This window comes from Poromitra crassiceps (genome assembly GCF_964638095.1).
Source record: "Poromitra crassiceps genome assembly, chromosome: 11".
Lineage (NCBI taxonomy): Eukaryota > Metazoa > Chordata > Actinopteri > Beryciformes > Melamphaidae > Poromitra > Poromitra crassiceps.
In genome coordinates, this window is record NC_139643.1 from 50796539 (window position 1) to 50920271 (window position 123733).

Consider the following 123733-nt stretch of genomic DNA (forward strand, 5'->3'; position numbering starts at 1 on the left):
CCATGCAGACAGGCTTCTCCCTCATCCCCGACGTGCTGCTGTCCCGGGACATGAACTATAACCTGTCCAGTTTCCACTACGACTTCACCCTGGAGAACTCTGTGCTCTGTGACCTCTGACCTGTAGCAGAGACACACCCCACGCCACGCTCCACCAATACATGTCGTAAGAAATTGTACTCTGCGGCTCTCACAAATGGGCGTGGTTATCAGCTTGTGATTGGCTGTATGTCAACGGTATGAAACTTCATTGGCTGACCAGTCTCCTAAGGGGGCGTGGCAGTGGAGAAACAGATACAGGAAGTGACTGGAAGTCGAGGTGTCTCTATATTCAGGGATGCAAACTAGTCACCTTTAGGTGTCACAGTCACCTTTTTGATCCTAAAATAGAACACTTCATTGAATGATTTGGAGTGGTTTTGTGTCTGCCTTGGTATCTGTCACCTTTTTCACTCTGGTGAGTTTGCATCCCTGTATATTTCAAAGTCTCTGCCTGTCGTCTCCCCAGGTTCAGCATCAGGACGCTCTGTCACCGCAATCTGCTTAACGGGCCACTCTTCTCTGACTGATTGTGGGCGGGGCCAGAGGCTCGGATTGAACCTATGATGATCTGTAGCTACGTTTTGAACAGGCTTTGTCGTTTTTTGCTGCTTTGGTATTGCCTTTCATAACATGACATCGTTTTGATGAGCTAACATAGTTAGCAAGCAGTAATTAGGTAGTGCTAATTTGAAATAAACAAAAACGTTTCAGAAAAAAAGTTTTTCAGATGCTTATATGCCTGTAGTCTTTCAAGTAAAAGTTGGGACGCTTTGAATGGCTGGAATCAACTCCTCGTCTATTTTGCGCTTCCAAAACTTTGCGAAATGAAATCACATCGGTCGGGAAACAAGGCAGCGTGGATGAGGAGAAATCCGTTGACAGCGAATGGAACGTTGCTCAGCTCTAAAGGAGATGGATGCACTTCACTGGCTGCTTGCTCATGTTGCTCACAGTGTGACTGTGCACTTTGCTGTTATTCTCCTTCATCGTAGACTGTAGCTAAACATGCGCCTGGTTATCAGGGAAGCACCGATATGAACATTTTGGCCGATACCGATAACCGATATTGACTTTGCTGTTATGGCCGTTAATCGATATTTACCGATGTCGATATGATCTGTATAAAAACACATTTCTATGATAATCAAATTTTGTACATACTGAAAAACACATGTAAACACTGTGGATTTGGAAAAGTTATACATTTCTTTATTTCCAAAACATTTGGAAAAGCCCATAAATCATAGATTTACCGCATTGTTTTCTCTCAAGGCCTAAAAAAAATATATGTTTGGTTCCTGTTGGTTGTCAGTTGAGGTGAGGGTCGGTAGGGAATTTATTTTATTTTATTTTTTTATTTTATTTTCAGTGGCAGCAAGGGATAGATAGGAAATATATAGATATATTTTTTTTCCTTAAAATTACAGCAGCGATGGATACTTTTTTCATAACATAGCCTACATGTACTGTACCACTGTGCTCTACACACGTTTTTATATGAACAAAATATTTAAGTCAATATGAATGCTTCAATGTTATTAAAACGTGCTGATTTTAAATGTTCTTTTTTCTACTCCTAAAAACCAGTTCTGGACCATTGGCATTGAAGACATCTCAAACAATATTTCATCTCATACCTTTAATGGCATTATTAGACTGCAAAAACCAGACATACACACTTCTATCCCCCCCCCCCCCCCCCCCCTCCCTCCCTGCCTCTTCCAACTCACGGCTTCCTCATAGCTACACACACACGCACACAAACACACACGTCACACACACACACACACACGCACGCACATGCACGCATACGCACAGATGCACGCACACGCGCACACACACACTCTGGTTTGTGCTCTCTGGAAGAGAAAAGCCCACTCCCCGGGTCCGCCGGCTCTCCAGAATGTCATTTTTTAGCTCCTCTTTTTTCGTCTGTGCAACCTTCGGCGGGGGCAAATGAGTACGTTGCTGTGCACGAAACAGTATCTCGAAGGCGGACGGAGCGGTACTTTGAGCTGTCGAGGGCTGAGGTTCTGCCGTGCACTTCAGTGCTAAATACCTGAATTGAAACGTAGCCATGAAGCCACTGACGAGCGAACCAAGCTGCTGAGTGGGGGTCGACACCACATCGCTGGAGATATCCGTCCATTTGTCAGCTCTGTCCACTTTGCCGGCTGCTGATACGAATATACAAGCGCACTGTTTAACTTCCTGAAGCACGTTTTCAAACGATTTTAACCCCAATCTCACAATTCTGGTTGGCACGCTGCTGCATGGGCAGAGAAGCGACACAAAGCACATGTCCGTCATGCTCCCTCCATGCCATTTTCGTTTTAAAGTATCCGTAGCGAAAAGCACCTTCGCGCAGTGGCAAACCCCGCCCCTTAGCGCCACCGTCAAATCAACAAGCTCGTAAAATAAATTGGGTCGCACGTAAATTGACAGGGTCGGTCGGCAACCGGAACCAAACTTAATTTTTTTTTAGGCCCAATGGGAACATTTTGGCTGATACCGATAACCGATGTTAACATTGCAACATCGGACCGATGCTGATATGTTAAAAAATGACTAACGCGATATATCGTGCATCCCTACTGGTTATGATCAGCTAGGACAACATGGCTGCCAGGTGTTTATGGCACACTGTACAGCATGCCATAACATTAGGATGGCTAAATATGAAAGGACTCATTTAGTCTTAGACTCAAGTAGGAACTGTAACACATGAAGATTTTGTATGACTATTTTTACAATTGGCAGGTCTTTGATTTGATACAATGATACATTTCTAACATCATTACATGTAGCAGAAGCACCTCTTAGAACAAAGCATTTTGAAACATAGTACTGTATATTTCCCTATATGTCACGTTTGAATTTGACCCCCTGACTGTGGCCTTACTTTTTGATGCAGCATTACCAGTTTTCTATCAGCATCAGTTGACTTTATTTATTCTGCATTCACAGTCATGGATTGCCTCAGTATATATTTTGTTAGCGATACGTAGGGACGATACGTAGGGACGCGCTGGAGTGACTTCCGCTGTTTTTACTGAGGGGTCGGGGATCGCTCTCTTATGGGTTATGTCCACTGACACCAAACTCAATCCAAAAACCTGTCTGTTTTACTGTTGTCCTGCTTGTCACTAAGTGTGCCCGACTGCTATAACATGACTTTAGACCTGTTATGAATCAGTGGGGTCTTTTCTAATATTCGGGCTAAAAACCGAAGCTCAGACCACGTACGTGTCTTGTTTATTTACAAAATTCACTTCTGCGCTTATTGTTTTGAATGGCGAGTTAGCCCCCAGTTCCGGCCGGGTCACGTGCTGCCCCCCCTTGCTCCCGTGACGCGCGAGTGTCCCTACGTATGGGATGATATGCTTATAATACAATACAATGTGATGCGCGATATGGGATTCATTATACAATGTAATAATAATAAAAGTTCAATGACAACAAAGTCTGACTGTCTATATATATCTGACATATTGATTTCTGAGCAAAGTGACAATAATATAATTTGGCTGCAGAGCTTGTGAAATTGTTCTCTCATTTGTGATTAGAGCTAATCTCACGATTAATTTTTCTGCCACACAATATCTATCGTTGCATTTTTGTATCTCAATATGTCCCGTCCCTGTATATACATCCGTGGTATTTTATAGCACATCATATCTGTCTCTCTTCTAACTGTCACATGATTTAACATAGATGTTGCAGAGTGAAGTGGTATTCCACTGAATGTGAAGTCATTTTCCTCATGGGGGGGGGGGGGGGGGGGGGGGTTCTACTGTATGAAGCAATACCAATCTCATAAACAATACTGGGGATTTCACCACACCGTTGAATGAACTTCATTCATCTATAGTTCTTATTTTTGAGTGGTTTTTCTGTGCATGCTCATTTGAATGATGTTTTCCAGATGTCTGTAAGGTTTGCTGGATTATTGAATGTCCTTTTGTTGTTTGGGCGTGGGTGATGTCTAATTTCTGTTTTGTAATGGTTATCTTTTCAATAATTGGTGCACATAGGACATAGTTTTTGTTATTTTTAAGAGGAAATATGTTTGCTTAGAGTTATGAATTTACCCAGGAGTGTACCTAGCCTAGTAGTATTTGTACTTTTCTTTTGTCCATTATGAAAGTACGGCTTCTCTGAACATGCTGTGCCTTTTAATATACAGTAATACTGTACCTATTCACATGGAAAATAAGTTTATCCCCCGTCTTTCTGTCTTGTGACAAATTGGTTGTAACTGTGGACAACAATAAATTTAAAGATTATTTGATTTGTGACTGTCTCTATGTAGGTTGTGTGCAAAGCGCTTTGTGAGAATATGTAAAACATGATTTTTTTTATGTAACATTTTCTTGTTTGGGAAGGAGCACTTTGGACTGTTTGTTTGAGGTGCTCTTAGAGGGATTCACCTATGGGCGTGGTCTGTACTTAGGGGGCGTGCTCTGTACTGGCCCCGGCTGGAGCTGGATTTGCTAGTGGGCGCCCTAGGAACTACATAAGAAACATTTAAAAAAAAATAAACTACATCCAAAATATGAACATGGAAACGCAAAATATGTTCTTCCGTTGATCATCAAACATGTTTCTATTGGTAAATGTTAATTAGAAATTGTACACATAATATAGTATTTACATTTAACCTTTCAACTTCAACCCCCATAGCAAATGGCGACATCCATGCAAGGCATCGGGAAGGTTTTGTGTCGCCTATCGCCTTCACTTTTACAGTCACCTTGGCATTATAAGGTATTGTAATTCAGCTATATACGCAGTTACGTGCATAAGTCTCTGCTTACCTGTGTGCATTTTGTATGTACGTTATGTGTTGAAACTACGCTAGAAGAAGTGTAGCCAAGACGCTAAGCTTGACCATACATGACAGTGGTGACGTTAGCAGCCCAAACTCCATTCAAAAGTCTGAGTGTTCGATGTTTTCTTTGCTGTCGTCAATCGGAAACACCTGGTAGAACGAGAGTTAAAGATCATATATGTATGGATTAGTAGGGTGTGTCAGTGAATTCGGTAGGCTATAGACAGTTTTAACTTGACAACAATAACAACCGTCACAACACACCTGAATATGCGGTTTACTTCCTGTATACATAGCTGAGCGCAGGCTGATATTCGGCTCATATTAAATGTTATAACGTTAGGCCGTGTCTCCGACAGACACATTAAAACAAGGTAGCCTATTTCGGTCTTTATGTCGTGTAGTAGTTAGTAGTAGTTGTTGTTGTTGTTGTTGTTGATAGTTGCCAAAACAACCACCCCTGTCGGAAAGACGTGCACACGCTGGGTAGGTAGGAAGACTCAGGTAGGAGCCGGCTTTTAGACCTAGACGTGAAAATGGCACAGTGTAAAATGGGAAATGCGTGACGTTCACCGGGCGCTAATGTGCTCAGTATGAGCGAGAAGCGCCCAGCTAGCGGGGTAAGGTCAGACAGACATACAGCAGTTACGCTTGCTAGCCTGCATGAAAGACGCCAGTGTGTTTGTTTTTAATATAGTCATATCTATGGTTTATAACGCTGCCACTAATCAGAGGCAGAGAGGGCCAGGGGTGGGTTATGCCTTCGCCATCATCCGAAAAAAATATCGCTTCCGGTAAGCTAGCTAGCTAGCTAATGTTAGCTGCTGGTTGGTTGGCTAACTAGCGAATGTTAGCCGTTAGCTAACATTAACGCATTAACTAGACAAACACAGACATGCAGAGCTCCAAAAACAGAGCAATTTGTGATTTTGTTACTGTAGTTTCTGCAGAGTAACGTCCATGTACCTTTATGGATTGCACAGGGTTGGTATTGCAAAGGGATCTGACGGATAGTGCAGTAACAGTCAGCAGCTATGATAGCAGAGCCACTGGGGGGAGGAAGTCCATATATGGTCCATCCGGTCATGGGGCACAGCGATTGGCTGGCTCAGATTCAAATCTGAGTCAGCCAATCGCGTTGTCCGGCGCTGTTTGGGACCGTGTATAAAAGGCCACCGCTGACTGGGGTGGGTGGGGGGAACCGGAGAGGAGAGGGGGAGAGGGGAGAGGAGGGCAGAACCAGAGGAGAGGAGGAGAGGAGAGGGGGGGGGAAGAGGAGAGGAGAGGAGAGGGGAGGAGGGGAGAACCAGAGGAGAGGGGGAGAGGAGAGGAGAGGAGAACCAGAGGAGAGGGGGGGAGAGGCCAGAGGAGAGGGGGAGAGAAGGGGAGAGGGGGGAGAAGAGGAGGGGAGAGGGGGAGAAGAGGAGGGGAGAGAGGGAGAGGAGAGGAGGGGAGAAGAGGAGAGAGGGGGAGAGAGGCCAGCAGCATTGCAAAGGGATCTGACGGATAGTGCAGTAACAGTCAGCAGCTATGATAGCAGAGCCACTGGGGGGAGGAAGTCCATATATGGTCCATCCGGTCATGGGGCACAGCGATTGGTTGGCTCAGATTCAAATCTGAGTCAGCCAATCGCATTGTCCGGCGCTGTTTGGGACAGTGTATAAAAGGCCACCGCTGACCGGGGTGGGTGGGGGGAACCAGAGGAGAGGGGGAGAGGGGAGGGGGGGGAGAGGAGAAGAGGGGGGGGGAGAAGGGGAGAAGAGGAGGGGAGAGGAGAGGAGGAGAGGACAGGAGGGGAGAGGACAGGAGGGGAGAGGGAGAGGAGGGGAGAAGAGGAGAGGAGAGGGGGGAGAAGAGGAGGAGAGAGGGGAGAGGAGAGGAGAAGAGGAGAGGAGAGGGGGGAGAAGAGGAGGAGAGAGGGGAGAGGAGAGGAGAGAGGGGAGAGGGGGAGAAGAGGAGGGGAGGAGAGGGGGAGAGGGGGGAGAAGAGGAGGGGAGAGGGGGAGAGGAGAGGAGAGAGGGGAGAGGAGAGGAGAGAGAGGGGGAGAGGGGGGAGAAGAGGAGGGGAGAGGGGGAGAGGAGAGGAGAGAGGGGGAGAAGAGGAGGGGAGAACCAGAGGAGAGGGGGAGAAGAGGAGGGGAGAGGGGGAGAAGAGGAGGGGAGAGGGGGAGAGGAGAGGAGAGGGGGAGAAGAGGAGGGGAGAGGGGGAGAGGAGATGAGAGAGGGGAGAGGGGGAGAAGAGGGGGGGAGAGAGGAGAGAGGGGGAGAAGAGGAGAGGGGGAGAGGAGAGGAGAGAGGAGGGGGAGAAGAGGAGAGGGAGAGGAGAGGAGAGGAGGAGAGGGGGAGAGGAGAGGAGGGAGAGGGGGAGAAGAGGAGAGGGAGAGGAGAGGAGAGGAGAGGGGGGAGAAGAGGAGGGGAGAGGGGGAGAGGAGAGAGGGGGAGAGGAGAGGAGAGAGGAGGGGAGAAGAGGAGAGGAGAGGAGGAGTGGAGAGGAGAGGAGGAGGATGGGAGAGGAGAGGGGGAGAAGAGGATAGGAGGATGGGAGAGGAGAGGGGGAGAAGAGGAGGGGAGAGAGGGAGAGGAGAGGGGGAGAAGAGGAGAGGGGGAGAGGAGAGGAGAGAGGAGGGGAGAAGAGGAGAGAGGGGGAGAGGCCAGCAGTATTGCAAAGGGATCTGACGGATAGTGCAGTAACAGTCAGCAGCTATGATAGCAGAGGCACTGGGGGGAGGAAGTCCATATATGGTCCATCCGGTCATGGGGCACAGCGATTGGTTGGCTCAGATTCAAATCTGAGTCAGCCAATCGCGTTGTCCGGCGCTGTTGGGACCGTGTATAAAAGGCCACCGCTGACCGGGGTGGGTGGGGGGAACCAGAGGGGAGAGGAGGAGAGGACAGGAGGGGAGAGGGAGAGGGGGAGAGGGGGGAGAAGAGGAGGAGAGAGGGGAGAGGAGAGGAGAGAGGGGGAGAAGAGGAGGGGAGAGGGGGAGAAGGAGAGAGGAGAGGGGGGAGGAGAGGAGAGAGGGGGAGAAGAGGAGGGGAGAGGAGGATGGGAGAGGAGAGGGGGAGAGGAGAGGAGAGGGGGAGAAGAGGAGGGGAGAGGAGGAGAGGAGGGGAGAAGAGGAGGGGAGAAGAGGAGAGAGGGGGAGAGGCCAGCAGCATTGCAAAGGGATCTGACGGATAGTGCAGTAACAGTCAGCAGCTATGATAGCAGAGCCACTGGGGGGAGGAAGTTGGGGGGAGGAAGTCCATATATGGTCCATCCGGTCATGGGGCACAGCGATTGGTTGGCTCAGATTCAAATCTGAGTCAGCCAATCGCGTTGTCCGCCGCTGTTTGGGACCGTGTATAAAAGGCCACCGCTGACCGGGGTGGGTGGGGGGAACCAGAGGAGAGGGGGGGAGAAGAGGAGGGGAGAGGAGGAGAGGACAGGAGGGGAGAGGGAGAGGAGGGGAGAAGAGGAGAGGAGAGGAGAGGAGGGGAGAGAGGGAGATGAGAGGAGGAGAGGGGGAGAGGAGAGGAGAGAGGGGGAGATAAGAAGAGGAGATGGGAGGAGAGGAGGAGAGAGGAGAAGAGGAGAGAGGGGAGAAGAGGAGAGGGGGAGAGTTGAGGAGGGGAGAGGAGAGGAGGAGAGCGCGGCCAGCAGCACCACCCCGCTGGTTGGATGAGAGAAGGGGATAACCAGAGGAGAGGGGGAGAGGGGGGGGAGAGGAGAGGAGAAGAGGGGAGAGGAGAGGAGAGGAGAGAGGGGGGGGAGAGGAGAGGAGGAGAGGACAGGAGGGGAGAGGGAGAGGAGGGGAGGAGAGGAGAGGAGAGGGGGAGAAGAGGAGGGGAGAGAGGGAGAGGAGAAGAGGAGAGGGGAGAGGGGGAGAGGAGAGGGGGAGAGGAGAAGAGGAGAGGGGAGGAGAGGAGGAGAGAGGGGGAGAGGAGAGGAGAGGAGGAGAGAAGGGGAGAGAAGAGGAGGGGAGAGGGGGAGAGGAGAGGAGAGGAGGAGAGCACGGCCAGCGGCACCACCCCGCTGGGCACAGTCACCCAGGCTAAGTGCCCCTCTGCTGGGCAGACACCCAGGGCAGCCACTCCCACCACTAGGCTGCCACCACCCGCCCTGCCCCTCACCCTGCCCGGGTCCCACACCCCCGCCCGAGACCCCCCTCCAGAACCCCGCGCACCAGGCGGACCCGGTGCATGGTGCGACGCAGTAAACAAACTCATGTTTCCCTCGTCACCAGTCATGCTGGACATCAGTACAAGTGTGAGATCCCTCTCATTCCCACAAATATGTAACGTAGCCTACGTAAATACAGTGTTGTGTAGTGGACAGGTCCGCCCATAAGGGGGGGTAAAGGGGTAAGCTTCGAGGGGCGTCGCCACTAGGGGGGGCGCTGGAGCCAGGCAATTTTTTATTTATTTTTTTAACACTAAAATATATCTCCCATCCTGAAAATGCGGCAACTAAATTATTTTTTTGCAAGGAGTCGAACAAATACACAAAACACAGCAGCAGGAACAAGGCATGCTTGGGCAGGAGTGCTCCTGTGGAAAATAGTGCCATTCTGATGTCATCCCCCATCCGACCAGTGCAGTGAGAGGCAGCAATGTGCCGCAAGGCATCTAGTCTGCCGGAAAGCCAAAAGAAGAAGAAGAACAAGGCAGGCTTGGGGCAGACCATTTTGCTTGGGGCAGCAGCGCAGGCACCATTTATGGTGTAACACACAACACAGACAGGTGATAGCAAACAAAACAAGACCGGTGATGGCAAAATGCCAGGAGCAAAACAAAAGTCAGGATGCCAAAATCACAAGGCATAAAAAAAGCGTGAGCAGGCAAAGGCTTTAGACCCAAATAATAATCTGTTGACAAACTTTTTTCAGCCAGCTCTGAAAGCTGCAGCGTTGATATGAGTAAAGCGCGTGCGGGGGGGGGGCAGTTGCGCCGGAACGAGTTTGCAATAAGGGGGACACAATTTTTTTTTTTTTTTTTTTTTTTTCAATTTTTTTTTTTTTTCTCTCTTTCGTTGTATCGGCGCCCGTGAGGGCGCCGACGAAAAATTGACGTTTCTATGGACGTTTGGATGATTTTTAGCCATATTTAGATGAATATTATTATACTGTAGTGATGTAATTATTCAGTAATTTTCCTTTTCTCACTCACTTGGTGACCTGCTCTCCCTTTAGGTCATTTCATAATTACACTACAACAGACAGCAACACAGGCAGAAACACTGAACTTATTATTATTATTATTATTATCACTTCGAAACACAGTGCAAAACTTGTCATCTCAACACAAAAATAAAATAACAATAACCGTATACGATTATAGCAGCAGCCAATGACAGTGAGTGCAGTACAGAGTCCAGGTCTGTCTGTCTCTCAGGTGTAATAATCCCACAATGATCACGGCTTTAACAAGTGTCACAGGCTGTGTAAACAGTGTAAAGTGGGCTCTCTGTAACTTGATCCCTGGGTCTGTCTGTCTCAGGTGTAATAATCCCACAATGATCACGGCTTTAACAAGCATCACAGGCTGTGTAAACAGTGTAAAGTGGGCTCTAAGCGTCAGGGGCAGTTGGCCCCTCAGATTAAAAAAAAATATATATATATTTTTTTTTAGGGGGACCAAATTTTAAGGGGGACAAAATGTCCCCATGTCCCCCTTGTTCCGGCGCCAGTGGGGGGCATAGTGGCTGGACCCTTCCAGGGGCACTGCCATCTCTCTGGGCGGCCCTGGTAGTGGAAGCGATCATCTTGCTCTATAATGACCAGAATGGGTGTTGTTCAAACTGAACATTTATTTCTTCAACATGCTGCAGCAGAAAGGGAGATAAACAGCCGACACTATGTTCGTAGTTAAGCTATGAAGTAGCCTACTTCCCCCCGCAGCATCGTGACATTGAATGAAAGTATAGGCTATAATGGCTCGTTTGAGATTACTTCTGGCTCGCCTGGGAAGCAGGCGAGAGCAGCCGAGTGCAGTCAGCCAATTAGAGGCAGAGAGGGGCGGGTCATGCCTTCGCCTAGCCTTCACCATCATGGGAAAAAAAAGATTGCGTCCCGGAGCTAGCCTGAGAGGCTAATAAAAGCTACATGTTACAGAGTAAGCTGACTATCAGTACGTTATTGCACGCATAGGCCTATCTTTACATTTAAACGTTTACATAGCAAAAATAGAAATAGAAGTAGGCTATGTCAGTGTTTTCCCCTGAATAGCTCAGAAAGTGGACACTGTCAATAGTTAGCACTGTGAAGCTGATACAATTCAGGTGGCGGTAATGCAACATTTAAGGATGCCAACCGCCATAAAACACAGAAGAAGAAGCTGAGAAAAAGGAAGTGCTGTGGGGTTGCAGCTGGTGAAAACCGTCTATAGGTTCAGCATAACAAACATCACATAATGTTCACACAAGCTTGCTTCTAATCCAAGAACATTTATTGCTCTAAAATACAACAGTAGCGAAATGTGAACCAAATCTAAAATGTATTTCACTTGAAAAATTGAAATAATGTGCTACTTGGTGAATTAGCAATATGCCGCATTTACCTGAATACCATATAACTTTCGTAAAAATACATACAAGTAAGTTATGATCATCCACCAGGTATTTACTGTTGCAAGGCATCTTTAAACTGCCATATTTTGAATGGAGTTCGGCCTAAGGATTTGTTCTTGTTAAAACCAACCATAATCTTCCTCTGATTGGCTTACCTTGATATCTCACCCTAACCATAACCAACCATCACTCCCCATGCCTAAACCCAAACCAATTATAGGCAGAGTAGGACGGGTCTTAACAAGAAAAGCAGTGGGTTCCATAATAAGCGTCAGGGGTATGTGGAGTGATAACATTACATTAGCTAATGCTTTATTTACACCCTATTGACAAGAGTAATTCAAGGCATGAATGGTTGGTTCGTTGCTATATTAACGTAACGATGATCGTTCCACCTGTATTGTCAGTCATGTCTACAGAAACTCCCTGTGAGAGTAAGCCTGGTTCAGTCTGCCCGTGTGCTGCCAAGTCCCTCCTTCTGCACAGCAGCATCACTTGAGGATGGGGAGGCTACTGCCCGCTACAAAGACAGACCCTGGGATTACTTGGAGAGTGAAGGTAGGTAGGCACAAGAAGAATCAGATTCATAGGTTTTAGTTGGATGTTTTACCTCAATGGCTTTTCAACCCCTCTCTCTCTCTCTCTCCACAGAGTACATTGAGCGCTATGGAACCGATGCCGTGTGGACAGGTTACAGGAGGAACCACAAAGGAGGCATACCCCCACAGAAGACACGCAGGACTTGCATTGTAAGACATCTATGGTTGATTCATCCTAAACATGCATCCATGCATACTTAGCCTACACATGTCCTCTAAACTCAACCCAACACTGTGACTCTGATGCATACTTAGCCTACACATGTCCTCTAAACTCAACCCAACACTGTGACTCTGATGCATACTTAGCCTACACATGTCCTCTAAACTCAACCCAACACTGTGACTCTGATGCATACTTAGCCTACACATGTCCTCTAAACTCAACCCAACACTGTGACTCTGATGCATACTTAGCCTACACATGTCCTCTAAACTCAACCCAACACTGTGACTCTGTTGTTATTATAGAGAGGAGACAAGATGTGTGGAAACCCTTGTCCGATCTGTCGGGATCCAAATGTCATCATCCATTATCAGGTCAGTTACCATCATCACTTCCACCCTAGACTCAGCTCTCAGTCTTAATCCGTTTCACTACTGTAAGACTGAGAATATTACTATTTCAATCTTTTCATAACGTTAGGTGGTGCTGTTGGAAGCCTTGCATCGGAGAACCAATCATGAGAGTTGTGGGTGGGCCTGCTTTCTGGGAGCAGTGATGCTCATGCAGAACCGGTGCTGTCGCGTTTGCGGAGAAACATATTACCGTAAATTCCGGACTATAAGGCGCACCGGTGTATAAGCCGCACCTTCAAAGTTGACTATTTTTTTCTTATATAAGCCGCACCGGACTATAAGCCGCGGGTGTTTTAATGTTTTTTTTTTTTTTTTTTTTTTTTTTGTGTTTTAATGTTTAATTACCATATGTAATGCTCCCATTTATTAACATTTCAACAAAACAACATAACACAACACCACCTGTGTTGTTATTTACAGTGCACACAGTGTCATACAGTGTCATACAGTGTCATACAGTGTGGTGAAAAGAGGGCAAGAGAGGAAATTAAAACAGAAGTGGATTTATAGTTAGAAAGAGTGCTAAAAAAGAGAGATTTTTTTTTTTTTTTTTTTTTTTTTGGAAAAAATCCATAGATAAGCCGCACCGTTATATAAGCCGCAGGGGCCAAAAAAGGCCAAAAAATGGGAAAAAAGGTGCGGCTTATAGTCCGGAATTTACGGTAATCACTTAGAAACAAATATAACCTGTTAATAGGACGTGTTTCATCCGGCCCCGGCGGTTAGAGGTCTTTCCCCCCAGCGATAAGCCCGACTCCCGAGGCTAACGTTACAGAGCCTGCTGATGACTTCACAGTGGCAAGCGGACCACTTCCGGGTAGGAAAAATGATTGTAAAATAAACAACAGGTATAAACTCTCTTTGCAGCACATCAGTGTCTTGCTCTATATTGGAACTATGAAACATTGCATTGCCGCTACCAAATAACATTCTAATAATAAATGTAGGCGTGTCTGCTGCCGGCCGTTCTCGCCGGGCTCTGAACCAGATTTGGAACAGTAAATTCCCAGACGTTTGGTGGTTAGGTGGCGCTGTTGGCGCCGCTCACCAAACGTCTGGAAACCGAGACTACTTTCACCCTTACACTTAACCACCACCCTTAGTGTTACTGAATGGTTGGGTTGGGTATAGTTAGTATATTATATATGGTACAGTGGTTTTCAATCATTTGCCATCAGTTTAATACATCATGGTCATATTGACAGGACTCTAAACTTTAATCTTAATTCTCTTGCAGAATGTGAAATTGTTGCAGCAGTTCATAAATCCCTACACTGGGACTGTGTATGATCCCACACGAACAGGTAAGCCACCATTGCTATACATATTGATGACCAGACAGCTGTTGTATCACTCTTCACTATACATAGAGCGCTGTGGAGGTGGATGCAGAAGCAGTTATTTACCAGGCAACACGTTTCCTGATAGTCGTGCCGTTTCTCTTCAGGTGTGTGTATGAAACAGCAGAAGCAGCTCAATGCAGCCATCGACACAGCGCAAGACCATGGTATGTTCCATAAAACATCATTATAAACACACACAGTCGTACACTGCATGTGTATAGGTAGAGTGCAGAGTATAGTCTGTTTTCTTTTGGCCCCCTCCTAAAAAGAAGTCAAATGTCGCCGGCATAAAGAGAAATGAAACGGTCAGTATTATGTGATGTAATAACGGACGTATGAGGAGATTTGACAGATAGTCTGGGCCAGAGGTTCCAGAGAAAGAGCGAATAACAATGGAGAAAGGACACAGCCCTGTCTGAAGGACCTGGAGATTGGAAATTGGGTGGAGCATAATATGTTAGCAGTCATCACCATTGCAGTGGGAGAAGAGTATAGAGTTTGTATCATAGTAATGAACTGGTCTCCAAACTCCATGTGTCACAGCACCGACCATAGATAGTGCCACTCCAAGCGGTCAAATGCCTTCTCGGCATCCAAGGAAAGTACGGCACATGTTGGGCTTTTGGAAGAAGAATTGATTCTATGTAAGAGTCTACTGTATTGTCCGATGATAAGCAGGATTTTATGAAAGCAGTTTGGTCTGGGTGTATGAGTTTGGTCATGAGGGGCTCCAGTCTAAGGGCCAGGGCCCAGTTGCACAAAGCACCTTAGGTTAAGATTTCCCTTAGGGTCAGAGTTAAGGTGTCCATAAAATAGAATCGGCTGCACAAAACACCCTTAAATCTTCTCCATAAGGTTAAACATTTTAAGGAAAACATAAGCACGAGATTTGTGCAACCGGCCCCAGCACTTTAGCGAACATTGTTTTGTCTGACACTATAATGGATGGTTGGATGGATTCAGTATACCCCCCCCAAATACCCAAAACGTTGTTCTTCATTTTCAGGCTTGCTACCCTTCCAGATTCCCCATGTGGAATTCTCAGGGGAAGACTACTCCAATTCCCATGATGCAGTGGGGTCCACCCCGTCAGTCTCGTTCCTGACCTCCGGTGACCCCTGGTATAAGTGGTACGGCCACATCACACCCGATGAGAAAGAAGTGGCCAAAGTGAAGAAGACGTACAAGGCTTATCTGAAATAGAAGCTAAGCAGGAAGTATACACATCTCTTCAGTTCACCATGCTGTGATGTCAGTAATAAAATATTCTATAATCACCAGTTCAGTTTAATTTGCTATCAATTTTAAGGCTGCAACTAACGATTATTTATCAATTGTCGATTATTTTCTATAATTGGTTAGTCGTTTAGTCTATAAAATGTCAGTATGTGTGTATATATATATATATACATATATTTGTAATTACCGGTAGTCTAGTGTAGGCTACATGTATTAAAGTTGGGTTTATTTCACGTAAAAACATTGAGATTCCAGGGATCCTTCCAAGTGCCCCCAGCAGGGGGTACACGTACCCCAGGTTGAGAATGACTGGTCTACATGATTAAGATTATAAAAAATAGTTGGCCATTAATGGACTAATTGTTGCAGCTCTAATACATGTACATTGCACCATGTGAATTTCCAAATGTTTTTGTATACTGGAGATATGAGTTATACATTTTGAAATGATGCAGCAGCAAAATAAATCACTTGACAAGCTGGAAAAATTAATTAGTTTTATTTGGCTTTTGTAATGCAGATGTTGAACATATTGGCTTGGTAGTCCATGTGAACAGCTTTATTTATACACATATCTATATGGATTCAGTGTTGATGTATTGCCATTTCCTCAATAGTGGAACTACCTCCAGTATCTTGCCCCATTATATCCCATTATCCACCTTAGTGAAACATGCCGACCCGTCCAGACAGGGTGTAGGTAGCAGGATACTGCTGTAGCTGGTTATGTTGCTGTGTGTGTAGACAGATGGCGGCTCTCTGTGCGGTCACTCCTTGACCTTGTTGACTAGGGCCTCTCCCAGTGCCTCCAGCACTTCCCGTTTGTAGTCGTCAAAGTCTCCGTCGATCTGGTTGACCGCGGCGTTCTCCACCACGTACAGCTGACACTTAGTCTCTGTGATGAGTCTGGCATCGTGACTCACGATGATCACCGCTGGGGAGAGGAACACCACATCATCCATTAGCGTGCTAAAGAAAGACCCGTTAAGATGCTCTAGAGCAGGGGTGGCCAAACTTTTTTGGTTGTGGGCCACAAACAGAAAAATAGGAGTCGCGGGCCAAATAATATTAAGTTTTCGCGGCAAAAAAATTGGACCAGAAAACCCTTGTGCCATCAAAAATTTAATTTCTACCTAAATAAATATATGACACATAGTTTATTGATGCGCTCACCTATTACAATGGGTATTTCTGTATGTTATCAAATTTTCTTTTCCTGTGCCGACAGGTTAAGACAGAGATAATTTAACATAACATTAGTATTAAACATTAATTCAGTATTTTCTTTTTTTTTTAATAAATAGACCATGTCAGGGTGCCCAAGTATAACCCATTTTCAATGGTTTTAAATTGAAAAAACGAAATGGGGGGAATCCGTTTTTTTCTTAATGTTTTTGTTTTTCCGTTTTCCCCCCCGTTTTCGTTTTCGTTTTCCATTTTAAACTTTGAAACAGAAAAACGGAAAAACGTTTTTAGCAAAAAAAATTTTTTTTTCTAAATTCATGGCGGGCCACTTAAAAACGGGCAGTGGGCCGTAGTTGGCCCGCGGGCCGTAGTTTGGCCACCCCTGCCTAGAGTCTAGAGCAGTGCTGACCAATTTGGGGCCCGCGGGCCAGTTTGTTTTGGCCTGCCACGGATTTAGGATTTTTTTTTTTTTTTCATATCCAGAATGCAACTCGGGCAAGTTATCAGTTATCTGCACTGATTGCAAAGGGTGGACGAGCTTTTTCATGTGGTGACTTTGTGAAACAGTGTCTGAATGTGGCTGCGGATACCGTGTTCACTCCTGAGATTGCTTCCCTGCAAATTGTTTACAAAAGATGGACTATAAAGCTGATTTTCAAAGTACCTTGAGGATTTTTCAAGTTGTGAATTAAGTCAAATTTCTCTCTTGATTACAAAGGTGGAAAATACAACTGTTTTTAACTGGGTGTTTACTGATTAAATGTTTAAGCTCCCCACAAATGCAGATGTTTTTTTTTTTATATATATAACCAATTGCAAATTATTACAATTACCAAACAGATAAAAAGATTATTATATTGAAATGTTATTTTAGATTTAGAATGTTAATTTTCTATAAAACACAATACATTTTAATGTAATTCCACGTTTATTTTTGGCCCTCGGCCCTCCACCCAGATTGAGTTTTGGCCCTTCATGGGAAATAATTTGGGCACCCCTGGTCTAGACCGTCAAGAGCTGCAGAGAGCATGTGTCTTGTAGTTCAGAATATGCAGGACAAAATATTTTCAAACAGTGCTGGTTTGACTGCATTCTAAACAGCTCTACCTACAGACACTCAAAAAGAATATTGCTACAATAATGGACAATTAATTCAGTGAGTGAGAAATTAATTTTCTAGTGTGTGGGTTAATAATTTAGTTCGGTTGCTGCAACCAGAAACATCCGATACAGCAACTGAGCTGTTTGTTCAGTCTGAAGCCATCTGTTCAGGTGGAGGCAGTGCCACCTTTTGGTCAAAAGACAGTACCGGTACATATGAGTGACTTGTTCAACAGTTGCTAGTGTATGGGTAAGTAGCTCACTTGCTGTATCAGACTTCGTCTCAATGAACCGGGGTAGCCTAAAGCACTACTGGCTATGGATCAGAACTCATTTTTCCAAAGCTGAATCAAATGAACTGATTCACAACTGATGAACAGCCCAAAACAATTGAGTTAGTTACAATTATGGGCCTTTCCACCACTATACAAAGAGTCTTGTTTCTGTTTAACGATGCATACCTCCTTTGTAGGCATTGATGGCCTCTGATAAGGCATCGATCGACTCGATGTCCAGATTGTTAGTAGGTTCATCCTAGTAGACGAGAAGAAAACGCGTCAATCACAGAATTCATTCGAGTATCACAATACAGGCCTTGAAATTAACTTTTTTGATCACCAGCCAATATGGCTACTAGATTTTTTTAAGTTATCAGCCCGTCCAAATTTCCACTAGCCAAAATGTTTTTTCTTGAAATAAACTAGATTAGGATTATGAGTTGGATGTAGCCAATGGTCATATTACACGTCATGACATAGTGTTTATGGGAAATGTAGGATTAGGACTAAGGATTGTTTCTGCAGCCTGCCTTAAATAGATGCAGTGATATTTAGAGCTTGGTTCTTTTTACCTGCATTGGCGGGTGTTTGTTTCAAGGCCTGATCGCATACACAGTTATGTAGAGAAGTCTTACTGGCACTTACCAAGATAAGGACATCATACACACTATTACACAGTTATGTAGAGAAGTCTTACTGGCACTTACCAAGATAAGGACATCATACACACTATTACACAGTATGTAGAGAAGTCTTACTGGCACTTACCAAGATAAGGACATCATACACACTATTACACAGTATGTAGAAAAGTCTTACTGGCACTTACCAAGATAAGGACATCATACACACTATTACACAGTATGTAGAGAAGTCTTACTGGCACTTACCAAGATAAGGACATCATACACACTATTACACAGTATGTAGAAAAGTCTTACTGGCACTTACCAAGATAAGGACATCATACACACTATTACACAGTATGTAGAGAAGTCTTACTGGCACTTACCAAGATAAGGACATCATACACACTATTACACAGTATGTAGAAAAGTCTTACTGGCACTTACCAAGATAAGGACATCATACACACTATTACACAGTATGTAGAGAAGTCTTACTGGCACTTACCAAGATAAGGACATCATACACACTATTACACAGAATGTAGAGAAGTCTTACTGGCACTTACCAAGATAAGGACATCATACACACTATTACACAGTATGTAGAGAAGTCTTACTGGCACTTACCAAGATAAGGACATCATACACACTATTACACAGAATGTAGAGAAGTCTTACTGGCACTTACCAAGATAAGGACATCATACACACTATTACACAGTATGTAGAGAAGTCTTACTGGCACTTACCAAGATAAGGACATCATACACACTATTACACAGTATGTAGAGAAGTCTTACTGGCACTTACCAAGATAAGGACATCAGGTTGCCGGCAGCAAAGCTCAGCAAACACTACTCTGGCCTTCTGACCTCCTGTAGACAGAAGTACGGATGGCATGTTAGAAGATACTGCTCTGCTTCAAACACAAAATCTCAATGCCAGACCATTGGTGTTGTTGTTTTGGCTGCTGGTACCGGAGAGTTTGGAGATCTGAATGGTGTGGGCGTGGCTCTCCAGGCCAAAGCGGCCCAGGCACTTCCTGCTGTCCTGGTAGGGCAGGTTGAAGTTCCTCATCAGGTACTCTGTGGCCGCCTCCTCCATGTTCAGCTGGTCCGCATACTGCTGGTTGAAGAAGCCCACTTTCTGCAGAGAACCAAAACACACTGTGTCCCTTATGGCAGTGGTTCACAAAGCGGGGTCCCCAGCAAAAAGGGGGATAGTTTACTTTCACTATACTTCCATCCATAAGTAACAATGACAGAAGGTATGACTATTTTGGTCATGGGTTTCATACGCTTTCTGTAATAAAACATCTAAACAGAAACCGTATCAGATGGGGGGACCCTGGGACAAAATCTTATCACATGGGGGTCCGTGGTCTAATTTGCGTCAGTTTAGGATACTTGACGTAAAAAAAAGAATGAGAACCACTGCTTTATGGAATCTGACCAATGTTCTGCCATGGAACAGCATAGGGAAGAAATATAATGATCTGACCCACAAAGACGACGTGTGAAACAGACACTCACCAACCGATGATTCTTCCTCATCTCGCCTTTGCCCTGAAAGACAAAAAAATGAATGAGTCCACCACTTAAGTCCATACATGTGGACAAAGCAAAGCCTGTGGCTTCTACACACTTACTGGATTTAATTTCCCAGTGAGCAGCAGTAATAGGGTACTCTTCCCCACACCGTTGGGTCCAACTATACAAACTGAGGAAGGAAACATGCACGTCAGACAGGGGAAAGGGTAGGAGTTGAACAGACTGATTTGAGGTACCATGCTGGATACATGTCTTAGGTTTAGATTGAAAAGCAGCGTACTTACTCCTAGATTCCATATCAATTCCAAAGTCGACGTTGGTGAACAGAGGCTTATGACCATCATAGGCAAAGTCCACAGCTGTTTGAGGCAGAAGCAGAGTAGAGAGTTGGCTCACAAGATTAATGCTGCTCTTCCATATATTAATGCTGCTCTTCCATATCAACAAAAAACAGCGGTGGTACTAGAGCCGACCGATATTGGATTTTTGAGACTGATACCAATTTTAGTGGGGAAAAATGGACTGATTACTGATAGGCAGCTGATATAGTGATTTTTTGTGTGGGGCTGGAATGAAAATAGACATTTTCTATGTGGATTGTGCATCGATATGACTATGCAAAGGTACTCAGAAGGCTGCCTTCTTAAACAAATAACTTTAGTAAAGAATATTTAACATTAAATTGTCAACACATTGGCGTAATGCCACAATTACAAATGACAGGAATCCACAGAGTGCAACGCTTGTTAGAAAAGAGTGTTTTCCGTGAAGACACCCGTCAGAGTTTTGTCGAGAGGTGGAGGTGGCCCTCTCGTAAATTCTCTAGGCAGGAAAAACCCTAAGATGTACGCATGGTGCCACGACACAAAGACGCCATTTACACCTGGCGTTAACATGCGTTTTCTGCCATCAGATTGCAATCAGATTCTATTTTATCACTTCAGCCTGATTCCACTTACACCTGGCGTTAACATGCATTTTCTGCAATCTGATTGCAATCAGATTGCAGAAATGGTTGTCCTCTCAATCTGCATACAGTTGCTGTATCCAGATTGAGAGGACACATTGCATTTACACTTGTGTTCAATGTGTACACAATGCATCCCTGACCACCTCCGGAGGTGGTTTGGCCGATCAGATTGCGATCCTTCTTCAATGCGTTTTGGGGGTGTTTACACCTGTACTTTCAAGTGATAAAACACAATCTGATTGCAATCTGATCACAGAAAACGCATGTTAACGCCAGGTGTAAATGGCCTCAAAGACACAGCGGTAGTGTCAAACTAGTTTCAATGTAACATTTAATCTAATGGGAAAATGATCAAAGCATGTTCAGCTGCTGAAACAGACTCTTACAGTATAGACCCAGGATGGGTGGAGAGAGTGGAGGTGGGTCAGACTCTTACAGTATAGACCCAGGATGGGCGGAGAGAGTGGAGGTGGGTCGGGGAAGGTGAACTTGACGGTGTATTCTTTAGGCCTTTTCAGCAGCTCCGTGGCATCCTGGCTCTCCTCCTCCACACCGCTCTTCTTCTTGCCCTTCGCCTGCTTCCTGGTCAGGGCGTCCTTTGTCTGCTTCTCCTGAGAGGAACATCAGAACCATGGTGTGAGCAGAAAGACAGCATCAGGGATGGCTATGGGCAAAGCATGGGCATCACCTGGATGTGTCCAAGGCACATCCCCCCCCCCAGTGGAAAGCTCTACTCACGGCCTGTTTGGTCGACTTGCCACCAGCCTTCAGGTCTTTGAGTTTCTTCTCCTGCTTGTCGTACTGCTTCTGGAGTTCCTTCTGTTTTTGCACGTACATCTTCTTGAAGGTCACTATGAGAGGCAGAGGTGATTGGAAATGCTTGCCTCATATGTGTTTTAGAAAAAACAAAAGCAAAGCAAACAAAGTAATCCCTTAAAGCAACTACGAGCAACATTTTGGCTTGTTATGTCTAAATGTAAGAGTGATGCCTCACATCTGACCTCTAACAGCAGATGATGAGACCAAAGCCCAGTGAATGGGCGAGTGCTCTCACGTTGTTTATAGAGTCTCTGTCCGGGGGGAAAGACGCAGAAGTGAAACGAAAACGATTTATGGCAGCTGCCGTAAACCGTTTCGCTCTGCCTAGCAACAGACCCTAAACAAGAAGAACGGCTTTCCTCGCTACTTCCAGGGGCTTTCTACTCTCGCGAACATCTCTCGTTATATTCCAACAGTTTGTTTGGAAGTAATTTTGTGGTTATGCTGCCGTAAAGCGTTTCGTTTCACTTCTGCGTCTTTCCGTCCCGGACAGAGACTCTATAAACAACAAGAGAGCACTCGCCGGTTCACTGGGCTTTGGTCTCATCTGCTGTTATAGGTCAGATGTTACATCACTATTAAATTTAGACTGTTTCATAACAAACGAAATGTTGCTCGTAGTTGCTTTACGTAATCTATTTTTAAAGACAGTACCTGTGTTCAGAATATCGCCAATTTAAACTGTAACAGAGTACAGTTAACTCATATTTTGTATTTTAAATACTGTATTTTAAATACCGGTACATTTATTCTGTTACTCCCAAACCCCGCCTATAATCAACAAGTAGTAATTAGCCAGAGCGATGGTATCCACAAAGACACCACACACACAGGATCTGCATATATTTGCTGTTACAAGTAGATACATACGGTAATTTCCCCTGTAATAGTAGAGCTTCTGGTAGTCCAGGTGGATGATATCCGTACAAACTTCATCAAGGAAACTCTGGTCGTGGGAAACTATGAGGAGAGTCTTCTTCCAGCCTTGAAGGTAGCTAGAGGAGGGGAATATCAGAGGTCTAACACACAGACTTCCAGCACACAAGCTCAGTAACGGTCTCTAAATGTTCGATGGCTACAGAACTACAAGTCTCATTCCTCTTTTCACATTGCAGTCAGGCTGCAGCCAGATTTAGTTTGACTCCAGGTGGGAAACCCTACCTGCAAGATAGAGAAGGTGGGAAACCCTACCTGCAAGATAGAGAAGGTGTGAAACCCTACCTGCAAGATAGAGAGGGTGGGAAACCCTACCTGCAAGATAGAGAAGGTGGGAAACCCTACCTGCAAGATAGAGAAGGTGTGAAACCCTACCTGCAAGATAGAGAAGGTGTGAAACCCTACCTGCAAGATAGAGAAGGTGGGAAACCCTACCTGCAAGATAGAGAAGGTGTGAAACCCTACCTGCAAGATAGAGAAGGTGGGAAACCCTACCTGCAAGATAGAGAAGGTGTGAAACCCTACCTGCAAGATAGAGAAGGTGTGAAACCCTACCTGCAAGATAGAGAAGGTGTGAAACCCTACCTGCAAGATAGAGAAGGTGTGAAACCCTACCTGCAAGATAGAGAAGGTGTGAAACCCTACCTGCAAGATAGAGAAGGTGGGAAACCCTACCTGCAAGATAGAGAAGGTGTGAAACCCTACCTGCAAGATAGAGAAGGTGTGAAACCCTACCTGCAAGATAGAGAAGGTGTGAAACCCTACCTGCAAGATAGAGAAGGTGGGAAACCCTACCTGCAAGATAGAGAAGGTGTGAAACCCTACCTGCAAGATAGAGAAGGTGTGAAACCCTACCTGCAAGATAGAGAAGGTGTGAAACCCTACCTGCAAGATAGAGAAGGTGTGAAACCCTACCTGCAAGATAGAGAAGGTGGGAAACCCTACCTGCAAGATAGAGAAGGTGTGAAACCCTACCTGCAAGATAGAGAAGGTGTGAAACCCTACCTGCAAGATAGAGAAGGTGGGAAACCCTACCTGCAAGATAGAGAAGGTGTGAAACCCTACCTGCAAGATAGAGAAGGTGTGAAACCCTACCTGCAAGATAGAGAAGGTGTGAAACCCTACCTGCAAGATAGAGAAGGTGTGAAACCCTACCTGCAAGATAGAGAAGGTGGGAAACCCTACCTGCAAGATAGAGAAGGTGGGAAACCCTACCTGCAAGATAGAGAAGGTGTGAAACCCTACCTGCAAGATAGAGGTGTGAAACCCTACCTGCAAGATAGAGAAGGTGGGAAACCCTACCTGCAAGATAGAGAAGGTGGGAAACCCTACCTGCAAGATAGAGAAGGTGGGAAACCCTACCTGCAAGATGGAAACCCTACCTGCAAGATAGAGAAGGTGTGAAACCCTACCTGCAAGATAGAGAAGGTGGGAAACCCTACCTGCAAGATAGAGAAGGTGTGAAACCCTACCTGCAAGATAGAGAAGGTGTGAAACCCTACCTGCAAGATAGAGAAGGTGGGAAACCCTACCTGCAAGATAGAGAAGGTGGGAAACCCTACCTGCAAGATAGAGAAGGTGGGAAACCCTACCTGCAAGATAGAGAAGCAAATGGAAAGTGTGGCACTTGGACAAAACTTGAAAACATACAACTTGCTTACCCCAACCGGAGAAAATGAGCAGAAGGTCCGAAACCTAATTTTATATACTTTGCAACATTTTTAATCGATTAAATTTGGCTGTGTGGTTAATAACACATTTTTGTGTGGTGTGACACACTGAAAACATGATTATTATTTTTGTTCCTAGGGGCTTTAAGCCTGTCCAAAGAGTAGTTGAGTTTCAGTTTCCATCACTGTCTTGCAGATATTTTCCCACTGAGTATGAAACAATTGAAATATAGCCATGTGAATGAAGTCGCACTAAAACGATACAAATCAACGAGATAAAGTTGACTCTTGATCTTAAACTAAACAGCACCGTTATACTTTAACGTTAATGAGGAATTGGCTTGATCTGTCAGAGGGAAGAGTCCAGATTAAAAATCTGCATCATACTTGTTGAGCCAGATGACGGCGTTCAGGTCCAGATGGTTGGTGGGCTCGTCCAGCATCAGCAGAGTGGGCTCCATGAACAGAGCTCTGCAAGCAAATGGGTACAGATGAGAAGAGTCGACGCCATAACATGTATATATACACAACCAGTTCCATATGAGGTCCAGATGATCAGTACCTGGCGAGGGACACTCTCATTCTCCAGCCTCCGGAGAACTTCTTGGTGGGTCTGTTCTGCATCTCGGGGGTGAAAGACAGACCAGCCAGGATCCTTCTGGCTTTAGCCTCGGCAGCTGCAGCTCCAATCACCATCAGCTCCTCATAGATCTGGAGAGACAACAGGAGAGGTGCTTCCACTGATACCGATTTCAATACTGTAGCAGCAAGCAAATTTTCTCTTTCCCTTTTAAAATGTTATTGTTTGTATTGTAATCAATCTTAGTAACACACAAAGCTTATTATGTAGGTGTGTATTTTGTAGTTTCATTTCCCCTTGAAGCCAACATTAAATGGTTGAAAAACACGGACCTTCTCGAGCCTCTCTGTCACACTGTCCTCTCCCTTCTCCAGCAGAACCTGAAGCCGTTTCTCCTCGTCCAGAAGCTTCAGGCGCCGGGTGTCTGCCTTCAGCACCGCCTGGACCGCTGGCGTGTCATCCGCCATCACCTCTGACAGACACAGACACACAAGGCAGAGTGAATGACAGGTACAGCCACAAGAGGGCAGAGTGAATGACAAAGAGCTAGTTAGCTCGAAACGTTACCACCTGCACTTGGTGCAATAAAGCTATCCAAAAGGAGTCCTTGTAGTGTGCGAGCGATTTTTCATTTGTTTCACTGAATGACAGGTACAGCCACACAAGGCAGAGTGAATGACAGGTACAGCCACAAGAGGGCAGAGTGAATGACAGGTACAGCCACACAAGGCAGAGTGAATGACAGGTACAGCCACAAGAGGGCAGAGTGAATGACAGGTACAGACACAAGAGGGCAGAGTGAATGACAGGTACAGCCACAAGAGGGCAGAGTGAATGACAGGTACAGCCACACAAGGCAGAGTGAATGACAGGTACAGCCACAAGAGGGCAGAGTGAATGACAGGTACAGCCACACAAGGCAGAGTGAATGACAGGTACAGACACACAGGGCAGAGTGAATGGAGGAGCACAAAAACGAGGAGAACAATGCAGCAGATGAAATGACTAAGCACATTTGGACATGACTAAGCACATTTGGACATGACTAAGCACATTTGGACAGGTCACTTACCTTGTTCACACAGCAGCACATCGATGTTGGGGGGAATACTGAGGGCTCTGTTGGCAATATGTTTCAGCAATGTGGTCTTTCCTTTGCTGTTAGTGGAGGGACAGAAAGAGGTCAGGTTCCATCACTTCTTACACCTCTAGAGGAACATCATGCAGGAGAACCAATCAACATCACCAAGAAGGAGAAATAGACCTATCACAAGACTGGAAGGTATTAAAGCCCCCTCCAGGCAATGTCTCTACCCGTTTAACCCATTGATACCTGATGCAGCATCTGTGTTAGAGCTGCCAAAAATAATCGATTCAGAGATGCATCGCGATGCTTAATAGGACGATTCTGAATCGATTAACAAATATCAAAAATCGATTATTTAAAAAAAAAAAAAAAATTTTTTTTTAACACGTTAACTGCCAGCGACGTATGCATACGTCAAGCAGAATCCAACCGTTAACTGCCAGCGACGTATGGATACGTCAAAAAAATTGTTTTTTTTTTTTTGACGGTGGATCCTTGATCTGGCCCTTTTGCATCTTCTATTATACTGTTAGAGCCGCCGGGCGTGTGCAATCCATTCCGCCGACCCACTGAGTGGCGACGGTGCTCAGACTATTGAGTGTTGTTTGGCCAGAAACGCACGCATTCCAGCTGAGCTCAACCGAGGACCCAGAAGCGAACGAGCCTCATTCTCATACTGTAGGCGAAAACCTTTCACACGGGCGCACGGCGGTGGGGGCTTCCACAGGTGGACTGGGTGGAAAGCACACTTTGAAGCGCGCAGCATAAGCCTAGAGTCACACAAGGCTTCGTCAAAGCTCTCAACCGAAAATCCAAGAACGGATTAAGCCACATCCACGCTCGCCGACGAGGGACCGCCAGAGAGAGGCTGCTGCTCACTGCTCAGACAGGCAGGAGAGACTCTGGCTTGTGACTGACAAACACGGAGACACGCCCACGGAGGGAGGAGTTGTAAGGAGAGGGGGTGCGGGTGCTGCTATGGAGGAAATTACTGTTCAGAACTATATTGTTTATGTCTGATGTCTCACTGATGCCAAAAATAAATGGTTAAAGTGACTGTTTGATATTGAATTTCACAAAACTGCGATTATCTCAGCTTTTTGTCTCAGACGCTGAAACCATGCTGTACTCAACGGCTAATATCTACATAACTACTAACTCTACAAACTAACTCTTTTAGACAGAGAAAGCACACATTCTATTAGTACTTTTGTGAACTTTGTGTTGACAAACTCCAAGCAGAAAATTATCCTTGGCTCTTGTAAAATGAGCCAGAATCCTCAAAAAAACCCTCTGGCAAAAGCTACCTACAGTAAAAAAAAAAAGGCTGGCAGTGAATGTGTTAATAATCAAATAAAATAGAATGTAAGTACATGCAGTTGTTTATTTTAATTATGGATCATAATACAATGCAATTCCAAATGCACTTTTATTTTAAAAGTAGCCACACAGTGAGAAAAAAGAAAGTGAGAAAAAATAAATCATGTATTGGGGAAAAAGTGATGCATCGATTTAAGATGCATCGTATAATCGAATCGAATCGAATCGTAGACTTGTATAATCGAATCGTATCGAATCGTGAGATCAGTGAAGATGCACAGCTCTAATTTGTGTGTGTATCCCTTTAAGACCTTAAGTCTTAAAAAGATACACACACAAATGAGGGATATACACGCAAATGCTGCATCAGGTATCAATGGGTTAATGGTTCATGTTCTTTTTCAAACGTTCTATGAGCGCCTGTGCTGTAGCCGAACATCATCCGATTCTGTGCTACACTATTTGCGTAAGCTAGACACAGAAAAAAGGAGCGTAGGGTACGCCGGAAATGGAATTCACAGACGTCGATCGTCGTGGGCCTGGACATTCTGGCTGCTGTAGTTACACACATACAGTAAGTAGTTTGTGGTAACATTCAGTGCATCTACAAAGTAACTCACAAACTATTTTGAATGACTGTGATATGGGGACAGTGTAGTGTAATAACTAACTAGATTATATTTTCATATTGGTGGCCATGGTTCTTTTCATATAGCATATAGGAAAAAGAGGTAGTGGCTATATTTTATCTAGCCATTTTAGCTGAGTCAACTATTCATATTGAGTCAGAAAGAGACATTTACCCATTTGGTCCAACCAAACCATATCTTCGTCCTGCCACAATCAGAAGGTCCGCATTGACAAAGAGCTCCTTTCCATGAGCAGATATGCTGAACCTCTCCAGCTGCAGGAAAGAAATCACACATCAACTGGAGAAGACACTTTGAGCTCTCTGACTGTATGGAAAAAGAACTTTCATATTTCACAAGCTTTAAAAAAAATATCATGCTGTGCAACTGTAAAAAGCGGTTTCGTCCACATTTCATGAAAGTAGTTTTTTTTTGACGGAGCAGAGGGCGCGTCACCTTGATATCGGAGGCGTTCTCTAGCATGGCCTGTCTGGAAGACATCTCGGCCTGGGAAATGGAGAAGTCTCCCTCCATGGCGTTCTGAGCCCGAATACTGGCCACCTGTCGCTCGTACTCCAGCTGGGATTAGAACCAAGACAGACAAAACAAAGATGGCATTCAAACAACAGAAGAACAGAGTACAAATGCATCCGTGCTATTCTAATTAGGGTTAGATGATAAATGGGCGCAAAATTGGCCTTTTATGACTTATCCACATTACTGATGATTATTGATCACAAAATCTCTGTCAATTTTGTGAAAGCACCAACAGAGATCGCTACAATATTGTCACAATATCGATAACCGCATTTGGTCAAGTACAGATTTGTTTTAATAAAAGACTATTATTTTAAAGTGCTTGTGAAATCTCACATGTGGCTTTGAGTTACAACTGAAAATGTTGCTCACTTCGTAGAAAATACAGAGATATATAAAATGCAGAGAGATGATTTTTGGTCCTATCGCACAGCCCTAACTGCCAGTATTGTTCTACACAAAGCATAACAGAAAGGCTCATTCGTTCATGTAGTCTACTCTATGTCAATATCCATAAAGCCATCCATCCAGTCGCTCACAGTGTGAAGATACAATTAGAAGTAAAGTATCATAATTACCAGTTTCTTTTTCTTCTTCTTCTCCTTTTTGCTGAGGTTAGCAAATGGGTCCTCTTCCCCCTGCTGGGCTTGCTCTGCTATAACATCCTCAGCACACTGAGGAAAGCCAGAGAAAGTGACAACATTAACACGGCTGGTCTAAACCAGAGACCTGGCCTAGTCCACAGACAGCTTGGGTCTAAAGCCTAGCCCCACAGACAGCTTGGGTCTAAAGCCTAGCCCCACAGACAGCTTGGGTCTAAAGCCTAGCCCCACAGACAGACAGCTTGGGTCTAAAGCCTAGACCCACAGACAGCTTGGGTCTAAAGCCTAGACCCACAGACAGCTTGGGTCTAAAGCCTAGACCCACAGACAGCTTGGGTCTAAAGCCTAGTCCCACAGACAGACAGCTTGGGTCTAAAGCCTAGACCCACAGACAGCTTGGGTCTAAAGCCTAGCCCGACAGACAGCTTGGGTCTAAAGCCTAGACCCACAGACAGCTTGGGTCTAAAGCCTAGACCCACAGACAGCTTGGGTCTAAAGCCTAGTCCCACAGACAGCTTGGGTCTAAAGCCTAGCCCCACAGACAGCTTGGGTCTAAAGCCTAGACCCACAGACAGCTTGGGTCTAAAGCCTAGACCCACAGACAGCTTGGGTCTAAAGCCTAGACCCACAGACAGCTTGGGTCTAAAGCCTAGCCCCACAGACAGCTTGGGTCTAAAGCCTAGACCCACAGACAGCTTGGGTCTAAAGCCTAGACCCACAGACAGCTTGGGTCTAAAGCCTAGACCCACAGACAGCTTGGGTCTAAAGCCTAGACCCACAGACAGCTTGGGTCTAAAGCCTAGCCCCACAGACAGCTTGGGTCTAAAGCCTAGACCCACAGACAGCTTGGGTCTAAAGCCTAGACCCACAGACAGCTTGGGTCTAAAGCCTAGCCCCACAGACAGACAGCTTGGTCTAAAGCCTAGAACCAAAGACAGCTTGGGTCTAAAGCCTAGCCCCACAGACAGACAGCTTGGGTCTAAAGCCTAGACCCACAGACAGACAGCTTGGGTCTAAAGCCTAGCCCCACAGACAGACAGCTTGGGTCTAAAGCCTAGACCCACAGACAGACAGCTTGGGTCTAAAGCCTAGACCCACAGACAGCTTGGGTCTAAAACCTAGCCCCACAGACAGACAGCTTGGGTCTCAAGCCTAGAACCAGAGACAGCTTGGGTCTAAAGCTTAGACCCACAGACAGCTTGGTTCTAAAGTCTAGACCAGAGACAGCTTGGGTCTAAAGCTTAGACCCACAGACAGCTTGGGTCTCAAGCCTAGAACCAAAGACAGCTTGGGTCTAAAGCTTAGGCCCACAGACAGACAGCTTGGTTCTAAAGTCTAGACCAGAGACAGCTTGGGTCTAAAGCTTAGACCCACAGACAGCTTGGCGAAGGACAAACGTACCATCATTGTGTCGGCTGTGTCACTATCATCGTCCTCCTCCTTGTCTTCATCGTCACTGCGTGACTGTGGTCGCTCAGCAGGTTTTCCCCTCTACATAAAATACATAAAGACAAGTTCAATCACACCATGATTACTTTCAAGATGGGGGGATGCACCATGTATATCGCTCTGATAAATTGTCTGCAAATAATGGGAAATGTATTATGTATTATTGTGATGAATATTTGCTATAATAATATCTATACAAAATGAGTTGTTTACAAGGAAAACTCGTTTGGATATCTTTAAGCATAAAATGACATAGGTTTCAATGTATACACAGCTATACTTTTGTCAAGACAAGATTGCAAATGATATGTTGCTGTATATAATCCAACTTTATTATTTTGGGGGAAATTGGCAAACTTACAAAAAACGGTAGGGTTAGCATAAAATGAAAATATGCCTTTTATCATTGTGTTTTATCTGCAGACTAAGCAGCCACAGGCTTTGGCTTCTATAAAAGCCTTTGTTTTTGTATTGAGTGATGCACTTTATGTCTAATAACTTGTATTTAATACAGTGACATCTCCGATTTCACAGATTATGTCAAATCATTCAATTTGAATTATGAGGCAAAATGCTCTATAAAAGCCAAAGTATGTTTGTGAAGTTTTTTTGACCTAATTTACTAGAAAAAATAAATGAACATTTGAAGAGTCGGAACTGTTCTTCGTTTTTGTTGTGTTCACAATAGTGATGTCAGTTAGATTTGCTTAGGTCAGAGGAGCTATGGAAAATTACATCATCCATCTTTGCTCACTACATCATCTTGGCCTTTCTTACCTTCAGGTGTGCATAAACTACAGGTTATTGACTTCTTTTTAACACATTAAGTGCCATAGACGACCTAACTCGTCTTACATAATCCAGCGCTTGAGTGCCAAGGACGAGCTAACTCGTCTTACATAAACATTTTTTTTTTTGACGGTGGGACATCAATCAACCCCTTTTACATCTTCGAGATAACTATTGGAGCAAGAGAATGTGTGTAATCTATTTTACCGACCACTAAGTGGCGACAGAGACAGAGAGAAGCCACAGCCACGGGACCCGTGGACCAAAAGCAGCCGCCTCCCGCGGAAATGGCTTGGCGATTTTACAGTCAGAAAAGAAGGAGCCTCATTCTCATACTGTAGGCGGGGACGCTTCGCGCTGCTGCGGTGGGGGTTTCCAGAAATGGACTGTGTGTCAGCATAAAGCCTAGAGTCGCACGGGGCTTAATCGGGGCTCTCAAACCCAAGAGACAGTGAGACCTATCCACACTCGCTGCCAGGGAGAGAGGCTGCTCTAACTCGCTGCTCAAACTCCCAGCAGCACAGACGGAGGGAGGAGCCCGGAGACACACACACAGAACGGACAGAGATCCCCTCCCCCCAGAGCCGCGGAGCAACGCGCGAACACACACACACACACACACACACAATACAGTATACAGACTCGCCCAAAGGCAGCCACAATCACAGGCAGGTGACTGTTCTGCTGAGTTTCACAAAACTGCGATTATCTCAGTTTGCTGTCTCATACGCTAAAACCATGCTGTACTCAACGGCTAATATCTACATAACTACTAACTCTGCAAACTAACTCTTTTAGACAGAGAAAGCACACATTCTATTAGTTATTTTTAAATGATTGGTGTTCACGAAGTCTTAACAGAAAACAGATCCTCGGCTGTTGTAAAATGAGCCAGAATCCTCAAAAAAAACCCTGGCACAACTTACCCACAGGATTGAAAAAATGGCTGGCACTCAATGTGTTAAAATACAAAAATGTGAAATTATCAGTTATCTTATCGGTATCGACAGAAAAATATCCATATCGTGCATCCCTAACAAGAACTATATCCAAGTGGGAACAACTCTTCTTTACTTGCCTTCGGCTGCTCTTTCTTGCCTTTCTTTGGCTTCTCTTCTTCCTGGTCCTCATCCTGTCGTGATGACAGAAGAGATACACAACATCAAACCCTACATTCATACAAAACACCACCTCTGGAAATGATAGTCTAATTGAGTCTATTGGCTGTTTATACTTTCAAATAAAAAATATGAATCTACATGCCTAATTATGTCATTCTTTATATGGCCTAAGCCTGTATCAATTGTTTTAAAGCTCAATAAACACAGATGTGTGTCCTGAATTTATTATTTGTATTTGAAATCTTAAAGGACACGTTGTCCTGTAGCTGTTTTGTCTAGCGGAAAGCCTGGTCGCTCTATGGGCTTGGAAACATTTAGACTGAAGAAAATGCCACTAGTTTGTGGATATTAGTGTGATTTTTGGCCAGTCTAAAAGGGGCTTTATGTTGTTGTTATTTAACCTTTCTGATGCTATTGCATGGTTAAATCAGCACATGTGATTTCATGGGGGGAATAAATGTTGGTATCCACAGTGGAAGTGGTCCCTGGGAAATGTGGTTTGGTGCATAGTGGTACTTGGTCTGGAATGTTTGGGACCCCCTGCTCTAACACAATAGAGCCGTGACTCTGCTCTCTCTCACCTCAATAGAGCCGTGACTCTGCTCTCTCTCACCTCAATAGAGCCGTGACTCTGCTCTCTCTAAATAGAGCCGTGACTCTGCTCTCTCTCACCTCAATAGAGCTGTGACTCTGCTCTCTCTCACCTCAATAGAGCCGTGACTCTGCTCTCTCTCACCTCAATAGAGCTGTGACTCTGCTCTCTCTCACCTCAATAGAGCCGTGACTCTGCTCTCTCTCACCTCAATAGAGCCGTGACTCTGCTCTCTCTCACCTCAATAGAGCTGTGACTCTGCTCTCTCTCACCTCAATAGAGCCGTGACTCTGCTCTCTCTCACCTCAATAGAGCCGTGACTCTGCTCTCTCTCACCTCAATAGAGCTGTGACTCTGCTCTCTCTCACCTCAATAGAGCCGTGACTCTGCTCTCTCTCACCTCAATAGAGCCGTGACTCTGCTCTCTCTCACCTCAATAGAGCTGTGACTCTGCTCTCTCTCACCTCAATAGAGCCGTGACTCTGCTCTCTCTCACCTCAATAGAGCCGTGACTCTGCTCTCTCTCACCTCAATAGAGCCGTGACTCTGCTCTCTCTCACCTCAATAGAGCCGTGACTCTGCTCTCTCTCACCTCAATAGAGCCGTGACTCTGCTCTCTCTCACCTCAATAGAGCTGTGACTCTGCTCTCTCTCACCTCAATAGAGCCGTGACTCTGCTCTCTCTCACCTCAATAGAGCTGTGACTCTGCTCTCTCTCACCTCAATAGAGCTGTGACTCTGCTCTCTCTCACCTCAATAGAGCCGTGACTCTGCTCTCTCTCACCTCAATAGAGCCGTGACTCTGCTCTCTCTCACCTCAATAGAGCTGTGACTCTGCTCTCTCTCACCTCAATAGAGCCGTGACTCTGCTCTCTCTCACCTCAATAGAGCCGTGACTCTGCTCTCTCTCACCTCAATAGAGCCGTGACTCTGCTCTCTCTCACCTCAATAGAGCCGTGACTCTGCTCTCTCTCACCTCAATAGAGCCGTGACTCTGCTCTCTCTCACCTCAATAGAGCTGTGACTCTGCTCTCTCTCACCTCAATAGAGCTGTGACTCTGCTCTCTCTCACCTCAATAGAGCCGTGACTCTGCTCTCTCTCACCTCAATAGAGCTGTGACTCTGCTCTCTCTCACCTCGGGCTGCTACAATAGAGCCGTGACTCTGCTCTCTCTCACCTCGGGCTGCTACAATAGAGCCGTGACTCTGCTCTCTCTCACCTCAATAGAGCCGTGACTCTGCTCTCTCTCACCTCAGGCTGCTACAATAGAGCCGTGACTCTGCTCTCTCTCACCTCGGGCTGCTACAATAGAGCCGTGACTCTGCGCTCTCTCAGTGACTCTGCTCTCTCTCACCTCAATAGAGCCGTGACTCTGCTCTCTCTCACCTCAATAGAGCTGTGACTCTGCTCTCTCTCACCTCAATAGAGCTGTGACTCTGCTCTCTCTCACCTCAATAGAGCCGTGACTCTGCTCTCTCTCACCTCAATAGAGCCGTGACTCTGCTCTCTCTCACCTCAATAGAGCCGTGACTCTGCTCTCTCTCACCTCAATAGAGCCGTGACTCTGCTCTCTCTCACCTCAATAGAGCCGTGACTCTGCTCTCTCTCACCTCAATAGAGCCGTGACTCTGCTCTCTCTCACCTCAATAGAGCCGTGACCCAGCCCTAGCTCTCACCTCAATAGAGCCGTGACTCTGCTCTCTCTCACCTCAATAGAGCCGTGACTCTGCTCTCTCTCACCTCAATAGAGCCGTGACTCTGCTCTCTCTCACCTCAATAGAGCCGTGACTCTGCTCTCTCTCACCTCAATAGAGCCGTGACTCTGCTCTCTCTCACCTCAATAGAGCCGTGACTCTGCTCTCTCTCACCTCGGGCTGCTACAATAGAGCCGTGACTCTGCTCTCTCTCACCTCAATAGAGCTGTGACTCTGCTCTCTCTCACCTCAATAGAGCCGTGACTCTGCTCTCTCTCACCTCAATAGAGCCATGACTCTGCTCTCTCTCAGTGACTCTGCTCTCTCACCTCGGGCTGCTTGGCTTCTGCCTTCTTGGTCTTCGGCACCTCTTTCTTTTCATCCTCATCATCCATCTTCTCTGCCTCCTCCTCTTCATCAGATGCAGCCTGGCAAGTTCACGCAGACACGTCAGCACAAGCAGGGTTTGCTATCGACTCTCAAGACTGATTCAACAGGGTTCCCACACATTTTCATGGATCAAATTTCAAATTTCCCATGCAATGTGAGGCGGTGACTTTGAATCAATAATACCAGAAATTATTACTCCACTGGACAATTATGACACACCTCTTTATATAGGATTTAGAGCTACGTTACATCAACAACTACAGAAAATACATTTGCCGTTACAGTGTGTTACATTATGTGGTTATCCACAGAAGATTAGGGTCTCAATAAATTGTGTTATACACAATTCCATTACTTTCCTAAAACTTTCAAGGGTAATTCCATGGCTTTTCCAGGCCTGGAAAAGGAGATTTTGAAATTTCATAACTTTTCCAGGTTTTCCATGACCGTGGGAACCCTGATTAAAGTCACGGAGGAGCTGTGAATGATCAGGCATGATAACAAAGAGTGAAATGAGATGAGAGGAAACGAGAGTGTTCTGTGTGAGACCAAGCTGCTTGCCAGTCCAAACCCGTTCTGTGATTAAATGAAAGTAGAGGACAGGGCGGAGTGCAGGTGGAAGAGAGGAAAAAGATGGCACGGTAAAGAGAAGATAAAATTAGAAAGAGGCTTTTCAGCAGCACCCACCTTCACCTTCTTCGGCTTAGACTTATCTTTTTTCTTGCCCTTAGAAACCTTCTCAACCTCCTGTATCAAAGACGCACACACATACAGATAGACCCAGCATGTTTACAATACTGATAGTCATGCAGCCTCCTGTATCAAAGACACACACACATACAGATAGACCCAGCACGTTTACAATACTGATAGTCATGCAGCCTCCTGTAACAAAGACACACACACATACAGATAGACCCAGCATGTTTACAATACTGATAGTCATGCAGCCTCCTGTAACAAAGACACACACATATACAGATAGACCCAGCACGTTTACAATACTGATAGTCATGTAGCCTCCTGTATCAAAGACACACACACATACAGATAGACCCAGCACGTTTACAATACTGATAGTCATGCAGCCTCCTGTATCAAAGACACACACACATACAGATAGACCCAGCACGTTTACAATACTGATAGTCATGCAGCCTCCTGTATCAAAGACACACACACATACAGATAGACCCAGCACGTTTACAATACTGATAGTCATGCAGCCTTGAAAACAACCTGGGCTGCTTGACCAATGTATTAGGCTACAACTTATGATACAAGAATCTTGTATCATAAGTCCCAAATAATACCTCTAATCCCATGTTCATGTCATATGGAAGAAGCATCAGAGTTATACAGTATTTTACTTTTACAATCGACCCGTTATTGTCATCTTCTGTCAAGAGATGCTCACAAGTCATTTTTTGCAAGTCCAAGTCAAGTCTCAAGTCTTTGAGGACAAGTCTCAAGTCAAGTCTCAAGTCTTTGAGGACAAGTCTCAAGTCATGTCTCAAGTCTTTGAGGACAAGTCTCAAGTCAAGTCTCAAGTCTTTGAGGACAAGTCTCAAGTCATGTCTCAAGTCTTTGAGGACAAGTCTCAAGTCATGTCTCAAGTCTTTGAGGACAAGTCTCAAGTCATGTCTCAAGTCTTTGAGGACAAGTCTCAAGTCATGTCTCAAGTCACTGTGTTACTGTGTGACTTAAGTGCGACTCAAGTCCAAGTCTCAAGTTCAAGTCCAAGTCCCCATCTCGTCTTCATCTCGGTCTTCTGACAGACAAAGACAAATATGGACCCAGCATCACTGGGTTTACAGCCATGTTTTCAGCCTTTGGTGTCGCACTTCCACAACTCGGAAAAACGGCCTAATGTAGACATGGCCTTAGTGGAATATGCACTTGCACCCGCTGTTGTAGTCAGTCAATACATTATTGTTCTGTCTATTTACATTTACCACATGCAGAATCTAACGTTGATGAGCCCAGCATCAAAGCAAGAATGTGTGGATTAGTTCCATCTGTACGTTTTAGTTTTTAGTTATGCAGGAAATACAACAACGTAAACAACGACGTACCTTTTTAGGTGGTTCATCTTCATCCTCCAAATCACCGTCCTCATCCTCATCGCTCCGGCCCTGGCTGAGAGCGGCAAAGATGTTTCCACCCTAAGAGAAACCAAAGATACTTCAACTGCAAAACACAGGGAGGCACAAAACACACCTGGCCAAAACTTTACTGTGTAAATAAATGACTAACCTTATTCTTCTTTCCTCCTTTAGTGGGGACGATGACTGTGGAGAAGGAGCAGTTTTAAGTTGATGAGGACGCCAACGAATGCATGAGCACAACATTATTCTCAAAGCCAGGGGGAGAACTCAGCTTACCAGGCTCTTCATCTTCATCACTGGCCTGCACTGACAGCTGCTTCAGCTTCTGCATCACCACCTCCTCCTCCTCCTCCTCATCTTCTCCACCTCGTCCTTTCCGTCTGTCTTTCTTCTTTTTCTGAGCCTGACAACCACAACGACACATTTTACATGGAAACATCAACCTGTACAAAGGATGCAGGTATTAATTACAGTTCAACTAATATGGGTTTTGGAAGGCCATAATGACTTGAAATACTTGTCTATTTGATTCGATTTTTTAAGCAGTGCAGCCGCTTACAAGCGACAGTGGAGACAGAAAACCGGGGAAATACACACACACGCGCGCGCACACGCACACACACACACACACACAGTGCCAGAGAGAGAGGAAAGGGGGACAAGGGTCCGACATGCGTAAACCTGCACCACTTACTTCAACACCTGGGTGTGATTTTTGTCAATCTGAAGTGCCAGGTGGGCGGGGTTGTACCCCGCCCACTAGTAGTGGGCGGGGAATAGTACCCTTCTATTTTTGAGTAGGCAAGTTCTCCTCCACAGAGAACAGTATTGTGGTTGCTTTCAGACAATCTCTGATGGGATGAATTGAATAATCTACCACCAGTCAACACAATAGCTACATAGGGCCAGTTTGAGAGTGAATAATCTACCACCAGTCAACACAATAGCTACATAGGGCCAGTTTGAGAGTGAATAATCTACCACCAGTCAACACAATAGCTACATAGGGCCAGTTTGAGAGTGGCAATACCTGCTTCTACCACCAGTCAACACAATAGCTACATAGGGTCAGTTTGAGAGTGGCAATACCTGCTTCTACCACCAGTCAACACAATAGCTACATAGGGCCAGTTTGAGAGTGAATAATCTACCACCAGTCAACACAATAGCTACATAGGGTCAGTTTGAGAGTGGCAATACCTGCTTCTACCACCAGTCAACACAATAGCTACATAGGGCCAGTTTGAGAGTGAATAATCTACCACCACTGTCCACCAGTCAACACAATAGCTACATAGGGCCAGTTTGAGAGTGGCAATACCTGCTTTCCCTTTGTGTCTTTCGCAGGTGCCTCATCTTCCTTTTCAGCTTTACCGTCTGTGGCAAGTTCCTCAAAGAACTGGAGGAAAACATTCAGACGAGAGCTCAGATGACATGTACAGGGGCTGAACTGAAAAGACAAAACTTAGACGAACACAAGACGAGTTCAAAGCTGAGTCGAATAAAATGTCACTCACACTCTTTTTGCCCTTTTTATCTTTCTTTCCTTTCTTCACAGTTTTTTCTGTTGGGTGGAGAAGAGAATGTTAGTCTAACTGTGGAGAAAAGGCACAAACCACTGGGACACACAACCATAGACACAACTCATTTAGCTATACTTACCAACAATATGAAGGGTAATGTTACTAAACTGCAGTTACATTACATAACATCGCTAATGCTAACGGGACCAACACAAAGAAATGCACAGCTACGATACGATACACGTAACGAATAACACCTATTTTTAGACAGATACCGAAGTCAAGTGCAGACGAAACTGCCAGCTACAGTACAATGTCAATGTAATTGCATCAGTCTCATGTAAGATATGAGCAGACGTGTCAAGCGTTTACGAGATATATAAGCGTTGCCAAGAGTTGTCATTTTGAAACATGACGTGGTCGGATTCTCTATATCAAGTATGTATTGTATCAAATGAAACATGATGTAATATGAGTGATTCAGCTAATCTGGCTAAACGCTCACTCAAATTGGTGCCGTCCGTCCTCTACAATACTGCCAATAGGTCCATTCAAACATCGCGTCTGTCTGAAAGTTACATTCGTGGTAAAACAAAAAACAAAAAAAACGTGATAAAAGACCAGTATTACTGTGAGGTTAGACTAGTTTACTCTTAAATTCTGTAGGATTGTAACGTAACGTTAACATGTGAAAGTTGCATTTCCATTGAAATAAAATACCGTTAGTTGGATCATGTGTAACGTTATAACGAATTGACCAGAAGACGATAACTATTGATAAAACACATCAAGGCATGTTCTATGATCCATATATTTGGCAAAGATTAGGGAATTAAAATGACTGGCTTTTTAAAATACCGTTTGGCATCATACCATCGCATCCAAATTAGCTGCAGTTAGCTTACTGGCTGCTAAGCTAAGTTCCAGCATCTAACTAGCCCACACTGCGTTACCTGCTGCCGGGGCGGCTTCATCGCCCTCCCACTCCGGGTCTTCCTTCGCTTTCTTGGGCATGTTGTTACTTGGATTAACGGACTTTATTAAAATAATTTAAGACTAGTAGTTTCTGCTGTCAGACATACGTTTAAGGTTTACCAGCTGCACACATGTCATGCGGATGCGGCCTTATTCTTCCTCTACTAGTTCGAGGCAGTTGGCAAACAACAAATTGGTGCCTTACCGCCACCAACTGGTACGGAGTGTGGCGTGCTACAAAACTCTTTCTCTCAATCAAATTACATTAGGTAGCTTGCTTGCTGTTGCTGACAGCTATGCTAAGCTGTGGAAGAGCTGAAGTTTCTGCTGTTTGATATCTCTCTCTCTCTCCCTGTGTGTGTGTATAGCCTATCGGTATATAAATAGGAGCTGGGGCTCTGTTTGTTTGTCTGTCCCACTGTGATGTCATAAATCCCACTGTGACATCATCAGTGATGTCATAAATCCCAGTGACATCAGTGATGTCATAAATCCCACTGTGACATCATCAGTGATGCTGGTCTCATTGGCCACACAGCAGCCAAGTTGCGGGCAAGCGAGCTGCGAATGCGAGCTGCAGGGGCAGATCACTGATGACATCACAATTGCTCGAGCGACCATCACTGACCACATCATGGAGTGCTCGAGTGACATCAATCAGCGCAGTTACTCAACTTCGCATCACTGATGATGTCAGCATAGGTGATGTGACCTGACCATCACTTTTTTAAATTCTTGATTGTACAAAAGTTCAAATATCAATCAGAATCAGAATAACTTTATTGATCCCCAGGGGGGAAATTAGGTCACACATTAGGTATCACAGATACATAGACAGTAAAGAAGGTAAAAAAGAAAAGACAACAACATGACAAAAAAGAACACACTTTACACTGCCAGAGTTTAAGTTAGATGCAGTTTATCAAGTTTGCTTAATAACTTTATGGTCTTAATGGTTTTTTGTTTTTAACTTTGTCTAAGATGGTGCTATATTGTTTAAACTCATTAATAAAGTGTAGGAAAGTTGGCTTGGTTCTTGACCATTTTTCCTTATGAATATGAAATTTCCCCAAAATAATAAAGTTGGATTATATACAGCATCATATCATTTGCAATCTTGTCTTGACAAAAGTATAGCTGTGTATACATATGACCATCACTGATGAAATCATCAAGTGCTCGAGTCGAGTGACATCATAGATCATGACATCACAATTGCTCGAGTGACATCACTGATGTCATAGACATTGTGACATCATGACCGACTATCTATATCCACCTTATTTTTGAATGCCCCACTGTAAAAAAGAAGCGTGGGTACAAGGTCCGGTTTAACGTGACTCATTGTTGCCGCTTGCCATTTCCTTTGTTATACTCTGGCTGCAGACCCGAATTATAAACCGGAAGCTGGAGTCCGTTATAAAAGTTATAAATATAGTCACGTTATAAACAACTAACCAACGCTGGAGGTCCGTATGGAAACTCGAAATGTGTGTTACTCGAAATGGTTAAAAGTTAAATCAATTTGGTGGCGTTTTACTGCCATGTAACATAGCTAGCTAGCCGCTAACATTAGCCAGTTAGTAGCCGACTACCCACAATGCATTACGTTATCCCAGCACCCGAACGACAAGGCTGTAGAGCAGAATGGCTCTGCTGTAAAAGGGTAAAATCCTCATAGACGTTTTTTTGTCAGGGGCTGGGGGGTTATCTAAATTGGTTACACCGGAAATAGAACCCATACTTAACGTAAGGCAAAATGGCCGCCAAAAATAAGGTGGATAAAGATAACGGAAGTGATGTGAGAAATCATATTTGCTTGAAAGGGAAGAAAAAGTAGAAATTATATTTTCCCGATATAGAATAATGCTACATTTCTATTGGAATTCATAGTAGGTTATTTTAATCAAACTACTGGACCCGTGGGAGTCGGTCACATCACTTATGACATCATTGCAGAGAGATATGAACATGCTTTCCAACAAGATAAGATACAATATGGAGGATACAGTAACAGCAGAGATATGATCAACCAAACACAAGGTTCACAAACTATTTTGAGGAGTTTATAAGACAGGCTGTTACACTAGAAATCCAGTTGAATTCCAGAGTCAACTCGGGTTTATTGCTCTACTATCGCTTGACTTTACTCAATGCGTTCTATCACATCGGATCCCGGCTGACAGCTTCAAGTGTTTTTCTTCAGAAAACTGCAGTGGTTTTGGTTTTTGGACAAAGGCATTTCTGACAAGGTGTTGTTGAAAGTTGCAGACCATCTTTTTGGCCCAGGCCGGGAATCTGCCCCAACAAGCTATAAAGCGGTTTGTGTGATGAGACTGTTGAGAACCACAGAGAGCACAAGTGCCATCAGGCTGACAGACTGGGCAGCAGCATCGTTGTCTGTTTCCTGGTTGCTGCTTGGGTGGTGGTTGGTGCTGGGGTCGTGGTTGGTGCTGGGGTCAGAGTTGGTGCTGGGGTCGGGGTAACCATAGCTTGTCCTGCAGGTGTTCTTCACTTCCTCATACGAGATCGGCACATCGTCTGGAGCAGAGCCTTCCAGGCTGTCACGCACCTGAGAGACACAGGATTAGACGAGACGAGAGCAGCAAAAATCACCAGTCTAACCGAATTGCCCTCCATTAGAAAAAGTGCACTTTGATTGCAATGATTTTTCTAACTACTTTCTACAAAGTGCTACTCTCTCTAGTAGTCCATCAAAATGTCTTAGCTGTCACGGATTATGTTGCATAGTTGTTTTCTGTACTGGTGACAAAATGTGATATTGTAAGTCGCTTTGGACAAAAGCGTCTGCTAAATCAGGGGTTCCCAACCTTTTTTGTGCCGCGGACCGGTAGATAGTTGGAAAAAATTGTCGTAATGGTAGTTGAAACATAGTTTCAAGTTGACGTTTATTTATGTTTGTAGTTTGTAAAAAAAATATTTTTTATTTATTTATATATTTTATTTATTTGGACCGGGCTCGCGGCCCGGTACCAAATGCGTTGCGGCCCGGTACCGGTCCGCGGCCCGGTGGTTGGGAACCACTGTGCTAAATGACACAATGTAATGTAATATAGTGCCTGGGCGTCGAGTAGGCAGCAGTATTTGACAATTTAGTTGGAGCTCAGTCAACTTTATTTAATGTTAGTTTTCATTGTGAATCAGAAAATGGCCGGGGGGCCACTCGGCACCCTATCGCGGGCGGCATCTGGCCACCGGGCCACAAGTTGATGCCGGGTCCAGACCTTGGAATCTGCCCACTCCACCAAGTTGAGTTTTGGCTTCTTCTTTAGAAGATGGAAATAGAGTGTGGTAACCGTGGTAACCAGGTGACAATTCAGTCTGATTATCAGGCTGCTATAACGGTGCAGCAATATGATTTAGCAGCCAACACATACTGTATGTCAATAACATGTTCAAAAGACAAAAAGCGTTGCTCATATGCACGGTCAAACTAACCACTCAGAGCTTTCACGTTCTCTCCCATACAGAGAGAGAAAGAGACAGGCCAGGGCTAGGGTTTGCCTGTGTGTGTGTGTGTGTGTGTGTGTGTGTGTGTGTGTGTGTGTGTGTGTGTGTCTCACCCTCTCCACCTCTCGGAGCACTCGGAGCAGGTTGTTTCCCAGAGCTGAGGTGACCTCCTGGTCGGTCCAGCCTCTCCTCAGCAGCTCAGCCACCAGAGCAGGAACCTTGGACACGTCCTCCAGACCCTCCGGTACTCTGACAGTGCCACACACACACACACACACACACACACACACACACACACACACACACACACACACACACACACACACACACACACACACACACACACACACACACACACACACACACGCAACGCTGCGTCAAAGAAAAGTAAATAATAATAAAATAAAATAAATAAAAATGATCTTTCACCTACATCTAGGTTCCCACGGGTCCTTGAAATCCTCGAAAGTTTGTGAATTTGAAAAAAATAAACCAAGGCCTTAAAAGTTTGTGAAGAACTAGACATGGGTCCTTGAAAGTGCGAAGAAGAAGGCAAGAGAGCACATAGTCTGCCTGCCATCACTAACACAGCACAGTTGAGAAGTGTTCACACATTCAAGCCTCGCTCTTTTTAATTGGATGTGAGCTTCTGTTTTGTAAATAAGAAGTTGTTCTTAATGACTTGTCTGGTAATAAAGGTAAAAAAAAAAGTAATTCTTATTGTAACAATACTTGATCCATGTCTCAAACTATGCCATGTTGGCTCCTTGAATTTGGGGAAAATGTCCTTGAAAGTCCTTGAATGTGATGTTGAGAAAGGTGTGGGAACCCTGTCAATAGTTTTAGCTGAACATTGTTGTTAATGTCTGTAAAAAATATATATCATTTTTTAGACTCGTCTGGAAAGAATAGGTTTTTACTTCTTTAGTACTCGCATATAACTTTGCCAACAGTTACAGTAAGTTAAACTGCATTGTTATTATTATTATTATTATCATCATCATCATCATCATCATACATTTATATATTTTTTGTACTCACCTTTCCACTCCATCATAATCTCCACCAAAACCAATGATGCTGGCCCCAGCCACTTTCTTGATGTGGTCAAAGTGATCTAAAGGGGAAATAATGATCACAGTATGTTTGTTTTATCATTGGGTTTACAGTAGTTGTCTGTGCGGCGGAAGGTTAAAGGTCAAAGTAACAGTAAGTTACCGGCAACGTTGGAGAGGTTAGCCGTCTGGCTGCACGTCACATAGTCATTACAGAAGTTCACCATGACAATGCCTTGCGTTTCATTCTGGGGAAGAGACAGAGACAGGATGTCATGTGACACACAAACTCTCTGACCGAGGAACCCTGATCAGGTGATCTTAGACCTGGTCTAAAATCTCCACTGGGAATGGAAGAGACTGTGACCATATTTGACGATACTACTGTAGCCACCTCTGCAGCAGCAGTGAGATCTGATCTGCAGCAGCAGTGAGATCTGATCTGCAGCAGCACTGAGATCTGATCTGGACACGAAGATATTGATATGGATTGAGAAAATACGCATATGGATTCAGTCACAAAAGTGCGACTGGAAATAACTTGACCACCACTTGATTCTGTTTCCTTTGGGGGAGTAGATTATTTCTCTATTTGACTTTTAATGTCTGGCATTTTGCCTGTTCTTTTACATGAATTTCATCTTTTTTCGCTTTGTAATCTTTGTATTACCCGCTGCTCTTTTCTTTGATCTTCATGTAAAGCACTTTGAATTGCTTCTGTCTATGAAATGTGCTACACAAAAAACATGCCTTCCCTATAGCTATTAGGATAGGAAGGAAGGAAGGAAGGAGGAAGCACTCATTTCTGCTTTTGTCAGATAGGAGATACTGAGACTTCTCTCCTCTCCCTCCCTTGCTGTCTCCTCCTCTCCTCCGCTTTCCCCTCATCTCTCTTCTCCTCCCCTTCCTCTTCTTTCCCGTCTCCTCTCTCCTCCTCTTTTCTCTTCTCTCCTCTGGTGTCCCCCTCTGTCCTCTTCTCTCCCTTCCTCTCCTCTCCCTCTGTCTGTCTGTTATTTCTCAGCTCACTCTCCTGAGGATGTGATCAGGCACGTTCCTCGTTGTGAGGGCAGACAGAGTAGACGGAGATACTCACCACTCTCCGGAGGATGTGATCAGGCACGTTCCTCTTGTGTGGACAGATAGAGTAGGCAGAGGAGTGGCTGAAGATGACCGGGGCAGCAGACATGTCCAGCACCTGGTGCATCACTCTGATGCTCACATGAGCCAGGTCGATCAGCATCCCCAGACGGTTCATCTCCACAATCAGTTGCTGTTGTGGGCAAGGATTCTGACTGTTAGAATGATCATTCACAAACACTCCTCCCTCTTTATTTTCTCTGATATTTAAAGCTGCATTCAGCGATGTTTTTGTGTTAAAGTAAGTGTTAATTGGCTCTATATTCTGACAGCAATCACTCAAATAGAGTGTTTGGTCAGTGACTTGGAACCCCCAACTGCTGTCCTCTATCTCTCTCCTGTAGTCCTGCAGGCAGGGCGGACGTATCTCCTGTCCTCTATCTCTCTCCTGTAGTCCTGCAGGCAGGGCGGACGTATCTCCTGTCCTCTATCTCTCTCCTGTAGTCCTGCAGGCTGGGCGGACGTATCTCCTGTCCTCTATCTCTCTCCTGTAGTCCTGCAGGCAGGGCGGACGTATCTCCTGTCCTCTATCTCTCTCCTGTAGTCCTGCAGGCAGGGCGGACGTATCTCCACAACCGTAACTCGTAGAGACTCATTGTTTAAGCTGGTTTTGCTGACAACAAATCCTAGCAAACAATTGGCAGGATGAGGGATTCACAGGAGGCCGGCCAGCTTCTTTGTTCTCAAACATTTTTGCCATAAAGGAGAAGGTGAAAGGATCGACTACTGCTCTCACAGGAACAGAGACTAACTGCTCTCACAGGAACAGAGACTAACTGCTCTCACAGGAACTATATGTAGTGTTGATCATATAGTGAACTATATGTAGTGTTTATCCTATAGTGAACTACTGTATATGGGGAAGGATCAAACAAGTTTCGGACACTACCTCACTCGACAAACACGACAGCATTGCATTGTGGTATATGGGAGAAAATGTAGGTTACATTCTCTGTTCACTAGAAATTGCAGTGCATTGTGGGTATTCTATAGTGGAGGGAATCAAAATAACAGATGAGAATTCAGACACTAGTTCAAAATGGCCAACACACTATATAGTGGCTGATGGGTCTAATCAGCACCATTGCCTGCAGCTGTGACGAGGTGATTGAGGTGAGGGAAGTGGTGGATTGTGGGAGTTGGAGTCCAGAAGTCACTCTTTTGTACATACATGTACATGTAAAGGTCTATGGGATTTTTGTAGGGTGATTTTGGTTAAATGCTTGAAATAACGTCTGTGGTTAACAAATGTTTATTATACAGCAAACTTCAGCAAGATAATCTTCACAAATGAGGACCACTTTTATGATTTTTGGCTAATCAGTGAATTGACGTTACTGTAACAACGATCAAAGGCAGTATGGATTATACTGGACATGTACTGTAAATATCTGGTAAGCCTTACGTGTTCTACAACACTGTATTGTTAGTAACATTACTGCTAAAAGTGCTAACGTTACGTTAACCAGGTGGTTAGTGCGGCTGGTAAGCTGGTAAGCTAGCAGCAGGCGTTCTGTTCTCATCCGTTTCTCCTCACAAAAAGCGTTCCAGTAGCTGCACCTTTTACACACCAAAAAGACAGTGACAAACACTACGACGTGTGCATTCATCCAGTATGCTGTGTTACTGCTATTTTAACACGTTCACTGCCGTTGACGAGATATCTCGTCTTTAAAAAAAAAACGGTTGACTGCCGTTGACGAGATATCTCGTCTTAAAATTATTTTTATTTTTTTGACGGTGGGACGTCGATCAACCCCTTTTACATTTCATATTAAAATATGGGAGGTATTGAATGTGTATAATCTATTTTACCGACCCACTAAGTGGCGACAGTGCTCTCCAGACGAGAGAAAGCCAAGCAAAAACAGCCGCGTGAGGAAGCCATTCTCATGAAAATGGATTGGCGAAAACGCTTTCGCTTTCGCGCAGGGAGCTGGCGGTGGGGGATTGCAAATTTGCATAATAGATTACGGGTGGAACACACTTTGAAACACGCAGCATAAATAAGACCAGAATCGCAAAAGCTTCATCAAAGCTCTCAACCGAAACCCCAAGAAACGAGCGAGCCGATCCAGACTCGCCCAAAGAGCGGCCACCAGCAGACAGGCAGCAGCAGCAGCAGCAACTCGCTTGTGACACGCCCGCTGCAGAGCCAGGGAGGCAGGAGGAGAACACACATGGAGGGAGGAGTTTGAAGGAGAGGGGGGTTTCCTGCTGTTATGGAGGAAATTACTGTTCAAAACTATTGTTTAGATGTCTGACGTCTTACTGATGCCAAAAATGAATGGTTAAAGTGACTGTTCTATCGAATTTCACAAAAAGGCATTTTTCTCACCTTAAATTTTCAGACGCTGAAACCATGCTGTATTCAAGTGCTAATGCCTACATAACTACTAACTCTACAAACTAACTCTTTTAGACAGAGAAAGCACACATTCTATTAGTTCTTTTAAGAGATTTTGTGTTCACAAAATCTTAGCAGAAAATAATCCTCGGCTGTTGAAAGATGAGCCAGAATCCTCAAAAAAAAACCTTGGCAGAAGCTACCTACAGTAAAAAAAAAACGGCTGGCAGTGAATGTGTTAAAAGTCAGTTTTCCACCACTGACCTTTCCAAATGAAGATAGGCCATTGTGCTCAGACGTCTCTGAGCCACCGTCGACAAGCCAGGTATCCGCCCTGACAGGACACAAGATGTTAACACCAGGAGGCGGAGTCAATGAAAGGCATAAAAATAAAGGAAGACAGATGGATGGACGCTTCTCCATAATCTAGGCCCGATAACTCTTTGACCTTTGACCTAACACTGCAGATTACGCCTGCTCTAGTCATTAGCCTATCAGAACACAGCAGATTACCCCTGCTCTAGTCATTAGCCTATCAGAACACAGCAGATTACCCCTGCTCTAGTCATCAGCCTATCAGAACACTTTTAGCTTGTTGAAGCAATAATGATAGGGGGGGAAACATCAGTAATATGTTTGATTTTTCATTAAGAGAAAGCACTGCTGATATTGATACAAAAGACTAATATATCTGTTAATTTTTAGTATTGATACTCAACAATACTATCGATACCTGTTGCAAATGAGTATTGTATCCATTTCAAATTTTAATTTAATTAAAACATTTTTTTTAATTGATCCTTATTGATACTTTCGACAACCCTACTATGTTCCCTCAGCCCTACAATATGTTCCCTCTGATCAGTGCCTAATGCAATATTTCTTTTACCAGGGTGGCAAAGGCATGACCCGCCCTACTCTGCCTCTGATTGGCTTACCCTGATATTTTACCCTAACCTTAACCAATCATCACACCTCATGCCTAAATCAATCATCACTCCTCATGCCTAAACCTAACCAATCATCACTCCTCATGCCTAAACCTGACCAATCATCACTCCCCATGCCTAAAGCTAACCAATGAGAGGCAGAGAAGGGTGGGTCATGCCTTCACCATCCTGGGGAAAGAAATGTTAGGTACAGTACCTACCAAACGACCCTAACCCTTAACCAATGCTGAGGGAACATAGAGACGACCCCCATGAACACAGACGGCTGGGCTGTTTTACTCACATCTCTGAGACACTGTGTCAAACAAATACATATTGAGGACAATTCTTCATTTTAGCTCCGTCTGTGTGTGTGTGTGTGTGTGAGTGTGTGTGTGTGTGAGAGTGTGTGTGTGAGAGAGAGAGAGAGAGACCTACCAGGGTGTGTTGCAGTTGTGTGTGAGGGTGAGGTAGCGGACCCCTAGGTGGTACATGGTGCGCAGGGTTCCCAGACTGCTGTCGACAGAGTGACCCCCCTCCACCCCAATCAGACTAGCTGTCTTGTTCTGCTGGAAGGCCTCCATGATATCTGTGTAGTGCAGAGAGAGACCAGAGTGATGCTTCCAACCATATGTATCATGTGTGTTGATCATATAGTAAACTATATGTAGTGTTGATCATATAGTTCACTATATGTAGTGTTTATCATATAGTAAACTATATGTAGTGTTGATCATATAGTTCACTATATGTAGTGTTGGTAAACTATATGTAGTGTTGATCATATAGTTCACTATATTATAGTGTATCGCTACTTTCTACTGCACGCCATGCACAGAGAAGACAAGGGCATCGATCTTCTCGTCTTACTATTGGCAATATGGCAAATAGGCGAATGGCCCAAAATGTTGGTGTGCTAAAATGTCTCCATGAGTATGTAGTGTGTAATTACATGTATGTAGTGTGTAATTAAATGTATGTAGAGTGTAACTAAATGTATGTAGAGTGTAACTAAATGTATGTAGTGTGTAACTAAATGTATGTAGTGTGTAATTACATGTCTGTAGTGTGTACGGTAATTAAATTTATGTAGAGTGTAACTAAATGTATGTAGTGTGTAACTAAATGTATGTAGTGTGTAACTAAATGTATGTAGTGAACTAAATGTATGTAGTGTGTAACTAAATGTATGTAGTGTGTAACTAAAAGTCACCTTGGCTGCTGGTGGCAAACATGAATGTCTCTGGGTATTTCTGACAGATCCTGTGGACCACGTCGATCTGCTCCAGCGTCTGTCTGACGCCATCTTTATGCTGAGTGGCGCACGGCACATAAGCCGACCAGAACTAACAGAGGAACAAAGGCAACATTTGGATTAATACATTCAGGAGGACTGAAAAAGGACAAATATACTGAGCTGGTACATTTTATTTTCCTGCACCGCCTTCTGTCACATGCAGGCAGATCCATCATCCACACTTTCCAGCTCCATACTTGATGCTAAATGGTCCTCAACGTGGGCTCCAGGAACTACCAGGGCTCCTAGACGGGGTTCCAGAGGGTCCCTCAGTACATTTCTGAAGTTAACACAATAGGCCCTTTTCACGCCGGCCATTTCTTTCTTCAATGATTGGAAGTCGGAAAAACCCTCATTACTGTTTTGCTTGCACCTGTGTTTACCCTGCCTTTTCGACACAAAATGGCCAACGTGAAAAGGGCCTATTATGCAATACAAATAGTCGAGGAATTCTGGACAAAATCATGATCTAACAAAAAATATTCTCGGATTTGGGTTCAAGAGACAAAATCTCATCAAATGGGGGTCTGTGGCCCTAATGTGGACCAAATTAGGGGTCCTTGATATGAAAAACGTTGAGAAACAAGTGTCCTAAATGATCTCTTGGCAGGTTATGTATATTCTAAATTCTGTTATTTGGAGTGGTCCCCTCTATCCCAAGATGCCGTTATTTCCTTAATAGCGCAGTGTATTTCAGAATGGGACAAGGCCCTGGTGGTTACAAGCAATTAAAAAAATCACAATATTGTGTTCTCAGTAATTGAATGTGATCTGATCAATACATTTCATGGAGGTTATCGTTAGCCGACCTGGAGGATTCTGTAATGCATTCATTCCCTGGCGTCTGAGATGATGCTTTACACATCGGTTATGAACATAAGATGGGGGAGGCAGAGGATAATAACCAATCCTTTGGACTCGACGAATTTTGGCCCCAACATTATGCCAGAAAAAAAATTCACATTCTAAAAAGGATTTATTTTTAAAAACACTGGAGTGAAAAAGTTGTAAAGCAGTGTTTCTAAAAAATACATCTTTTTAAACTTTCTATCACCTGTATGTTTGAAAATGAACTTACACATTCGCTTAATTCACATGATCAGAGCAGGAGCATCACCGAGCACAGTCTTTACATGGCCCTTCCTTCCATTTGCCCATGCTGTGTGAACTCAGGCATGTAGTCTGTACCTGTGCTCCCAGCATGTAGTCTGTACCTGTGCTCCCAGCATGTAGTCTGTACCTGTGCTCCCAGCATGTAGTCTGTACCTGTGCTCCCAGCATGTAGTCTGTACCTGTGCTCCCAGCATGTAGTCTGTACCTGTGCTCCCAGCATGTAGTCTGTACCTGCATGTAGTCTGTACCTGCATGTAGTCTGTACCTGTGCTCCCAGCACAGTCTGTACCTGCATGTAGTCTGTACCTGTGCTCCCAGCACAGTCTGTACCTGCATGTAGTCTGTACCTGTGCTCCCAGCACAGTCTGTACCTGCATGTAGTCTGTACCTGTGCTCCCAGCACAGTCTGTACCTGCATGTAGTCTGTACCTGTGCTCCCAGCAGTCTGTACCTGCATGTAGTCTGTACCTGTGCTCCCAGCACAGTCTGTACCTGCATGTAGTCTGTACCTGTGCTCCCAGCCGCCCCGACATAATAGTCCAGGGGTTCTAGGGCTGCACGATATGAGGAAAAGCTGCGATGTGCGATAACACTGTTCAATATTACGATGACGATATGACCTGCGATAAATAACAAAATGCTATAAACAAAAATATTAATGGGTAGGGGTGCTCCGATCCGGCTAAGCCACGATCCGATCCGATTCCGATTCCTGGGGTCACGTTCCGATTCCAGAATCGATTCTCGATTCCAACGATTCTCGATTCCAGAATCTAGAATCGATTCTCAATTATGTAGTTTTATATTGCAATAACACACAAAGGTAAATCTAAGACAAAAAATGACAAATGTATTAATGCTGAACTTCAAATTCAACTTCTGAAGTATTACAGTGAGGGCCTAAATTCATTTTGCAATATGAGTGTGTTAATTTAAGCATACGTATCAGTAAGTGGCACGGGATTCTCAAAGCCTGTGTTGAGGGTCATACGAACAAAAATGCACTCTTGAAGCTAAAAAAAATCCAAAACCAACAAGTTAATTATTTACATTTTTACTTCAATGTAGAACAGTCATTTCCTACACGAGATCACTTTTAGCCTTTTAGTCATAACGATTATTGAAAGATATTCCATATTCTAGACTGAAATGTTATAACAGAATGGAGTATTGGCCAGAATTACATGAACATTTCAGCCGGTATCTTGCATGTTGCGTTCAGGTGCACTGTAAAAAAAACAATATATATATATATATATATATATATATATATAATTTTTTTTATTGCGATAACACGTGACTTTTGCGATGTGTTCATCGCGCATTTTCATATCGCGATGACGATGAAAATACGATTAATCGTGCAGCCCTAAGGGGTTCCCAACCTTTTTTGGCTTGTGACCCCACTTGGACCATCTAGGGACCACACATTCAAATGTCGGTACTCGGTACATCAGTAATATCATCAGTGACCTCATCAATACGGTTACAGTAAACAGTATGCTGACTTTTTTCCTCAGAATTCTGACTTTAATCTGAGAATTCTGACTTTAATCTGAGAATTCTGACTTTATTTTCATAATTCTGATTTTTATTCTCAGAATCTTGACTTAAACTCTTGTAAACTTGTGGTCAGAATCCTCTCAGGGGAGAAGGAAAAAAAGGGTTTTCGGGAGGGGGTTGTATTTCAGGCGACCCCATTTTGAATTCCAGGCAACCCCAAGGTTGGGAACCACTGAATATTCTATGTACCTGTGCTCCCAACCGGCCCTCCTTGATCTTGGGGATGTTGGTGTGGGTGGTGCTGAGTCTGTTCAGATCCACTTTGTTGAGCTGGTTGTTGAACTGCCTCTTCAGCTGCCATGGCAGGTCATTATGGCTGGAAGGTGAGCAGGCACACAGTGTGTAGTGATGTGGAGATCATCCTCTCATCATAAACAACACAGTGTGTAGTGATGTGGAGATCATCCTCTCATCATAAACAACACACAGTGTGTAGTGATGTGGAGATCATCCTCTCATCATAAACAACACACAGTGTGTAGTGATGTGGACATCATCCTCTCATCATAAACAACACAGTGTGTAGTGATGTGAAGATCATCCTCTCCTCATAAACAACACACAGTGTGTAGTGATGTGGACATCATCCTCTCATCATAAACAGTGTGTAGTGATGTGGAGATCATCCTCTCATCATAAACAACACAGTGTGTAGTGATGTGAAGATCATCCTCTCCTCATAAACAACACAGTGTGTAGTGATGTGGACATCATCCTCTCATCATAAACAACACACAGTGTGTAGTGATGTGAAGATCATCCTCTCATCATAAACAACACACAGTGTGTAGTGATGTGGAGATCATCCTCTCATCATAAACAACACACAGTGTGTAGTGATGTGGACATCATCCTCTCATCATAAACAACACACAGTGTGTAGTGATGTGGACATCATCCTCTCATCATAAACAACACGCAGTGTGTAGTGATGTGGAGATCATCCTCTCATCATAAACAACACACAGTGTGTAGTGATGTGGAGATCAACCTCTCATCATAAACAACACACAGTGTGTAGTGATGTGAAGATCATCCTCTCATCATAAACAGTGTGTAGTGATGTGAAGATCATCCTCTCATCATAAACAACACACCGTGTGTAGTGATGTGGACATCATCCTCTCATCATAAACAGTGTGTAGTGATGTGGAGATCAACCTCTCATCATAAACAACACACAGTGTGTAGTGATGTGGAGATCATCCTCTCATCATAAACAACACAATGTGTAGTGATGTGAAGATCATCCTCTCCTCATAAACAACACACAGTGTGTAGTGATGTGGACATCATCCTCTCATCATAAACAACACAGTGTGTAGTGATGTGGAGATCATCCTCTCATCATAAACAACACAGTGTGTAGTGATGTGGAGATCATCCTCTCATCATAAACAACACACAGTGTGTAGTGATGTGAAGATCATCCTCTCATCATAAACAACACACAGTGTGTAGTGATGTGGAGATCATCCTCTCATCATAAACAACACACAGTGTGTAGTGATGTGGAGATCATCCTCTCATCATAAACAACACACAGTGTGTAGTGATGTGAAGATCATCCTCTCATCATAAACAACACAGTGTGTAGTGATGTGGAGATCATCCTCTCATCATAAACAACACACAGTGTGTAGTGATGTGGACATCATCCTCTCATCATAAACACACAGTGTGTAGTGATGTGAAGATCATCCTCTCATCATAAACAACACACAGTGTGTAGTGATGTGAAGATCATCCTCTCATCATAAACAACACACAGTGTGTAGTGATGTGGACATCATCCTCTCATCATAAACAACACAGTGTGTAGTGATGTGGAGATCATCCTCTCATCATAAACAACACAGTGTGTAGTGATGTGGAGATCATCCTCTCATCATAAACAACACACAGTGTGTAGTGATGTGGAGATCATCCTCTCATCATAAACACACAGTGTGTAGTGATGTGGAGATCATCCTCTCATCATAAACAACACACAGTGTGTAGTGATGTGAAGATCATCCTCTCATCATAAACAACACACAGTGTGTAGTGATGTGGAGATCATCCTCTCATCATAAACAACACACAGTGTGTAGTGATGTGAAGATCATCCTCTCATCATAAACAACACACAGTGTGTAGTGATGTGGACATCACAAAGCTGTTAGACACATTGTAGCAGTGCATTAACCCCCACACATCACAAAGCAGTGAGACACATTGTAGCAGTGCATTAACCCCCACACATCACAAAGCAGTGAGACACATTGTAGCAGTGCATTAACCCCCACACATCACAAAGCTGTTAGACACATTGTAGCAGTGCATTAACCCCCACACATCACAAAGCAGTGAGACACATTGTAGCAGTGCATTAACCCCCACACATCACAAAGCTGTTAGACACATTGTAGCAGTGCATTAACCCCCACACATCACAAAGCAGTTAGACACATTGTAGCAGTGCATTAACCCCCACACATCACAAAGCTGTTAGACACATTGTAGCAGTGCATTAACCCCCACACATCACAAAGCAGTTAGACACATTGTAGCAGTGCATTAACCCCCACACATCACAAAGCTGTTAGACACATTGTAGCAGTGCATTAACCCCCACACATCACAAAGCTGTTAGACACATTGTAGCAGTGCATTAACCCCCACACATCACAAAGCAGTTACACATTGTAGCAGTGCATTAACCCCCACACATCACAAAGCTGTTAGACACATTGTAGCAGTGCATTAACCCCCACACATCACAAAGCAGTTAGACACTTTGACACGTTGTTTGTCTCTTGCTCATTTTGAGGAACATCACTTACCCGTCGATGAGTGGCGTCTCAGACATGAGCCTCAGTGCTCGGGTCATGGTGGTGTCTTCAGCCCAGATGAGTGTGAGCACACAGGACAGGAGGCACAGTGCCCCATGATACACACCCGTGTTAGGCTGCATTTCATACACACCTCCACACTCAGTTACACTGTCCTGCTCTCTGCCCCTTTAGCCCAACTGCCTGCCTGACCTTTCTTGACTCTCTATCAGCTGCTGCTCTGCCAGCACCTTCACGTTCTCTCTGATCTCTCTGACTGGTCTCCTGCCAAGTCTTTAAGTCTTTAGCTCAGGGGTGTCAAACATGCGGCCCGGGGGCCAGATCAGATCCGGCCCCCCAAAGGATGCCTTTGCAAAGTGTGAAAATTGCACTGAGAAGTCCTTCAATCCAATGTGATGCACTTGTGAAGGCTAAGAGATACCAGGTTTCAGGAGCAAGTTAAATATGAAGTCGCCTATTCATGTTATCTTCACTAAATAGTCAGCTATTTTCATTACCTTTGCTTGACTATAGAGAATTGCACACGTGGGTAAACTATCCAAGGTGAGTAGTTCACGCACCTTGTTTGCCCTCATTGATTGATACAGTTGATCTGAATAGGTGAGTAAACTATCTGTATAATTTCAAAGGGGTGGGTCAATTGTTTACTTGCGTTTACCCTCCACTACACCCCTGATTATAATGCACAGTACAGACAGTAGATTTGATAATGTGCTTGATGGTAGCTGAGATAACCCTACGTGTTGTAGGGTACCTGTAATTCTTTACACTAAGATAAACGTGAACATTTTGAGGTTTTGTCATTTATAAGTTATTATTGATTTTCATTGTCTGGGCCACTTGACACTAACACCACATTGGGTTGCATGTGGCCCGTGGACTAAAATGAGTTTGACACCCCTGCTTCAGCTTATCTCTCTGCAGAGTCCGCTCAGTCCGTTGGCTTCTTCTTTACAATCTCCTCGACTTCTCATCACTCCTCCCCGTCTTATATAGCTTAGTCGGCAAGAGGGGAGGAGGAACCGCTGTTTTTGTTAACAGCTCATCTCTCAGCTCCCAGACAATTGGTGATCTCCACCTACCAATCGTCTGGCAACTCCTTGTCAAGTTACCCCCTTATCCTCCATGGTGTTACCCCCTTATCCTCCATGGTGAAACTGGAGATAGGCTACAGCAGTGCTACTCAACTTGCGGCCCACGACAGGGTGCCGAGTGGCCTGCCGACCATCTCTTCACTATGAAAACTAGCATTGATGAAAGTTTGAGTGAGCTTCAGCTAAACTAAACTAGCATTGATGAAAGTTTGAGTGAGCTCCAGCTAAACTAAACTAGCATTGATTAAAGTTTGAGTGAGCTCCAGCTAAACTGTCAAATATCGTCACCTGCTCGCCGCCCAGGCACTTACATGTACACTTTACTAACTTAACTTAACTAACTATCCTGTGTGCACAAAGTTGTTCGGTTTCTTTTTGGAGAGATTCTTTTATTGATTTGTTTGGGAAGTGGGTTTACTCTGAACAGATTAGAGAACTGAATTGAAGTGGACAAATGTCTAACTTTTGTTGTTTATTGAAAATTTGTACACGGAATTGTTTTATTAAGTTTGTTGTAACTGAACTGACTGGGACCCATTTGCCTCCCTGCTTGGCACTCAGGATCAAAAGGGTTGGAATTGGGGGGTTAGATCACCATATGATTCCCGAGCGCGGCGCTGCTGCTGCTCACCACTCCTCCAGGGGATGGGTCAAATGCGGAGAACAAATTTCACACATTGTGTGACAATCAGTGGGACTTTACCTTTATCTTTTACCTTTACTATTTTTGGTGAATCTAGTTTGGTTGATTATTTGGACATTTTTCTTTTCTGAGTGGTTTTCATTGTACCTCCAAAATACTGCATTTATGTTGAACTATTGTGTTTGCATTGTCGCTCTGATTACTGCTCTGATTATTTCTTTGCATTCTGCTTGGTGGTTCAGATTGATGCAATGTGGCTTCATGTGTGGAATGTGGCATAGGTAATGGCGACACTCTCCTCTAGGGGTGGGAATCACCAGATGCCCACGATACGATACTAAAACGATACTTGAGTCACGATACGATAGTATTGCGATATCGCGATATATTGAATATTGCGATATTTCGATATATTGTCTAACTCCTTTTCCTACCTTTTCCTTGACCTCACTGGAAGTAAAACATGCAGTGTTTTTTTGTTTTGTTTTGTTTTTGCCCCACATGTAGGCTACATTATTACGCTTCTCTGGACTCAATACACCACTGCAGGCACGGACTGCAACATCGGGCACTTCGGGCAGATGCCCGGTGGCCTGGCATGGCATGGCCTGCAAAATATCGATACTTGGCGTCCAAATATCGATACAATATTGTCAGGCAAAATATCGCGATACTATGGTGTATCAATTTTTTCCCCCACCCCTAGTCTCCTCCCCCCTCTCTCTGATTTGTCTCCTGCCAAGTTTTTAGTTTGTCTCTCTGCAAGATAAGGAGGATGTCACAGTGCTGCCAGCCTTATCTAGATGGGAGTAGGCTCGGTGTAGCATGATGCTACCTGCTACACCGAGCAGGTAGCATCATGCTACCTGCTACACAGAGCCCCTAGCAGGTAGCATCATGCTACCTGCTACACTGAGCCTACTCCCATCTAGATAAGGCTGGCAGCACTGTGAGAGTCATGTTCTTAGATTTTTCCAGGGCCTTAACCACCTCTTCAAACCCAAACATTTAACCCAAAAGCCCAACAAGGCATCAACATCCCCCCCGCCCCCGTTCCATCTCTCTGGAAGGACATTGCAACATTCCTTGTTTTCGCCAAAACAAGAGACCGGATGGAATATTTCAGCCTGGGTGCTGATGCCTAATGACTCGTGTCATGTCAGGCCGGTACTCAACAAATCGTCTGGGGAGGTCAGAGGTCATGGTGACCCGCTTGCTGCTGACTTGCAGCCATGCCAGTACTTTTCTGTAGATGCCTCCAACTGCAAACGTTTAACCGTCAGCAACGTTGATAGCCTGGTAAACCAGCCGGTCACGTGAAGTCACATTTCACTTGGTTCTACCAGACCGTCTGCTCTGTGTTTTGCACAGTGGGCTTGTGTGTTTTGCACAGTGGGCTTGAAGTACTTGCCTTGACAGACAACTCCTTCAGCTAGAAGGAAATGTGAGTTCACGTGACCGGCGGCTTGTTTACCAGGCTACAACGTTGATACTTGGAGGGCCTAAGACCCCCAACCTCTGTTCACTATCAACTCAACCTGGCCTCACATAGAGATGCCTCACAGTGAAATCTACCATGGCTGACAGTGAAATCATGTCTAACAGTGAAATCATGCCTGACAGTGAAATCTACCATGCCTGACAACCAATAAAGAGCAAACAAATTGATCACAGTCAAATATTTAGTGCGACATGTCAAACCAAACGGTACATTTTGTGAATTCAACTAAACACTTGCAGCAGGCTGAAGGAATCACACAGCTGGGTCAAGAACGAGACCAAATTTCAGCCAAAAAACATAAATATATTTTAACCACACAAATAAAATATCAAAATTAAATATTCAGTGACAAGTACTGAGATGAGAAACGTAAGATAAATCAAACAAAATAACATCTTTTAACATCCTTAGAGTTGAAATTACAAATAGAAAATAAAGTGCCTGCAGAATGTACAGAATAACCGGGTCCGTCTTGTCTCTATCGTGTGGGCTCGACTGTGGGGAGAGAGACAGAGTGGAGGTTAGTGTGGAGGTCCAGACCATTAACACATTGAGTGCCACAGCGCTTCAGTAAAATTGTCTGCAGCCTGTGCCAGATTCACTTCCATTCAGTTGGAAACAGCTATAGAATTTTTTCTATTAGGGCTATATTGACAGGGCTGGACTTTAATGAAACATTGAACACTCCTGCTTCTTCCAAAGAAGAAATTTTGTTTCTAGACAGTTCCATTATGAAATGACAGCCTATGAAAAAAGTGCACTTTCAAGGGTTTTCTGTCGTTTTTTTTTACTTTCCAAGATATAGTCACTTTTATGAATACCTTTTGCACTCTAATTTCGAGCACATTCACTGACTCTGGCTGGTGTTTTCTGATGTGGTGGCATGGTGTGGTTTCTGTGCAGCCTGCGTGCCCCCCCCCCCCCCCTCTCCCCCCCCCCCCCCTCTCCCCCTCTCCACCTCTGAGCTGCGGGCTCCTCCCCACACGCACAGAGTTTGTTTTCTCACAGACTCCGTTTTTGCCCCGGACGGATCTCAGCGCGCATCAAGGAAATGCCAAACGCGACTGAACGAAAAGGCTTGGCCGTTCGGCTTCGGATGCTGGCTTTCTGGCAGGGAATCGTGTGGAGATAGATAGAAGCATAAGAGCTCAGTTGTGAGCGCGGATGCAGCCGAGCCCACTGTCCGCTGCAGACAGAGCAATCTATACGGCTCTGGCTGAAGCATGCATCGGTTTCCTCTTTGATCACGTCTTTCCCTGCTGTCTCCTGCACAAAGTAAGGATCTGAGGTGGGTGGCGCATCTCCCGTGTCGATGTTTAAGGTGGCGCCGTGTGATCCCTTGAAGGGATTCATGCTCACTGGCTGGGTACGACCTTAAACAGCAGAATTATGGAATAATATGAATTATGATTTTAGGACGTGCACAGACGTCCTTGGCACTGAACGTTACTTTTTTTTAGGACGTGCACAGACGTCCTTGGCACTCAATGTGTTAAACACGTCGACACATGATGCTCAAACACTCTTTATTCCCACCCATAATACAAGCTATTTGAACATTCTGCAGGTTTCAGAAAGGCAAATTTAAGACAGTTTTTTTTTTTACTGCTGCCTGTAGTTGAATTTAATTTACCAATTTAACAAGAACAACAACATTTCTGATTGAACAAATGTGCAGAAAAAGGAGATGAAGAAATGAAATATTTATGGACATGAAGTCCACCATGTTTGTCATATTGTATTATTCCTGTTCTGTATCTTCTCTTTTTTTCAATGTTTTATTTAAATTTTTTATAGAACAATAATACACGAACAAGAAAAACAAACCGGCTCAGACACAAGAAAGAAAAGCAAAACAAACAAATATATACATCATCAAAATTCAACATTACCTGTTCTGTATCTTACTAATATAATAGGGCAGCGGCGGGCAGCGCGGTGCACAATTGGGCGAGGCCACGCAGCAGCTGAGCTGCAGGCGAGCCTCCGCAGCGAGCGAGCTGTGAGAGCGGGCGAGCGCGGCACGCGTCGCGACTAGCGAGCGAGCTGCGTCTGCGAGCCCACGAAGCGGGCGAGACCTCGAGGGCAAACCAACGAGGCAACGAGGTAGAGATGAGTGCTGCCAGTCAAGCAGGCGAGGCAGAGAGGGACGCTAGAAAGGTGTGCGCAGCACTTCTCCTTCATCTAAAGAAGGAGCTGCACGTGTGCAGTGCTGTAATGACTTCTACACACCTTTAAGTTATGATCCTACTCTGGTATTTTCTGGTGAAATTAGGAACATTTTAGACTGGGCAGCAGGTAACCAATCTATATCACAGGATGAATATAAGTTTTTGTTTCAAGTGCATCCAATACGTCCAATATTTTACACCTTACCGAAAATCCACAAAAGCTGTCAGGAACCGGTCCCAGGGCGCCCCATAGTGTCCGGGATTGGGTCCCTGACTGAGCCTATCTCCCAATTTATAGATTGTCATATTAAATCTTTGGTAACTCAGTTACCCTCTTATGTACGAGACACCTCTGATTTTTTGAGAAAGTTAACATCTGTGGGTGGGATCAGTGACTCTGATTGGCTGTGCACGATGGACGTGGCGAGCTTGTATACCAATGTGCCCCATAGAGAGGGTTTGGAGGCTCTACAGTATTACTTGAATTCTAGGTCAACACAACTTCCTTCCACTGAATTGTTATCTAAACTGTCTGAACTCGTCCTTACTAAGAATTATTTCAGATTTAACAAGGACTTTTATTTACAACGACAGGGCGTCTCGATGGGTAGTCCATTTAGTCCTAATTATGCAAACCTGTTTATGGGGAAGTTTGAAGATGATCATGTATACAAAAATAATCCATATTTGTCTCTCATCAAATGCTGGTTTAGATATATCGACGATCTGTTTTTCGTGTTCACAGGTACAGCAGAGGAACTAGAATTGTTTAAGTTACATCTAAATTCTAGAGCCCCCACTATCTCTTTCACACTGGAGGCAAGCAGAGAAACTGTGCCTTTTTTGGATGTAAGGGTAAATAAATCTGAACTAATACATACGACCGTCTTTAGAAAAAAAACGGATAGGAATAATTATTTACATTTTTCGAGCTATCATCCACATAGCCTAAAAAAGAGTTTACCTTACAGTCAGCTGCTAAGAATTAAAAGAATATGTAGCTCTGGTGATGAATTTGAGAGACAGGCTGATGCCATGTGCACCCGTTTTTTAGAAAAGGGTTATGATCAAAAACTGCTAAATGTCTGTATGTCCAAGGTCCGCGATAAAGATAGGGAGAGTCTCTTGAAGCCCAATCCACCTCCTCTCAAACAGCAGCCCCTTGTTTTATCCACAACGTTTTCTCCGATCTCCCAGTCGGTTAAAAATGTCATTAGAAAACATTGGCATATATTGTCCAGTGATCCCGTTGTGGGTCGTGAGTTTGTCAAATATCCGATGTTCGCCACTAAGCGACAAAAAAATGTGAATGACAAACTTGTAAAGACCGATCTTTATGTGAAACCCACACATTTTTTAAATTCTCTTCCCCCAGGTAACTTTCCGTGTTTGAATTGTGTAAGCTGCAACGCCATGATTAAAGTTAATCAATTCTCACATCCCCATACGGGGAAATCGATGATGGTCAAAGATAGAATCACATGTCGGTCCACTCATGTTGTCTATCTTTTAAAATGCCCTTGTGGTTTGTACTATGTGGGGAAAACAAAAAGACAGCTGAGAATTAGAATTTCCGAACATAAGAGCAGCATCAGAAGGGGTGACGAGAAATCTCCAGTTGCCAAACATTTTAATAAATATGATCATGGCGTTTGCAGCTTACGTTTTATGGGGATTGAGTCAGTGGGGCCACTTCTGAGAGGAGGAGACAGGGAGAGAAAACTTCTCCAGAGAGAAGCATATTGGATACACCACTTACAGACTGAGCATCCTAAGGGTTTAAATGAAGAATTATTGCTCTCTTGTTTCTTATAAGTGGTTTGATCCCTTGTTTTGATATGTGATTGGTCATGCTTACACATTTTGAGATGGGTTATCTGCTCCTGTCAAGCAGATTTAGACTGAGGGGTTTTCTTAAATCTTTCTTATTTTTCTCATAGGCTACTTCTAATGTGCTTTTGGTATTATGTATATCGTTGTGGCAGATACCATTTATACAGATTGACACTTGTATATATCTACAATTGTCCATATTTATCTACTTTTTTATATTTGTCTTGATTACCTGTTCACAGATTTATTTCTTTTAGGATCTGTGAGTGATTTAATCAGTCATGTTGATGTATTCTGATCAGCTGTGCGGTCATCTTATTTATTTGTTATGTAGGTTCTTGACCACTCTGTTTGTTCTAGATATGTTGGAGATTGATTGATTGATTGATTGATGCATGCATTTTCCACAGCTGGTTTCATTCAGCATGGTCCTGGCTTCTACTTATATGGGTCATACCCACTGCTTGTAACAACGCTGAGGAAAGCCTGTGAGGCTGAAACGCGTCCGTTGTATCACTGCTGCTGTGCGCATTAAAAGTTGAAACTTTATAGACATCTGTGAGTGCTGTTTTTGATTTAATTTCAGTGCTGTAATGAAACATAAGAAACTTAACACCAACTCTGCTACTGGTCCAATCCACATGTTGGTGAAATTACACTCGTCATGCCGTTTGTTTTATTTTCAAACTCTACCTTCGAATAAATATCACTGAACGTAAATAATCGTTAGGGTTGTGCTACAACCTAGGTTTTACGAGTGAAGAATGTAAGTTCTTACTCAATGCTAAAAGCTGGCTTCGGCCTTCCGGCCCAGTTAAGGTTGATGCTGGGATACCCTAAATTGCCATTTCACGACTAAGAGCTGAAAGATAATAAGCAATAGTGAATGAAAGCAGCTTACTGTAGGTGGAGATGTCTATCTCGTCGGGCAGCTGGCTGATGTTGACCTCAAAGCGGTCCTGGACGTCGTTAAGGGTGCGGGCGTCTCCCTCGTCAGCCACAAAGGTGATGGCCAGGCCCTTGGTGCCAAACCTGCCCGCCCGGGCAACCTGCCACACACAACACACACACACACACACACACACACACACACACATACACACATTACAAACCTGCCCGCCCGGGCAACCTGCCACACACAACACATTACAAACCTGCCCGCCCGGGCAACCTGCCACACACAACACATTACAAACCTGCCCGCCCGGGCAACCTGCCACACACAACACATTACAAACCTGCCCGCCCGGGCAACCTGCCACACAACACATTACAAACCTGCCCGCCCGGGCAACCTGCCACACAACACATTACAAACCTGCCCGCCCGGGCAACCTGCCACACAACACATTACAAACCTGCCCGCCCGGGCAACCTGCCACACACAACACATTACAAACCTGCCCGCCCGGGCAACCTGCCACACACAACACATTACAAACCTGCCCGCCCGGGCAACCTGCCACACACAACACACACACACACACACACACACACACACACATTACAAACCTGCCCGCCCGGGCAACCTGCCACACACAACACATTACAAACCTGCCCGCCCGGGCAACCTGCCACACACAACACATTACAAACCTGCCCGCCCGGGCAACCTGCCACACACAACACATTACAAACCTGCCCGCCCGGGCAACCTGCCACACAACACATTACAAACCTGCCCGCCCGGGCAACCTGCCACACACAACACATTACAAACCTGCCCGCCCGGGCAACCTGCCACACACAACACATTACAAACCTGCCCGCCCGGGCAACCTGCCACACAACACATTACAAACCTGCCCGCCCGGGCAACCTGCCACACAACACATTACAAACCTGCCCGCCCGGGCAACCTGCCACACAACACATTACAAACCTGCCCGCCCGGGCAACCTGCCACACACAACACATTACAAAACCATCGCTATGCTGCTATGAAGTCTGGCTAATGAACAACCCAACCATGCTACCAGAGCTCGTGTTGACATGCCTTCTGCTTGTCTGTATTCTGTCCACATTCTGTCATCCATGAAATATTAAGTATAACCTACTCACCTCACTATGACTGGGCTTTGAGAATTTACAAATTGCATAATTCACCGGAATCAATAAGCCACCACACTAACGATACCTCTGATTTCTCATTCCTGTTGAAGGGGCTCCAACCGTTAACCGAATATTTTCCGTCTTTTACCAGATATTTTAACGAGGACGGGAAATTCTGAAGGCTGCCCGTCATTGGGGTGGATTGGAATGTAATTACACATTCATTTGAATATCGTATTATTAGACATTAGTCATGCCGTAACGGTCTACACATTAACCAGAGTGAAATCCTGGAACATTTCTCCCCGTCGTGCTCATTCTGCAACTTTGAGTCTGTCTGTGGCTAGCAGCTGCGCTCGAGAGGAGAGGAGAAGAGGGGAGAGGAGAGGAGAGAGGAGATGAGGAGAGAGGATGAGAAGAAGACGAGGAGAGGAGATGAGAAGAGAGGAGACGAAGAGAGTAGGGGATGAGGAGAAGAGAGGAGAAGAGGAGAGGGGATGAGGAGACGAGAGAGGAGACGACGAGAGAGTATGAGGAGAGAAGAGGAGACGAGGAGATAAAGAAGGAGAGGAGACAGAGAGGAGAGGAGACGAGGAGAGAGGATGAGGAGAGAAGAGGAGATAAAGAAGGAGAGGAGAGGAGGAGAGAGGGGATGAGGAGAGGAGAGAGGAGACAAGGAGAGAGGATGAGGAGAGAAGAGGAGACGAGGAGATAAAGAAGGATAGGAGACAGAGAGGAGACGAGGAGAGAGGATGAGGAGAGAAGAGGTGTTGGGGAGGTGTTTAAGGCCTACCCTGTGTAGGTAAGTGTCCGAGTCTTCTGGCATGTCATAGTTAAAGGCAATGTTGACTCTCTCAATGTCCATCCCTCGACCAAACAGGTTGGTGGCCACCAGGATTCGCCTCTGGAAGTCCTTGAACTGCTGGTAGCGGGACAAACTAGAGGCGGCAATGAAAGGGAGGGCTGGAATTAGTGAACCTCTATAGTCCACCATAGCCTGCTATTTGCTAAAGACGGGAGAGAGAAGACTCCAATAATATACAAGACACAACCATTTGAATTTGGCAGCAGACAAAGTATAAGGTATAGCATAAATCATTCACCCCAACAATAAAAAACAATTTAAGATATTTTGTTATTGATGTGAAACGATGGAACTGCCTGATTAACAGATTTAGTGAAAGCAGAGAGTTTCCCAGGTGTTCCCCCACTGTGGTCCGACTTAGCCCTAAAACTGTTCTTCCTTCCTGATTTGTCAATGGTGTTTTTGTAAAGGGGTCAACAGTCTAGTTTAGTTTCCACTCCAAAAACCACCATCTAATGCAGGGGTGTCAAACATGCGGCCCGGGGGCCAGATCAGATCCGGCCCCCCAAAGGGTCCAATGCGGCCCAAAGGATGACTTTGCAAAGTGTGAAAATTGCACTGAGAAGTCCTTCAATCCAATGTGATGCACTTGTGAAGGCTAAGAGGTAGCAGGTTTCAGGAGCAAGTTAAATATGAAGTAGCCTATTCATGTTATCTGTATAAATCACTAAATGGTCAGCTATTTTTATTACCTTTGCTTGACTATAGAGAATTGCACAGGTGGGTAACCTATCCAAGGTGAGTAGTTTACCCATTGATTGACTCTCATTGATTGATACAGTTGATCTGAATAGGTGAGTAAACTATCTGCCTCATTTCAAAGGAGTGGGTCAATTGTTTACCTGGCTGCGTTGACCCTCCACTACACCCCTGATTATAATGCACAGTACAGACAGTCGATAATGTGCTTGATGGTAGCTGAGATAACCCTACGTGTTGTAGGGCTGTACCTGTAATTCTTTACACTAAGATAAACGGGAACATTTTGAGGTTTTGTCATTGATAAGTTATTGATTATTGATTTTCATTGTCTGGCCCACTTGACACCAAATTGGGTCGCATGTGGCCCATGGACTAAAATTAGTTTGACACCCGTGAATGCAATGCATGTGTGAAACAATTAGGAGTATGACCTCTCTATGACCTATGACCTCTCCAGACATTAAATACACATCTCAACATCCCACGTATTCCATGACCGTGCACATTTCAAATGTGTTCAGTTGTTTCAAAACATTTCTTGTCTTTCTGAACATCTGATTTTCCTGGATGAGCTCAGTTCATTTACCGTTCTTCCTGAGGCATCCCTCGATGGATGGCGATGGCAGGGAAGTTCTGCTCCACCAGCAGCTGAGCCAGAGCTACACAACGCTGGACAGACTTCACAAAGATGACCACCTGCAGAGCAGCAGAACACAACAAGCACTCACTCAGTTCATTCAGCATTTGTGCATCCAAATGTGGAATTAATGGAGTCACAGGCTGCATTCAATAATATATTATGATCGATTGTTTTTTTCCCTCCAAATTATTAATGCCATTAAATAGGAATAGGTCTCTTTATCAAAAATAATCATAATAATAATGAAAATGACAATATGAAAAAAGGGAAGATTGAGCAGCCCTACTCACATGTATCAGTGTACGTGTTGATCACATGTTTCAGTGTATGTGTTGATCACTTGTATGTGTTAATCACATGTATCAGTGTATGTGTTGATCACATGTATCAGTGTATGTGTTGGTGTATGTGTTGATCACATGTATCAGTGTGTTGATCACATGTATCAGTGTATGTGTTGATCACATGTATGTGTTGATCACATGTATGTGTTGATCACATGTATCAGTGTATGTGTTGATCACATGTATCAGTATGTGTTGATCACATGTATCAGTGTATGTGTTGATCACATGTATCAGTGTATGTGTTGATCACATGTATCAGTGTATGTGTTGATCACATGTATCAGTATGTGTTGATCACATGTATCAGTGTATGTGTTGATCACATGTATCAGTGTATGTGTTGATCACATGTATCAGTGTATGTGTTGATCACATGTATCAGTGTGTTGATCACATGTATCAGTGTATGTGTTGATCACATGTATCAGTGTATGTGTTGATCACATGTATCAGTGTATGTGTTGATCACATGTATCAGTGTATGTGTTGATCACATGTATCAGTGTATGTGTTGATCACATGTATCAGTGTATGTGTTGATCACATGTATCAGTGTATGTGTTGATCACATGTATCAGTGTATGTGTTGATCACATGTATCAGTGTATGTGTTGATCACATGTATCAGTATGTGTTGATCACATGTATCAGTGTATGTGTTGATCACATGTATCAGTGTGTTGATCACATGTATCAGTGTATGTGTTGATCACATGTATCAGTATGTGTTGATCACATGTATCAGTATGTGTTGATCACATGTATCAGTATGTGTTGATCACATGTATCAGTGTGTTGATCACATGTATCAGTGTATGTGTTGATCACATGTATCAGTATGTGTTGATCACATGTATCAGTATGTGTTGATCACATGTATCAGTGTATGTGTTGATCACATGTATCAGTGTATGTGCTGATCACATGTATCAGTGTATGTGTTGATCACATGTATCAGTATGTGTTGATCACATGTATCAGTGTATGTGTTGATCACATGTATCAGTATGTGTTGATCACATGTATCAGTGTATGTGTTGATCACATGTATCAGTGTATGTGTTGATCACATGTATCAGTGTATGTGTTGATCACATGTATCAGTGTGTTGATCACATGTATCAGTGTATGTGTTGATCACATGTATCAGTATGTGTTGATCACATGTATCAGTATGTGTTGATCACATGTATCAGTATGTGTTGATCACATGTATCAGTGTGTTGATCACATGTATCAGTGTATGTGTTGATCACATGTATCAGTATGTGTTGATCACATGTATCAGTATGTGTTGATCACATGTATCAGTGTATGTGTTGATCACATGTATCAGTGTATGTGCTGATCACATGTATCAGTGTATGTGTTGATCACATGTATCAGTATGTGTTGATCACATGTATCAGTGTATGTGTTGATCACATGTATCAGTGTATGTGTTGATCACATGTATCAGTGTATGTGTTGATCACATGTATCAGTGTATGTGCTGATCACATGTATCAGTGTATGTGTTGATCACATGTATCAGTATGTGTTGATCACATGTATCAGTGTATGTGTTGATCACATGTATCAGTGTATGTGTTGATCACATGTATCAGTGTATGTGTTGATCACATGTATCAGTGTATGTGCTGATCACATGTATCAGTGTATGTGTTGATCACATGTATCAGTATGTGTTGATCACATGTATCAGTGTATGTGTTGATCACATGTATCAGTATGTGTTGATCACATGTATCAGTATGTGTTGATCACATGTATTAGTGTATGTGTTGATCACATGTATCAGTGTATGTGTTGATCACATGTATCAGTATGTGTTGATCACATGTATCAGTGTATGTGTTGATCACATGTATCAGTGTATGTGTTGATCACATGTATCAGTGTATGTGTTGATCACATGTATCAGTATGTGTTGATCACATGTATCAGTGTATGTGTTGATCACATGTATCAGTGTATGTGTTGATCACATGTATCAGTATGTGTTGATCACATGTATCAGTGTATGTGTTGATCACATGTATCAGTGTATGTGTTGATCACATGTATCAGTGTATGTGTTGATCACATGTATCAGTATGTGTTGATCACATGTATCAGTGTGTTGATCACATGTATCAGTGTATGTGTTGATCACATGTTTCAGTGTATGTGTTGATCACATGTATCAGTATGTGTTGATCACATGTATCAGTGTATGTGTTGATCACATGTATCAGTGTATGTGTTGATCACATGTATCAGTGTGTTGATCACATGTATCAGTATGTGTTGATCACATGTATCAGTATGTGTTGATCACATGTATCAGTGTATGTGTTGATCACATGTATCAGTGTATGTGTTGATCACATGTATCAGTATGTGTTGATCACATGTATCAGTGTATGTGTTGATCACATGTATCAGTGTATGTGTTGATCACATGTATCAGTGTGTTGATCACATGTATCAGTGTATGTGTTGATCACATGTATCAGTATGTGTTGATCACATGTATCAGTGTATGTGTTGATCACATGTATCAGTATGTGTTGATCACATGTATCAGTGTATGTGTTGATCACATGTATCAGTGTATGTGTTGATCACATGTATCAGTATGTGTTGATTATGAAAGTTTACAGAGAACTTCAATCATGGCATTTTGGCAGCATGAATGAATGAGAGAGCACCTGATTGAACTCCAGCACATCCAACAGGTCAAAAAGCTTCCGGTTCTTCTCATTGTCCCTCAGCTTGACGTAGTACTGCTGCAGCCCGTGGAGTGTCAGCTTGGTTTCGTCATCCACAAAGATCTCCATCGGCTGGAGCAGGCAGGAGGTGGACAGGGTAATGTGGGGATGAGAAGATGGGAGAAAGGGAATTTTGGAGGTGTGGTTTATGTAAGTAGGTTAGACAGGGTGATATCCAGAGAGGAGGTGTGGTTTATGTAAGTAGGTTAGACAGGGTGATATCCAGAGAGGAGGAGATGGTTCAGTTATCGGGCAATGAGGTCATTTTTGTGGGGTGAATTAGCATGATGTACGACATGATGTACAGGTTATATGGGGAAATGTATACAAAAAGGAACGGTCCCATGTGGCAGCGGTTGAAGTGAGAGGGTGAAATGAACGAGCACATGGAAAAAGAGTAAGAGTGTGCTGGATTTACAACACAAGACAAAATGAGAGCAAACATTGCTAAACGGAATACATCACGTTTTATCTTGATTTTCTTGTTTTCATGATTGTGGGAAGCCAAAATCTTGATCACGATTACTAATCGATTAGCTGTGCAGCCCTAGTTGGAGTATAGAGAGACATTTCTTTCTGGCTCGTAACCTGGACTCATGGAGGTCATAAGGCAACATGGACTCTGTGCCCCGCCTACTCCAGCGGGCGTGGCAGGAGAGTGGGAGGAGTGCAGGTGTGCAGGGAGGCGTGGCAGAAGAGTGGGAGGAGTGCAGGTGTGCAGGGAGCAACAAGAGGCATGGTGGATGCGAGAAGAGAGGCGTAATTACATCTTGCATAAACTTGGTGCACACCGGCCGGATCTCTTTGCTCAGTGTTGCACTGAAAAACATGACTTGCTTCTCGTGCGGAGTCATACGGAAGATCTCCTGGACATCTCTGCGCATGTCTGCATGAGGTGGAGACAACGGGGACTCAGGTCAGTGTTCGCCCGGTTACGGCCATACAAAGTCAATTTAGTAGACAGAAAGTAAATAAGGAATGGCATTGGAAATTAACCCATTGATACCTGATGCAGCATTTGTGTGTGTATCCCTTTAAGACCGCGAACCGCATCACGCGGTTCGCGCTCTTAAAGGGATACACACACAAATGAGGGATATACACGCAAATGCTGCATCAGGTATCAATGGGTTAAGAGAGAAACTCCATCCATATTTTTGCGGGCGTATGGACTCACCGAGCTGCTCGAGCATCTTGTCACACTCGTCCAGGATGAAGTGTTTGATGTGACGCAGGCTCAGGCTCTTCTGGCGAATCAGCTGTAAGATCCGGCCCGGCGTCCCCACCACCACGTGAGGACAGTCCCGCTTCAGCACCTCCTCATCCTTCTTAATGGTAAGACCTCCGAAGAACACTGCCACCTGGAGGCCAACGTAGGCACACAATGGGTTAAAAGTTGTGACGGCAAGCCGAGGCTTTCTGAAGCAATGAGGCTTTCCTTTCAGTTGTATTGAAAAATGGTTCACTACTTGAAGCTTCTCAACACAGTACGCGCTAGTGTAGAAGAGTAAACCAGATAAATACTAACAGCTTTATATTAACTTTCTAAATTATTAACGCCCTATAGAGCAACTGTTTGTATAATAATAATAATAATATATTGTAGGAACTAGCTAACAACTAGTGGGTGTAGTTCGGTCAAAAGAAAATAGTTCCGACATGAAACTGCTCATAACAACGTCTGTGGATTATCTTGAGTAACGGGGTCATGATTTCTGGAAAGAGACACTGCTGTTATGTATTTCTTTGGCACTTTGAGCACCACAAGTCGAGTGCCATCCAGTTCCATTGTATTGGAGAGAAGCCACAAACTCTGCGGCCGATATCTCCGAAACTCAGGCAACTAACACAAAACGATATAGATGGATAAATAGCACTGCAGGTGAGAGGGAAAAGATGTATTTTGGATTTTAGGGTGAGCTGTCCCTTTAAGGACAAACTGTCACTGGGCACTTGGCTACAGGTAACTCAGTGATATGTTTGAATGTGTTGCACATGCACAGTGACTTGGTTGGGGGGCGTGTCTGTTTCAAACATAAATCAAGTACGGTAGACGTGTTATTTAGGCAAAGGCATTTGTGCAATATGACAACCTGTTGGGATCAATTAAAAATAGGGCAGCGCCTCAGTGTCAGACATAACCTCGCCAGTTATAAGACTAAACTAGCAACTAGGAATAGTAAAGAGGAGGAGGATCATCAGTTCACAGGGTTTACCTTGACAGTGGGCATGTACTTGGAGAATCTCTCGTACTCCTTGCTGATCTGAAAGGCCAGCTCTCTGGTATGGCACATCACCAGGACTGATACCTACAACAAGAGAAGAGGGGGGAGGAGTGGATTGACAGGGGCAGGCAAAATTAATGAATGCAATTCTGGGCAATTCTGAGTTCATTCATGTTTTTAAGCAAAAATGTCTCATAACAAATTACTGGGCTGCTTATGAAGACTAGTGTACATGTATAATATGGACCGTTGGGTTGGTAACCCAGTTTTATAGTAAAGTTAGGTTAGGTAGTCCACTTAGTTCTGGTTGTCTTCTTTACCAGCCATTTTGGCAAGGAACCATCCATTGCTCAGAGGTTACTTTATATTATATTAAAAAAAATGCTAGTACAATAGAAGTGTCTGGAGATTTGGATTTGGATCTGTAAGCAGAGTGAACAGCAGATGGAAATTTAGAAAATTTTAAATGATATAATGTTACTGGATAAGAAGTAGGGTAGTTTTTATGTTCATCTGTGTGGTTTTATAGCGTCATGCGATATAAATGGCCACAATATAAACAGTCTGCTGGTAATACACTATACTGAATTTCTAAACATGCAGTGAACTCCTGCTCTTAATGGGCTGCATGTTTAGAACCAATTCTCCGTTTTGAGCGCACTCGGACGGACAGAAGACAGGGCAGTTTTTCTAATTTCATCAATATAAAATATAAGAAAATGTCAATCTGTAACCTTTCTGTCCAGTATCTTGCCCAAGAACACTTCGACATGCGGACTGGAGGAGCTGGGGATCGAACCACCGACCTTCTGATTCGTGGACGAGCCGCTCTACCTCCTGAGCCACAGCTGTCAAGTGTTGCCGTTTATGTGTGAGACTGGGTTGCAAAGAATGGCAGAAGATTTTGTTTTGTCTTTAATCAGTTATTTATTATCCAGTTCTCTGGGCCGAGGTTCCGACTTGGAATTCCAACTTGAAGGGCTTTTTTCATTGCAGTTTTTTTTCTGACTTCCCTCCCCAATTTTCTCCCCAATTGTACTTGGCCAATCTCCCCCTGCTGCCCTGGTCGCTGCTCCACCCTCTGCCGAACTGGGGAGAGCCGTAGACTAGCACCATGCTTCCTCCAACAAATGTGCAGTTGTCAGCCGCTTCCTTTCACCTGACAGCGGTGAGCTTCTACCGCTACACTGCCCGGACGCCCTCATTGCATTTTTCTTAGTGGGAAGTCAGAATGTATAACTTTCCAACATCCCTGTAAGGAAGCTTTACTGTAGCTTCTGGGTGTTGGGGGGGGGGGGGGCTTTACCTGTCCAGTGACGGGCTCCAGCTGCTGCAGCGTAGCCAGAACAAACACTGCTGTCTTCCCCATCCCAGACTTGGCCTGACACAGCACGTCCATACCAAGGATGGCCTGAGGGATGCACTCATGCTGAACTGCAAGAATTATGCAAACATTTTATTATTAATAATAATAATAATAATAACGTAGCAATTGATGAGTCTCTGAAATTAGAATTGATAATAAGTGTGTTAACTGTAACCCTGCTCTGGATTAATCTAAGAGTGGACATGCATCGAAAGTCAAATTAACCGAAAACTGACATCCCTAGGCTAGACTTTAAAAAAAAAAGTGAACTATCCTTTTAAAGTTTCTAACTAAGGCAAGGGAATATTGATTGTGATGATACTGACATGTTTGTTTGTCAGTTTGTTGGCTCTTCTCATGTTAAATGGGCTACTCACCCTCAGAAGGATGCTCAAAGCCACAGTCCACGATGGCCCTGAGCAGCTCGGGCTTGAGCAGGAAGTCTCTGAAGCCAGAGGAGTGGATGGAGACGTAGGAGCCCTTCATGCCTTCCTTCCTCATGGAGATGAGGTCTCCGCCCCCCACCTCCCCCACCGCGTCAACCTCGTCCTCCTCATAATCCAAGAGCTCGTTCTCGTTCTCACTCATCCTGACCTAGCTGCAAAGAGAGGTACAGGGCCATAGCTTATGCCCAGTGCAAGTCCAAGTGCAAGCATTACCTTTGCTAGATTCTTTTTCCCCATTTTTCTCCCCAATTCTACTTGGACAATTTCCTCCTGGTACACCGGCATTTTTTCCAAACACGTGGTCTGAATGAGAATATTTTGTTGAAATGACAATCAAATGCATGCATCAAATGGTCAGTAGTTCTTGAAAAGAATATCAAAAGTTACATTTAACACACAATTTGGGGGGTCATCCCTATGTTCCCCGGGTCCTATGTTCCCCGTTTTTGTGGGACCGGGGGAACATAGAACCCTGCTATGTTCCCTGGGAGAGGTTAGGTTTTGGGTTAGGGTCTGGGGGAGGTTAGGTTTAGGCGTGGGGGGTGGGAGAGGTTAGGTTTTGGGTTAGGGTCTGGGGGAGGTTAGGTTTAGGGTTAGTGAAAAACGGGGAATATAGAACCCGGGGAACATAGAACCCGGGGAACATAGACATGATCCCCAATTTGGATGTGGTCCCTAATTTATTTATTTCATTGTACCCCCCCCCCCCCCCTTATTTAATTTACAAGAAGTTAACACAATTAACAGTTAGAGAATGTAGAAGAATGACTACTTTGCTCATACTTTCACTGTTATCTCTCTAACGTTACCTAATACAGATAGTCATGGAATTCGGGACAAAATCATATCTAACAAGAGAATGTCACCAAACTCAATTAAAGATGTCCCAATGTAATCTTGCCTTAATATTTGGAGATGTACACACTCAGTACACACTTAGCTAGGACATTTTATTAATCATAGAGTACTGCAGGGAATGGGATGATGTATTTTTGTAGGCTTAACCAGAAATCGGTGTCATGCTGGTTCCAAGAGGGAAAAGGCTAATTGGATTGTAGAATGGGGATTTAACGTAAATGCATCAAATAAGGTATGTACGGTATGTGGTTAACAAAAGTTTATGGGCTTGATCATTTGTGTTCAGCAAGATAATCTTCGCTTTTACGGCTTTTTAAACGTAAATGCGTTTTTCGGTAAACATTTCCAAAGTCATAAAAGTGGCCCACGTGTGTGAAGATTATCTTGCTGAATACAAATTACCACGCGCATTTAAGCGAAATCACCATGTAAATCCCCGTAGACTTTTCCCCTGACGAACCCAAGTGCTACTTCCGGACTCATTCCTGCGGTGCAGTATTATGTGAACTATTTCTCCCTACAAAGAAAGTATCACTATCAGAGCAATGCTGCGTATGACATGTTGTGCGCTCTGTTTTTGTGTAGCCTGTAATTAAATATGGAATTTGCCATATAGTGTTGTATATCTGATAATTAAAAAAATAAGAAAAAACATCAGTGCACCTGCTGCAGACCCAAACATACGCTAACGTTAGCTGGGACGCTAGCAAGCAGCTCGCCAACTACACCAACGTTACTGTACTACTAAGTTACTTCACTTAATTTACACTTTAAAACAGACAAATTAATTCATGACTTGCGGTACTGTACATGCATTAAGTTGTCATTTCTTTATCGTTTTCTCATATATACCTTAATTTTGACAGATAAATACCACGCCGTGTCGGTCCGTTCAAAGTGACGCGCTGCGCATACGTCATGACGTCATAGGCTCACGACCGAAAGGAGTGGAAGGACCCCGCAATGTGCGCCCACGCAGATGCCAGAGCATCGACATAAACACTCATAACACTAGACAGGCACGTGGTGACTGATTGGCACCTTTAGCTGTTATCTACACGTCGTACAGGTAAGTAAACTTACATTAACTCTGGATGTCTTGACGAAGCTGCTAAAGTTATAATGGTATGTTTTGGTCTGTACGTGGAAGTGCGTGTTGCCACAGCAGAGGTGGGCTAGCTCTATTGTAGCTCCAACACTGACACAGACTTCTGTCTAGTGATGGAGGACAACGGGATAGTGCTAAAGCCAAATCACAGATACATCATACATGTCACAAGTCCAGGCACAAATGTTACAATTGTGCCTGGACTATATGTACATTGCCAATGCCAAGGCCGAGTATTGTGACTGCTGTGTGGAGTCCTACAGAAATCTCTGCACATATTACACACAGTCGCACACAATTCATAATTCGTTGCATTTTCAAGTTAACCATATTTCGGCATAAGTTTGGGACCTGAAAGTTGAAGTTTGAGAAGGCCAGGCGTTTTACAGAAAACATGTCAATTGCAGTATTTCTCACCTTGGCTGCAGTCCATTAGCCAGTGGCGCTGCTCTTGAGGCAAGAGGAGGGTATCTGCATCGGCTAGGAGATAGTTTTGTGGAGGACAGTCTAACGATGCAGATGCTGGAGTTTGGTGTCGTTTGAAGAAAAAATGTGGGAGGAGTAAGGTTTAATTAGTTTTACAGTTTTTGTAGTTTTCTGGTCTTTAGACTTCATAATTGGCCATAGGTTGCAGCGTACAAAAGTTTCTCCTCATTTGGGCACACATTTCGGTGAAAGTGCCAAAGCCATAGCCCATATGCCTGATTTGTTATGAATTTTCAAAGTTTGAAACTTTAGACGGTCGCTGTAGCGCCACCATCAGGACTATAGGCGCCAAATTCACATCAACTTAGTTTGGCATGGGACTGGACCTTTGTGCAAAGTTTGGTTTATATTCATGCATGGGAAGTCTGACTTCCTGGGAGAAGAAGAAAAAAATAATAATAACTAGGGCTAGAAATATTTCTTCATCTCCATAAAGGTGTACAGACAGACAAACAGACACTCAGACACACAAGTTACTTGCCTCCTTGCTGTTGTGGAGTGGATGAGGTACTGCGAGAGCTGATGTTATGTAGAGGAAGGATGAGCTACTTTACTTGCCGCCTTGCTGTTGTAGAGTGGATGAGGTACTGGCAGAGCTGATGTTATATAGAGGAAGGATGACATCATAGATGACATCATAGATGACATCATCAGTGATGTCACAAGACTGTCATCGGTGATGACATAATCACTGGTGACATCATTGATGACATCATCACTGATGACATCACTGATGACGTAATTGCTCAAGTGACATCACATCATTAGGTAATTAGGACAATTACGATGCGCTTTAGACTATACATGAGGGCAGAATTCAAAATACTGTCAAAAATTCAGTTTTTGAGATACAATTCTTAGATTTTGTACACTTCAACTACTCTGACAGCAAAATCTTGTCAATTCTTTTCGTGGAGATTCAAGCTTTATTTAGCAAGAATTTGCATTAGCTGTTTAAAGTACAATTTACAGTAAAACATTTTGATGCACTGTGGGCTCAATTTTTTATCTATCAAAAATCTGTTTGAGAGTTTTGTGGAGGACAGTCTACCGATGCAGATGCTGGAGTTTGGTGTCGTTTGAAGAAAAAATGTGGCAGGAGTAGGGTTTAATTAGTTTTACAGTTTTTGCAATTTTGCGGTCTTTAGACTTCATAATTGGCCATAGGTTGCAGCGTACAAAAGTTTCTCCTCATTTGGGCACACATTTCGGTGAAAGTGGCAAAGCCGTAGCCCGTATGCCTGATTTGTTATGAATTTTCAAAGTTTGAAACTTTAGACGGTCGCTGTAGCGCCACCATCAGGACTATAGGCGCCAAATTCGCCTCAACTTAGTTTGGCATGGGACTGGACCTTTGTGCAAAGTTTGGTTTATATTCATGCATGGGAAGTCTGACTTCCTGTACAGAAGCAACATGGTCTGAAATGTAACGTATTCGAATAAAACCGTTTGATGTTTAAAACAATCTATGAATTGTTGATTAAGCAATATACCATAATGCATAACCTGACCCGTTTTTTTTTTAACAAGTTGTACTTTACAGCTCTCCTTTTGGCCACAAAAGACAAACATGTAGCATTTGACAACATTTATTTAAATGCATTTGTTGAGTCACCAAATAACTCACATTTGAAGACAATGAGCCTCTTGTGCATTCTCAGTCTCTGTCCATACTGCTGGCGTTTTCTTTTCAGTTCTTGGGTCTGTTCAAATAGTGTAACATGGTAGAGCCTCTTCCTCTTGTCAGGTGAACTGACAGGAAAATATTGTTGGCACAAAGTCAGGGCTGAGAGGGTTCTCCTTTTTGTGCCTGGTGAGAGAGAAGGCAGGGTTTCATTAGCACATGTGATAATAGTGAGAAACAATGGTATTGTAACATTGAACATGAAACATAGCTAATTTATTACTTTGCATGTATGACATCACCTATGACATCACAGCTGCAGTTATGACATCATTGATGACCTCAGTTGTAGTGACATGGTTGGATGGAAATATTTTTTCGGGATGTTCCGTGGCGGCGATGTCATTCTGCTACTGCTGTTGTTTTGGTAAAAGTAATGCAAAAGTAGTGTAATAAGTAACGAGTTACTCTACACAGACGGTAATATTGTAAAGTAACTTATTACTTTCAAATGAAAGTAACTAGTAATATGTAGTATATTACATTTTGAAAGTAACTTGCCCAACACTGAGTATAATGGTGTTCATGTTAATTAAGGCATTAGCGTTAATTTATAAAAAAAATAATAGTTTAGGTTTCGTTAATGGTTAGATTATAGTTAACATTAACTAAGGGTTAGTTCATGTTTAATAATGAATTACACTTATTATAAAGTGTTACCGTGGCTTAAATACAATGTGGAATAGGGACTTGTGTACGTTGGGTTTCACGCGGACTGTCTGGTTCAAGTGTGTTTCTTTGCTTTTCACAGTGATGTCGTGTTTCATCAGTGATCCTAACTTCTGCCCTGAGTGTGGGAACTCGCTCTTTCTCCCGGAGGACGACACCACGGAGGTCATCTGCAACCTCTGTTTCTTCAGCATCCCTATCCAAGGTACACCATCTTCTTTTTCATGACCCGCTCATCTCTGCCTCTGATTGGCTGACTGCACTCGGCTGCTCTGGCCTGCTTTCCAGGCGAGCCAGTCATCTCAAACGAGCATAGAGAGACGAGCAGTTTGATGAGTGACACAGTGTGGTGTTCTAATGTTCATCATGTTCAGGATAGTGTTAAAGCGGCGTCATTCAAATTAATTTAATTGATACTTTGATACGTTTGATACTAAAAGTTTAATAGAACACATTTAGGAGAACCATCAACACAACACGCATGAGTGAGGGGGTACTACTCACATGGCAAAACAGCTCAAGAGGTACATAAGAGGAAAAAGGTTGGGAATCACTGACTCATTGAAAAATGTCCTGAGCATTAGCCTAAACTGGGATATGCACCAGCGTCTAAAATGCAATTGACTTTAGGGCTGGTTCACTTCACGAGCTGGTAACTGTGTCACAGCTCCACTCAGGCTATCATACCAAAATATCATCTAACATATCTTATCACCGACAAGTGAAATGTTGAGCTCTGGCCCATGGACTACATGGGTGGTCCAGTATTTGGGCTGTAGTTTGTAACAAGGCCCAAATAAGATGTGTAACTGTTTGTAATGTGTTGGCCAGCGTTATAAGATGTGTAACTGTGTGTAATGTGTTGGCCAGCGTTCGCAGGTCACGAGGTCCGGACGACAATTGTCTTCAACCCTGTCAACGCCTCGTCAATAGCTGTGGACGACAAAGAGAGTGAACTGAAGGGACCAGTGGTAAGTATAGCTGCTTCCTCTCTGCTGCTTACTGAACTCAGATTGTGTGCTGTATATTAATCAGGGTTGGGAGGGTTACCGTACTTTAAAAGTGTACTCCGATACAATTACTAATTACTTGTAAAAAAAAAAAAAAAAATTAGGCTAATGTATGTATGTATCACAACATTAAAGTAATGCACTGATTACTTTCCATTACTTTTGGATTACTTTTGAACATTTTCTTGCATTTGACTGCTGGAGTCCAAGGGGCATGCTCCTCAGGAGGACATTTTCCCCAAAACAGCTCTGTAATATTAATTTACAGATACATATATCTAGTGTTGCCTGTTTCTCATGAATTAATCATCATCTGTGTGTGTGTGTGTGTGTGTGTGTGTGTGTGTGTGTGTGTGTGTGTGTGTTTTCAAGTGTGTTTTTTCAAGTGTTTTTTCTCCAAAGTTTTTAGGTTTTATTTATTTGTACCATATCAACCAAAGTAGGCAATATACAATAATAAATATAATATAAAATAATCTACAATAAATGTATTTTAAAATTGTAATCCTGCTAGTAATCTTCTTTTCTTTTCTTTTTTTTATACTAAATGTAACTAATCTTCTTTACATCTTTTTTCTGTAACTGTAAGGGATTACAGTTATCTTTTTTGTATCCTGATTACAGTAACCTGATTACATGTAATTAGTTACTTCCCAAGCCTGATATTAATGTATTTTTTTCCCTTCTAGATTGACAGACGGTGCACTCGTTGCAATAAAGAGGGGATGGTTTACCACACCAGGCAGATGAGATCTGCAGATGAAGGCCAGACGGTCTTCTACACCTGTACACACTGCAGGTAATGGATGTGGTGTCAAATGAGTTCCACCTGGGTGCTGCAACCCAATCACCAGAATAAAACCTCTCTACAATCCACCGATACGTACAGTTCAATGTACATTTGAAACAAAACGCCAGCCTTTTACGTTCCTTTATTTAACCAGGGTAATCACGTTGAGATTTCCATCTCTTTTTCAAGTGGGCCCTTGCCAAGAAGGCAGCATACAGATAAGTTCACATTCACATAACATTAAAACGGTTTGAGAAGCTTGCTGCCTTTCCAACGTTAAACACAAATAAAAACAACGTTTAACAAGTTTGCTTATGTTTAGCCAAATAAAACCACTTAGTTAAGGTTAGGGTTATGGTTTGGGTTAGACCTAAATAACAAAAATGTGATTTAAGTCACGGTTGAAATGTCGATTTTGGAAACACTGTGACCATGACCATACGCCCTCCATCCAGCCTGACCACAACACCCTTACTGACCACCGCACTATTTCAATAACAGACTCTATGACGTGTAGAACGTTCATATCTACAAACCTGATATGTAACGTATGTTTGGTTCATAAAAGTGATATTCTACGTATCCGTGGAGCACAAACGTACAATGATCACATTTTATTCTGGCTATTCTGGCGACCAGGCTGGATTGCTGCAGCACCTACAATTCCCTCACGGTACACAGAACAGTCTGAAACGCCATCTGTAACTTTACAATACCGTGTGTGTGTGTGTGTGTGTGTGTGTGTTGTGTGTGTGTGTGTGTGTGTGTGTGTGTGTGTGTGTGTGTGTGTGTGTGATTTCTTGCAGGTATCAAGAGAAAGAGGACTCCTGAGACGATGGAGCATGTTTCCATTCCCCCCATTTGTCAATATTGAGTTGAGATGGATTCTTGCACACCGTGATGGATTCTTGCACACCGTGATGGATTCTTGCACACCATGATATAGATGAAAGGAAGCGCCTGTCATCACATGTTTTGTATGAGGCTGTGCAGTGCAAAGCATCTCAGTGACTTCTGCTGAATGAGTTGTCTGCACAATGTTGAATGAGTTTGTTAACTTAACGTGTGACATTTGTTGTTGATGAAGTGGAGGTAAACCTAGCCACGATGCGAGACTTAGCCTGTTTCTCATTCTGAGTCTCCACCCTATTTGCGCTGCAGGTTCCATTTACAAAGGCCCTACTTTTTCATACATGTAGCAATCACAATAAAACAGTATTTTCCTTGTACACAAGGTTGTTGTCCATTGAGTCAGTCTATTCGTGTTTTTAAATATTGTAAAGTTTCCAATTCTGAGCCTTGGTTTTTGGCATGCCAGAGCCTGGCTGTCATTTCTTTTCTTTTCTGTTTTGTTTTTTGTTTTTTGTTTTTAATGTGTAATAATGGGTTTCCACCCGTAGACACAGCAGAGGGCGCTGTTTCCCCGCTGGGAAGCGGAAGAGCAACAGCCATTTTCAAAGGAAAAGACAGGTGGAAGAACAGAAAACCAGTTTTCAGTTTATCTAACCCAAACGGGCATTTGTAAAGTACAGTAATTGTGTTTTCACAATTCTATGATTTATGAAGTTCAGTAACATAAATACTGACCCTTTCAACTTGACAACATTACTTAATTGAATCCAGAAGATGGTAGTAGTGCAATGATTTCCACAGACTCAGACAAGTGTGTACAGTATCATGAATGGGAGCGCTGTGAGGATAGGCTACATAATGAACACTGTAAATAGATTGCACTATGATGAATTTCCCCATGGGATGAATAAAGGACAACTTAGTAATATAACCTAACTATGGAGAAGACCTCAAAGTCCAGTAGGTGGCGGTAATGCGCCATTTAAGGATGCCAACCGCCAATCAAATCCGAAGAAATCCAACGGATGCATGCTGCCGTGAAGAAGAAATAGGTGACGTCACGTGATGACGTGGGAACATGGCGTCCTGGTGAAAACTTGCCCGTGTCGCATATGAATATTTTGTGATTAAAAGCAGGAATTCGGCGATAGCTGACATCATTTCTGTGGTAAACAGTCTCTTTTTACACTTTTTTCCTTATGAGCTCATGCAAAGCCTGTCGCCATGAAGTCCTTACGGTGCTTTGTGTTGTGACTGGTTGATGTTTGTGTGTAACGTCTGTGTGTTTGGAGCGGTTTGGAGCCCCTTTTGGGGATTCCCACCTCCCACTTTGAAAGCCTCTGATCTAAAGAGGCTAGGAGTCTTTCTTTAAAGAAACTGTGGAGCATTATGATAGCTACAGTCTCTTCTTTCTTTTCTAGAACATGAAGCTGCGTGTCCAGTTGCAATGCAAGAACTTACACGAATACCTGAAAGAGTTGAGTCCGGAGATTTTGGACAGATTATACAATCATCCAGCCACATGTTTGGCTGTCTACAGGTGGGTCATATTTGGTTATGTGACGTGTATTATGTTAATTAATATACGAATTATATGACTCCAGTCCAGAAGGTCATGACGTAAAATTTCATATTGAGTTTGGTCCCTTACAGGGAGCTCCCGGCCCTGGCCAAGAATTATGTGATGCGGATGCTGTTCCTAGATCAGCCTCTCCCCCAGGCAGCAGTGGCTTTGTGGGTGAACAAAAACAGTCAGAAGTGAGTTACCTGTCATGCCCTCAACACCTTTTAGTGAGTCACCTGTCTGTCATGCCCTCAACACCTTTTAGTGAGTCACCTGTCTGTCATGTCCTCAATACCTTTTAGTGAGTCACCTGTCTGTCATGTCCTCAACACCTTTTAGTGAGTCACCTGTCTGTCATGTCCTCAACACCTTTTAGTGAGTCACCTGTCTGCCATGTCAACACCTTTTAGTGAGTCACCTGTCTGTCATGCCCTCAATACCTTTTAGTGAGTCACCTGTCTGTCATGTCCTCAACACCTTTTAGTGAGTCACCTGTTTGTCATGCCCTCAATACCTTTTAGTGAGTCACCTGTCTGTCATGCCCTCAATACCTTTTAGTGAGTCACCTGTCTGTCATGTCCTCAACACCTTTTAGTGAGTCACCTGTCATGTCCTCAACACCTTTTAGTGAGTCACCTGTCATGTCCTCAACACCTTTTAGTGAGTCACCTGTCTGTCATGCCCTCAATACCTTTTAGTGAGTCACCTGTCTGTCATGCCCTCAATACCTTTTAGTGAGTCACCTGTCTGTCATGCCCTCAATACCTTTTAGTGAGTCACCTGTCTGTCATGTCCTCAACACATTTTAGTGAGTCACCTGTCATGTCCTCAACACCTTTTAGTGAGTCACCTGTCTGTCATGCCCTCAACACCTTTTAGTGAGTCACCTGTCTGTCATGTCCTCAATACCTTTTAGTGAGTCACCTGTCTGTCATGTCCTCAACACCTTTTTGTGAGTCACCTGTCTGTCATGCCCTCAATACCTTTTAGTGAGTCACCTGTCTGTCATGCCCTCAACACCTTTTAGTGAGTCACCTGTCTGTCATGTCCTCAACACCTTTTAGTGAGTCACCTGTCATGTCCTCAACACCTTTTAGTGAGTCACTTGTCTGTCATGCCCTCACCACCTTTTAGTGAGTCACCTGTCTGTCATGTCAACACCTTTTAGTGAGTCACCTGTCTGTCATGCCCTCAACACCTTTTAGTGAGTCACCTGTCTGTCATGTCAACACCTTTTAGTGAGTCACCTGTCTGTCATGTCAACACCTTTTAGTGAGTCACCTGTCTGTCATGTCAACACCTTTTAGTCAGTCACCTGTCTGTCATGTCCTCAACACCTTTTAGTGAGTCACCTGTCTGTCATGTCCTCAACACCTTTTAGTGAGTCACATGTCTGTCATGTCAACACCTTTTAGTGAGTCACCTGTCTGTCATGTCCTCAACACCTTTTAGTGAGTCACCTGTCTGTCATGCCCTCAACACCTTTTAGTGAGTCACCTGTCTGTCATGTCAACACCTTTTAGTGAGTCACCTGTCTGTCATGTCCTCAACACCTTTTAGTGAGTCACCTGTCATGTCCTCAACACCTTTTAGTCAGTCACCTGTCTGTCATGTCCTCAACACCTTTTAGTGAGTCACCTGTCTGTCATGTCCTCAACACCTTTTAGTGAGTCACCTGTCATGTCCTCGACACCTTTTAGTGAGTCACCTGTCTGTCATGTCCTCAACACCTTTTAGTGAGTCACCTGTCATGTCCTCAACACCTTTTAGTGAGTCACCTGTCTGTCATGTCAACACCTTTTAGTGAGTCACCTGTCTGTCATGTCAACACCTTTTAGTGAGTCACCTGTCTGTCATGTCCTCAACACCTTTTAGTCAGTCACCTGTCTGTCATGTCACCACCTTTTAGTGAGTCACCTGTCTGTCATGTCAACACCTTTTAGTGAGTCACCTGTCTGTCATGTCAACACCTTTTAGTGAGTCACCTGTCTGTCATGTCCTCAACACCTTTTAGTGAGTCACCTGTCTGTCATGTCCTCAACACCTTTTAGTGAGTCACCTGTCTGTCATGCCCTCAACACCTTTTAGTGAGTCACCTGTCTGTCATGTCCTCAACACCTTTTAGTGAGTCACCTGTCTGTCATGCCCTCACCACCTTTCAGCTTACAGATCTTACAAATTAAATACACTTGTCAGATACAATGCATACTGCTGAACATGTCCAGGCTTGACACAGATCACCACTTTATCAGAGTCTAATTTTGTGGCCCTGGCTTCCAGGGACCATGATGAGTGCGTGTCGGTGTTGTCGGGCCTGCGTCTGTGGCACAGCCAGCAGCTGCAGGGGGGACTGCAGGGATACATTCTAAACCCCATCTTCAAAGACAACCTGAGGATATCGCTGCTCGGCGGGTAAGTCATTACCTGACGCTGCCAGGCAGGGGCGCTATTGTGTTCACAAGACACCCGCCGGACGTGCGATTTGTGAAAACAATACCGCCCCTCTCTGCCAGTGTCAGGTTAGGTAAGTCAGTGCCCCTTTAACAAACGTTTTCACTCAACTGAAGTATTTCGTAGCCAAAGGATTGTAATGTGAGTCCAGTAGCCCTAGATTAGCCTCATTGTTTAGTGTTATCCGACTAGAAGAATTGATAACGTCGACGTCTTGTGTCAAATTTCCTGCATTCCAGAGATGACGGAAAGTTTGAAATTATGAATTTCTCTGACAAATGCGTAGGGATGTCAATTTTCAGTTAATTTCACTTTCGATTAACCGACGCTAATAATCGATTAACCTATCGGTTAATTCATAATTTTTTAATATTATTATTATTATTTTTTTTTTTGTCTATTTACTCAATGAGCTCATGCCCAAACAAGGCGTGTCTATTTAGATGCTGAAAATTTCAGCATCTAAATAGACACGCCTTGTTTGGGCATGAGCTCATTGAGTAAATAGACAAAAAAAAAAAAAAATAATAATATTAACTGATAGACCGACAGCAATAACCGAACAACGACGTTAGCGACGGTTAATCGATTAACGGTTAACCGTTGACATCCCTAGTTTGAACATCACTTCAAGTTGGAATTACAAGAGATGCAGTTGTCTGACGTCACGTCAATAGCGTGGCATACACTGCAAACTCTACACAGCATTACTGTTAACGTGTTTATAATCCTCACAATACACTTAACTTAGTTTGATTTTCAGCATCACATGACCTTACATCCATCAAAATGCCTGTGTGGTAAATGGTTAAACATACATTTGAAATGTAAAGTTGCAGTTACAGTTTATAACATTGCAAAATATTGACACATTAGCTATGTCACATTACATGACGTAACATTAGCTGACATACCGTAAAATACCAATTATTAGCCCGGGCGTTAATTGACAAAATATGTAGCCAGACCCCGCGTCAATATGGGACCTGCGGCAGTTTGGGACCTGCTTTAATTATTTTTGTACAAAAATATTGCTCAGCAAAGATTGTAAATAGTATGAAATTGTTTATTTAAACCATTTATTTTAATGAGTTGGCTACAGCCCCCCACACGATTGCTTGTCTATGGGGAGAGCCGCGCCTCCCTCTCAGCGCAGCAGAGCACATTGCATGCCAGTTCTGGCCTGTACATGAAAAATAAAATAAAATTTGAGCTGAACTGTGACCTACCGGTATTTACCACTAAACTTTCTCCGCTGAAGGTGAGAGAACATGATCATCATGTGAGCAGATTATTTGTTGCATGCGCTGCCTCCTCCGCTGGCTGCATGCGCTGCCTCCTCCGATGTGCGGTGAAATACCAATTAGAAGCCGACTTCTATGCCCGCTGGCAGGGAAACATACGATAGGCACATTTCTCAAAATAATTATTACACCAGAGATGTCGGTTTTAGTGTACAAAAATCTTCAGGAAATGCCTACACAATTTTCAGAATCATCAGATGTTGACGGAAAACGAATTTTGATCAGCAAGTTTCGTGCATGTGTTTTTTTTCCTCGTTGTTCCCGTTTCCTCGTTGTTCGTCTTCTTCATCCGATTTTTCTTCTTCGTTGTGTTTGGGAGATGCATTCAACAGGATGTCGCAAAGGTAAAAAGAAAACATTGAAAAAACTAACCGGGCGTCAAATTGGGACCTGCTTTTATGTACAAAATATGTATCCAGACCCCGCTTATATATGGGACCCGCGGCAATTTGGAAGTCGGCTTCTAATTGGTATTTTACGGTAGCTAATGTCACATTAGCTATTAATTCTTCATTATTCCTTTACTAATTCAACTAACAATAATAATAATAGTAATAAGAAGAAAATAAATGACACAGTCGTAACACACCTTGTATCATTATTATGCTGTCGTCCACTGATGGGGGTGATATATATACAGTATATATATATATATATGTATATATATATATAGCGAATGACCAAATGTTCATTTGGGGTTAGGGTCCCAAAGTGCATCCTAAAACTCTGCTCTTCCAAGTGTTTCTGTTGAAGGTTCTCTGCTCTGTGCTTCACAGGGGCAAAGCGTGTGTTTCTGTTGAAGGTTCTCTGCTCTGTGCTCACAGGGGCAAAGCGTGTTGAAGGTTCTCTGCTCTGTGCTTCACAGGGGCAAAGCGTGGGCAGATGAGGGAAGCTCTCTGGGCCCCGACCGTCACGCGCGGGACATCGAGAGTCTGGACCGCTATGCTATGGAGCGCTGGGAGGTCATCCTGCAGTTCATGGTGGGCTCGCCCAGTGCTGCTGTCAGCCAGGACCTGGCTCAGCTGCTCATACAGGCAGGCCTCATGCGAAGGTACCTATCAGCCAGTGCTGTGGGAGGTCCACGCCTCATTTTGATCCAATCAGAGAAGTGTTTATTGCGATGCCTTTTAAAGGACTATACGTATTCTTTCCCCCCGAATCCAACGCCACCATCTGTGAGTCTTTACGAGTTACAGTTGCTGAGATACTTTCAGGCTTCAGGAGAGAGACAGAGTACAGCGAGCGGGGGCGAGTTCCAAGTTAGTGACCAAACACACTATTTCAGTGATTTCTGTCAGAATATAGAGCCATTTAACACTTATTTTAACACAAAAACATTGCTGAATGCAGCTTTAACATCCAGTTTTTGTCAGTGCAAAATGGTCATTTTACTCTAGTTTTAGTTTTAGTCAACGAAATGAACACATGCCATGGTGCCGATCACTGCTTATACCAGTGGTTCTCAAATCCTTTCACATGAAGGACCCCTAAACTGACAGCAATGTGACCACGGACCCCCATTTCATAGGATTTGGTCCCATGGACCCCCATATGATAATAAGATTGAGTTCTAGATGTTTTATTACAGAAAGTGTATAAAACCCATGACCAAAATAGTCATTGTGTTACTTATGAATGGAATTATAGCTAAAATAAATTACCCCCCTTTTGGCTGGGGACCCCCTGGAACCCTCTCAAGGACCCCTGGGGGTCCCCGGACCCCCATTTGAGAACCACTGGCTTATACTACTAAGTACCCAGTTCTTCTTGCATTACTTCCTTTGAGCGAGAGGATTTTTGCCAGGAAAGAGCTACCAGACGTTCTGTTTTGAACAGACAATGGAAAAGCTTTCATGAGCTGGATATACTGTAGGAGGAGGAATCACTATTGTGTTATTATAGAGGAGACTAGCAAAACGGATTCATATGCATGTATTCCTATGCAAATGTTGCAGCTGATGACTAGAACCTCCCTAACATGTTGTGGTCCCTCCTCAGTGAGCCAGGCGAGGCACCCTGCATCACCTCGGCTGGTTTCCAGTTCCTCTTGCTGGACACGGCTTCTCAGCTTTGGTATTTCACCCTACAGTACCTCAACACTGCACAGGTACGGCTAGTGTTGTCAAGACCACCTCACTAACCATTTCACCCTACAGTACCTCAACACTGCACAGGTACGGCTAGTGTTGTCAAGACCACCTCACTAACCATTTCACCCTACAGTACCTCAACACTGCACAGGTACGGCTAGTGTTGTCAAGACCACCTCACTAACCATTTCACCCTACAGTACCTCAACACTGCACAGGTACGGCTAGTGTTGTCAAGACCACCTCACTAACCATTTCACCCTACAGTACCTCAACACTGCACAGGTACGGCTAGTGTTGTCAAGACCACCTCACTAACCATTTCACCCTACAGTACCTCAACACTGCACAGGTACGGCTAGTGTTGTCAAGACCACCTCACTAACCATTTCACCCTACAGTACCTCAACACTGCACAGGTACGGCTAGTGTTGTCAAGACCACCTCACTAACCATTTCACCCTACAGTACCTCAACACTGCACAGGTATGGCTAGTGTTGTCAAGACCACCTCACTAACCATTTCACCCTACAGTACCTCAACACTGCACAGGTACGGCTAGTGTTGTCAAGACCACCTCACTAACCATTTCACCCTACAGTACCTCAACACTGCACAGGTACGGCTAGTGTTGTCAAGACCACCTCACTAACCATTTCACCCTACAGTACCTCAACACTGCACAGGTACGGCTAGTGTTGTCAAGACCACCTCACTAACCCGAGACCAAGACCAAGACCGAGGGCGGGCGAGACCAAGACCGAGGGCGGGCGAGACCGAGCTAGCTTTTGTCCTAGTACTTTTTCTTCTTCTTCTTCCAAGAAGAGTGAGAGAAGCTATTAGACCAAAAGGCAAACATGACTGGAAATGTATTCATAGGAATTATGAATCATCACATCTGGATTGTTCCAAGCTTTCTTTGATTAGGGTAGTCATTCTATATGGAGTGATAACGACTCAAAGAACCCTCTGATTTGTTAAAGACTCAACTGGCGAATCAGAATAAATGAGCCAGTATGTAAGAAAAGAAAAAGAAATAAAAGTAGTTCTGTTGAATCATTTCATGCATTACATTGTTCTTTCCAGCAGTTGGGGAAGGATTTTGAAGAGTGCAGCTTCAATGTGTTTTCACATTGGACTCTTTCTCTCTCTCTGCAGACACGAGGGATGGATCTAGTGGAGATCCTGTCCTTCTTGTTCCAGCTCAGCTTCTCCACTCTCGGCAGGGTGAGTTGGTAACAGAGTTATTATAGATTTGTACATTTTATTTGTTTTTATTTTCCTTTCGTTTTTCATTTTCGTTTTCATTTCTGTTTAGTTTCAGTTAGTTTCCAGAGTGGGTTTACTCCTTTCCGTTTAAGATAGATTTTATATTGTTTAGTTTTAGTTTCATTTTTATTGGTTTCATTATTATTATTATTATCATCATCATCATCGTCATTATTATTATTATTATTATTATTATTATTATCATCATTATATGGGTGGTACTGTATTTGTCGGGGAAAGATTTCAGAAGTTCAGAATGGCTATTACAATACAAACGCAACACTTTGTGAAGGCAGTTGACTCACAGTCTACAGTCATGTAGACCGGTGGGTCCAGGGACCCCCAGGCGTCCTTGAGGGTCCCCAGCTAAAAGGTGAATCATTTACTTTCACTATAATTCCATCCATAAGTATCACAATGATAGAATCTATGACTATTTTTGTCATGGATTTCATACACTTTCTGTAATAAAACATCTAAAAGCAAAAATCCTATCAGATGGGGGTCTCTGTGACCAAATCGTATCAAATGGGGGTCCGTGGTTTAATTTGTGTCAGTTTAGGGCCTTTGACGTGGAAACATTTGAGAAGCACTTATGTCGACATCCCAGTCTCAGTTAACACATGCACCAATGCCTCCACATGGTTGTTGTGTTGACAAATTGACCATTTTGACATTTTCTGTATATTTTTCAGTTAGTCCCCCGGCCCAATGTCTAGTTTTTGTTTTTGTTTTAGTTAACTAAAATGTGTGTTGTTGCTTTTTACAGCTAGTTTTAGTTGTTAGTTTAGTTTTAGTTAACTATAATACCTTGGTTTGGTATTTTAATGATCAAACTAAATAAATCAATGTGATGAATTGTAATAGTGGTTGTTGTTGTTGTTGATGTTGCCTGTGTGCCTCTCAGGATTACTCTGTGGAGGGCATGAGTGACTCCCTGCTGACCTTCTTGCAGCACCTGCGGGAGCTGGGCCTGGTCTTCCAGAGGAAGGTGACTCATTGTTTTGCAGTAGAACATCAATCTAAGCTCTTTGGCACAAATGGTGACGTGCGTCGTTACAGCGCGAGCGCATGTATGTTTTCATCCAACATTAATGTTGAAACAGGTAGGAGAAAGTGACTGGAGGTGGGCTTTAAAGGTTTCCATGGTGACAGACAGATTAACCCATTGATACCTGATGCAGCATTTGTGTGTATATCCCTCATTTGTATGTGTATCCCTTTAAGATGCGGTTTGCGGTCTTAAAGGGATACTGCATCAGGTATCAATGGGTTAAAGTCCAGCTGAAACGGCATTTCCAGATACACTATCTAACTTCCGTATTGTGACGTATTTCAACGTAAAACAGGATAGACACAAATATATCAACGTTTAGAAGGACTGAGTGTGAGACGAGTGCCCTGCTGCAGTGCTTCCAAGCGGAGGGAGACAGGAGACCGCTATACTATTTACCGGACAAATCTGAAAGTTACCGGCAGGCACGCTCCAATAACAGTCTATGTTACAAACACAATGACAGTGCCTGGATGGCTCATGCTCAGTGCGCCCAGCCCCAGAGCAGGGAAGAGAAACAGTCCAAGGAGGGTGAATATTTTTCATAGCCGCTGTATTATAGATAGGCAATATTGTAATTTGTGCCTTTTCTCATCAGAGGAAGTCCAGGCGGTACTATCCCACCAGACTGGCCATCACTCTGGCTGCAGGAGTCAGTACCAACTCCTTGTCTTCCTTGAACCCCCCGGGGACCGGAGAGACGGGCTATATTGTGGTAGAAACCAACTACCGCGTCTACGCCTACACAAGTAGGTCTCAATAACAGAAGGCTGAAGGTTCTGTGTGTCGCATTTGAACATCAATACATCATGTCCACATTGCTTCATCAAATAAACAACAAGACCATAGAGTACCGCAAGGATGATGTCATTTTGTAGGCTTACCCAGAAGTCCCTGCGCTTCCTGGTTCTTGGGGGAAGGGGGGGTTCCAGACCTTCGAAGTCCCGCCCACTCCACAGAGTTTGAGTTGACAATTCAGTCTGAATATCAGGCTATGAAATAAGCTCTGTGGTTAACAAAAGTTTATGAAACCACAAAGTTTGTGTTTTAGCAAGATAATCTTCACAATTGAGGACCACTTTCATTGTTTTTGAAGGGTCTTCTGAAAATCACGTTAAAAAAAATGCTTTTATGCTTTGAAAATCGTAAAAGTACGATACGATACGATACGATACAACTTTATTGTCAGCAGGCTGAAATTTGTTTTGCATCCAATGGCATTCTCTGTTCAAGAAGTTACACATGAAAAACATGAAGACATGAAAGTTACACATGAAAGACACAACAGACAAAGACAAGACATCCAGAACTAATCCACAGAATTACAGAAGGCAAGCAGTTCTCCTGGAGGGCAACAGTTGGTATTCTCCATTCAGAACATGCAAGGGGTCCGAGGATATACTGGTAGCTAGTCTAAGCATGCTTTTGATTTGAGCTTCTTTAAAAGAGTGAAACACAGACTCTCCAGGCTGGCCAATAATCTTAGCACAGATTTTTAACTGGCTAAAAAACTTGGTTTTCAGGGAAACCGATAGGCTGTTGAACCAAGCCGTACTACAGTACAACATGACGCTCTGAGTAACAGAGGTAAAGAAAAGTGACAGAATCTGACTACTAGCACCAAAGGATCTAAGTCTACGGAGCGAGTAAATTTGCTTCTGAATCTTCTTACAGATAAATTCTATGTGAGGGATCCATGACAGGGCAGCATCTATCATCACTCCTAGATATTTATAAGAGGGGACCTGTTTGATACTCTCATTATGAATGATGACTGGGGGTAGCTGACAGTCAGGGGGAATGCCAAAAATTATCTCCTCTGTCTTCCTGGTGTTGATTACAAGAGCATTTTTGTCGCACCATTCCACAAGCTGGTCTACACTTAACTGGTACTGGCTTCGGTCGTCACTTTCCGTCAGCAGGTCAGCAGTGCTCCTCGTTTGTGAAGATGATGATCTTGCTGAACACAAACTAAGCTGTTTCATAAACTTCTGTTGCCAACAGACCATATTTCATGCATTTAAAGGGGGACTAACCCCCAGATATGTACAGTATCAGAACAGTGATTTGAAAATACCTATGGAAAAAACCAAGAAATGACATATAAAAAAGTGGGAACATATAAAACAATAAACCATATAAAAATAAATAATAAACATATAAAACATGACATAATAAACATAATAAACATGACATAATAAACCATATAAAACACATAAAAAGTGTTTTGGGGGTTAGTTACACTTTAAGTGAAATCTCCGTTCTAAAAGCCCATTCACTTTTCCCCTGAAGTCCAGGACTTCCACCTTCCCACTACAAAACCTGCTCCTCCCTGAGCTACTCTGACACATGGTGGACAACCCGCTCAGCCATTTCCACTCTGAGAACGCCTCCTCGACTCTGATTGGCTAAACGGACGGTGACTATCCGACCAGCCGTCCATCCAGAAAAAGTTCTGCCCTCTTGAACCTTTCTGTCCATCAAAACGTATGCAAATGTGCTGGATACATTACGTACGCTTCATCAGTGCTCCATGGACAGCTGTGTTGAAAATGAATGGAAGTGAACAGAGAAATGAACGCAGACGGACAGACACCACGGAACAACAGTGTGACCACCCCCTGCTTTGGTGACTTGTATCACCCCCTACTTTGGTGACTTGTATGCATCTGTGTCTCCCTGTCAGACTCTGAGCTTCAGATCGCTCTGGTGGCCCTCTTCAGTGAAATGTTGTACCGCTTCCCCAACGTGGTGGTGGCTCATGTGACCCGGGAGTCAGTGCAACAGGCCATCCTCAACGGCATCACGGCACAGCAGGTACAGTGCTGCGCTGCACCGCCTGACGCCGCCGTGCTGCTGTCGTTCCTGCACCAATGGGCCGGGAAAACCCCGCCTCCCAACTCATTTGATTGGTCGCCGCTAGGGTGTGGAAGAAGTGCAGCTCAGGGTCCTGTGGCTGCACGGGTAAGGTGTGCGCCTTCCAATCTGAGGACTGGGGTTCGATTCCCGGTCGAACCACACACATTTTGATCAAACATTAGGGTTAGGCATTAGGTTTAGGCAAGTACAACAACGTGGGTTTGCTTATGGTTAGATGAGAAAACCCTCATCTCAACCACATCTTTCGCACGTTTTTAGGAAGAAGCAATTGCGGCGACCAATCAAATGAGTTCGGGCGGGGTTTTCCCGGCCTGTACTGGGAAGAAATGTTGATCCAGGAACGACACCAACACGGTGATATCAGGCCTCAGCATAAGGCCTTCAGTAGAAATGAGCATGGGACGATTTATCGCAGACAGAAATGTGACAATGCGCATCCCGGGGCAGAACATTTAACCACAATATTACAGTAGCTACATTTTATTCAGCTGAAGTAGACATCATTTCACAAGCTCAGCTCTTCATCTAAATGATATTATCATAGTCCCATACTAACCAAACTTGGTACATGTGTACAGGTATGTACTCGAAGCTAGTACAATTTTGTGGGTGTCATTTCGCTAATAGGGGGCGCTATAGCAATATTTCAACATTGAAAAAGCCAGCCTGCTCTGTGTGGGTCTCCTCCACCTTATTATGCATAATCTCTATGGTAACTCCAGGTCTGTTTTGTCTCTTTTGTTTTCAGATCATCCACTTCTTGAGGACCAGAGCTCACCCTGTCATGCTTAAGCAGGTACATTACGTGCTTTTCACACTGTTCATTCAGCTGTGACAGGCCTGTCTTCACCTTCTGTTTCTGTCCTTCAGAGCCCAGTGTTGCCTCCAACCATAACGGACCAGATCAGGCTGTGGGAGCTGGAGAGGGATCGACTACAGTTCTCAGAGGGTGAGCATGCCGCACGTTTTCAGGAAGAAGGCCCAGACTAGGGAAAAATGATGGTCTGAGAATGATACCAACACGGAGATATCAGGACGTGCGTTGTTTTTAGTTTTGAGACAAAGCTTGGAGAGGAATGTAGAATCAATGTGTTGAAAAGAAACCTAATGAAAGCTGAAGTGCTCTCTGGTGGAGCCTCAGCTCTCTGGAGAGCTGCTAAGATGATTGATTTCTCAGCCTTGTTCATTTTGTCCTCCCTGAAGGTCCTGACAGACAGAGGTTGGCCTCAGTCTGTTGATAGCGCTCAGTCAATACAGCTGCCTTGTAACCCACGTGTTGTAAACTGTAACAGAGTGAGTGAGTATTGACTTGATGCTGGCCTTTAACCTCATGTCTCCTCTGTTCCTGTTGTTCCTGTCAGGAGTGCTCTACAACCAGTTCCTCTCCCAGGCTGACTTTGAGGTGCTGCGAGACAGAGCCCAGGTTGGATTTTGTTTCCTATCTCCAGAAGTCAGTTCACTTAAAAAGAATCATTTATTAGGACGGCGATATGGCCAGTGTCGTACATTTGACTCGGACCAAAACACAACAAAGAAAAGCAGAATTCTCTCTCCCCACGTTGTTGTTTGTTTATTTTGGTCTGTGTCAAATGTTTTGTTTACTCGCAATTCATATCTCCGAGAAATCGTCTTATGATCACATCAGGCTTCAAACTCTTTCAATCTGGATTTGAAGAAAAATGGGGAAAACTCAACAGCAATGGTTCTTTCCAGAAATCATGACCCGGTTACTCAAGATAATCAAAAATACCTTGTTGTGAGCAGTTTCATGTAGGAACAATTTTCCTTTGACCAAACTACACCCGCTAGCTGCTAGCTAGTTCCTACATGAAACTGCAGCTAGCAGCAGCAGTTAAGTTGTGGCGTGCGCTGCTAGATGCGGGTTCCCTCTCTTCTGTGCATTCAGTGATATAGTAACACACCACGCAATAGTGGAACTGTGTATTGTACTGACATCAGTTCAAATGGTCGGTCAGTCAGTCAGTCAGTCAGTAAGCCCCTGAGCCTTTTCTAGGCCGGCCCGTTCCAGGTTAAAAACAAAATAAAAAACAAATGGAAAAATACCAAAGTATACTAACTGTGCTGTGGCATGTTGTGTGTCTGCAGGGTCTGGGCTGTCTGGTGTGGCAGAACGTGGCTCACAGGATGATGGTGGTGACGCAACAGGGACACAGCGAGGTCAAGAGGTTCTGGAAACGACAGAAGTCTCACACCTAACGTCCGGAGTAGGGATGGGCATTTTAAGTCATTTAAATAGAATACTCTCGTTCTATTATGAACGAGTAATCGGGTACCCGCACGGGGACGATTTAACGATGCTGTTTTGGCTGCGCTGCTGCAATGCGCGTTACAACGGGGGCGAGTACCCGGACAGCTGAAACGTTACTGGAGTACTGACCTTATGAAGGTAACCGAGTACTCCCGCCCATCCCTAGTCTGGAGGAAGAGGACAAACACCTAACGTCTGGAGGAAGGATGAAGGATCAGTCACTTCACACTGGAGGACAGACAGTTGTTCCTGTAGATTGATTTGCAAGGTTTCTGAGTCTTGGGATTTGCTGCTGCTGAGATGGTTCAGTGTGTGCAGCAAGATAAATAAAACAATGGCTTTGTTTTCTATGTGGAATGTGTTGAGTGTTTTGGATTAAATGGTCATATCGGAAAAAACGAGTCCCTGTGTGATTGGCCATTTAGTTAGGCCTCACTTACAGAGTTGGCATGCGGCCTCTCCTCTCTCTTCCCAGAGAGCTTCCATAGTCCACTTTAGTGCTGTGCGATGTCAACCAAATAGCCATCGCGATGGTTCCACAGTGAAAGATTGTGATGGACGATGGCATCGTTGTTTAAGGGGTTAGGGGGGGGGCAGCACTCAGCAGAGAGAGGGAGGTGGAGGGGTTGGTGCTGAAACTGACCAGAGCTGAGGCTATTTAGCCTGTGTTGGATTAGTCTCGCTGCCACATTGTGCTCACACAGCCCACAGATGGACATCATGATGGTCCCATGTAGAAGGCTCAGAGGTCGATGGCGTTCGATCACCTACTCCACTCTGGAGCTCTCCATGACGTTGAACCTGTGTTGAGGCATTTTGGCCACTAATTAGCCATTTTGGCCCATTTAGTCGGCCCTAATTACCTAATTAAAAATACAGCTCCATTAGGTGACCCACAGAGGTGCTCTTTACACTTCCTGAAAGATTCAGCGCGATCACATGTAAAATGGCATAGCTGTGGCCGAACACAGTTTCTGTTCACACACACACACACACAGACATCGCATTTGCATTCTTATTATAGGATGATCACCTCGTTTTTACCCCTTCTGTTCTAATGTGATTTAAGATAAGCCAATGATGAATGTCTTATTTTCATAAAGCAATAAATATGTATTTAGATAATAATAAGGTTAACTCGACAGTCAGCAAGGATCCCACTGGTCATGGGACTTGTCAGAGCTGTATTCCAGACAACGTCTCTGGGGAAGTCTTGTTTCACTGACTGGAGTGAAAACCAACATGAAGCCAGGAAGGAAGAACAAGCACTCATTTTTCATCATAGCCACAGTGGGAACCCTGTGTCAGACCAGAAGGAACCAGCACAGTGGGAACCCTGTGTCAGACCAGAAGGAACCGGCACAGTGTGAACCCTGTGTCAGACCAGAAGGAACCGGCACAGTGTGAACCCTGTGTCAGACCAGAAGGAACCGGCACAGTGGGAACCCTGTGTCAGACCAGAGGGAACCAGGAAAATTTCTTAAAAAAAAAAGTGGAATGATACATTTTGACATACATACTGGCCATTTAGTCAGGCCTCGCTCACAGAGTTGGCATGCAGCCTCTCCTCTCTCCAGAGGGGGTTCATAGTCCACTTCCCTGGCTGATTCTAACTGCTCAGGTGTGCTCCGACCATCAGTAGCTAACAAATTGAGCTCTCCATGGTGCTGAACTTGTATTCACTCATTTTCGCCACTATCTAGCCATTTTGCACATTTAGTCGGCTGTAAAATACCGAATTCAAAAATCCTGCCAAATTGGGACCTCTGCCAGTACCCCAGCCAAATATGAATGGTGTCAGGCTGACGGGATCATGTCTATGTTCCCCGGGTTCTATGTTCCCCGGGTTCTATATTCCCCGTTTTTCACTAACCCTAAACCTAACCTCCCCCAGACCCTAACCCAAAACCTAACCTCTCCCACCCCCCACGCCTAAACCTAACCTCCCCCAGACCCTAACCCAAAACCTAACCTCTCCCAGGGAACATAGCGGGGAACATAGGACCCTATTTGGGAAAAGCGGGGAACATAGGACCCGGGGAACATAGGGATGACCCCAGGCTGACATATCAGATTATATCAATTTAGGACAAAGCTCTCTATGACCAAATCTTAAAGGGACAACTGACATAAATGGATTAAAGATTCAGAATATATCATTTTATTTTTATTAATTTAATTTAATTTAATATTTTATTTTGTACTAGGCCTGGATATAGTGAAAGACACTGACATCATTGTCCTAGCAATCACAACAGAACACGGGTTCAATTTAGAATGTTTATGTTATTATATTATTATATTAGGCTGGCTATTGTTATATCATTCCTTACATTCAAAATAGTGACAACATTAATGCTTTTACCCTCAGTGTGTTGTTTGCACAGTAGACTATAGGCCTACTAATGGGCAACAACCATATAAATAGCCTATTTTCTTGTTGTTCTTACAAAAAGTTCACATCAACATGTACAAATCTTGAAATGTGATGTTAGTAGGCTGCTATGTGGCTATTATGTTATGTCATATTTTTACATTATTACATGGTGTGTCAGTGGTGAGTGATTGTGATACAGCCTGAGCTGAGCCCTCAGCAGGGAGGGAGGAAGGAGCAGTGCGGCTAGCAGCTAGCTAGCGTTAGCATCATGCTGTTCAGGGAGTGAGGAAGAAGCTGCTGCTGCTAGCAGCTAGCTAGCGTTAGCATCATGATGTTCAGCTCCAAGGAACAACACGTACACGGCGACACTTTAACACTGACAAGTGACAACCTCGGTGTTTACCGTGCCTATACCCTAACGCGAACCCTGCGCTGCCATCAGATTCACCCTTAAACCAACTGGTCTGGACTAGACCCGTCACCCGAGCCCCAACGACCGACGGGCCGCACATGGAGCGGGGGAGCTCGCGTGAAAGTTTGTCCGGCTGCGGGGGCCCTGAGGCGGGCTGGGTGAGGGAGGAGACCCCGGGGGGAGAGAGCAGCAGCAGCAGAAGAGGGGACCAGGACAAGATGAGAGCAGAGGAGGATGGAGATGCAGGGAGGCAGAAACAGGCTGTTGGTGATGAAGAGGAAGGTGGCAAATACGAAGAGGAACTGGATCCAAGAATTCAGGTATGATGGAGACATGTTTATTTAACTGGCAACTTAAGATAGGTCATATTGCAGTTTATATAGGCTAGAGCAATGGTTCTCAAAGTTGGTTCCAGGGGGTCCCCAGCAAAAAGGGGGATTATATATTTTCACCATAATTCCATCCATAAGTAACAGAATGTATGGCTATTTAGGTCATGGGTTTCATACACTTTCTGTAATAAGACATCTAAATCTTATCAGATGGGTCCATGGTCTAATTTGTGTCAGTTCCTGGGTCCTTGATGTGGAACAAGTTTGAGAACCACTGAATAGATCATCTATGCAGCCTATTATAAGTTGGTGCATGTGGTGCCTTACATGTTTCATTTCATACAGTACATTCTCACGTGGTTCTCAACGTGGGGTCCGGGGGCCAGCAGGGTTCCTTGATGGGGTTCCACGGGGTCCCCAGCAAACTGATGAATTGTTAAACTTCACGATTATTTCATTTACAAGATAACAACACAATGAGAGAATGTAGAAGAATGAGTGTTTCACTGTTATCTCCCTACCTACTGTACAATACAGTCTGTTATCTACCTACCTACTGTACAATACAGTCTGTTATCTCCCTACCTACTGTACAATACAGTCTGTTATCTCCCTACCTACTGTACAATACAGTCTGTTATCTCCCTACCTACTGTACAATACAGTCTGTTATCTCTACCTACAATACAGTCTGTTATCTCCCTACCTACTGTACAATACAGTCTGTTATCTCTACCTACAATACAGTCAGTCTGTTCTCTCTCTACCTACAATACAGTCATGGCATTTTGGACAAAATCATGTAACTCTTGAAAGGAAACGTGTGGGGCCTCTCGACAGTAACATAAAGAAATTCTCAGAATTGCACCTAATGGGACTAAATTAAGGTCCTTTATATGAAAAGGGTTGCGATTCACTGCTCCTCCTAAGCCCAAGAACATCTCTTATCACCATTGACAGCTTTCACAATGCATTCTAATCTATTTCTGTGACCTTTGAGGGTAATCCTTTCATGTTCTAGTTGAAGACATGTCTTCTCCCTCTGTGTTATTAGGAGGAGCTGGAGCACCTGAACCAGGCCAGTGACCAGATCAACAAGCTGGAGCTGCAGCTGGATGTGAGAGAGCTCTTTGTGCTCAGAGCAGAGTGCTTGTATCAGACGTCACCCGGCACCGACTGTTCACACATATCCTACTTCCATTATCATAAGCTCGGATCAGTGTTCATTCCATTGACAAAAACTATGGTGAAAAATGTTTGTCGACTACCTATTTTCCCTGATGAAAACTAGACGTTAACTAAATAAGTTAAAAATAAAAAAATAACGTTGTGATGACAGAAACTATGAGGAAAACTATTGATATTTTCGTCGAATAAAAACTAGACGGAAATGTTAGGGAGGGACAAATTGGGAAGAGATCCAATCAGAAGAGAAGAAGAAGTTAAACAGTTAAATCTGTGTCTGTATTGTGCGTTATCATAATGTCATAATCACAGATTAATAGATCTTTCCAATGAGTTTGGACTAAAATACTCTGACTTTTAGTCGACTAAAACATGACAAAAGAAAAACAGGATGAGGTTGACTAAATATGATCAAAACTAACAAGGACATTTGACCCCCGACTAAGACTAAGACCAAAATAAAAAAATAAAACGTCAAAATTAACACTAGCTCGGATATCACAGTGAAATGGTCAAGGCTCATTGAATTAGGGTTGCTGTCACGATACTAGAATTTCTAACTCCGATACCGACAAAAATATCTATACTCAATCCATTAATTTGATACCACGGGGGGAAGACAACACATCAAGAGGCATAACAATAAACAAAGACAGGTGGACATTGATGACCTCCTTCACACCTCTTTCCATCTATATAACTTCTATACGAGGGATCAGCCGAGCAGCATTTTGGTAAACAAACCGGGTCACTGGGTGGCAACAGCAATGGAACCCTATGGAGCCCAAGTGGCGCGAGGCTTGATTGTCTGACTCTAGCCGGCTAACTCTGTTTACATTTTAAAAACTGTGACAGTTCACACAACTTTAACACAACATGCATATATTCTACATCAAACTCTTGAGCTACTTCTGCTCTCACTCAGAATGTCAAAATATAAGCGATGTGATGTATAGTTTTTGAGATATTAACGTTTGTTTGGCACAACTCATACTATTACTGCCGCGGGGGTTCCGCATTTCTGGGTGTCAAGTGACGTCACACTGATTCGTCCTATTACCTGGATGTCTGAAAATGAACTTACACAGACATGATACTCTCGATATTGTTGCAAATGAGTATTGTATCAGTTTACAATTTTTAGTATCGATACATATCGATACTTTTGACAACCTCACATTGAATACATCCAAATGTAGTTTCAGATGTTTGTGTGCTGTCTTTGCTCCCCGCAGGATGCCAGGTCGAGCTACAGGAGGATTCTCACAGAGTCCGCACGGAAGCTCAATGCTCAAGGCTCCCAACTAGGTACCTGCATCGAGAAAGCAAGGCCCTACTATGAAGCCCGTCGACTGGCCAAAGAGGTGCGTGTCCCCCTGGATGTGATAGACCCTTTTCACGGCAGCCATTTTCTGTGTCAAAGCAGGGTGAACACAGGTGTAACCAATAACATCAATGAGGGCCCTGGCACTGGAACACCTCAATGGAATGGAACCATCGTTCATGTTACTGGTTACACCTGTTGTGTTGTTTACCCTGCTTTGGTGACTCTAAACAGGCCTAACATAACTATAGAATGATAGACGTCCAGTGACGTTTGTGCTGGTGGCTCTGATCAGTTGGCTAATACACGCTGATGACATGCAGGTTCCTGTTGCGTGACACATTCTTGTGACAGTTGAATACAGCAACATCGCTCAGTCTTGCGTGCCCCATTGGGATAAGCTTCAAGTAGCCGCAGGCCTGAAAATGATTTCTGAACTGCAGGAAGTCGGTGCAAGTGGAAATCGCTCTGGAAATGGTGGGGTTTTTTTATGACAAATTTGTCCATTTTGTTGGGCTATGTCATCATCTAGTCTAGAGACCCTTGCTCCCTCCTACATACTGTCAGATTAACCCGCGCGAATGTGTTGACAGTGCGCACTGCGTCTAACATTACGTTAGCCAATCACGTTAAAGCGATGACTTTTGATCAGCTTGTTTTGCAGCACACTGTAGGTGGAGTTTGCTATCAAATCAATGTCAGTGATTTGACCCCGGCCGCATGTACAGTAGGCCTTTCAAGTGTGTTTTGCCCGTCGGTGCTGGGCTTTCTGCATGGGTGCACACAATGCTATATCCAGCCTACCTACCTCTATGTCTTGTAATAGCAAGTTGATTATTTAAGCTTGTGAAAACAACATATCTGTCATGTCATAACACTTCTATGATCCTCACATTTACATCATCATACACATGCAACTGGCTACATGCACATTTTAAATCATGGTAATGCACATGTAAGTAACCACTAATCAATTTCACAGCCTGGCTGATTTGGATGTAATTAATCATAATTGATGATGTGGTGGGACTACAGATGCAAATGAGCTTTTAGCTATTTCTGGTGCAATATATTTATTGTGTACTGTCCCTGCTCAAATAAACAATAAAGATAAAGATAAAATCTTTAACCCTTGAAGAAATGGGGCAGTAGTGGCAGTCATTTTTAATCAACATTGTGAAGGGTAATAAGTGTAAATTCAGAGTCCATATCAGTGTATGCAGAATACAACAGTCTTTGCTGTTGTTTATCATGTGACCCACAAACCGGACACCACAACATATGCAATGATTATTCAATTAGTCGATCAACAGAAAATCAATCAACAACTATTTTGATAGTCGATTGAGTAATTTTTTAAGGGGAAAAAAAGTCTAAATTCTCTGATTCCACCTTCTAAAATGTGAATCTAGTCTTTTATGACAGTAAACTGAATATCCTTGGGTTGTGGACAAAACAAGAGATTTGAGGAGGTCATCTTGGGCTTTAGGAAACACTGAACTACATTTTTCACAATTCTCTCACATTTTATAGACAAAACAACTAATAGATTAATCGAGAAAATATTTGACAGATTAATCGCTAATGAAAATAATCATTAGTTGTGGCCCTCAACAGATCTTCCAGACGTCACGCTAAGATTCCACATCATAGAAATGATGGTGATGTTGAAAGTGAAGCAGTCTTTTAGCAGCCAGTGACCTTATTACACTCTGAGTATCCTTCACTCAGCCAGGCCCTCCTGCTGCACTCAGCCAGGCCCTCCTGCTTCACTCAGCCAGGCCCTCCTGCTTCACTCAGCCAGGCCCTCCTGCTTCACTCAGCCAGGCCCTCCTGCTTCACTCAGCCAGGCCCTCCTGCTTCACTCAGCCAGGCCCTCCTGCTTCACTCAGCCAGGCCCTCCTGCTTCACTCAGCCAGGCCCTCCTGCTTCACTCAGCCAGGCCCTCCTGCTTCACTCAGCCAGGCCCTCCTGCTGCACTCAGCCAGGCCCTCCTGCTGCGCCCTCATGCAGAGACGCTGGCCTCATGTGATCTGATCTGAGTCACCTTGACTTGAACAGCCTCCTCCCAAACTCACTTTAGACACAACTCACTATCATCTGCATGACTTGAACAGCCTCCTCCCAAACTCACTTTAGACACAACTCACTATCAGCTGCATGACTTGAACAGCCTCCTCCCAAACTCACTTATATTTTTTTCACTAGCAAGGAGGTGCGCGCCGCTGTCAAAGAGTGGGAACGTTTGGCTTATTTTATCCAAAATGGCTAAAAATAGTAACGTTGTGTGGTTGCATAGCGGCGATATTTTACAAAAACGAGGTGAATGTCAATTCACTCGTACTGTACGGGGCGGCTTATTTTAGCCGAAATGGCTAAAAATAGTATGTGGTTGCATAGTGGCCGCTTTTGTTTTGAAGGCTAAACGTCCAAACCGGAACTCTTATTATTTGGTCATTGAACGGAGCTTTAGCGGTCTCTCTCTTTCAAGATTCAAGATATTGTCACTCCGTTGTACAATTATGCACATGCAAAATTATTGTGCTGGGGGGCATCATTACAAGACATAGGTATAGGTACAAAGTCACAACAATTATTCTGATTATTTTCAGTCTCTTTCGCTATGAACGGTCCTGGGCGGAAACAGGGAGGGAGGGTGTCATGGAAGCGCCCACGGTCTCACCAGGAAACTTGTGAATAAGCAAACTAAGCAGCTGCTTAGGGCCCCGCAGCCACCAGGGGGCCCCATCTGGGAGGAAGATGGCAGAGGTCTGGTTTTGACAAGCTCTCACACGCTCAATTTTTAAGCCAGAGCTGAGCTTCTGGACTGGTATTAGCGGTGGAAACTAGACATCCAGAAGAATAGGTAGGCACCACCAACCTTGTAGCTGCTTGCTCCATGGTAGGTAGGAGTTTAGATAACTGAATAGTAATGGTAAAAGAGATGCAAACTAAAAAGTGATTTTACTCGTCTCTTAAATTCTACCTTCCCAGGAATGTTTGGAAGATCCAGAGGAAGTGTGTCCATAAGGAAAAGGCTCTCTAGAATACAATCTTTTTCATTGCATTAGTTCTAGGGCACGGTAACTAAAGTAGTGCAGTGGCTGTTGCACATGTCTTATGGCTTGAATATGAGCCTAATAAACATTTTCTGACACTTCTTTCCATCACAGTAGGCAAGGCAAGGCAGCTTTTGTATAGCATATTTCCTGCACTGATGGGGGCGGTTCAAAGTGCTTTACAGAGTCATAATAATGGGTAAAGGTAAAAGTTTTACAATTCAAAAGTACAGAAAAGCGATACAAAATATAAAAGATTAAATTGGACTCATTAGAACCACAGGAGTCTTTACAGCCATGTATGTCTGACAATCAGCTAATAGTTACGAGCTCCAGGGCCTGAAAGACACAGCATGCAGTGAAAATATCTTATTCTTGACTTTTTCTTTCTTTCCATATTCCTGCACACTGTGGTGCACACTGTGGTGCACACTGTGCACCACAGTGTGCACCACAGTGTGCACCACAGTGTGCACCACAGTGTGCACCACAGTGTGCACCACAGTGTGCACCACAGTGTGCACAGTCATGGAATTGTAGAAATTGCACACTGTGGTGCACACTGTGCACCACACTGTGCACCACAGTGTGCACCACAGTGTGCACCACAGTGTGCACAGTCATGGAATTGTAGAAATTGGGTATGGCAAGAAAGTGAAGACTCCAAAGAGCCCATTCTCTGCTTAAAACAATTGTGATATAAATGTATATACACCCAAATGTATCCTGCTTAGGGCCCCCAGATGTGCAGGCTGGTTATATCCATCAGTGGCAAAATGGACATTTTGATCAAAATGTCATGGATTCTTACTTTTATTTAGACAAAATCTGATTTTTGTTTATTTTTTGTCTGAACAAGACAAGAGATCCACAAATGTACATGAAGTTTGGATGTTTCTTTAGATACATTTGGCTGTGAAGTGTGAAGTTGAGGAAAATGTTGTATTTTGGGGGGGAGGGCATCTTTCTTTATTTAGATAGGACAGTAGACAGACAGGAAAGGTGGGAAGAGAGAAGGGATGACATGCAGCAACGGACCTCGGGTCGGATTCAAACCCACGTCAGCCGCGCGAAGGACTGAGCCTCCGTGGTACGCGTGCTACAAGGTCAGCCACCAGGACGCACAGGAAAATGTATTGTTTTACTTGTGTCTTTTTGTTTTGGTTGTTGCGGTGAAGGACCACCTCCATCCAGATGGTAGGCCTTAAATGATTGTAGCCTCTTCTTGATGCCATGGATGACCTACCTAGCTGTGATCGTCTGTTCCTGCAGGCCCAGGCAGAGACCCAGAAGGCAGCTGTGAGGTATGAGCGTGCCGTGTCCATGCACACTGCAGCCAGAGAGATGGTGTACGTGGCCGAACAGGGTCTTCTGGCTGACAGGAACACCCTGGACCCAACCTGGCAAGAGATGCTCAACCACGCCACTGCCAAGGTACAAACCCAGCCTTTACCATGCCACTGCCAAGGTACAAACCCAGGCTTTACCACGCCACTGCCAAGGTACAAACCCAGGCTTTACCAAGCCACTGCCAAGGTACAAACCCAGGCTTTACCAAGCCACTGCCAAGGTACACACCCAGGCTTTACCAAGCCACTGCCAAGGTACAAACCCAGGCTTTACCAAGCCACTGCCAAGGTACAAACCCAGGCTTTACCAAGCCACTGCCAAGGTACAAACCCAGACTTTACCAAGCCACTGCCAAGGTACAGAAGGAAAAGCCAGCACCTTTAATTGTACCAATGGGTCAGACACCAACGGACACGTTTCAGCACAAAGCCTTCATCAGAGTTTCAGACTGATGAAGGGTTTCAGTACAAACCCTTCATCAGAGTTTCAGACTGATGAAGGGTTTCAGTACAAAGCCTTCATCAGAGTTTCAGACTGATGAAGGGTTTCAGTACAAAGCCTTCATCAGAGTTTCAGGCTGATGAAGGGTTTCAGTACAAAGCCTTCATCAGAGTTTCAGACTGATGAAGAGTTTCAGTACAAAGCCTTCATCAGAGTTTCAGACTGATGAAGAGTTTCAGTACAAAGCCTTCATCAGAGTTTCAGGCTGATGAAGGGTTTCAGTACAAAGCCTTCATCAGAGTTTCAGACCGATGAAGGGTTTCAGTACAAAGCCTTCATCAGAGTTTCAGACCGATGAAGGGTTTCAGTACAAAGCCTTCATCAGAGTTTCAGACTGATGAAGGGTTTCACTACAAAGCCTTCATCAGAGTTTCAGACTGATGAAGAGTTTCAGTACAAAGCCTTCATCAGAGTTTCAGACCGATGAAGGGTTTCAGTACAAAGCCTTCATCAGAGTTTCAGACCGATGAAGGGTTTCAGTACAAAGCCTTCATCAGAGTTTCAGACTGATGAAGGGTTTCAGTACAAAGCCTTCATCAGAGTTTCAGACTGATGAAGGGTTTCAGTACAAAGCCTTCATCAGAGTTTCAGACCGATGAAGGGTTTCAGTACAAAGCCTTCATCAGAGTTTCAGACTGATGAAGGGTTTCAGTACAAAGCCTTCATCAGAGTTTCAGACTGATGAAGGGTTTCAGTACAAAGCCTTCATCAGAGTTTCAGACTGATGAAGGGTTTCAGTACAAAGCCTTCATCAGAGTTTCAGACTGATGAAGAGTTTCAGTACAAAGCCTTCATCAGAGTTTCAGACTGATGAAGGGTTTCAGTACAAAGCCTTCATCAGAGTTTCAGACTGATGAAGGGTTTCAGTACAAACCCTTCATCAGAGTTTCAGACTGATGAAGGGTTTCAGTACAAAGCCTTCATCAGAGTTTCAGACTGATTAAGGGTTTCAGTACAAAGCCTTCATCAGAGTTTCAGGCTGATGAAGGGTTTCAGTACAAAGCCTTCATCAGAGTTTCAGACTGATGAAGAGTTTCAGTACAAAGCCTTCATCAGAGTTTCAGACTGATGAAGAGTTTCAGTACAAAGCCTTCATCAGAGTTTCAGGCTGATGAAGGGTTTCAGTACAAAGCCTTCATCAGAGTTTCAGACCGATGAAGGGTTTCAGTACAAAGCCTTCATCAGAGTTTCAGACCGATGAAGGGTTTCAGTACAAAGCCTTCATCAGAGTTTCAGACTGATGAAGAGTTTCACTACAAAGCCTTCATCAGAGTTTCAGACCGATGAAGGGTTTCAGTACAAAGCCTTCATCAGAGTTTCAGACCGATGAAGGGTTTCAGTACAAAGCCTTCATCAGAGTTTCAGACTGATGAAGGGTTTCAGTACAAAGCCTTCATCAGAGTTTCAGACTGATGAAGGGTTTCAGTACAAAGCCTTCATCAGAGTTTCAGACCGATGAAGGGTTTCAGTACAAAGCCTTCATCAGAGTTTCAGACTGATGAAGGGTTTCAGTACAAAGCCTTCATCAGAGTTTCAGACTGATGAAGGGTTTCAGTACAAAGCCTTCATCAGAGTTTCAGACTGATGAAGGGTTTCAGTACAAAGCCTTCATCAGAGTTTCAGACTGATGAAGAGTTTCAGTACAAAGCCTTCATCAGAGTTTCAGACTGATGAAGAGTTTCAGTACAAAGCCTTCATCAGAGTTTCAGACTGATGAAGAGTTTCAGTACAAAGCCTTCATCAGAGTTTCAGACTGATGAAGGGTTTCAGTACAAAGCCTTCATCAGAGTTTCAGACTGATGAAGGGTTTCAGTACAAAGCCTTCATCAGAGTTTCAGACTGATGAAGAGTTTCAGTACAAAGCCTTCATCAGAGTTTCAGACTGATGAAGGGTTTCAGTACAAAGCCTTCATCTGAGTTTCAGACTGATGAAGGGTTTCAGTACAAAGCCTTCATCTGAGTTTCAGACTGATGAAGGGTTTCAGTACAAAGCCTTCATCAGAGTTTCAGGCTGATGAAGGGTTTCAGTACAAAGCCTTCATCTGAGTTTCAGACTGATGAAGGGTTTCAGTACAAAGCCTTCATCTGAGTTTCAGACTGATGAAGGCTTTGTGCTGAAACAGTGATGGATTCCCTTGACTGACTGAATTAGAAGTCTCAGTAGTTGTTGATGTTTGGAACTGAAGGGGACTGAATGAGCTCGAACAGTTTGGCAAAACCAATAAAAAAAATATCATTAATTGAACCAGCGATTCCCAACACTTGGCCACAGACCGGTGCTGGTCCGCAAAACATTTGCTACCGGGCCGCGAGGAAACGATATGATTCGGAGAGGAGAGAGAAAAAAAAAAAAAAACGTTTATGAACTTTTGTTCTGTAGGCAGGGTTCCCGCTGGTGATGGAATTTTATTTTATTTTATTATGGATATCAAAATACAACACAATCCAAGGGATAGCATGTGAAAGTGCAATCACTTATTTCCAACATGGTGCCTGTTGTTAACAACATGGCATACAGTACACCCAACATATAATGCACATTACAAGTTCATTAAGAGACAATAAAGACAATAAACGAGAAAAACAATAGATACAAGTACACAATTTCGGGGACAAAAGACCCTGGCCAACTATTCTAGCTTACTCTGCAAGAATTTCTTCAGGAGGTCTTTATTCCTGGAATTCCTGGAAGTGTATTCAGGGTATGTGATACATTCTATTGAGAAATCAGGGAATATCAGCAAATGTTACAAGTGGATTACTTTCCAGGAATATAGCAGAATATACATTATGTCCCATGTTGTTTCTTGCAGGCCAACTGGACTAGAAAGACAATGTTAACAAAGCAGGAAGGCCACGGAAGCACTTAGTATGTAAAGTCATGGAAAAGTCCATTTTATATCAAGGCTACGGTAGAAACCTTGGGCATTGCTGAGTCCACGCTCAGACATCTTGGAGCCTGATCAGAATGACCGGGGGAATTTCCGCACGGTGTGTAAATCTTGGGAGAGCTCACTGTCTTCTAGTCGACTACGAGGTTGACAAGGCTGACATGTCTCTGAAGACCTAAATGTGGATACCATGCACAGTGTCTTTGCTGCACCTACTGTAGCTGTGTCCTTATTCTTATATCCTTCTCATTCTTATGTGCTTGTTTATTTTTAGAGAAGCAACCTGAGCAAACCAGGAAGGAGAAACATTTTTAGGTCAAGGAAGCACACGCCCACTTATTTGTGGGCATCAGGATGATTGGCTGGCCAATTAAGCACAGTAATTGAGTAATACCATGTTCAGCAAACCCAGTTACTAGTTAGTAGCACTGTGGGCTGGCCTGGTGCCAAGTCCTGCTGGAAAAGAGAATCAGCATCTCCAGCCTATCAGCAGACGGGAAGCATGAGGTGCTATAAAATCCAAAATTTTAATTGATCTTGATGTAATATTCTAATATTTTGAGGGACTGGATTTTTTTTTTTTTTCATGAGCTGTAATCGTCAAAATTCAAACAAAAAATGTACCTTGACTCTCCTGGCTGGTTTCTCATGGACCCCTTGCGTGCGATCCCATGCATAATCTGTCTTACGAACACATAAACACTTTATGTGGCTAGTAGCACCATGTTGTAATATTGAATGTCGAATATATCGAATATATATGTATTTATTGTTTTTTTTTCTCTTTTCTTTTCTTTTCTTTTCCTGTGTCTGAGCCTGTTCATCTGTCCTGTTTGTGTATTGTAAACAAAAAATGAAAAAAGGCTTGAAATATTTAACTTTATTTGTAATTAATCTAGAATATATGAAATTTTCCATTTTGAATTAAATTGGAAAAAGATTAACTTTTTGACGATATTCCCCAAAAAATTATGCACCTGTATATATGTCAGTGCCCCTAATAAGGAGCATGGTGTGAGCCCTGTCTCGTTTAGGTGACCTGTCATGTGTCTGGTGTTTTGTGTGCTGGCCTGTCTGGTTTAGGTGACCTGTCCTGTCATGTGTCTGGTGTTTTGTGTGCTGGCCTGTCTGGTGTAGGTGACCTGTCATGTGTCTGGTGTTTTGTGTGCTGGCCTGTCTGGTGTAGGTGACCTGTCATGTGTCTGGTGTTTTGTGTGCTGGCCTGTCTGGTTTAGGTGACCTGTCCTGTCATGTGTCTGGTGTTTTGTGTGCTGGCCTGTCTGGTGTAGGTGACCTGTCATGTGTCTGGTGTTTTGTGTGCTGACCTGTCTCATGTAGGTGACCTGTCATGTGTCTGGTGTTTTGTGTGCTGACCTGTCTCATGTAGGTGACCTGTCATGTGTCTGGTGTTTTGTGTGCTGGCCTGTCTCATGTAGGTGACCTGTCATGTGTCTGGTGTTTTGTGTGCTGGCCTGTCTGGTTTAGGTGACCTGTCATGTGTCTGGTGTTTTGTGTGCTGACCTGTCTCATGTAGGTGACCTGTCATGTGTCTGGTGTTTTGTGTGCTGACCTGTCTCATGTAGGTGACCTGTCATGTGTCTGGTGTTTTGTGTGCTGGCCTGTCTGGTTTAGGTGACCTGTCCTGTCATGTGTCTGGTGTTTTGTGTGCTGGCCTGTCTCATGTAGGTGACCTGTCATGTGTCTGGTGTTTTGTGTGCTGGCCTGTCTGGTTTAGGTGACCTGTCCTGTCATGTGTCTGGTGTTTTGTGTGCTGGCCTGTCTCATGTAGGTGACCTGTCATGTGTCTGGTGTTTTGTGTGCTGGCCTGTCTGGTGTAGGTGACCTGTCATGTGTCTGGTGTTTTGTGTGCTGGCCTGTCTGGTGTAGGTGACCTGTCATGTGTCTGGTGTTTTGTGTGCTGGCCTGTCTGGTGTAGGTGACCTGTCATGTGTCTGGTGTTTTGTGTGCTGGCCTGTCTGGTGTAGGTGACCTGTCATGTGTCTGGTGTTTTGTGTGCTGGCCTGTCTGGTTTAGGTGACCTGTCATGTGTCTGGTGTTTTGTGTGCTGGCCTATCTGGTGTAGGTGACCTGTCATGTGTCTGGTGTTTTGTGTGCTGGCCTGTCTGGTTTAGGTGACCTGTCATGTGTCTGGTGTTTTGTGTGCTGGCCTGTCTGGTGTAGGTGACCTGTCATGTGTCTGGTGTTTTGTGTGCTGGCCTGTCTGGTGTAGGTGACCTGTCATGTGTCTGGTGTTTTGTGAGCTGGCCTGTCTCATGTAGGTGACCTGTCGTGTGTCTGGTGTTTTGTGTGCTGGCCTGTCTCATGTAGGTGACCTGTCATGTGTCTGGTGTTTTGTGTGCTGGCCTGTCTGGTGTAGGTGACCTGTCATGTGTCTGGTGTTTTGTGTGCTGGCCTGTCTGGTGTAGGTGACCTGTCATGTGTCTGGTGTTTTGTGTGCTGGCCTGTCTGGTTTAGGTGACCTGTCATGTGTCTGGTGTTTTGTGTGCTGACCTGTCTCATGTAGGTGACCTGTCATGTGTCTGGTGTTTTGTGTGCTGACCTGTCTCATGTAGGTGACCTGTCATGTGTCTGGTGTTTTGTGTGCTGGCCTGTCTGGTGTAGGTGACCTGTCATGTGTCTGGTGTTTTGTGTGCTGGCCTGTCTGGTTTAGGTGACCTGTCATGTGTCTGGTGTTTTGTGTGCTGGCCTGTCTCATGTAGGTGACCTGTCATGTGTCTGGTGTTTTGTGTGCTGGCCTGTCTGGTGTAGGTGACCTGTCATGTGTCTGGTGTTTTGTGTGCTGGCCTGTCTGGTGTAGGTGACCTGTCATGTGTCTGGTGTTTTGTGTGCTGGCCTGTCTGGTTTAGGTGACCTGTCATGTGTCTGGTGTTTTGTGTGCTGACCTGTCTCATGTAGGTGACCTGTCATGTGTCTGGTGTTTTGTGTGCTGACCTGTCTCATGTAGGTGACCTGTCATGTGTCTGGTGTTTTGTGTGCTGGCCTGTCTGGTGTAGGTGACCTGTCATGTGTCTGGTGTTTTGTGTGCTGGCCTGTCTGGTGTAGGTGACCTGTCATGTGTCTGGTGTTTTGTGTGCTGGCCTGTCTGGTGTAGGTGACCTGTCATGTGTCTGATGTTTTGTGTGCTGGCCTGTCTGGTGTAGGTGACCTGTCATGTGTCTGGTGTTTTGTGTGCTGGCCTGTCTGGTGTAGGTGACCTGTCATGTGTCTGGTGTTTTGTGTGCTGGCCTGTCTGGTTTAGGTGACCTGTCATGTGTCTGGTGTTTTGTGTGCTGGCCTGTCTGGTGTAGGTGACCTGTCATGTGTCTGGTGTTTTGTGTGCTGGCCTGTCTGGTGTAGGTGACCTGTCATGTGTCTGGTGTTTTGTGTGCTGGCCTGTCTGGTTTAGGTGACCTGTCATGTGTCTGGTGTTTTGTGTGCTGGCCTGTCTGGTTTAGGTGACCTGTCATGTGTCTGGTGTTTTGTGTGCTGGCCTGTCTGGTGTAGGTGACCTGTCATGTGTCTGATGTTTTGTGTGCTGGCCTGTCTGGTGTAGGTGACCTGTCATGTGTCTGGTGTTTTGTGTGCTGGCCTGTCTGGTGTAGGTGACCTGTCATGTGTCTGGTGTTTTGTCTGCTGGCCTGTCTGGTGTAGGTGACCTGTCGTGTGTCTGGTGTTTTGTGTGCTGGCCTGTCTGGTGTAGGTGACCTGTCATGTGTCTGGTGTTTTGTGTGCTGGCCTGTCTGGTGTAGGTGACCTGTCATGTGTCTGGTGTTTTGTGTGCTGGCCTGTCTGGTGTAGGTGACCTGTCGTGTGTCTGGTGTTTTGTGTGCTGGCCTGTCTGGTGTAGGTGACCTGTCATGTGTCTGGTGTTTTGTGTGCTGGCCTGTCTGGTGTAGGTGACCTGTCATGTGTCTGGTGTTTTGTGTGCTGGCCTGTCTGGTGTAGGTGACCTGTCGTGTGTCTGGTGTTTTGTGTGCTGGCCTGTCTGGTGTAGGTGACCTGTCATGTGTCTGATGTTTTGTGTGCTGGCCTGTCTGGTGTAGGTGACCTGTCATGTGTCTGGTGTTTTGTGTGCTGGCCTGTCTGGTGTAGGTGACCTGTCATGTGTCTGGTGTTTTGTGTGCTGGCCTGTCTGGTGTAGGTGACCTGTCATGTGTCTGGTGTTTTGTGTGCTGGCCTGTCTGGTGTAGGTGACCTGTCATGTGTCTGATGTTTTGTGTGCTGGCCTGTCTGGTGTAGGTGACCTGTCATGTGTCTGGTGTTTTGTGTGCTGGCCTGTCTGGTGTAGGTGACCTGTCATGTGTCTGGTGTTTTGTGTGCTGGCCTGTCTGGTGTAGGTGACCTGTCATGTGTCTGGTGTTTTGTGTGCTGGCCTGTCTGGTGTAGGTGACCTGTCATGTGTCTGGTGTTTTGTGTGCTGGCCTGTCTGGTGTAGGTGACCTGTCGTGTGTCTGGTGTTTTGTGTGCTGACTAGGTGAACGAGGCGGAGCAGGAGCGTCTCCGGAGCGAGCGGGAGCACCAGAGAGTCACGGGGCTGTGTCAGGACGCAGAGGCTCACGTGCAGAACCTCCAGAAAACCCTCAAGAACGTCATCCTCAAATCCAAACCCTACTTTGAGCTCAAGGCTCAGTTCAACCACATTCTGGAGGTGTGTACCAGGCACATGGGAGGGAATTCATGTGCTCTTCATGAGAGATACAGTACTAGTGTTTACTTTTTCTGCAGCTAGGAACAGGGAGATCATTATTACCCCTTTGGGGTTTTGATGAATAAACATAAGTAGTAAGCAGTAATCAGGCAGCAGTAATTGCATAATACATGTAAACAGAAATAACTCGGAGCTTACTAGACGAGTGGTGTAACAATACATTTGGTATTAGGCTTTTGGTTCAATACACATTGCAAAACGAATTAATCTCTCACTGCTGAACAGTGCAAGTCTTCTACAAAGATATGGTTAACTAAAACAAGAGGAAAAAGACGAAAGGTTAGAAAACGTAAATTGAATTTTTTTTTTTTAACTAGACTGTGAAAATAATCAAATAATAAATAAGTCAAATAAATAAAATGCATTTACAATTTTAAAATCAAGGACATTTCTCTGGCATTTCTACTTTTTTGCTGTATCGAAAACGTACCGAACTGTGCATTTTGTGAACCGTTACCCGTTGCACCCTTAGAGCTTACCATCTATTTCATGTATTTTTTTTCTCCCTGTTGTCTTCCAAATAAAAGTTGTAGAGAACTTCTTGTCCATTTTCCACTTGCCAGGCTGAACTATTGATGGAAGAAAATCACATCAGTAAGGATGCGATCATAATGCTAATGCTAATGCTAATGGTGACAGCCTGTAACTGTGTTTGCAGGAACATAAGGTTAAGGTGGTACAGCTGGAGGAGCGGGTGTTGAAAGTGAAAACGCGCTATTCTGTTGCTCTGCGCAACCTGGAGCAGATCAGCGAGCAGATCCACGCCCAGAGGGGAGGCACCCGAGCCACCAGGGGGCGCCTGCCTACAGCGTGCGAGGGGCGCAGCTCCCCCGTCGGGGCCGAGGCCGAGGTCAGAGCTGCCGTGGGGGTCCATGTGGGGAGCTGCGGAGGAGGGCTCGGTGGGATAGAGAGTGCCTGGGCAGAGGGGGAGAAGACCAGACAGTGGGTGGAGAGGCACCGCAAGTCCGGCTGGGGCCAGAGGGAAAGGCAGGAGGCGGAGCGGGCCGGATCGGACTCCATGTCGGTCATCAGCCTGCAGACCATCGCCTCCGACCTGGAGAAGTGTGACTCTGTGGAGCACCTCAGGGAGCTGAGCGAGGCCGGGAGCCTGGCCGGGGACGGGGGACAGGGCGTGGCAGGCAGAGAGGCCGGGAGCTTGGCCGGGGACGGGGGACAGGGCGTGGCAGGCAGAGAGGTGGGGACCGACGGACCGACGCCGCAGGAGGACAGAGCTCACCAAGAGAAGGGAGTGGCTGGTAAAGAGAGGCAGGAGAGCTTCGTCAAGCAGCACCACAGGAGTGTGAGCCTGTGAGAGGGTCTGGAAGAACTGAAGGAAGCTGCTGAGACATGGTGATGGAGGATCACAGTGTGGCCATATGAGGAGAGAGAGGAGGTCAGAGACCTGAGAGATGGTCGACGAGCTGCCGTGAAGCTGACATGAGCGGTGACACTTACATACCCGCCAACACTCCTGATTTTCGCGGGACTCTCCGTATTTTTAACCCTTTCTCCCGATGTGCGATGTGAAACTAGAAGACCTGAGGCATCCATTGGTACCAACCATGTCATGGCTAGCTTCTCGGGAAGAGGTTTAAATAATGCTCCAAAGTTAGGCTACATTTTGACCAGGGAAAAACTATTTTGAAACGGGTCCCGCCTCTTACCTGAAAATATCTGAATGAAAATAGGTACGCACGAGTCTCCCCTTTACAGATAGGGTAGCACGAGCATTTTTCCACAAGTCAGCAAAAATGGACAGAACAATGGATCACATCACTGATGGAGCTTCAATGGACCTGACGGATCTGATTCGGGGTGTGGGGGGTTCTGATGTTGGCAGGTATGCACTGAACAGGTATGCACTGAACAGGTATGCACTGAACAGGTATGCACTGAGCAGGTATGCACTGAACAGGTATGCACTGAGCAGGTATGCACTGAACAGGTATGCACTGAGCAGGTATGCACTGAACAGGTATGCACTGAGCAGGTATGCACTGAGCAGGTATGCACTGAGCAGGTATGCACTGAACAGGTATGCACTGAGCAGGTATGAACTGAACAGGTAAGCACTGAGCAGGTATGCCCTGAACAGGTATGCACTGAGCAGGTATGCACTGAACAGGTAAGCACTGAACAGGTATGCACTGAACAGGTATGCACTGAGCAGGTATGCACTGAGCAGGTATGCCCTGAACAAGTATGCACTGAGCAGGTATGCACTGAGCAGGTATGCCCTGAACAGGTATGCACTGAGCAGGTATGCACTGAACAGGTATGCACTGAGCAGGTATGCCCTGAACAGGTATGCACTGAGCAGGTATGCACTGAACAGGTATGCACTGAGCAGGTATGCACTGAACAGGTATGCACTGAGCAGGTATGCACTGAGCAGGTATGCACTGAGCAGGTATGCACTGAACAGGTATGCACTGAGCAGGTATGCCCTGAACAGGTCTGCACTGAACAGGTCTGCACTGAACAGGTATGCCCTGAACAGGTATGCACTGAGCAGGTCTGCACTGAACAGGTATGCACTGAGCAGGTATGCACTGAGCAGGTATGCACTGAGCAGGTATGCACTGAGCAGGTATGCACTGAGCAGGTATGCACTGAGCAGGTATGCACTGAGCAGGTATGCACTGAGCAGGTATGCACTGAGCAGGTATGCACTGAGCAGGTATGCACTGAGTGACACCGCATCATGGTGACTGTGCAGTGTTGGGAACAGTGGGGAGGGTTGGCAGGTACAGCAGGCGCACAGTAATGACTCCCTGACAGCAATAAAGAGAGAGAGAGAGAGAGAGAGAGCTATGGAATGAACTGACCTCCCCTGGTATGACTCATTCTCCTGCTCTGCTCCTGTCTGTCCTGTCTGTCTCTCTCCACGCTCAAATATCAACGACAGGCTGCAGACCTCCAATCACTATCAAGTAGAAACGGGCTCAACTTAGAAATAGTGCAACATGTGCTTGTTTTTATTCATGCTTCTTGTTTTGACTGTCTTGTGATCACTGGCAGATGCATCGCAGACATAAACACAATGCTTTTGAAAATGTAGTCTACACAGTCAGTCACTGGGCAAAATAAGAAAACCACTTCAACTTAGGTTATGCAAATAACGTCAAGCATTTAATCAAGCATTTTAGCATAGAGCATTTGGGCATAATTAAAGTGGCATTTTATCGGCCTGTCATATCGGCATAAATGTTCATTCTGGGCCGATATGTCATTTGAAAGCCTTTATCGGCCGATACCGATCATGTGCCGATAACATGGTGCGTTCCTGCTTGACCTTTTACGATGTGGTTTTGTCAGGAAGACATTTCTCAGCTGAAGATGTCACATCTGCTGGTGTCCAGATGGCCGTTACCTCAGTCACACTGATAGAAATAGCCAAATAGATGATAATAATAGTCATTTTATTATGAAGTGCCTTTGGCTCCTAAATCAGATTCTCTCAGCCAAACTGTACTGTACTGTATATATCCTACGATCAAATGATCCAAGAGGTCGATGTCAATTAAATAGCTGAAATTACTTTGAAACTGAATGTACTTAAATGCTTTTATTGTTCATTAACTTATGTTATGTTGAACTTATGTTCACTAACTTAATGTACTTCAGATGGAGTGAGTGTACGTATTTTTTTAAATATTGAAGTTAGGGTTGTACCAATATGGGGTTTTCAAGGCCAATGACAGTGTTTTATTTTATTTTTAATTTATTGAACCTTTATTTATCCAGGTTAGCCTGTTTTGTACTGATATTATATTGTGACAGTATTCAGTACCTTTAAAGGTTGCATATTAAATTTTTATCTTTTCATTTCACAATTGACAGTTCCCCATCATCTTACCCAAAAGTTGATGAAGTGGCCTTTCACAGAGAAATGCTCAGTGCAACAAAACAATACACAGCTTTGGTTTCCATAGCAACAAAACAATACCCCCTTCCCCCCCATCATTCATTGGTCACACGTTCACATCACACTTATATTCACACGTTCACATGACATACAGTATATACTATATTCACACGTTCACATGACATACAGTATATACTATATTCACACGTTCAAATCACTATATTCACACGTTCACATCACATTTATATTCACACATTCACATCACACAATAGTCAAAGGCAGTGGAATCTGAAATGGCGGGAGTAAAAATTCTAATCCAAACTGGAGCCTATTGTATGTACTTTGTTTTGTAAAGCTGTGCCATTTCAGTTCATTTCAATGGGTTTGCATAACCTGTACTAGCTGTTTGCACTTGACTTGTGTTGTATTTTAATCACATAGGTCTGTTCTATCATTGGCCTACTTTCCTGTAGCCTATAGCTACATAGTGTCATGTCTTCATCTAAGAGATGGCACTATGTAGGCTATAGCTACATAGTGTCATGTCTTCATCTAAGAGATGACACTATGTAGCCTATATGTACAGTAGCTATAGACTACATAGTGTCATGTCTTCATCTAAGAGATGAATGTAAATGTTCAAGAGTAGCAGGCTAGATGTATGCTACTACTGCTCAGCATCAGATGTCTAATTTATTTAACATGTAAATGTTATTTTATGAACTTCATTTATTAAAATCATATTTTAACATGACGCCATACGTGTTAAATGGGGGGGAGGTGATGGAGACAAACTGCCTAGACCTAGATTATGCTGTAGATCAGGGGTTTTCAAAGTGGGAGGTAGGCTTTCCCAGGCGGCTCCAAGCAGTTTCAGGGGAGGCTCCGTGAATGGAAGTGAAAAGATATTACATTAGTTATTAAAATGAGATTTCATAGAATAGCCTAAATGTGTGTGCTTTGGTTAAAGAGATAGTTCAGAGATACAGATACATTTGACCATTTTCCCACTTTCCTAGATTCAGCAACAAATACATGTCTTCAGACAGAACTTTGTATGTATTTGTGTAGTCTGACGTATGTCAAACAGCAATAGGCTCATTTCACAGCAACCTTAGAGGTGGTAAAGCAGGAAATAACACAGGTGTAATCATTAGCATTAATGAGGGCACCAGGCCCTGGAACACCTAAACACAATGGAAGCATAATTAATGGTATTAGCGTACAGCTGCTTTACTTCCTGCTTTTACCACCTCAAGAGGGTTGCTGTGAACTGGGTCCATATCAAGCTATCTTAGCTCAATTGTTGAGTGTCTACGCCACACATGGGCAAAATGCAGCCCCAAGGCCGGCCCCGGCCCCGGTCCCTGGACCATCTCAATCTGGCCCCCAACATCCTCAAAAGAAATGAAAACAACCCCCAAAAAATGGACAGAGTGCAGGCTGGGCAGGTCCAGACCAGAGAAATGGACAGTGGACTGGTCAGAGTGCAGGCTGGGCAGGTCCAGACCAGAGAAATCCACAGTGGACTGGTCAGAGTGCAGGCTGGGCAGGTCCAGACCAGAGAAATGGACAGCGGACTGGTCAGAGTGCAGGCTGGGCAGGTCCAGACCAGAGAAATCCACAGTGGACTGGTCTGAGTGCAGGCTGGGCAGGTCCAGACCAGAGTGCAGGCTGGGCAGGTCCAGACCAGAGAAATCCACAGTGGACTGGTCAGAGTGCAGGCTGGGCAGGTCCAGATCAGAGTGCAGGCTGGGCAGGTCCAGACCAGAGAAATCCACAGCGGACTGGTCAGAGTGCAGGCTGGGCAGGTCCAGACCAGATGAATCCACAGCGGACTGGTCAGAGTGCAGGCTGGGCAGGTCCAGACCAGATGAATCCACAGCGGACTGGTCAGAGTGCAGGCTGGGCATGTCCAGACCAGAGAAATGGACAGCGGACTGGTCAGAGTGCAGGCTGGGCAGGTCCAGACCAGAGAAATCCACAGTGGACTGGTCAGAGTGCAGGCTGGGCAGGTCCAGACCAGAGTGCAGGCTGGGCAGGTCCAGACTAGAGAAATCCACAGCGGACTGGTCAGAGTGCAGGCTGGGCAGGGCCAGACCAGAGAAATCGACAGCGGACTGGTCAGAGTGCAGGCTGGGCAGGTCCAGACCAGAGAAGTCCACAGTGGACTGTAATTTCCAGGCTGTAGTGAGTGAAGGTGACACATGATGGAGCAGGGACGAGGAGGCTGGTGACAGCTCTGAAGATGGAGAGCAGCAGCAGGATGGCCTTTGTCAAGCCTGGCTTCTTATCCATTTCCCACTTCAGCAAGGTGGAAAGGGAACGTTTATACACCTGATAATGACACTGATCCATTTCTAATCGCAGCATGGAAATGCCAAACACGGCCGATCTGACAGTGAAGCACTGCTGAGGGAAGAGATGGTAGCCTCCTAGCTCCTTTTTTTTTTCTTTTTTCTTCTTTTTTTTGTTGCCTCCTAGCTCCTTGGTGTGATTCTGTAACCTTGAAGGAGAGAGTGGAAAGGTGTTGTCACAGAAAATTAAATGATGGCCATAAGCTGTAAACAAGCTATCCAATGTGTCCTAAAAGAAGGCGTGTGGATGTGCTGGGCAGGATTACACATCCCATCCTCCCACACATGCTCCAAGTGGAGATGTTGGAGGCTGAGATGATGGGACTGATTTAGATGCCTACAGCACAGCACAGGTAACTGTGCCTACAGCACAGTTAAAGGGACTGATTTAGATGCCTACAGCACAGTTAAAGGACTGATTTAGATGCCTACAGCACAGTTAAAGGGACTGATTTAGATGCCTACAGCACAGTTAAAGGACTGATTTAGATGCCTACAGCAGTTAAATTATGGATTTAGATGCCTACAGCACAGTTAAATTATGGATTTAGATGCCTACAGCACAGTTAAAGGACTGATTTAGATGCCTACAGCACAGTTAAATTATGGATTTAGATGCCTACAGCACAGTTAAAGGACTGATTTAGATGCCTACAGCACAGTTAAAGGGACTGATTTAGATGCCTACAGCACAGTTAAAGGGACTGATTAAGATGCCTACAGCACAGTTAAAGGGACTGATTTAGATGCCTACAGCAGTTAAATTATGGATTTAGATGCCTACAGCACAGTTAAAGGACTGATTTAGATGCCTACAGCACAGTTAAATTATGGATTTAGATGCCTACAGCACAGTTAAATGATGGATTTAGATGCCTACAGCACAGTTAAAGGGACTGATTTAGATGCCTACATCACAGTTAAAGGGACTGATTAAGATGCCTACAGCACAGTTAAAGGGACTGATTTAGATGCCTACAGCACAGTTAAAGGACTGATTTAGATGCCTACAGCACAGTTAAAGGACTGATTTAGATGCCTACAGCACAGTTAAAGGACTGATTTAGATGCCTACAGCACAGTTAAAGGGACTGATTTAGATGCCTACAGCACAGTTAAATTATGGATTTAGATGCCTACAGCACAGTTAAATGATGGATTTAGATGCCTACAGCACAGTTAAAGGGACTGATTTAGATGCCTACAGCACAGTTAAAGGACTGATTTAGATGCCTACAGCACAGTTAAAGGGACTGATTTAGATGCCTACAGCACAGTTAAATGATGGATTTAGATGCCTACAGCACAGTTAAAGGACTGATTTAGATGCCTACAGCACAGTTAAAGGACTGATTTAGATGCCTACAGCACAGTTAAAGGACTGATTTAGATGCCTACAGCACAGTTAAAGGGACTGATTTAGATGCCTACAGCACAGTTAAATGATGGATTTAGATGCCTACAGCACAGTTAAAGGACTGATTTAGATGCCTACAGCACAGTTAAAGGACTGATTTAGATGCCTACAGCACAGTTAAAGGACTGATTTAGATGCCTACAGCACAGTTAAAGGACTGATTTAGATGCCTACAGCACAGTTAAAGGGACTGATTTAGATGCCTACAGCACAGTTAAATTATGGATTTAGATGCCTACAGCACAGTTAAATGATGGATTTAGATGCCTACAGCACAGTTAAAGGGACTGATTTAGATGCCTACAGCACAGTTAAAGGACTGATTTAGATGCCTACAGCACAGTTAAAGGGACTGATTTAGATGCCTACAGCACAGTTAAATGATGGATTTAGATGCCTACAGCACAGTTAAAGGACTGATTTAGATGCCTACAGCACAGTTAAAGGACTGATTTAGATGCCTACAGCACAGTTAAAGGACTGATTTAGATGCCTACAGCACAGTTAAAGGGACTGATTTAGATGCCTACAGCACAGTTAAAGGACTGATTTAGATGCCTACAGCACAGTTAAAGTGAGATGATGGGACTGATTTAGATGCCTACAGCACAGTTAAATGATGGATTTAGATGCCTACAGCACAGTTAAAGGACTGATTTAGATGCCTACAGCACAGTTAAAGGGACTGATTTAGATGCCTACAGCACAGTTAAAGGGACTGATTTAGATGCCTACAGCACAGTTAAAGGGACTGATTTAGATGCCTACAGCACAGTTAAATGACTGATTTAGATGCCTACAGCAGTTAAAGGAGAACTTCACCAGAAAACAATGCTGATTTGTTTTGCACATGATCTCACACATCCAAAAACTGTCAACCGTTTTGCAGACATTCATTTAGTTGGACAGTTATTGAGTTAAGTTGTGGACCAGTGTGATGTCATCAGAAGGCACTGAATGATTGTGATGACATCACTGGACCACAACTCAAATCAACTCTCAAAAACAAAACGTTACAGTTTTCAGAGACAGTACGTGTCAGATCATGTGCAAAAATAAATCAGCATTGCTTTTCGGTGAAGTTCTCCTATATGGGGCTGATATTGGCCTTTTATTTCTGATATGATGGATATAATACAGTTTAATTTATTGCATAATAGATGATCACTACACTGTTGTCTATGGGAATCTCTTAAAGATAATGCATATTGGCGTGAAATATCAGTTATTGACAGCTACTGATCCAACTCCAACCATCCCAGTAACACGATAAACCAGGCAATTGAAAAAATGAGAAAATAGATGTAGCTTTTGAGGCTGAATTAGGCTGGATTGTCTGTGTGGAAATTAATATGCATTTTTTCCACCTGTGTGACTCATCCCTCTGTCTCTCTGGCAGCCTGGACTCCTAAACACACATCATCCAGCAGCACTGACAGTGTGGGGTGTCTGTCTGGCAGCTGATGTTACCACAGACAGTGGAGCTGCAGCACTGACAGTGTGGGGTGTCTGTCTG

General features: G+C 44.2%; 8 protein-coding genes across 9 annotated transcripts in view; 5 read left to right on the plus strand and 3 right to left on the minus strand.

The window, feature by feature from the left end:
* umad1 (UBAP1-MVB12-associated (UMA) domain containing 1) overlaps nt 1–4300 on the plus strand; it is a 12319-nt gene extending 8019 nt beyond the window's left edge. The window contains exon 4 of the mRNA XM_083646557.1: nt 1–4300. This exon is cut by the window's left edge and continues 145 nt beyond it. Within this exon, the coding sequence (XP_083502683.1) occupies nt 1–119 (119 nt within the window). The 3' untranslated portion in view covers nt 120–4300.
* A 415-nt stretch (nt 4301–4715) lies between these two features.
* LOC310785131 (small ribosomal subunit protein mS40-like) lies at nt 4716–15573 on the plus strand. The gene is made up of 7 exons (XM_083646119.1): nt 4716–4808; nt 11826–11976; nt 12070–12167; nt 12489–12557; nt 13834–13900; nt 14044–14103; nt 14946–15573. The coding sequence occupies exons 1-7, from the start codon at nt 4728–4730 to the stop codon at nt 15140–15142; spliced, it is 723 nt and encodes a 240-aa protein (XP_083502245.1). The 5' UTR covers nt 4716–4727; the 3' UTR covers nt 15143–15573.
* Nucleotides 15574–15660: 87 nt separating this feature from the next.
* On the minus strand, nt 15661–39863 carry LOC310785130 (ATP-binding cassette sub-family F member 1-like). Of its 2 annotated transcripts, XM_083646117.1 has the most exons (27): nt 39692–39863; nt 38733–38779; nt 38537–38614; nt 37492–37618; nt 37364–37398; nt 37183–37272; nt 35795–35854; nt 35047–35145; nt 32388–32441; nt 30473–30562; nt 29048–29143; nt 28389–28511; nt 28107–28207; nt 25969–26054; nt 25229–25368; nt 24879–25027; nt 24704–24787; nt 22581–22705; nt 21630–21742; nt 21328–21502; nt 20206–20280; nt 20020–20090; nt 19904–19936; nt 19349–19517; nt 19182–19246; nt 17926–17998; nt 15661–16112 (listed from the first exon to the last, which is right to left on the minus strand). In XM_083646117.1, the coding sequence occupies exons 1-27, from the start codon at nt 39750–39752 to the stop codon at nt 15946–15948; spliced, it is 2586 nt and encodes an 861-aa protein (XP_083502243.1). In that variant the 5' UTR covers nt 39753–39863; the 3' UTR covers nt 15661–15945. The 2 variants fall into 2 exon arrangements, with proteins under 2 accessions (XP_083502243.1, XP_083502244.1); XM_083646118.1 differs by lacking the exon at nt 35795–35854.
* A 2161-nt stretch (nt 39864–42024) lies between these two features.
* On the minus strand, nt 42025–55497 carry LOC310785092 (dipeptidase 1-like; the record flags this gene model as incomplete). The annotated part of the gene is made up of 10 exons (XM_083646078.1): nt 42025–42285; nt 43298–43433; nt 44226–44301; nt 44403–44487; nt 45333–45509; nt 47988–48057; nt 49091–49241; nt 49866–49998; nt 52815–52941; nt 55451–55497. 10 exons carry the CDS (start codon nt 55495–55497, stop codon nt 42025–42027), a joined length of 1263 nt encoding a protein of 420 aa, XP_083502204.1.
* A 3444-nt stretch (nt 55498–58941) lies between these two features.
* ddx39b (DEAD (Asp-Glu-Ala-Asp) box polypeptide 39B) lies at nt 58942–75844 on the minus strand. Its single transcript, XM_083646805.1, has 11 exons — nt 75808–75844; nt 74029–74249; nt 73592–73719; nt 72277–72369; nt 71238–71421; nt 70828–70946; nt 70001–70132; nt 66907–67016; nt 65547–65691; nt 63603–63750; nt 58942–59192 (listed from the first exon to the last, which is right to left on the minus strand). The coding sequence occupies exons 2-11, from the start codon at nt 74237–74239 to the stop codon at nt 59176–59178; spliced, it is 1287 nt and encodes a 428-aa protein (XP_083502931.1). The 5' UTR covers nt 74240–74249; nt 75808–75844; the 3' UTR covers nt 58942–59175.
* A 69-nt stretch (nt 75845–75913) lies between these two features.
* Nucleotides 75914–81920, plus strand: polr1h (RNA polymerase I subunit H). The gene is made up of 5 exons (XM_083646648.1): nt 75914–76024; nt 78985–79107; nt 79773–79873; nt 80602–80711; nt 81509–81920. The coding sequence occupies exons 2-5, from the start codon at nt 78987–78989 to the stop codon at nt 81531–81533; spliced, it is 357 nt and encodes a 118-aa protein (XP_083502774.1). The 5' UTR covers nt 75914–76024; nt 78985–78986; the 3' UTR covers nt 81534–81920.
* Nucleotides 81921–82610: 690 nt separating this feature from the next.
* On the plus strand, nt 82611–96822 carry gtf2h4 (general transcription factor IIH, polypeptide 4). The gene is made up of 14 exons (XM_083645774.1): nt 82611–82722; nt 82976–83094; nt 83208–83312; nt 85399–85530; nt 87739–87924; nt 88872–88980; nt 90123–90191; nt 91141–91224; nt 91886–92036; nt 93974–94104; nt 94916–94963; nt 95038–95116; nt 95529–95590; nt 96274–96822. The coding sequence occupies exons 2-14, from the start codon at nt 82979–82981 to the stop codon at nt 96382–96384; spliced, it is 1383 nt and encodes a 460-aa protein (XP_083501900.1). The 5' UTR covers nt 82611–82722; nt 82976–82978; the 3' UTR covers nt 96385–96822.
* A 2501-nt stretch (nt 96823–99323) lies between these two features.
* sh3bp5lb (SH3-binding domain protein 5-like, b) lies at nt 99324–115887 on the plus strand (the record flags this gene model as incomplete). The annotated part of the gene is made up of 6 exons (XM_083646801.1): nt 99324–99545; nt 100612–100674; nt 101978–102106; nt 106398–106559; nt 114342–114515; nt 115234–115887. The coding sequence occupies 6 exons, from the start codon at nt 99324–99326 to the stop codon at nt 115885–115887; spliced, it is 1404 nt and encodes a 467-aa protein (XP_083502927.1).
* Nucleotides 115888–123733: the final 7846 nt, after the last annotated feature.

Excerpts from the sequence above, each read along its gene's own strand:
- LOC310785131 (XM_083646119.1), top strand. The coding sequence starts at position 4,728 with ATGGCGACATCCATGCAAGGCATCGGGAAGGTTTTGTGTCGCCTATCG. Across the intron at positions 12,168-12,488 it reads AGACACGCAGGACTTGCATT|AGAGGAGACAAGATGTGTGG; the intron begins GTAAGACATCTA and ends TTGTTATTATAG. Across the intron at positions 12,558-13,833 it reads ATGTCATCATCCATTATCAG|AATGTGAAATTGTTGCAGCA; the intron begins GTCAGTTACCAT and ends ATTCTCTTGCAG.
- LOC310785130 (XM_083646117.1), bottom strand. The coding sequence starts at position 39,752 with ATGCCCAAGAAAGCGAAGGAAGACCCGGAGTGGGAGGGCGATGAAGCC. Across the intron at positions 26,055-28,106 it reads GGTTTGGTTGGACCAAATGG|CAAAGGAAAGACCACATTGC; the intron begins GTAAATGTCTCT and ends CTCCACTAACAG. Across the intron at positions 20,091-20,205 it reads AATTGATATGGAATCTAGGA|TTTGTATAGTTGGACCCAAC; the intron begins GTAAGTACGCTG and ends TTCCTTCCTCAG.
- ddx39b (XM_083646805.1), bottom strand. The coding sequence starts at position 74,239 with ATGAGTGAGAACGAGAACGAGCTCTTGGATTATGAGGAGGACGAGGTT. Across the intron at positions 72,370-73,591 it reads TGGAGCCCGTCACTGGACAG|GTATCAGTCCTGGTGATGTG; the intron begins GTAAAGCCCCCC and ends CTCTTGTTGTAG. Across the intron at positions 65,692-66,906 it reads GGGATGCCTCAGGAAGAACG|TTTGTCCCGCTACCAGCAGT; the intron begins GTAAATGAACTG and ends TGCCGCCTCTAG.
- polr1h (XM_083646648.1), top strand. The coding sequence starts at position 78,987 with ATGTCGTGTTTCATCAGTGATCCTAACTTCTGCCCTGAGTGTGGGAAC. Across the intron at positions 79,874-80,601 it reads GTGAACTGAAGGGACCAGTG|ATTGACAGACGGTGCACTCG; the intron begins GTAAGTATAGCT and ends TTTCCCTTCTAG. Across the intron at positions 80,712-81,508 it reads TACACCTGTACACACTGCAG|GTATCAAGAGAAAGAGGACT; the intron begins GTAATGGATGTG and ends GATTTCTTGCAG.
- gtf2h4 (XM_083645774.1), top strand. The coding sequence starts at position 82,979 with ATGAAGCTGCGTGTCCAGTTGCAATGCAAGAACTTACACGAATACCTG. Across the intron at positions 94,105-94,915 it reads ACGGCATCACGGCACAGCAG|ATCATCCACTTCTTGAGGAC; the intron begins GTACAGTGCTGC and ends TTTTGTTTTCAG. Across the intron at positions 95,591-96,273 it reads TGCTGCGAGACAGAGCCCAG|GGTCTGGGCTGTCTGGTGTG; the intron begins GTTGGATTTTGT and ends GTGTGTCTGCAG.